The following is a 113,333-nucleotide window of genomic DNA, read 5'->3' on the forward strand; positions in this document are numbered from 1 at the left end:
GGTGATTACAAGTAGATATTTTGTTGTGGTGAACGATAGCAACATCTCGTAGGAGTTTGCGTTGTGCAATTGGAAACATAAGTGTCTGTGGTGCAACAAAGTAAACAATAAGACAATCAGAAATGAAGAGAGCTTGTAATGGCAAGTTAGTCACCATTTACTATTCAGTCTACAGCAATAGTTTGTGTATAAGCACAGAACAAGTCATTGTGGTATCAGTCCTAATCTAAATATATAGCAACAGCTATCATTAGATAATAGGGAAACTGTCCGTAGGATCATCCCTCCTATGCAGCCATTAATATCAGATCAGTAGGAGTATGATTGTCAACATTAACCAGCTCTTTGAAAAGACAGTGGTACTCGTGCGATTGCAGCAGACTCTTCAGTGTTGCACTTCGTTGATTACCATATTTTGTTGACTATGAGATGATTTGGACTATAAGACGCACCCCAAATTTTAAGGAGGAAAATAGGAAAAAAAAATTTTTATTGTGTCAAATGGGGGTCCATCTTATAGTCCAAATTTAGTTTACTGGAGGTCACAGGAAGCAGGGTCACAGGAGGCAGGGTCACCGGCAGAGGCTGGAGTGGGGTGATGTTGCGTGCCCTGGGCTGGGGCGAGGGTGTGTCCCAGTGGTGGGCTTTATGAAAATGTTTGTGGTGTAGAGAGGAGCGGAGTCCCCGCTCTAGACATTGCTCTCCTGGCAGTGAGCTTCAGGAAAATGTCTGGGGCATGTGCAGACTGAGAACTCGGCTATGGGAGCAATTTCCTTTGGCACATGCTGAAATATACTTTCAAAATACAGTGCATAAAAAAATTAATAATTGAATTTCCCTTTATATGATTAAAAAAATGTAGGAACAATAATAAGAAATGTTGATATTACATAATTCATCTCTATAAAATACACTGTATAGACCTCTCAGAAGGTCCCATATCTTGGCACCTAATAGATTCAAAGAAACTTGCAAGGAAGCATTGCTTCACATCTAGCATAACTAATAAGCACTTGATTTTAGACAGGTTCTGATGGTATCCATTCAGTTGTGTCTCACCCCTGGATATTTTCGCCATACTTACCTGTTTTCCATGGCTTATTTCAATTGCTTGATGTTGACTTCTGTATCATTCTTGATGGTGTTCATCCTAAAGGACCTTAGGACTCCCATTCCCTTTCACCACTGACCATTCTTTTCTAGTAAATTTGCCCTCATCACTAGCCCAAAATACACAGCTACATCTACTATTGCCCTTTATGCGAAATAGATAAAACTGTGTGAAAGAAATTTTTCATTAATGCTTTTATATCTCATGGGACTCATTGGAGTGTTTTACATGTAATGCATAAGCCTCAATTTTTTCCAAATTAGATGTCAGAAAATGTGGGATCCATTTATGATACAAACTGTGGATGATGAAGAAGAAAAAACAGGAAGATGTACAACATTACTAATATATCTATTTTGCTTAACCATTGGGCTACTAGTTTTTGCGTCTGCATTCTTTAGTAAGGTATGTAACTTCACACCACCTTGACACTGCATGTAACTATTCCTTTATTTGGCACTACCACATAACTCCAGAGAGTAGCCCTAAACTTGCATTGTGGAAATATGATGTTCCCACTCCTATTCAACTTTTCTAGCTATTAAAGTACTATGCAACTTTAGTCATACGCTGCTCTTTCGTGTTACATCTGTAGGAAAATAAAAGTGATTTTTGATAATAATATGTGAATGTAACATGTGAACACAGCCATACTGTTAGTACCATGGCATGATAGGTGAAGGAAGCATTGAAACCTATGATTTCCAGTTAGATATTAAAGCTTACTATAAAGTCATTTTTTAATTCATTGTGTCCTGTACTATATACAAATAAAACCACCTTGCACAAGGAGTAGATGATTGTTTGACTTTACTAAATTGAAAAGTGATAAAAGGAATATGGTGCTTTTAGCAAAAAAGTACAAATAAAATAGAAACTGGAAAAAGGATGATTTTCCACTGTGCTTCTCTTCTCCAGTTTCTTACTGCCAGTATTGACTCACAGGTTTCCCTCTTTGTACAAATAGGGCACACCCATTAAAGGGGTTGTCTGGGACTTTAACATTGATGTCCTAGCCTTAGGTTAGGTTATCAATATCAAATCAATAGGGGTGGATGTGCTACACCTGGTCACTGCTACTATTCTGTCAATGGCGCTTTTCTGTGCAGCTCTGCATTTGAGCAGTTCCCGGCTGCCACTGGCACCTGGAACAGCTGATTGGAGGTTTACAGCGTGTCACACCCCCACCAATCAAATATTGATTACCTAATTAAAGTATAAGCCATCAATGTAAATGCTTTACGACCTTTGACATATCTACATGTCACAGGTCACCTTCCCATGTTTGATGCGGGCTCCTGCGCTGAGCCCGCATATTTTCTGGCACAAGACAGCTGATTTCATCAGCTGACATGTGCCTCTAATATCCACAAGTGAAACCGATCCACTCATGGCTGTTAACATTTTAAATGCCACTGTCAATCTCTGACAGCGGCATTTAACAAGGCTGCACCGGAAGCACATCATAAGACCCGCCTATTGGCACCCCTGTCACAGGATCTGATGGGTTGGCATGAAAAACCCAGGATCTACAGGAGACCACTGTGGCTATCATTGCCGCTCAGCTATGAGCTCCGCCCCGTGGAAGTCGTTCATAGTAGATGAGCATTTCTGCTACACATAGCAAGGCTGATGCCCTGCTATGTGTACCACAGGCGATCAGGAAATCACAGCTTCAAGTATGCTATGGAGACTATTGAAGCAAGTAAAAGGTAGAAAAAAAATTAAAAAAATTTAAAAACTTAAAAAATATAAAAGTTCAAATCACACCCCATTTGCACCATACAAAATAAGCAATAAAAAAAATTAAAAAAAGCACGTTTGCTATCCCCGTGTTTAGAAACACTTGATAAAAATCTAAAAAGAATTATTCTGATTGGATTAATGACACAGATTAACAAGAAAAAAATCAAAACAGCAGAGATACGCTTTTTTGGTCCAGACTATCTAAACATCTTATCTGTCCCTAAATAGTATCAATAAAAACATCAGGTCAGCACGCAAACAATAAGCCCTTACCTCACCCCAGATAATGAAAAATGGAAACACAATGGGTCTTGGAAAATGGCATAATTTTATTCATTTTTTTTAACAAACTTTGTATTTTTTTTTCACCGCTTAAGTAAAAAATGAACCTAGACACGTTTGGTATCTATGAACTTGTAATGACCTGGAGAATCATAATGGCAGGTCAGTTTTAGTATTTACTGAACATAGTAAAAAAAATTGTGGAATTGCACTTCTTTTGCAATTGCACCTCACTTGGAATTTTTGTCCCTTTTTCCAGTACACTATAGGGGAAAACCAGTGTTGTCATTCAAATGTACAACTTGTCCCGCTAAAAACAGGCTTGCACATGGCCATATTGATGGAGAAATAAAATAATTACCCTATGGCTCTAGGAAGAAGGGAAGCAAAAAATGTAAATGCAAAAACGGAAAATCCAAGGGTGGTGAAGGGGCTAAAGTCCCAGACAATCGCTTTGATATACTATCAATATCATACAAACTGAAAGCATCATATAGCGATACAGCGGTATCTCATAACTATTTGCCAATCACAGACCAAAGTAAACAAATACTGGGCACACCACCAGAATATGTATCCTAAACGAGACTTGGTGTGCAGAGACCAGAATATGATAAAAAGCAAGAATTTGTTACTAATCCCATAATAATAGCTGCTACAAATAGATAAATACATAAAAAGCGATTAAGAGAATGGAATCCTTCATATTGTAAGATTTTATAATCTGTTTATTGTAATTTCATATTTCGTCCTGTAGGCCTGTCTTCTACTTCTAATGATGGTCAATGGAGATTCCTCCAAAATTGTTTCAAACATTCCATTAAGAATAATCGTTCTTGGATTAGTGATACAAGTACCCTACATCCTAACACTTATAAAATGTCTATGGAAGATGACATTCACTCATTCTCCCAATCCAAAGAAAGTCAAGATTTTGATGGTAAGAATTTACTTCTGACTCTAGAAACAATATTTTTACTTATCAAGAAATATACAGTCATGGCCAAAAGTTTTGAGAATGACACAAATATTAATTTTTACAAAGTCTACTGCTTCATTTTTTCTAATGGCAATTTGCATATACTCCAGAATGTTATAAAGAGTGATCAGCTTAACAGCAATTACTTGCAAAGTCAATATTTGCCTAGAAAATGAACTTTATCCCCCAAAACACATTTCAACATCATTGCAGCCCTGCCTTAAAAGGACCAGCTATCATCGTTTCAGTGATTGCTCCATTAACACAGGTGTGGGTGTTGATGAGGACAGGGCTGGAGATCAATCTGTCATGATTAAGTAAGAATGACACCACTGGACACTTTAAAAGGAGGCTGGTGCTTGGCATCACTGTTTCTCTTCTGTTAACCATGGTTATCTCTAAAGAAACACGTGCAGTCATCATTGCACTGCACAAAAATGGCCTAACAGGGAAGAGTATCGCAGCTAGAAAGATTGCACCTCAGTCAACAATCTATCGCATCATCAAGAACTTCAAGGAGAGAGGTTCCCTTGTTGCCAAAAAGGCTCCAGGGTGCCCAAGAAAGACCAGCAAGCGCCAGGACCGTCTCTTAAAAGTGTTTCAGCTGCGGGATCGGGCTACCAGCAGTGCAGAGCTTGCTCAGGAACGGCAGCAGGCAGGTGTGAGTGCATCTGCACGCACTGTGAGGCGGAGACTCTTGGAGCAAGGCCTGGTCTCAAGGAGGGCAGCAAAGAAGCCACTTCTCTCCAGGAAAAACATCATGGACAGACTGATATTCTGCAAGAGGTGCAGGGAGTGGACTGCTGAGGACTGGGGTAAAGTCATTTTCTCTGATGAATCCCCTTTTCGATTGTTTGGGACATCTGGAAAACAGCTTATTCGGAGAAGACCAGGTGAGCGCTACCACCAGTCTTGTCTCATGCCAACTGTCAAGCATCCTGAAACCATTCATGTGTGGGGTGGCTTCTCAGCCAAGGGAATGGGCTCTCTCTCAGTCTTGCCTAAAAACACAGCTATGAATAAAGAATAGTACCAGAATGTCCTCCAAGAGCAACTTCTCCCAACCGTCCAAGAGCAGTTTGGCGATCAACAATGCCTTTTTCAACATGATGGAGCACCTTGCCATAAAGCAAAGGTGATAACTAAATGGCTCAGGGAACAAAACATAGAGATTTTGGGACCATGTCCTGGAAACTCCCCAGATCTTAATCCCATTGAGAACTTGTGCTCAATCATCAAGAGACGGGTGGACAAACAAAAACCTTCAAACTCAGACAAAATAAAAGCATTGATTTTGCAAGAATGGACTGCTATCAGTCAGGATTTGATCCAGAAGTTGATTGAGAGCATGCCTGGGAGAATTGCTGAGGTCCTGAAGAAGAAGGGTCAACACTGCAAATATTGACTTGCTGCATTAACTCATTCTAACTGTCAATATAACCTTTTGTTACTCATAATATGATTGCAATTTATTTCTGTATGTGATAAAAACATCTGACAAACACACATAAAAACCAGAGGCCAGCAGATCATGTGAAAATATAATATTTGTGTCATTCTCAAAACTTTTGGCCATGACTGTACATTTTAGATTTTAGAATAAGAAAAATTATTAAGTGAGCTGTAAACCAATACAGATATATCTGACATGTCAACAGCTGAGAATGCCAGCTGTATTAAATGCCCCCCCCATTGAACGCCCCCATTACTGCCATATTGGAACTCTGATAAAGCTACAGGCTGGACTCCATAGAAAAATTGCGATTTCGCTACATACTGAAATACCATGGTATTGCAGCACATAGTATAAGTCAGTGGTCCCCCACCTTTCTGACCTTGAGAGCCACATTCAGCTTAGAGAGAGGGTCATGAGCCACATTCAGCATTGAGAGAGTGTCGTGAGCCACATCCAGCTCCCACCCCCTTCAAAGTAGTGTCAACCAAAGACCCCAGTACAAGTATGATGATAACCAAAGCTTCTCCAGAGAAATCACTCCAAAGCAGTACACTGAGATGCAGGGGTTGTTCCTGCAATACCCCCATTCAGTATTCTCCCATCAAGGACTCCTAACACACTGTCACATCCAGCTTCAAGAACCTTCTCTAACAGGTAGTACAATCCTCCAGCGTACCATACCTAAAACATCTCTAAACCCCAAGACAGTACATATGCATCCAGATCTGCTCTTCTGTGCAGGGCTACTCACAAAATTCATCATTTTGAGATGTTGTCTTCATAACTGTTTGCTAGACCTGGAGCTAATGCCCCAAGCTGGCAGACAGTTGCGAGCCACAATTAATGGGACCGCGAGCCACATGTGGCTAACGAGCTACAGGTTGGGGACCCCTGGCATAAGTGATCAAACGATAGCAAGTTCAAGTCACCTAAGGGGACTAAAAATGAAAAAAGAAAGGTTTAAAAAATATAACAATTTAAATTACTAACCTTTTCAAAATAAATGTAAAATAAATAGATAAACAAATGATCAACATTGGCAGAATAGCATTTTTTTGCTTGCTAAACTCCTCTAAAAATCCAATAAAAGCTATCAAAATGTTATACATTTCCAAAATTGCATCAATAAAAAGTCCTTATACAGCATTATGGGCTGAAAAATAAAAAAAGGTACGTCTCAGAAAATGGTGACTGAAAATTGTTTACAAATTTCAGAATTTTTTCATCACTAAAATACACTGCTCATACAAATAAATGGAACACTTAAACAACAGAATATAATTCCAAGTAAATCAAACTTCTTGAAATCAAACTGTCCACTTAGGAAGCAACACTGACTGACAATCAATTTCACATGCTGTTGTGCAAATGGAATATCCAACAGATGGAAATTATTGGCAATTATCAAGACACCCTCAATAAAGGAATGGTTCTGCAGGTGGAGACCACAGACCACATCTCAGTACCAATGCATTCTGTGCTTTCACACTCATGGTAGCATGAGACAGACTCTACAACCCACACAAGTGGCTCAGGTAGTGCAGCTCACCACGGATGGCACATCAATGCGAGTTGTGGCAAGAAGGTTTGCTGTGACTGTTAGCGCAGTGTCCAGAGGCTGGAGGCAGGCCACTACACCAGGAGACGTGGAGGGGGCTATAAGAGGGCAACAACCTAGCAGCAGGACCGCTGCCTCCGCCTTTGTGCAAGGAGGAACAGGAGGAGCACTGCCAGTGCCCTGCAAAATGACCTCCAGCAGGCCACAAATGTGCATGTGTCTGCACAAACGGTTAGAAACTGACACCATGCGGATGGTCTGAGTGCCCAACGTCTGCAGATGGAAGTTGTGCTCACAGCCCAACACCGTGCAGGACGCTTGGCATTTGCCACAGAACACCAGGACTGGCAAATTCGGGGCGCCAGATGAAAGTAGATTCACACTGAGCACATGTGACAGGCGTGACAGAGTCTGCAGACGCCGTGGAGTGCGATCTGCTGCCTGCAGCATCCTTCAGCATGACTGCTTTGGCAGTGGGTCAGTAATGGTGTGGGATGGCATTTCTTTGGAGGGCCGCATGGTGTTGGGCTGTGAGCACAACCCCCATATGTGGACATCGGGCACTCAGACCATCCTCTTGGAGTTGGTTTCTAACCGTTTGTACAGACACATGCACATTTGTGGCCTGCTGGAGGTCATTTTGCAGGGCTCTGACAGTGCTCCTCCTGTTCCTCCTTGCTCAAAGGCTGAGGTAGCTGTCCTGCTGCTGGGTTGTTGTCCTCTTATGGCCCCCTCCACAACTCCTGGTAGTGCCTCCAGCCTCTGGACACTACACTCACAAACACAGCAAACCTTCTTGCCACAGCTCGCATTGATGTGTGATCCTAGATGAGCTGCCCTACCTGAGCCACTTGTGTGGGTTGTAGAGTTCGTGTCATGCTACCACGAGTGTGAAAGCACAACCAGCATTCAAAAGTGACCAAAACATCAGCCAGAAAGCATTGGTACTGAGATGTGGTCTGTGGTCCCCATCTGCAGAACCACTCCTTTATTGAGGGTGTCTTGATAATTGCCAATAATTTCCATCTGTTGTCTATTCCATTTGCACAACAGCATGTGGAGTTGATTGTCAATCTGTGTTGCTTCCTAAGTGGACAGTTTGATTTCACAGAAGTTTGAATTACTTGGAGTTATATTCTGTTGTTTAAGTGTTCCCTTTATTTTTTGAGCAGTGTACAAAAAAACTGAACATGTTTGGTACCACTGTAATTCTGCTGACCTGGGGAATAATGTTGGCAGTTCACTCTGTTATGCACCATCCCTTCTACAGATCTTAGCAGATCTTAGGGTGTATCGGTTTTCCCTACAGTATTCTTTAATTTTTTACTGCTGAAATTTGAAGAAAAATACAACTTATATTATGTTTTGTACCACTATAATTTTAATGGTTGATATCGGTTACTTTTTTTTTTTTAAAAAACAAAATAAAATTTATTGAATACAATACATAAAACATTGAATAACAATATAGAAAAATATAGGTCTTATAGCACTTATAGCAAAGGAGGAACATAAGCATTCTGGGATGCTGTATCTCCTTCCAAGAATGATATCGGTTACTTTTAACCCCTTTCTGACATTGCAAATTTTCACTAAGGCGACTTCTTTTTTTCCTCCCCATCTTCAATGAGCATTAATTTTTTTACTTCTGAAAGGATGTAATGTATTGTAGAACTTGAAAAAGATTTTAAGTGAGGTGAAAGTGCAAAAATAAAGTGCAATTACACAATTGTTTTTTGTTTTTATGGTGTTGATTGTATGGTGAAATTGTCCAGGTAGTATGATTTTCCTGATCCATATAATTGCGGCAATACATTTTATTATATAAGTGGTGAAAAAAAATGTGACATTTTAGAAGGTCCTAAAAAAAACGTTTTCCTCTTTGTTCTTGGACTTTTTTTGTACCCTGAGCTGATACTTTTATTGAGATCATTTTGGGTGTAGATACGATTTTTGATCCCTTTTTGCTTCATTTTTTGTGGTTTTGCGACCCGTGAAGAAACGCAATTCTAGTATTTGGATTTTTTTTCCCATTGCATTGTTTACTAAATGGGATAGTTAATTTTATAATACGAAAGATTGGAATTTTACGTATTTGGAAATACCAAATATGTGTATTTTTCTCATATTTTTAATTTATTTTTAATGGGTGAAAGGGTGGGTCATCCAAATTTTTTTTTCACATTTTTACATACTCAATATTTAAATACTTCATATTTTTAAATATTTTAAAATATATATTTTTTGTACTGCATTTAGCAGTCCCCCTAGTGGAACCTGTGATCGTCTGATCGTTTGTGTTATGCACAGCAATACCACATTATTGCTGTGTATAGCAAAAATCACGGTCCCCTTTGAATGCAGAAAAGGATTTCCAGTTTGTCAAGGAGCGCTTCTGGCTGATTCATTAATTACTCTGAATATTTAAAGGAATATCCAGTTTATTAGTAGACATAAAAACACAACGCGTTTCGGCTATACATAAAATTAGCCTTCATCAGGTAAAATCATATATATCTTTAAAAGACACATTTATATAGGGGAAAAAAAAAAAAAAAAGGTTCCACCCTTCAATCAATCAAAAACCCCATCTGATGAGTCAAAACTATTTTTCCAACCCGTAGATAATTTCATCTTATTAGTTTCATCACTAGGGACCATCAGATTAACTAGTATCTGTCAGGACTAGAACTCATGCATTCATATTCCCTATATCTTTATCGCACTTACATATTTACTCTACAGAGCCACCCACATGTATGATTTTATCTGATGTAGGCTAATTTTATGTATAGCCGAAACGCGTTGTGTTTTTATGTCTAATAATAAACTGGATATTCCTTTAAATATTCAGAGTAATTAATGAATCAGCCAGAAGCGCTCCTTGACAAACTGGAAATCCTTCTCTGCATTCTCTGACGAATCTCCTACAAGATAGTTCGTTCCACCTGTTTGGAGCTGCAGGCCAGCAGATCCAGACAATTACTCCAGTACCCAAACACAGGGTTATATGCTGAGCAACAAGACACCAAAAAGGTGAGAATTTTTTATTTCTATCTGACATAATTAAAACTCTGCACTTAGATCTGCACCCACCTTCTTTTTCTGGATATTCCTTGAAATACTCGGAGAAATTAATGAATCAGCCGGAAGCGCTCCTTGACAAACTGGAAATCTTTCTCTGCGGTCCCCTTTGAATGCCAGCTTACGGCTGGCTTTCATAGGATTGCCATAATGTCTGGCACGGGGGTCTGTTGTGAGTTCATTTTTCTCTTCACCATTGAGGTCTGATGAACTTCCTCCTCTGGTGAAGGAAGGTAGTGAGGCTGATTACCAAACACCTGGGCAGCTAGATGATGACTGGGTGGCTGAAATTGAGGACTGGATATAAGGTTGCCGACGCCCTTCTTCCTGGCTGGTGATTTTCCTGCTGAATTCTTGGAGACCAGTCTGATTCCTGCATCTCAAAGCTAAGTTTTTCTGCTCTGCTTTGTAATCTTCAGTTTTGTTTTTGTTTTGCCTTGTTTTTTGGGAGTTCTGCCATCCCCGGGCGGGGGTGAGCTGAATTCCATTTTTGTTTCTGATCTGTTGATCTTTTGCTCTGTCTTCAGAATATACCTGAGTGCTGATATAGTCTTTTGAAGCCTAGCGACTTCAGGGCCTGTTTTTCCTATCAGTCGGTTGGCTCATTTTGATAGGGTTTTTGCGGATGGCAGACAGCAGCTTTCCTATCCTGTCCTATGTAGTTAGCTTGGGCCCCATCATTTGCTCAACCTATCTTTCTATCTGTGTTAGTGTTTTCATCTTACTTCACCGTCATTATATGTTGGGGGCTGCCTATTGCTTTGGGGTCTGCTCTGGGGCAGTTTAGTTTTTCCCCTTTCTGTCTTTAGGCTATGTAGTTCTCCGGCTGTGATCGAGGGGTCTAGGGCACCGTAGGAACCCCCCACGGCTACTGCTAGTTTTTGTGGATAGGTTCAGGGGTCTGCAATCCGATAGCTGCCAACCTCTCTGGTTTTTCTGGACTTAGCTGGTATTTTGTTTTTCCTCCTTCGGTGACTCATCATAACAGGGGTCTTTAGTATCGGCATTCCTTAATAACGTTGCGTTGGCACCAATTGATGGTTAGATTAATGCGTCTCTGGGCCACTCGCTGTAGAGGCTGCTGTCACAGATTGACTGCGGCATTAATTAGGTTAACTGCCTTGGGCAGAGCTCCTCTCCACTCGCAGCTGTTTGAGGCAGATGATGTCTGTATAACACAGCCATCATCTGCCGGCAAATATACAGACTCAGCTCCTAAACTCTTATCAAATAACAGGACCTGACATATGACTAATCAGTATGGCATATGTCAGGAAGGAGTTAAACAAGTAACTATTAATATTCACAATGTTATATAGATGTCACTATAATGCTTTGTTAGGTAATGTGGTGATGTACTGCCCCTGGGTGGGGAATCACCAAAAGTCACCAAACCCTATTAAACGTAAAAGGGAAAACTGTCAGACATCTTATCTTACAAGAGGCTTCCGATCAGGGCCGGCCCGAACGTATAGGCGAACTAGGCGGCCGCCTAGGGCGTTGACCCAAAGGGGGCGCCAGAGAAAAAATAGAAAAAATTATACAAAATCTTTTCAAAAGGCAAAAAGTTTTAGGGATGGAAAGAAAAGTGTACATATTTAAGGGCAAATATGACGCAAGAGAGGTTGGTTGGGTTGGCAACAATTTCGATAGAATCTGAAGTTGCTAAACAAATTAATCTCGGTGACTTAGTGTCATCCTTTTCAAAAAAAAAAGGCAAGGAAACAAAAATTTTAATTACCTATGGTCGTTTTTGTTTTGTGTTATTGATTACTTTGTATATATTTGTCCTATACAACTTCTCAGAAGATTAAAGAGTTAGGAGAGAGTTAGTTAATCATTGTTGTTGTGGTTTATTTTGCTCCTAAATTTATATCCCAAGTTTCCATCTACTGCCAAGAATAGTAGGGGCGCAACAAAATAGTTTCGCCTAGGGCGCTGTAATCTCTCGGGCCGGCCCTGCTTCCGATCCACATAAAATTCAATGATCCATCTTAAAAATGAAATGTTTTGGAAGGAATATTTTTTGAATGCTGAAAAATATACAAAATACATAGTAATTAGTATTTAATATTTGATCACTTGAACTTATTTCTACAGGTCTGCGCTGTTGATTTCCTGGTTGCTCTTGGATCCTCATTACTGATAATTGTGGCTATGCCCCATTTCAATATATTTACCAACATCACAATCCTATGCAGTGTGCACTTGGCTTCATCAGTTCTTCAAATATATCATGGCTTCAGAAAAAAAAACTGGAAGTGGGTTATGGCAATCATTGCTGTCCTGCTATGCATGTCGGGCCATATCGTCTTTTTGGTCATGTTTATAGTTAGGGACTCAAATAACCGAAACATTGATTTGGTGTTTTTCACAATGGCAGTAATAGGAACATTTTGGGTTTCCTGGAATTGGTATAGAAAATTTCTAACACAGAAAAATCCACTTAATGAAATCAGACCAGATGAGGATGAGAAAAATATTCTATATGTGTACGGCAGCATCGTCAGGATCATCGTCACCTGGCTTGTTATAGTCCCATATGTCTGGTTGCACGGAGGAGACGTCTGGACCACAATAATGTCTGCAAGTTCCAAGGATCAGAATTTACTCTTCACGCTCTTCGGAATCCAAGCCGTCAGCTCAGTGTTTTGTCACTGGTTTGGAGTCGTGTCATGTAAAATGCGCAATGTTAAGTTAGGCTTCTACATCCCTTTAACCTTTTCAGTGCTGTCACTGATTATAGCCAGTATGTCCATTTTTTATGTGAAGTACAGAGAAGTCCAGAGTGAATCGGAAGCACTGGTTCAGACATTTAATGTCTCCTATTTTTGTCAAAGTACTTTATTGATTAACAACAAAACATTGATTGACGGTCTGCTCCTGGAAATAACTCAGCAGACGTGTGAAATAATTCTGAATATTGACACGTCCAAGTATGTCATCACATCTGGCATATTATGGTATATGGGATCCATTTGTGCTAATTTCCCAGTTTGGAGGCTGAAGGTTCAAAGGATCGAAAGAACCACGCAATTGTTCATCAGACACTTGTTTGAAGCCACTTTTGTCGACCAGTCCATGCTTCTCAACATACGAACAAAATTAAACAAAAATACAGTTAATGATGTTGACAGGTAAGAAAATAAAAGGAGTGCCATGACCTTGCATATTACTTCTCCATGACTTATTCACTTCACATATAGGGTTTGGGAATATTTTGTTCTGATATACAATACCATACTCAATTGTATTGGCATACCAAAATGCTTTATGCATATTGCCTTATTTTGTCATGTGTTGCACATGAACCTCTATGGCACACCCCTTCTAAATAGTGCTTAGAGCAACTTGAAGGAAATCTGCTTCTTAAACAGGATGTCAAGGTTTGGAATGAAAGTCTGCAATCACTCTATGTGACTGCAGACTTTTGAATCCTCACAGTGTGCACACAACATGCTGTCAAGATTCTACCATGCCAGTGGTGAGATTGTATACGTGTGGTTACGTGTCAGCTGGAAATGCTCAGTCTCACTCAATTCAAGTCTAGTTGGAATGTGACCCGAAGTATGTTTATCACATACTGGCCTCACTGGAGAATCCTGCCAGCATATGTTGAGCTCGCTGTGAGGATTCATAAGTCTGTGGTCAAGTAGAGTGACTGCAGACTTTCATCCCTAACCTGGACAATATCTTTAAACTCAGGGCAGCATAACATAGTGACAGAGACCCTGATTCCAGAGGTGTGTCACTTACTGGGCTTCGTGCTGTAGTTTTGATAAAATCAGTGTTCTACCTGATAAGCTTCTCAATAACAAAGTGTCTAACTACAACCACACTGTTGGTTGACACTTTTCTACCTTCCCTGTGCATAAGTTAAATGCTGTCAATTTTTGGTTAGACCAAGTAAAGCCAATGTGAGCTCATGTGTATTGAGGACTATATAGAAGAAGCTTATCACCGAGAAAATTAAAACAGTTGCAGAAGATAAAGCAGTGCACTATCAAAACCAAAGCAAGTAGCCCAGCAAGTGGCCCAGCATTGGAATTAAGATTTCTAACCCTATTTTGTGCTGTCCTCATATGAGGCAGCAAAAAAACTTGGTGACAGAATCTTTTTAAATTACTGTACTTATGCAACTTAATAATATAGGTCATGTCTGAAGGTACCTTGGTTATAGGTGCTTTGCTATATTGTGCATGAACCTTTGGACTTGGGGTTTTATTTATTTTTAAGGATTTGTGCTGTATTGTTTATGCTGGGGTTGTCCAGTTCTGAATAACTCCTTTAGGCCGGGGTTACACTTGCAACTGCAATGCGAGAAACTCGCGTGAGTCTCTCGCATCAATACCCGGCATTGCCACCGGCACTCGGGACCGGATTGTGCGGTTGCATGTATTTCTGTGCAGCTGATCGCTCCAGTCCCGAGTGTCAGCAGCAGTGCCGGGTATTGATGTGAGAGACTCGCGCAAGTTTCTCGCATTGCAGTTGCAAGTGTGACGCCGGCCTTCAATTGAAAAAAACAGGTTACGACTTTAATTCCTTATATAGCTGTTAATTTAAGATTCTGCTTTTAATTACAGAAATGTCTCAAGCCAAAGTTTTCAATTAAAAGGTGTGCATGCAATTTACTGTATCACTGAAGGGCACCCCACAAACCAAAATTATACCACCAAAATAAGCAAAAATCACTGACTGTGGAGGACAAAACAATATATATATAAAATATAACTTTTAATGATAATAATAAAAAAATAGCTACGTGACCATCATATTTTGTGTACAGTCCATACACATTTAATCCTGATAATCAGTCATAAATTTGATAGTGGATAATAAAGATAAATGAATAAACACTGGTGTATGAAAATAGCTGGATATCTGATATTCAAAGAAAAACTTTTTTGAAATAGAATATCTCCCATATAAATTCTCACTTAGGAAAGATCATCCATCTTAGATCACAAGAAAGAGGGATTGGAATCAGTTATATTGCACTAAACCCTTCATTCAATAGACCCTTAATGTCTCTTTAATTGAGTCTACCACTATACCCACATGCTAGATTTATTGCACGTTGCCCTCATATCAATACACAGAATTGACAGTTGTGTATATGATAGCTATAAACACTAAAGCGCACTGATTACCACTGCCAAGTGTCAATAGGATAGACACATTGATAGGCTCTATGTCATGGCTTGACCCCTCAGTGTATCTGGGATGCAGTTTCTGACAGCTCGGCCATCCAATCTGGTATAGGGGTGTGCTGAAGCTGTCAGTGTGTTGATTGACGGCTCGACAATCCAATCTGAGACTGTGAGGCATCGGCTGTCTCCATGTGTTCATTATTCCAGTTAATAGCCATGCTTCTTAACTGAGCGGTTTCTCCCAGAACACTGCTAGGAGTACATTCAGCGTGGGAGGATTGTGCTTCTTATGCCTAGAGTTCTGTATGCTTGATCTGTTGCCTGACCTTGAACTTCATTCTGACCATCCGCATGTTTAACCCCTTCAGCTCTGATCCGTTATCCTCCCGGTATTCTGATCTCGGAATGTTACTTGACTACGCTTTTGTCTCTTCCTTCTGTTTATGATGTACCCTGCTGGCTTCTTACCTTGGACTCCTTGACCACTCTGACTCACGACTTGGCCGTGAAAGTGACTAGCCTCACATTACGTCTGCCCATATGTTTTTTTTTCACCAGTATGGATCCAGTTCACACGCTTTGTGACCTGGTGGTGAATTTGATGCAGATGATTCAGCATCTGGCGAAGGATTGCCAGAGTCTGAACTCATAGCAATATCAGTTGCAGGATCAGATAAATAACTTGATGAAGACCTTTCATAGCCCCCCACTGCCAGCAGTGGTTGTGGCGTCAGTACCCTTTGCTGTACAGATGGTCTCTCCCAAACCTGTCATATCCCTCTCTTATAAATTTTCAGGAGAGGAAGACCAGTTTAGGGTATTCAGGGACAGCTGTAAGTTATTTTTTATCCTGTGCTCCTGGTCGTCAGGGGTGGAATTCCAGTGGGAGGGAATAATCATGTCCCTACTGCGAGGGGGTCCTCAGACCTGGGCATTTTCTTTGTCCCCACAAGCCCCAGAACGGTTTTCTGTTGATGACTTTTTTGACAGTATAGGTCTGATATATGATGAGTCAGACAGAATCCAGGTAGCGGAGGCTAAGATCATGAACCTTGCACAGGGGGGGTCGCACAGCTGAGGACTACTGTACTGAGTTCCGGCAGTGGTCCACCGAAGTTCTATGGAACGATGCTGCTCTCAGGTGCCAGTTCAAAAAAGGCCTTTCCGAGACACTCAAGGATGCTTTGGTCCTCCATGACACCCCTTGTTCTCTGATGGAGGCCATGACTCAGGCCATACGAATGGACCAGGCAAAGAAAACACTGCGGCAGCCGGCAAAGGCGCTCAATCAGTGAAATCCTAGGTGCATTCCTCCCTGGGAAATACGAATATGCAAATAAAGTCCATGGAGCCTAATTTGAGAGTCTCAAACACGGGACTAGCCAGATCTTCCTCCAGGGAAGGACCCAGCCAAGGAGTGGCTCCTTTCGGAAACCACCATTACCACCATAATAAGTGGCCCTTTAAGTCAATATCCAGCTCTTTACGAGTTTACAGATATGACAAGGGAAATACCAAGGCCAGGTATCCATCCACAGACAGCTGTTTCGGGGTGTTGCCCCTCATCAGTGTGGAGTAGGATTCTGGCTAGGTGGGAGCAATGCCTAGTAGACCAACATCACGAAACAATCACTGACCTCAGGGAGACCAGGCAAAGAAAACACTGCGGCAGCTGGCAAAGGTGCTCAATCAGTGAAATCCTAGGTGCATTGCTCCCTGGGAAATACGAATATACAAATAAAGTCCATGGAGCCTCATTTGAGAGTCTCAAACACGGGACTAGCCAGATCTTCCTCCAGGGAAGGACCCAGCCAAGGAGTGGCTCCTTTCGGAAACCACCATTACCACCATATTAAGTGGCCCTTTAAGTCAATATCCAGCTCTTTACGACTTTACAGATATGACAAGGGAAATACCAAGGCCAGGTATATATCCACAGACAGCTGTTTCGGGGGTGTTGCCCCTCATCAGTGTGGAGTAGGATTCTGGCTAAGTGGGAGCAATGCCTAGTAGACCAACATCACAAAACAATCACTGACCTCAGGAAGACCAGGCAAAGAAAACACTGCGGCAGCCGGCAAAGGCGCTCAATCAGTGAAATCCTAGGTGCAATGCCTTGGCTGGGTCCTTCCCTGGAGGAAGATCTGGCTCACAATTTGGTCAAGAGAGCAATGGTGGATTTCACTCTCCAAGTGGGGAACTCCACTCTGAATCCATCTCCTGTTTTGTGTTGGATAAATTACCTGCTGGATTGGTACTGGGATTTCCATGGTTGCAGATTCACTATCCAGTTATTGATTGGTGTCTGAAGGAGATTGTGAAATGGAAACCCAATTGTTCCAAGAAATGTCTAAAAAATGTACAAATATCCTTTGCTAGTCTGGAGGGTTTTCAGGGGTAAATGAAGGACTTTGAAGATGTGTTCTCAGAAAAATGCAGAGATATTACCTCCCCATCGTCCCTATGATTGTGCTATTGATCTTATTCCTAGCGTCAAATTGCCAAAAGCTCGTCTTTGCAATTTGTCGGGGTCTGAATGGACCGCCATGAAAGAATATGTTAACAAAAGTTGGAGTCTCCATCCTTGCCTTGACTTCTGAGAACTAAGCAAGATCACGGTTAAAAACACTTACCCTCTTCCACTCATCCCCAACCTATATAATCAGCTTCTGGGGTCTAGGGTATTTTCTAAACTTGATCTTAGAGGGGCTTACAATTTGATACATATCTGGAAGGGTGATGATTCGAAAATAGTGTTTTTAACGCCTGAGGGTCTGTTTGAAAACCTTGTCATGCCTTTCGGGATTATCTAATGTACCTGCTGTGTTTCAAAATTTTATGACAGATATTTTCTCTTATTGCATTGGAAGATTTGTTGGGATTTACCTCGATGACATTCTAATTTTCTTGCTAGACTTGAACACTCACCAGGAACATGTCCGTGTTGTGTTACAGAGACTGAGGGAGAAGGTGCAGGCTGTAATTGATTGGGTTCCACCTCGTGATCTTAAGGTTTTGCAGTGTTTCTTGGGATTCGCCAACTATTATAGAAAATTTATCAAGAGGTTTTCACAGATTGCTAAACCACTTACTGACCTTACACATAAGGGGGCCAATCTCAAGGTTTGGTCACCGGGTGCTGGCAGGGCTTTTGAAAGATTAAAAGAGTGTTTTATGTCTGCACCCATTCTGATCCAACCTGATCTCCAAGAACTGTTCATTGTGGAGGTGGATGCTTCAGAGAACGGAGTGGGGGCAGTCTTATCGCAGGGCCCAAATCTCTGACTAACCTGTGTCCATGTGCTTTTCTTTCTAATAAAAGTTCACCAGCGGAGAAAAATTATGATGTTGGGAATCGGGAGTTACTTGCTGTCAAATTGGCCTTTGAGGAATGGAGGCATTTTTGGAGGGGGTGGTTCATCCAGTTACAGTGATCACGGATCGCAAGAAGTTAGCTTACATTGAATCCGCTGAAATGTTAACTCCTAGCCAGGCCTAGACATGCCAGATGGTCCTTATTTTTCCCTCGGTTTAATTTTTCTATTACTTTCAGACCAGGGTCTAAGAATGTGAAAGCTGATGCTTTATCTTATAGTCTAGATTCCATTTCTCCTCCAGAACCTCCGTCCTCTATTATTCCTCAGGGTATTGGGGTGTCTATGGTAACCTCGGAATTGGAAGAGGAGATTTCTAAAGTCCAGTCATTGGCACCTACCACTTTCCCAGGGTCTAAATTATTTGTAGAAAACCTATATAGAAAAGAAATACAATAAATAAGATAATGTAAAAAAACAATGAATACCACATACAATATATATACCCCAAAAGAAGATATTGAAATTACCGATTAAAAAATTTATTACTTTATTAATATAAAAAGAACATGATTAGACAACATATTATGATAAAAAAAATTATGACACAAAAGAATATTTATTGAAATAGAGAGATTATTGTAACAAAAATATACATATTAAAAACACATGATAAAAACACAATAGTTGCAGGGGCAGGGAATGTCAACCTAATTGGCAAAAGATAATAAATATATATATGTATATATACTGTATATATATATATATATATATTATATATACTGTATATATTTATGTATAAAAATATTTCATATAATGATGAAAAATATATACAGTATATATAAATAAAAGAATAAAAATTTGGAAAAAATAATAAATGCCTCTATTTAGCAGCTGGTAAAATTAAAAATTAATACAAAAAGTAAATATAATACATAAAAAAATATTTTTCACCATGTGAGTAATCATATAATTCATAATAGTGCATCAAAAATATATATGATTAATTAAATAAGCATGAATAGGTTCATATAATAAACATAACATAGTTGCTAAACATAAAGCAGTGGATTATTTATATCAATGAATGATTAAAAAGGTGAATTCATAGTAGAAATAGTTATTAACCAGCCAAAGAAATAGTGCATCCCATAAAATGCTTACACCTATATAATCAGCAGTATGCTGAGTAAGGTAAAAGGCATTTAATGATAATCCGTGGAGACTACAACTACCAACAAGCTCGACACACCACTGCCCCTCCGCACACCACTTTAACGCGCGTTTTGCTTTCCTTCGTCAGGACTCTCCCTGACGAATATGGATAGGCTGCACACAAAATATGATGGTCACTTTGCCATTTTTGTCAGTGATTTGTGTGCATGCAATTTGGTTGGTTATAGATTCCTGATAAAAAAAAAATGTTGAACTTTAAGGTGAGAGTCCTCAGTGGTTAATACTTTTTGGTTAGCTGACAGGGTGTCGACAAGACATAAACCTTGTCTGATTATCAGACCTAAGTCATCTCAAAAGCTTTGTTTTTCACTTAGAAAAGAAAAGTTTCCTTTTTTTTCTTTTGTTCAATGACTAACACAACATAAAGATATTTTTTCGTGTTACTTTAATGTCCAATTGTTACATTTTATTTCTGGATTCATTCATTTGAATTTTCCAAACATCTAAATTCCAAAGTAATGTTCATATTTGATTTTTTTGCTCATTGGTAATGTACTATTGTTTTATAAAGGACTAGCTAACAGATCCTATTTTTCTATGGAATTTAGCTAAAAAAACAAAATACATCATTTCCATGATTGTTTTCTTTTACAGAAGAGACTATGATCTATTTAACAATTGTGGTCAATGCATGATAAAAAAGAAAACTGATTTCCATTCACTTTAGATCCCTTGAGATCTTAGCCTTAACCAGTAGTTCTGTTTAATTAAATGTGACAGTAAAAAAATAAATTTGAAATATATTCAATAATATAGTGTTCTTATATAGTTAAATAAAATATATATAATTTTCATAATGTCATTTTATTTCCATACAGGTCTAAAGAGAAAGTAATGGTCTATTTATGTGCTACAATGTGGCATGAGACTTATGATGAAATGCTGAAAATTCTCACTTCAATATTTAGGTATTACTTTTCAGTGTATTTTATAAAATACATATCAACTCCATAATGAAAGAAATGCATGAAAATAAATAAATCTAATGTAATAAAAATAGGGAAACAAATATCCTTTGGAGAAAAACTGGAGCAAATAAAACTAATGCAAAGGCAAAACCTAACCGTTTACTTATGTATATGGAAGAGTTCGAAGATATACAGTAGTATGCAAATGTTTTAGGCAGGTGTACAAGGTACAAATGCTTTAAAAAAACGAAGAGTCAATAGTTTATTTTTATGAATTACCTAGCTGAAGAGCCCGACGCTGCCCGGGCATAGTAACTAACTGTGGTCAATTATAAAAAATTATGATGATTATCCTCCATCCCATAGTCCAGTGCCCATATACCCATCATACATATCCTCCATCCCATAGTCCCGTGCCCATATACCCATCATACATATCCACCATCCCATAGTCCCGTGCCCATATACTCATCATACATATCTGCCATCCCATAGTCCCGTGCCCATATACTCATCATACATATCCTCCATCCCATAGTCCCGTGCCCATATACTCATCATACATCCTCCATCCCATAGTCAACCGACATCATAATGAGCGGTGGGGGACAGCAAGCAGTGCAAACCATGTAAGGATTCACAAGTCTGCAGTCACAAAGAATCAATGCTGACTTGTTATTTTAGATCAAACAACCCCTTTAAGTACTATCTTCAGCATAAAGAAGGACAAGGATTCCTTGAAATGATGATATGACCCACAGAAACCCTGATCTCATCATCGAGTCTGTCTGGGATTATGTGAAGAGACAGAAGGATTTGCACAAGCCTGTTTTCACAGATCTGGGATTAGTTATCTAAGATGTTTGGAACAATATCCCTGCTGTGTTCCTTCAAAAACTGTGCCAGCAAAGAATTGATGCTTTGATGCTGTTTTGAAGACAAAAAGTGGTCACAACAAACAATGAATTGATTTATACTGTAATTTTCTTTTTTTCAATTACTTTGCATTTTCTTAATTAATAAAAATAAATTATTATTAGATTTTGAAGCATTGTTACCTTGAAGAATTCTTTCGTACACCTGCCCAAAACTTTTTCAAATTAATGTAGTTGTCAAAAAACAAGAGTTCAACCAGAGTTCAATCAACAGCAGTCTAAGATACATGGGCACCTTTTATGCATCATTTCCAGTAACTAGCATTAAAACACTATAAGTGTTAAAGTATTTAAATAAATATTTAAAGGGAATCCATCACCACATTTGATCTATCTAAACTATTATTATGGGCATACAGGTTATAGCCTGCTGAAAAGAGTCCCACCTGTATGTCTCATATCAGATGGCTTGTTGTTAAGACATCATCTTTTATCACTTTATATAAATGACTTCTTCCAGGCTCTGGGGCGGATGGTACCTGGAAGTAGGGCCGGTGTTAGAGGCAGGCAGACCAGGCAGCTGCCTATATCCCCTGCTCCTCCAGGGGCCCCCAACAAGTGACGTGCCACTAATAGCGGCACTGCATGCGGCCGCTATGGAGCCTGGCGCCGCCCCCCATAGACGCCGATACAGTTGAAAGCAGTGATGGAGGAGAGAGCATCAGACGCTCCTTCTCCTATCACTCCCCCCCTTTTGTGACTCAGCAGAAGCGCAATGATGTTACTTCATCATGCGCCACGCTGTACCAGCAGTGGAGCCAATGAGGCTGGAGCAGAGCCTGGAGCAGTGCGGGGAACAAGGAGAAGGGGTGAGTATTGTGTGAGTGTGTGCATTTTGTGCGTGTGTTAGTGCAGGGGCTGCATTATACTATGTGTGTGCGTGCCTGCACTATACTTTGTGTTGAAGGGGAGCTGCACTATACTGTGTGTGGCGGGCTACACTATACTGTGTGGGGGCTACACAATACTTTGAGTTGGGGAGTTGCACTTTACTGTGTGTGGGGGGAGCTGCACTATACTGTGTGGTGGGGGAGCTGCACTATATTGTGTGTTGGGGAGCTACTGTACTGTGTGTTGGGGAGGTGCACTGTACTGTGTGTTGGGGAGCTGCACTATACTGTGTATGGGGGGCTGCACTATACTGTGTGTTGGGGAGCTGCACTATACTGTGTGTTGGCGGAGCTGCACTATACTGTGTGTGGGGGCGGGGCTGCACTATACTGTGTGTGTGGCAGCATTATACTGCATGTGTGTGGGGGGCTGCATTATATTGTGTGTGTGTGGCTGTAGTATACTCTGGGATTGCCGTATACTCTGAGGGGGGTTACAATATACCCTGAGGGGTGCTGCATTATACTCTATCAAAGACCATGGTAGTGCATTATACTATGTGTACTATATGGGGCCTGCATTATACTGTATCGAGGACTATCTGTACCCATCATTCTTCCTCAACCGATGTAAAAACTCGGGAACAAGCACTGAATGACTTAATTATTGTCGATCACACTTGTTTATCGGCCTTCATATGTAAATATAACCAAAATATGTGAGCATTTAGGGCCCAACTTTAAAATTTTTCCCAGGGCCCCACTTTCTCTAAAACCGGCCCTGCCTGGAAGATAACTCTGCCTCCAGAGCTTGTTTTCCATGAAAGGGTAGTTTCCGGTGAGATGTGTAATGGCCGCTCTCTGCTCTCCTGATCTCACTTCAGTGCTGTGTCTGATGATAACTAACACATCTGCAGGTTCCTCTCAGTGCTTCAGCTTCCATCTCAGAGGCAGACAAGGCTGCAATATCAAATTTCATTATCCCTGTTCTGTGATAGTTAGTTGTCTCATAATTTAAGCCATCTGAAAAAAATTTTTTTAAATCAACAGTTACAGAAGGAGTGAGGACCCTACTCACAAGCTTACAATCTATAAGCAAATGGGGGAGGGCACAATAAGTAAAAAGTGCTTGTCATGAATGGTCTAGCCATCATTATAATACAGCCGGTCAGCAAACAGCAGGGCAGCACGGTGGCTCAGTGGTTAGCACTGTTGCTTTGCAGCGCTTGGGTCCTGGGTTCAATTCCCATCAAGAACAACATCTACAAGGAGTTTGTATGTTCTCCTGGTGTTGTGTGGGTTTCTTCTGGGTTCTCTGGTTTCCTCCTAAAGACCAAGATTGTAAACCCAAATGGGGATAATGTCTGTTAAGTGCTGTAAAAGTAATGGTGCTATATAAGCAAAGCATATTAAATATCTGTATAAGTACAGTTACCAAGTGTTGTTGGGTACATGAAGGATGTGGAGACAGATGAATAAGGGACCAGATACTGATTAGAAGTGGGAGATCTGGATAAGTAAGGTGATGACATTTGATTTTAAAGCACGCTAGAAATTAACTTGATCATTCGGGATAGTGCATTCCAGAAAACTGGCGAAGCACTAGAGATGTCTTGGCGATAGAGGTGCAAGGTTCAGATTATGGAGGATGTTAGTCTTAGATCAGTTGCAGAATGGAAAGTAACTTGACAGCTCGAGTTTACATTCAAATGATTTTATATAACCTTACTTGCCTAGTTTAGTTTTACTTCATTTGTGATGCAGTTTTTTTTTTCACTTTTTTTTGCCAGTCTTTGGTCATAATATATTTATTTATATTTTTTGACAGGCTAGACAAGTATGAGTCTACAATCAGCGATAATACCTTTTGTTTTGAGGCACATATTTATTTTGATGATGCTTTCGACAATAAGTCTGAGCCCGATGACAATAAAAGAAAACGAATTACTAACAGCTATGTTGAATGCCTGGTCACCGTAATCGAGGAAGTCTACAGGTGGATATACACACTATATTTAAGCTTCTATTTTGTGAAATCTCAACAAAGTAAATAATCTCCTCTAGTTCCAGACCCTATTAAGGCAATCCTGTACCTAGGAATAATGTATATTTGATATTTTATAAAATGCATGTCATTTTCTGCACAATTTATATTTTAATGCTATGATAAATTATTTATTTTATTTAACCTCACTTTTCCAATAATTGCATCATGTTTTGAGGCCCTTCACCTACTATTTTTATATTTACTCTGTTGTATTCTTGCGTTGGAGAAGGGTCTCAGGTGCCATGGTGGTGCGCCCGCCAGGGCAAGTGGGGTACTCGGTACCGGGCTGCTTTCTTAAAGGGGCAGTGTCACAGCGGCGGTGATCTGGTCCGTGGCCCTGGACATCCAATGGAAGGGGAGTATTTACAGGGAAATGAGAAATAAAGAGTTTTTGTAAAGAGTATTCGTGATGCCACCTGTGGTGCCTGGTCAGAGGCGACCAGCGCTGCAGTGCAGATCCTCTGGGATAGATGGTGTGATGCAGCAGTGGTGAAATAGCTCTTCACAGGCAGAGCTGAGTCCCAGGGCAGATGAGAAAGATGTTGAAGAATAGATGGGGAAGTAGTAGGTAGCAAGGGATGTAGCTTTGCTGAGAAGGTGATGAATTAAGGATTCAAAGGACACAACAGAGTGCAGTTTCTTTTACCTTTTACTGTGCTTGGTTGGTACAGTCCAGGACTCAGATTACAGATGGTACAGGAGTCGATCAGCCTGAAAGCAATTTAGGAATCTCTTTATGCAGGTGGGTTGAGAGGTCTCCTTTTCTAGTGCTATTCTGAAGTACTTGCGGTTCTGAACTCCACACAAGTTCCTCTTTCTGTCTGTTACTTAGAACTCCACTCGCATGACAGGTAGCTGTAGCCTCCTTCATGAACTGCCCTTAATGACGTCTCTGGCTCACATGTTGCTACTGTGTGGTCGAGTCTCAGTTGGGAAAAGAGCATTTACAGCCTTTATTCCACCGGTTTCTGCTTTGGGACCTTTAGCATCCACACAGCCTCAGAATCTAGCGTCCGGCCTCTGCGCTTCAGCTTGGGGACGAGCTCTGCTATAGCTCCAGTCCCCAGCTCGTCTACCACATCCTCACTCTTCCCTGTCCATCCTCTAACTAACTTCCTATCCTTGATCACAGAGAGCAGCTCCTCTGCAGTTAGGTTCAGAGCTCCCTCTGCTGGCCTAGAGTAGGAACTGTACTGTGTGCTGGAATTACATGATAAAGAGATCCTTTCACTGCTTCCAGACATGACACTACTCTCCCTAGGAGGAAGGTAAGGCCACTGTGGCGGCCGTACTCCTGGGGGCGCCACAATGGCAAGGTGCAATTACCCCCTCTGCACCCACTATGGCTAATCCCTGTGCACAGGAGAGGGGGTACTGTCATTAGGACATAAGAGTATTCTTGGCATCAGGCCTGAAATATAAGTATCGTATTTCAAAATTATCTAATTTTTCATCTTTACTTCGGTTAGAACATTTGCATTTTGATTGTGATCATTTATAGTATCGCACTTTCCCAAAATTATCTTTGGCATTTTATTATTTTAAATGTTGAATTCTGAACTCTTTAGAGTCTTCACTCGCAACAAGAATCAAGTCTTTAATCATGTCAATACATCAGAACGCGAAATACAAGCAATAATGCCTACACCATATGGAGGACGGCTATGCTACAAGCTTCCTTGTGGAAATATGCTTTATGTTCATCTAAAAGACAAACAGAGAATACGCCACAAAAAGAGATGGTCACAGGTAAAATAGGAAAAATCATATGATGCCTGACCTCTTTTTGGCTTTATACATTCAGTGATGCCTAAATATACTATAGGAGCAAAACCTAGTAAAATAATGACATATTCTGTACTCTACAATGAATAAATACCATTTTGTTAATAGAGAAGATAATGAAATACTTTCTTCTGTTTTCAGTCTTACTGTTCAGTGTGGGGTCCACACACTGATATCCATTGAAAAGAATAGATGTTAAAGGGAACCTGGTATCTTGTTCATGCTGCCCAAACTTCCCATGGTCAGCTATTTTCAGTGCTGTTCTAAGTGATTGATAGGTTTGTCTCATAAAGAGAGACCTGTCGATCACCTGGAGCTTTGCTGGGAGTGGAGACAGACTAGTCTTGTCTTTGGCCATGGTCCCTAGGCTAGAGTGTTTCAGAGAATCAGCCATGTGCTGATTCATGCTGCCCAAGATTTGGTCAGCCTGAATCAGAAGACAGGTTTTCTTTAAAGGGATATTTCCTTCTCCAAGACCCTGTCCCAATATGTAGTAGAATCAAACCAATATACGTCCAACTAAATAATAATCAGCTATCATATTAGGTTTCACTAGAGAAATACAATAAATCTAAGTGCCTAGACCAATATGTATATATATGGTTAAGCATGGTTAAGCACGTTTTGCCTCACTTCCTCTGGGGGTGTTGGGGTGGAGGGACACTGGACCTGTCTTGCCTGTGTGACCTAGCAACACCTTTTACTACTAATGGAATTATTTATTATTTATTTACACATATGTCACTCCATTGTCATCTTAGGAGGCAGCCCATATACCTTGTAATTATGCCCAATATGTGCTAGTAGGTCCCCTGAAGAGTCAACAAGTGACGAAACGCGTCTGGATGCACAGGGGTATTGTAGTGCCTTATTGTGAGGGTTAGATGTGGACTGCCCTTGTCAGGGCGGGAGTCATGGGTGTCAGAATTGTTAGCTCATTTAGGGCCTGATTAGGGCGAATGCCTTTATTCCTGACCTGATATGACTCTGATGGGACATCTGACTTTGGACATCTTCCATATGCATGCGGTGAGATCTTTCCTTTTTCTCATAATGTTTATGGATTCTGTCTTTTGATGTCCCCTCTATACACATGAACAGGCATATTCCTTGATAACCTGAACAGGGTAGAGGTTCTTTTTTTATACCTCTGATAAGGAAACCGTTCATTGTTTGACTTTGGTCTCTATTTACACTGTCTCAGACCAAGTATTTTTTTCTGTCCAGTCCCTTCAAATTCTGGACTTGGAATAGTCACATGTATATACTCTGTGTGATCTGTTGTTGAGATATATACAGACACTCTCTGTTATAGTCTGTGGCATTTTTTTAGTTTGTTTTATCTTCACTATATCTTTTGGTAGCTTTTATTATATTCATTAAAGGTTATGTTTCATGATTTTTCTCTATTGCTGATTTGCTACCTTATATCGTGAGAATTTGTGGTTTTTATTCCACTAAGTGCTGTATTTCTACGCATATGGGAACTTTAATCTATGGCACCTTATCCAGTTTTGGACAGGAATCACTGTTAATGACTGCTGAGTACTGTTGTCACTGATGCTATTTTGCTACCTTTACATCACACATCTTAGGAACCGAACGATTATGTATGTGAGGCGCCTTAGTTTTAAACATTTTTGTATTGCTATGTATATTATTAATAAACTTTGGTATTTAAATTAATTTGGGCTTTTCACTTATCTGCTCAGCCGCATACAGTTTTGCTCAAAAGTTTACATAGCCTGGCAGAATCTTTGCTTTCTTGGCCTTTTTTCAGAGAAGATGAATGATACCAAAACTTTTTCTCCACTCATGGTTAGCGGTTGGATGAAGCCATTTATTGTCAAACTACTGTGTTTTCTCTTTTTAAATCATAACGACAACCCAAAGCATCCAAATGACCCTGATCAAAAGTTTACATACCCCATTCCTTAATACCATGTATTACCCCCTCTAATATCAATGACAGCTTGAAGTCTTTTGTGGTAGTTGTGGATGAGGTTCTTTATTTTCTCAGATGGTAAAGCTGCCCACACTTCTCAGCAAAAAGCTTTCAGCTCCTTTAAATTCCTGTGCTGTGTAGCATGAACTGCATGCTTGAGATCTCCCCAGAGTGGCTCAATGATCTTGAGGTCAGGAGACTGAGATGGCCACTCCAGAACCTTCACTTTGTCCTTCTGTAGCCAATGACAGGTCGACTTGGCCTTGTGTTTTTGATCTTAGTCATTTTGGAACGTCCAAGCATGTCCAATATGCAGCTTCCGGGCTGATGATTGCAAATTTGCCTCCAGTATTTGCTGATAACGTGTTGCATTCATCTTTCCTTCAACTTTGACCACGTTTCCTGTGCCTTTGTAGCTCACACATCCCCAAAACATCAGTGATCCACCTCTGTGCTTTAAAGTAGGAATGGTGTTCCTTTCATCATAGGCCTTGTAGACCGCTCTCTAAATGTAACGTTTATGGTTGTGGCCAAAAAGTTCAATTTTGGCCTCATCACTTCAAATTACCTTGTTCCAGAAGTTTTGAGGCTTGTCTCTGTGCTGTTTTGCGTATTGTAGGCAAGATACTTTGTGGCATGTGCGCAGTAATGGCTTTCTTCTGGGAACTCGACCATGCAGCCCATTTTTCTTTAAGTGCCTCCTTGTTGTGCATCTTGAAACAGCCACACTGCTAGTTTTTTGAGAGTCCAGTATTTCAGCTGTTATTTGTGGGATTTTCTTTGCATCTCAAACAATTTTCCCGGCAGCTGTGGACAAAATTTTTGTTGGTCTACCTGACCGTGGTTTTATTTCTACAGAGCCGCTGATTTTCCATTTGTTAATCACAGTTTGAATGCTGCTGACTGGCATTATCAATGCCTTGGATATCTTTTTGTATCCCTTTCCTGTTTTATACAATTCAACTACCTTTTCCTATAGATCCGTTGACAATTCTTTTGCTTTCCCCATAAATCACAATCCAGAAACGTCAGTGGCTGGATGAAAGATGCAAGAGTCTGTCTGGATCCCAGAAACTCACTCAGCTTTTATGCATACACTGATTACAAGCAAACAGGTCACTACCTTTAGTAGCAATTCACACACACTTGTGTCAACTTCTGTGCATGTTATCAGGCCCAAATTACCAGGGTATGTGAACTTTTGATCAGGGTCATTTTGATGTTTTGGGTTATCATTATGGTTTAAATAGAGAAAACACAGTAGTTTGACAATAAATAGCTTCATCCAACCACTAACCATGAGTGGAGAAAAATGTTTGGTGTTATCATTCATATTCTCTGAAAAAAAGGCTTCACCAAACCAGTAACCATGAATGAAGAAAAGGTTTTAGTATTATCATTCATGTTATCTGAAAAAAAGGCCAAGAAAGCAAAAATTCTGCTGGGGTATGTAAACTTTTGAGCACAACTGAATATACATATAGGTCTAGGCACTTACATTTATCCCAATATGTAGTATGCATTATAATTTATATTAGCAAATACATCCAATTAGAAATATAGTATAGTTCTTTAGACAAGATATGTAGTTTACCCCATGTGCATGGCATTGCAGTAGCTTAGGTATCCATGGTTGCATTCATAGTGACAGTTAGTTAGGTATTTATCTAGTTAGTTAGTTATTGTTAGTCTTAACCATGGATTTCTAAGTTACTGCAATGCCATACACATGGAGTAAACAACATCGCGAATCGGAAGAACTATATTATATTTCTAACTAGCGGAAAAGCGCGGCGCTGCCCGGGCATAGTAACTAACCACGGTTAGTTAAAACAAATTATAATGATTATATCTATATATATAAAGCTGAGTGTATAGCCCCTCCCACTCCGCATAGCCACATTCACTATAATATTCCACACAATCCCGTCAGCCAGAGCTACTGGACAACTACCCCTAATATCCCACATCATCCCATCAGCCAGAGCCACCGGACTACTAATATCCCACATCATCCAGTCAAAGCCACCGGACTACTACCCTTAATAACCCACATCATCTTGTCAGCCATAGCCACCGGACAACTACCACTAATATCCCACATCATGCCGTCACAGCCGCCGGACTACTACCCCTATTATCCCACATCATCCCGTCAGCCAGAGCCACCGGACTACTACCCCTAATATCCCAGATCATCCCATCAGCCCGGGGTCAGAACCAGAGCGCTGAGTGGAATTGCCCTAACTTCCATACCGGGGATCCCTTTAAGAGAGGACTGGGGTCAAAACCAAAGCACTGGATGGATATGCCCTGACCTCTATACCAATGATCGCTTTAATAGAGGACTGGGGTCAGTACCAGAGCATTTGAAGGCAATTACCCTGACTTCCATACCAGGGATCCCTTTAAGAGAGCCTGGGGTCAGAACCAGAACACTGAGTGGAATTGCCCTAATTTCCATACCAAGGATCCCTTTAAGAGAGGCTTGGCATCAGAACCAAAGCACTGGATGGTTTTGCCCTGACTTCCATACCAATGATCCCTTTAAGAGAGGCCTGGGGTCAGAATCAGAGCGCTGAGGGATTTGCCCTAACTTCCATACTGGAGATCCCTTTAAGAGAGGCCTGGGGTCATTACCAAACCGCAGAGTGGATTTGCCCTCACTTCCATTCCAGGGATCCCTTTAAGAGGGGCCTGGGGTCAGAATCAGAGTGCTTAGTGGAATTGCCCTAACTTCCATACCAATGATCCCTTTAAGAGACCCTGGGGTCAGAACCACAGAGCTGAGTGGAATGGTCCTAACTTCCATACTGGGGATCCCTTTAAGAGAGGCCTGGGGTCAAACCAAAGCACTGGATGGATTTGCCCTAACTTCCATACCGGAGATCCCTTTAAGAGAGGCCTGGGGTCAGAACCAGAGTGCTGAGTGGAACGGTCCTAATTCCATACCAGGGATCCCTTTAAGAGAGGCCTGGGGTCAAAACCAAAGCACTGGATGGATTTGCCGACTTCCATACCAATGATCCCTTTAATAGAAGCCTGGGGTCAGAATCAGAGCACTGAGGGATTTGCCCTAACTTCCATACCGGAGATCCCTTTAAGAGGGAAGATGTGCCTATGGGATGGAGGATGTTTGATGGGTATATGGGCATGGGAGGGGGAATTCATTTCTGTCATGTGCTCTCTGCTCCTTTCTGAGGGGCAGACAATGGCTGGGAGCTTATGTTTGCGGGGATGCTAGATTTCTCCCATCTGGTCACTGCTGAGGTGTTTTCTGGAGTGGGAAAATTGTTGCTCATAGCAACCAATCACAGCTCAGCTTCTTTTAAACAGCTCTGGTGAAATTAAAGATGCTTAGTGATTGGTTAGTTATAACAAATTATAATGATTATATCTATATATATAAAGCTGAGTGTAGAGTCCCACCCACTCCGCATAGCCACATTCACTATAATATTCCACATCATCTTGTCAGCCAGAGCCACCGGACTACTACCCCTAATATCCCACATCATCCCGTCAGCCAGAGCCACCGGACTACTACCCCTAATATCCCACATCATCCGATCAGCCACAGCTACCGGACCACTACCCCTAATATCCCACATTGTCCCGTCAGCCAGTGCCACCGGACTACTACCCCTAATATCCTACATCATCCCGTCAAAGCCACCAGACTACTACCACTAATATCCCACATCATCCCATCACAGCCGCCGGACTACTACCCATAATATCCCACATCATCCCGTCCGCCAGAACCACCGGACTACTACCCCTAATATCCCACATCCTGTCAGCCAGAGCCACCAGACTATTACCCCTAATATCCCACATTATCCCGTCAGCCAGAGCCACCGGACTACTCCCCTTAATATCCCACATCATCCCATAAGCCAGAGCCACTGGACTACTACCCCTAATATCCCACATCATCCCGTCAGTCTAGGGTCAGAACCAGAGCGCTGAGTGGAACGGTCCTAGCTTCCATCCTGGGGATCCCTTTAAGAGAAGCCTGGGGTCAGTACCAAAGCGCAGAGTGGATTTACCCTCACTTCCATACCGGGGATCCCTTCAAGAGGGGACTTGGGTCAGAACCAGAGCACTTAGTGGATTTGCCCTAACTTCCATACTGGAAATCCCTTTAAGAGAGCCTGGGATCATAACCAGAGCGCTGAGTGGATTTGCCCTGACTTGCATACCAATGATCCCTTTAATAGAACCGTGGGGTCAGAATCAGAGCGCCGAGGGATTTGCAGGAGATCCCTTTAAGAGAGCCTGGGGTCAGTACCACAGCATTTGAAGGCAATTGCCCTGACTTCTATACCGGGGATCCCTTTAAGAGAGGCCTGGGGTCAGAACCAAAGAGCTGGATGGATTTGCCCTGACTTCCATACCGGAGATCCCTTTAAGAAAGGCCTGGGGTCAGTACCAAAGCGCAGTGTGGATTTGCCCTAACTTCCATACCAATGATCCCTTTAAGAGACCCTGGGTTCTCTCTCTCTCCCCTTTTCCAAAGTTCTGTTCCTTTAAATTTCATACACTGGCCGCTGTGACGGATCCATCCAAAAACCAGATCCGGTGCATCAGTTTTTTGCAAATTTGCAATGGATCCGTGTTTTCACACTTTGATGGTTTGGTACGGAGGAGGTGTGATGAGTATATAGGCACGGGAGGGGGATTCATTTCTGTCATGTGCTCGCTGCTCCTTTCTGGGGGGCAGACAATGGCTGGGAGCTTATGTTCCCAGGGATGCTAGATTTCTCCCACCATGTCAGTGTCTGCTGAGGTGTTGTCAAGTGGGAAAACTTGCTCATAGCAACCAATCACAGCTCAGCTTCTTTTAACCAGCTCTGGTGAAATGAGAGATGTTTAGTGATTGGTTGCAAGGAAAACTGTTGCTCATAGCTCAGCTTCTTTTAACCAGCTCTGGTGAAATGAAAGATGCTTCGTGATACACACATACATACATTCAGTTTTATATATATAGATAGATTGGAGGCTAATATTATTATTACATCTGCTACATATTGGGATAGAAACTTGGATATGGGAATAGCCCTTTAAGTTATTCTATAATGATTGATTAATTTACATTATATTACTTTACAAATGAAGTATTTAGCAAAGTTTATACTAAAAATATTTTGGGGGGATATATTGTGATATTTACCCTAAGCAAAGTTTATCCTATTATTTTGCAGATAATGTACATGTACTACTTGTTAGGATGGAAGCTATATCGCAAATATGCAGCAAAGGTGGAAAAAGATCCTAAAAAAAAGCATACTATTGAAGAAAAGCTATTGGTAAGGGAAGGAAATCATTTTCCCCAATTAGTTTGAGTAATATATTCATTCAGTCTGTAACCCAGCAGTTTCACAACAGGGGAGTAAAAGAATGATATATTGTATATTTTTAGATGCACCAAGTCTATTGTCTTTCATCATATGGATTATTATTACCATTTTTAAATATTACAGTACATTTTCTATTATTCAATCTAAGCATCTACAGTATAAGATTAATTTGTTTATTTCTCCACAGAAGACAAAGTCAAACACATATATACTGGCTCTGGATGGAGACACAGACTTTCAGCCATCATCATTAATGCTTTTAGTAGATCGCCTGAGAACGTACCCGGAAGTTGGAGCTGCTTGTGGAAGAATTCACCCAACTGGAATGGGTAGAAATAATATTAAATTGTATAATACAAGTTTAGAGAAATTATTATGGATTAGTGCAGCACTAAATCATAGAGCTTTGTTATACACATTACACACACACGCTTTCTGTTATAGGCATTACACAACATATGTGCGGACATACACTGAAACTCACACACATGCGCACACACTTTCTGTTATTGGCATTACACAACATATATGATCACACACCTACGTGCACGCAAATTTTCTGTTGTAGTAATTACACAGTATATATGTGCACACACACACATGCGTACTCACCAACACACACACAGAGACCCTTTCTGTTACAGGCATTACATGGCATATGTGCGCACACACAAACATCCGATAATGAAAACATATGCAATAATATACAAAAATAAACTTATCATTAACTGATGATTGTAGGGATAATATTAACCCCTTAGCGACAGAGCCAGTTTGCAGCTTAATGACCAGGCCAATTTTTACAATTCTGACCACTGTCCCTTTATGAGGTTATAACTCTGGAACGCTTTAATGGATCCCGCTGATTCTAAGATTGTTTTTTCGTGACATATTGTACTTCATGTTAGTGGTAAAATTTCTTCGATAAGTCTTGTGTTTATTTATGAAAAAAGCGGAAATATGGCGAAAACTTTGAAAATTTTGCAATTTTAAAACTTTAAATTTTTATGCCCTCAAATCAGAGAGATGTGTCACACAAATTTCTTAATAAATAACATTTCCCACTTTACATCAGCACAATTTTGGAAGCAAAATTTTTTTTTGTTAGGAAGTTATAAGGGTTAAAAGTTGACCAGCGGTTTCTCATTTTTACAACAAAATTTACAAAACCATTTTTTTTGGGGACCACATCATATTTAAAGTCATTTTGAGGGGTGTACATGACAGAAAATACCCAAAAGTGGCACCATTCTAAACACTAGACCCCTCAAGGTGCTCAAAACCACATTCAAGAAGTTTATTAACCCTTTAAGTGCTTCACAGGAACTAAAGCAATGTGGAAGGAAAAAATTAACATTTAACTTTTTTTTGCAAAAAATTTACTTCAGAACCAATTTTTTTTATTTTCACAAGTGTTAAAAGAGAAAATCAACCACAAAATTTGTTGTACAATTTCTCCTGAATATGCTGATACCCTATATGTGGGAGTAAACCACTTTTTCAGCACACGGCAGAGCTCGCAAGGGATGGAGCGCCGTTTGACTTTTTCAACGCAGAATTGGCTGGAATTGAGATCGGATGCCATGTTGCGTTCGGAGAGCCCTTAATGTGCCTAAACAGTGAAACCTCCAACAAGTGACCCCATTTTGGAAACTAGACCCATTAAGGAACTTATCTAGATGTGTGGTGAGCACTTTGAACCCCCAAGGGCTTCACAGAAGTTTATAACGTAGAGCTGTGAAAATAAGAAATCTATTTTTTTCCACAAAAATGATCTTTTCGCCCCCAAATTTTTATTTTTTACAAGGGTAACAGGAGAAATCATACCCGCACAGTTGTTATGCGATTTGTCCTGAGTACGCCGATACCCCATATGTGGGGGGAACCACTGTTTGGGCGCATGGGAGAGCTCGGAAGGGAAGGAGTGCCATTTTGGAATGCAGACTTTGATGGAATGGTCTGTGGGCATCATGTTGCGCTTGCAGAGCCCCTGATGGGCCTAAACAGTAGAAACCCCCCACAAGTGACCCCATTTTGGAAACTAGACCCATTAAGGAACTTATCTAGATGTGTGGTGAGCACTTTGAACCTTCAAGTGCTTCACAGAAGTTTATACCGTAGAGCCGTGAAAATAAAAAATCCATTTTTTTTCCACAAAAATGATCTTTTCGCCCCCAAATTTTTATTTTCACAAGGGTAACAGGAGAAATCATACCCGCACAGTTGTTATGCGATTTGTCCTGAGTACGCCGATACCCCATATGTGGGGGGGAACCACTGTTTGGGCGCATGGGAGAGCTCGGAAGGGAAGGAGTGCCATTTTGGAATGCAGACTTTGATGGAATGGTCTGCGGGCATCATGTTGCGCTTGCAGAGCCCCTGATGGGCCTAAACAGTGGAAACCCCCCACAAGTGACCCCATTTTGGAAATTAGACCCCCTAAGGAACTTATCTAGATGTGTGGTGAGCACTTTGAACCCCCAAGCGCTTCACAAAAGTTTATAAACGCAGAGCCGTGAAAATAAAAAGTCTTTTTTTATTTCCACAAAAGTGATTTTTTAGACCCCAATTTTTAGACCCCCAAAGTTGGCAAATAGTGGAAACCCCTCAATTCTTGCTCCAACCCTAACCCCAACACACCCCTAACCCTAATCCCAACCCTAACCCTAATCCCAACCCTAATCCCTAATCCTAATTCTAACCCTAATTCTAGTTCGCCCTAACCCTAATTCTAACCCTAGTCGTGACCCGAGCCCTAACCCTAGCCCAGCCCTAGCCCTAGCACAACCCTAACCCTAGCCCTAGCCCAACCCTAGCCCTAACCCTAGCCCAACCCTAACCCTAGCCCAACCCTAACCCAACCCTAACCCTAGCCCAACCCTAACCTTAGCCCAACCCTAACCCTAGCCCAACCCTAACCCTAGCCCAACCCTAACCCTAACCCTAGCCTAACCCTAACCCTAACCCTAGCCCTAACCCTACCCTAACCCTAGCCCTAACCCTAGCCCTAACCCTACCCTAAGCCTAACCCTAGCCCTAACCCTACCCCTAGCCCAACCCTAACCCTAACCCTAATGGAAAACTGAAAAAAAAAATATTTTCTTTATTTCATTATATTGGCCTATATAAGGGAGTGATAAACGGGGGGGTTATGTACTATTTTTTTTATTTTGATCACTATGATCGTTTATCATAGTGATCAAAATAATGAATGGAATCTGCCAGCCGGAGCCGGCAGATCCCCGGCGGGCGCCCTGCGCATGCGCCCGCCATTTTTAAGATGGCGGCACCCATCGGAGGATGCCGGCGGGATGTGGGACCACCGGGAGGGGACGGAGGGCCACGGAGAGGTACTGGGGGGGATCGGGGACCCTACTTCTCTCTCTTCTGATGTGTGATCACATCAGAGGAGAGAGAAATTAAATGTAAAATCGTGGATTTTTTTGCGGTCGCCGTTATAGGGTTAATAACGGCGATCGCAAAAGCGGGGGTCGGTAAAAACCGACCGATTCATGTTCTCTGGGGTCTCGGCTACCCCTGGCAGCCGAGACCCCGGAGAAAATCCGACACTGGGGGGCGCTATTCACTTAAATCACAGCGCCGTGAATTAACGGCGCTGTGGTTTTAGTACCGTTAATTACCGCCGTTAAAAGGCGTATCGGCGATCGTTAAGGGGTTAAACTGGTGTGTGTTTGATTAATTATAGACCACAAGTATCCTTTTGTTTTATGTACATTTTTGGGCACCTCTTGTCAAATAACATATTGCATTATAACATATTTGTAGCGGAAACAAAGCGAATTTCACACAAAAGTACATCACAAAACAATCACTGTCCTCAGGGAGACCAGTCAAAGAAAACACTGCGGCAGCCGGCAAAGACAGATTTCAATCAGTGAAATCCTAGGCGCAATGCTCTCTGGGAAATACGAATATGCAAATAAAGTCCGTGGAGCCTCATTTAAGAGTCTCAAACACGGGACACAGGACAATATTCGTATTTCCCAGGGAGCATTGCGCCTAGGATTTCACTGATTGAGCGCCTTTGCCGGCTGCCACAGTGTTTTCTTTGACTGGTCTCCCTGAGGTCAACATCCTATGCTTTATGGAAACAACTCATGCCTTTTTCTTGTTTTCTATACTTTCCCACTCTTTCTTACAGAATACTTGCAGTTTAGATTTTTTGAGAAGTGGGAGGTAAAATATATGTGCATCATGTTTGACATCTAGCATATAAATTATTAATAATATTTAGTGATGAGCAAGTATGCTCGTTACTAGAGATTTCCTGAGCATGCTCGGGTGTTCTCCGAGTATTTTGGGCGTCCTCAGAGATTTAGTTTGTGTCACCGCAGCTACATGATTTGCGGCTGCTAGACAGCCTGAATACATGTGGGGATTTCATAATAAACAGACAACCCCCATATGTATTAAGGCTGTCTAGCAGCCGCAAATCACGTAGCTGCAGCGACACAAACAAAATCTTTGAGCACGCCAAAATACTCAAACACCCAAGCATGCTCGGATATCTCGAGTAACGAGTATACTCGCTCATCACTAATAATATTCAATTCTATGGATGAAGTGAAAGACCCCACACAAAATGTAATGCTGTGCTGTAGCTCAAGATGTTGTAGCAGTGTCTGCAGATATGATTGTATTTATTGTAGAGAATAAGGCTTAAAATAATAATGTTATTTTGCCTCCTTAGGACCCATGGTTTGGTACCAAAAGTTTGAATATGCTGTAGGACACTGGTTACAAAAATCTTCAGAACATGTGTTTGGCAGTGTCTTGTGCAGTCCTGGATGCTTTAGTCTTTTCAGAGCATCTGCTTTAATGGATGACAATGTAATGAAAACCTACAGCATAAAAGCAAATACTGCCATGGAGTATGTTCAATATGATCAAGGTACCTACCAGTTACAATTTTATTAAATACTGCAATGTAACTATGAATGGAGACATGAGCCCCCGATTCATCAGGCAATTTTCAGCAATTTTCAAAGAACTGCTTGAAATGTAACAAATTGTGAAATCTTGTGGTTTATGTCCCCAATTCATTAAAGCTTTTATGCATAGAACGCTTTATAAAGTTTGAACATTTTTTGCGCGAATTGCAAAAAAAATGTTGCAACTTTTGTCCAATTTAATGCAGTTTCATCAAAATAAGGGTTAACCTAGGGTTACGATGGGACAAGACAAAGCATGGCTACACCTGCCAATTGAATTCATCACTAGTGGCTGTGCTTCATATGCAAAAATGTTTCACCAGTGTCTCGAATTCGTTAAGTTGCATGTGTTACTTAATGAATTCGGTACATCTTATTCCTTACGCCATTGTTAAGACTGGCATATGAAACCCCAGTCTTAATAAATCAGGGCCTTGGTGTTTTTACGTCAGATTTGACAACTTTTGAAAAGTTGACAGAGATTAACGGAGATTGGGCAACTGGAGACTGAGCACAGATGTCAAATTCATCCTAATTTACAGTAAAACAGCGGCATCAATTACAACACAAATGTAAACCAGGCCCCGATTGGAGTACATTGCTTGAACTGGCACACAACAGCTGAAAGATGTGCAGAATTCAGAAAAAGACACATGCCTCATATTGAAGGGAACCCATCATCTGATTTGTGCTGCACAAACTGCGGCCAGCTTGAATCAGATCCTGGATGCACGATTGTAGCCATAGACATAATCCTTAAAGTTCTGGTAGTGGACCATAGCTGGAGAGTAGACTAGTTAAGCACCGCCCCCAGTCTGCTCTTCACAGCACTGCTAAAGGTGATTGATAGTTCTCTTGCTATGAAATGGACCTGTTGATCACATAGCGCTGCACTTGGAGAAACCGGCAGGGGTGAGGCCGGATTTACTGAAAATATATACCTGGCAGAAATCGTGCAATTATCATGACTCAGATGACAGGTACCCTTTAAATTTGGTGCATCTTACTCAAGCGTATTCTTCATGGAAACTAGCGCACAAAATGTCATTCAGAATTATTAGGGCCATAGGCTTTCAGTCAAATAGCACAAAAAGAGGACTTAAAAATCCTCCAATAATAGAAGAAAACAGCAAAAAAGCAGAGAGGTTTACCCGTCCAGGCCTCCAGACAAATGCAGTGGACCCATATAATTAAGATGGCAACACAGGTGCAAGAATACCGATGAAACAGCCGCTCGCAGCCTACCATGGAGGGGGCGGTTGCTTGGTATGTTAATGCACAATAAAAAACTTGTATGCGGCGCTGTTCACACTATGGCCATGCACAGCATCCAGGCCAGCCTAGTAGTGACACCCTTCTATTAGCTCAGGCGGGCTTTCCAGCGCTATCAAAATGCATGCCATGTAAACAAACGCCGCAGTTTGCAAGACCAAATGGGTCCAACTGCACCCTGAATAAAAAGTGCAAAAAACACAAAAAAAATGTGGAGTATTCAGCCATCAACAATAATCCCTAATTAATTGAGGGGATCAATGCATCATTGGGTTCTGTGGAAATCCATTTTGAAATAAGAGTGGAGTCATGACTGCCTTAAAAATAAAAGACATGTCACTTCTGTAAACAGAATTTTAGCTATTTTTGATTGAAATAAAGTGCTGTTGTTATTACTACAAACGGACATTTGTTGTGTTGCTTGTTCTGATGCTCATGCTTTTTATTCTTTGGTGTTACCAGGTGAAGATCGTTGGCTTTGTACATTGCTCCTCCAACAAGGCTGGCGTGTTGAGTATAATGCAGCTTCGGATGCCTACACTAATGCACCACAAGTATTCCATGAGTTTTACAACCAGCGCAGAAGGTGGTCTCCTTCAACATTGGCAAACACCTTGGATTTATTGCACAATGGAAAGCGAACAGCAAAGAAAAATCCGTCCATTTCTTACTTTTATGTCCTTTATCAGATATTGACAATGGCATCTTCAATTCTCAGTCCTGCTACAGTGTGCTTAATGATTGCAGGTAATGTTCCATAACTCCAATTATTCTGTTAATTAAGCATTATTTCATTTACAGTGGGGAAAAAAGTATTTAGTCAGCCACCAATTGTGCTAGTTTTTTCACTTAAAAAGATGAGAGAGGCCTGTAATTGACATCATAGGCAGACCACAACTATGAGAGTCAAAATGAGAAAACAAATCCAGAAAATCACCTTGTCTGATTTGGCAAGATTTATTTTGCAAATTATGGTGGAAAATAAGTATTGGTCATTAACAAAGGTTCAACAAAAGTTCATCTCAATATTTTGTTTTATATCCTTTGTTGGCAATGACAGAGGTCCAATGCTTTCTGTAAATCTTCACAAGGTTGGCACACACTCTTGGTGGTATGTTGGCCCATTCCTCCATGCAGATCTCCTCTAGAGCAGTGATGTTTTGGGCCTGTCGCTGGGCAACACGGACTTTCAAAATCCTCCAAAGGTTTTCTATGGGGCTGAGATCTGGAGACTAGCTAGGCCACTCTAGGACCTTCATATGCATCTTACAAAGCCACTTCTTCGTTGCCCTGGCAGTGTGCTTGGGATCATTATCATGCTGAAAGACCCATCCATGTTTCATCTTCGATGCCCTTGCTGATTGAAGGATATTTGCACTCAAAATCTCACGATACATGGCCCCATCCATTCTTTCATGTACACGAGCCAGTCATCCTGGTCCCTTTGCAGATAAACAGCCCCAAAGCATGATGTTGTCACACCCATGCTTCACAGTTGGTATGGTGTTCTTTGGATGCAACTCAGCATTCTGTCTCCTCCAAACATGATGAGTTTGGTTTCTACCAAACAGTTCTACTTTAGTTTCATCAGACCATATGACATTCTCCCAATAATCTTCCTGATAATCCAAATGCTCTCTAGCAAACTTCAGATGGCCCTGGACATGTACTGGCTTAAGCAGGGGGACAGGTCTGGCACTGCATGATCTGAGTCCCTGGCGGCGTAGTGTGTTACTGATGGTAGCCTTTGTTATGGTGGTCCCAGCTCTATGCAGGTCATTCACTAGGTCAACCTGTGTGTGTGTGGTGCCCCTGAGGCTCAGTCGCCACAGAGGTACTGCACCTTCTCCTAAGGTGTAGTGCCTCACCATCCAGGTAAGGTGGGAACTCCTCTCCATACTCCAACTCTCGCACCCCACACAACAGGGTAGTTCTGCACAACCACATTGCGGCTCAGTGCTTAGAGAGTAGCAGAGCACCTCTGGTGGTTCCCTGCATGGAACAGTGGATGTGCTGGGAGGTGGGTGGAGTTGAGATATATAAAAGAGTGGGAAGGTTAAGAATTAAAGGTCAGTCAGTGGGTTCAGTATGACAGAAGGTCAGTGAGGAAGGAAGCCACTCGGGAGGAGTGGGGATCCCTGGAAGAAGGGATGGAGGAAGGAGTGCTGCAGCTGCCTCAGTGATCTGAGCCAGCTGGCATGGGAAAGGAACAGAAGGAGAAAGGCGTAGAACTGCAACCTAAGCTTCCATAAGAGAGAGAAAGATCAGTACGGAACGTAGGAGTAAGAGAACAGAGAGGAGAAGTGGGTTGGAAGAGGAACCCTGCCTATAGGTTCTCAGCGCAAGGCCGGGGCCCGGTCCCCGAGGTTGTATGGACACTTATGGTTCTGCAGCAGACACCAGTGGAGTAGTTGGCTGTAAATGCACTACTCCCAACTAAGACTTGGGGCACAACAGCAATTGAATAGAGAGCCAGGACTCCAGAGAAAGGAGTCCCCGAGAGAGGCTACAGCTCTCTGCCATACGAGTAGAATTGTTAGGAACATCTGACAGGAGGAACTACAGAGTACCACGGTACTGGAGATCTTCACCCCTAAAGGCGCAATAGAGGAGTCGTTCAGGAAAGGCACATGTTGGCGGAGTGTTGGAGAGGAGCTTTCCATCTGGCCTGGAGGTTAGCTGAGTCTCTGACCCGGAGGACACGGCCCGGAGGCAGGCACCCTTGTGTACCGCAGACTGTGAGTAAAGCTTTGGAACTGCAAGCCTCGGTGTCCTCCATTCATTCCTGCGCCAACCCACTCAGCACCGCTACATATGGGTGGGTACCATCTTTTACACTGCCTGCGCCTTTCCACAATCATCACAACTGCACTGCCCTGGGACATAAGCCCTGCCTGTGGAGGGCTATACCATCACTGCTGCACCACACCATCTGTCCCAGAGGATCTGTATGCAGCGTCGGCTTAACACCTCCCTGGCCGAGCACCACAGGTGGCATCACGAACTATTCCATTCCATTAACTACATATACATTCCGCCATTGACTTGGGCGCCCAGGGCCACGGTCTGGGTCACTGCTGCTGTGACACATCCCACTGACACCGGCCCGGTACCGAGTACCCCACGGCCCTGGGAGGGCGACCCATGTGGTTCTGAGATTTTTACTCACAGTTCTTGTGATCATTTTGACCTCACGGGGTGAGATCTTGCATGGAGCCCAGATCGAGGGAGATTATCAGTGGTCTTGTATGTCTTCTATTTTCTTATTATTACTCCCAAAGTTGATTACATCACACCAAGCTGCTTGCCTATTGCAGATCTGGTGCAGGGCTACAATTTAGTTTCTGGTGTCTTTTGACAGCTATTTGGTCTTCACCAAAGTGGAGTTTGGAGTGTGACTGTTGAGGTTGTGGACAGGTGTCTTTTATACTGATAAGAAGTTCAAACAGGTGCCATTATTGCAGGTAATGAGTGTAGGACAGAGGAGCCTTTTAAAGAGGAAGTTAAAGGTCTGTGAGGGCTAGAAATCTTGCATGTTTTTAGGTGACCAAATACTTATTTTCCACCACAATTTGCAAAATAAATTTTGCCAAATCAGACAAGGTGATTTTCTGGATTTGTTTTCTCTTTTTGACTCTCATAGTTGTGGTCTACCTATGATGTTATGATGTCAATTACAGGCCTCTCTCATCTTGCAGAACTTGCACAATTGGTGGCTGACGAAATACTTTCTCCCCCCACTGTATCATAGAGAGTTATTTTATTTTCAACAATTATGTTATCTCATTTAATTGGCTGTGCGTCATACAAAATGACACTTTGTGTGAATAGATAAGATTTTGCAAATTGTCTCTTCAGAGAGGTAGAGGATTAGAACTCTAGTGCCACCTACTGGAAGTAGCAATCCTAAAAATCAAAGTCGACCTTTTAACGAGCCATGTTATATGACTTAAGGCCCCTTTACATTTAGCGATGCACCAGCGATCCCGACAACAATACGACCTGGTCAGGATCACTGGTGCATCGCTAAATGGTCGCTAGTGAGCTGCCACACAGGCAGATCTCACAGCGATGTAGCGACGCAGCAGCGGTCGTTACTTACCTTTCAGTCGCGGCAATCCTGACGTCCTCCCGCCCGCGTCCACGCGTCACTCGTCGGCGCCAGCAGGAAGCGCCCGACGAGAAATGGAGCTGCGCGATCAGCGACAGACAGCGGGGGAGCCGGTCGGAGGTAAGTATCACACATAGCGATATCGCTAGCGATATCGCTGCTGCGTCACAAAATCGGTGACGCTTTAACGATATCGCTATGTGTAAAGGCCCCTATAGGATAAAAGCCAAAACCTGAATCTCAATTTGCAGACACTGTGTTTCGGGGTACTGCCCCTCGTCAGTGCAAAGTGTGAGATCTGGTTTGGCTGTGTGAGAGGCGTCTGACCAATATCCAAAAAGTATCATTTCTCCTTGCGGGGAATGACATGCTAAGCATGCCGAGATGAGGAGACTTAAAGCCGCAATGCTCCTCTGTGAATTATGCAAATTGTCTCTTCAGAGAGGAAGAGGACTAGAACTCTAGTGCCACCTATTGGAAGTAGCAATCCTAAAAGTCAATGTCGACCCTTTAACGAGCCTTGTTACATGACTTAGGATAAAAGCCAAAACCAGAATCTCAATTTGCAGACACTGTGTTTTGGGGTACTGCCCCTCATCATTGCAAAGTGTGAGATCTGGTTTGCCTGTGTGAGTGGCGTCTGACCGATTTCCAAGAAGTACCGTTTCTCCTTGTGGAGAATGACATGCTAAGCATACCGAGATAGATAAGATTTTGTGACAGCTATTTTTTTTATTATGTATACCATTCTTCACATGTAAAGCGCCATGGAATAAATGGCGCTATAATAATAAATAATAATAATAATCTATTGGTTCTATTTGCAGGATGCTTGTCATTTCTTTTCCAATGGGATGCTAACGGAAGCATTGTGTTTGCAATTATACCTCCTGCATTGTACACTCTGGTGTGTTTTATCATGAAGCCCAGCTCTCAGATTAATATAGCTGCAATTCTCAGTATTTGCTATGCTTTTTTGATGATGGCAACATTTTTAAGTATTATTGGTAAGTGAATATTAGCTACCATTTTCTTGTGACTTTTATATTATGCAAATGAATACACCAGTTTAGACTTAAAAATGAAGTATCGATACTTTATTCCATTTAGATTCAAATAGGCTTTATTGGCAGAACCAACTACATATTAACATTCCCAAAGAAAGTGTAGAGTATTTGGGGATAGGAATTGGGGGATAGGAATAGGAACTGTGGATATGATGGCTAGGCAATGTGGGATAGGGGCACATCCAAGTTCGTGGCTATAAAAGTCCATTATGTGTCATGTTCCCTGCAGTCTATGGCATGCGCTCTCTTATCGAAAAGCTTTGCCACTGGGCTCTCATCTTCCCACAGCAGGATGTAGAGTTTATGCTCTACCTTCACGAAGCTGAAGTCTGGGAAGATATCAGAGAGTCTTCTGAAGCGAGTGTGCCTCATTGCTGAGTACTTGTTGCAGTGTGGCTGGAAGTAGGTCTCATCCTCCACCGCCTCCAGGTTGCAGTTTGAACACAATCTGTCCTCCCTGGGTTTGTAGCTCTATCTTTGGTGGCTGGATTCAATAGCCAGACTGCAGTCACAGAGTCTTGCACCAGCTTGGAATCTCAGGGTCTCTGGGGTTTAGGAGATTCTCCAGATATGGGACTAGTTTGTAATTTTTCTGTAGACTTTGACAGTTTCTTGAGTTAAGTATATTGGTCCTAAAGACACCAATCTACCTGTTTTGTTCTTCATCAATCATCTTTCTGATTCTGGCTTTTATCAGGCTACTGTGTTTTGGTCAGAATGGGTTTAGGTGAGCTGTTCTGGGGCTCCTGGTTTGCCTAGACCACCTACTGTATGTGTAACGAGGATTTAGGGTGATAATAGCTCAGACTGCTATTACATATGGGAAGCCCAAAAGGAGAAAGCCCTCATCTGGACTTTTAAGTTTAAATGGAATCTGCCTCTGTCAGCTCGACAGGCACTAATAGAGGTACATTGATGGATATGTAAAAGGTTTGGGTATGTGTAAGGATCCCATACATCTCGGCTACACAGGATGATTGGGGCGATGATGGAATCAAAGATTTTAGCTACACTGTCACTTGTGGTTTTAGATGGTAACGTATTCTTCGGATGGAATAGAAATTTCTGCAGGCTTTGTTCTTCATTATCTTTTTGACTTGTTTGAAGTGCTCTGACTGATGCATTTCTAGGCCCAGGTAGGTTTCTATACATTCCTGCAACGGGGCATGTTTTTGGCACAAATGAAGGGAGTCATTCTGACCTTCCGTTTCTACTCTGAAACACTGTTATGTTGGTTTTGTTCCGATTGATGAGTAGTGCCTTTATGAAGATGAATTTCTTCAGGATTTGCAGGCTGTTTTGGAAACCTTTCTCAGATGGCGATAGCAGAAACAAGTCATCTGCATGTAGGAAAAATTTCACATGAAATGTACTGTATGTAGGATGAGACCTAGTACCAAGAAGGATTCCAAAGCTGTGGCCTGCTCATTGATGTAGATGTTGAACAGCGTTGGATTTAGGCTGCAAGCATATCTGATTTAATCTAGCTCTTCTGGAAATAAGACTTTCTTCTCCCATTCCTGGCCACAGGTTCCCATAGTAGAAGCATTTGATGTCCTCACAGGTTGGTCCTCCTATTCCGCTCTCCAGCAGTTGTAGGAATAAATACAGGTGCCAAACTGAGTTGAAGACCATTTTAAATTCCACAAAACAGCCTTTAATCTTTACATTGTTTGTGTTGTGGACACAGTTTTGAATGAGGCTGTGCAGAGTGTAGTGGTCAGTGTGGTGCTGCTGTTTGACAGGATCTCTGCTTGGCTTTTGCTAAACATGGTGTAGTGGGTGAGAAAGATGAGGATCATCTTATTCAGGATACTATTGAACCGTTTTCCCAGGTTGCTGCTGACATGTTTACCTCTATAGCCAGGTCGGTTGTACCTGTCCCCACTCTTGTGAATGGTTGTGATGATGCCTTGGCTCCAGGTATAAGGGAAGTAGCAAGCACACAATACAATGTTAAACAGTTTAGCCATTGAGCCTTCATGTCAGGTGGGATTACATTGAGGCTGCTCTGCAACTTCTTGCAGTGTTATTGGTATATCTAAAGGGTTTTTTAAAATTTTGAGATTTTACTCCACTGCATTCAGTTTTGTCATTATGTGCTTCATTCTTGGCTTACTCCTTCATTTTGGATGTCTTTGTAGAGGTCCTTGAAGTACTGAATACACTTATTGCCATTTTGGATATAAAGATTGCTTTTCTTATAATTTCTGGCCACGTTATTCCACAATTCCCATAAGGAATTGTCTTTGAGGGCATCTTTGAGTTGATTGAGTTTGGTTGAGATGTAATTTTCCATCTTCCTCATTAGGATGACCAAAGAAATATCCAAAAACATATCAAAATGAATCTAAGGGTTAAAGATGTACAATAGCTATCCCCATCATAAGCAAATTAGTAGTTGGGTGAATAACCTAATCAATGCAGCCAAAAAAAGATACAAAGTATCCAAAAATCACCACTCAAAGAGATATATAGTAATAAAATAGAAAATAAATTATAGCATATTAAAAAAGGACATGAAACAAAAAGTAAACCTGAAACATGTTGGAAGAACCAAAGAGGAAATAAATTAAGTGTTAAGAAGTGGCATAAGTGGAGTAGGGTCAGGCTGCGGGTAGTAATAGCATAAGTATATGAAAATCCTCCATATTATGAATGCCAGAAAAGATGGTGAGTAATTATTTAAATATGCTAGTATGGAGCAAGGCTTACCCATAGTGCATCTGGTCAACCACCCACAGAGCCACGAACGCCCCAAGGCGTGTATTGAAGATCCACTTTCTCAAGGGAAGTGTGTCTAAACTATAGCAATCTCATTCTTAAATATTCTTCCTTAGGATGGTGGGTTTTGGAAATCTTTGGGATTTTCCTGGGCTGCTTTCAGATATTGTGCCTTTTGGATGCTGATGAGGAGCAGTGCTGGAAGTTTTCTGGTTGCTGGCTCTCTTCTCACTTCTGTTGACCTGTATCCTGGTTCACTTTAATTTCAGGTTTATTCATTTTTTATTTATTTTTTTACATATTAGCATCCCGGCCACTGGATGTCATTTTGCCATCTCTCCTCTTTTTTTGGTAGCCCCCACTTGGTTCAAATGTTCAGGTGTTTGTGTTTTTAGATTTTTAGTTCTTAGGCTATGTTCCCATTTCCAGTAGTGATCAGTTAGAACGATCGAGCAGCAATCTCTTGGTGAAAAAATTATACAGACACAACTTTTTAGTCCGCTTTTAAATCACTGATCTCAACTGGATACTTTTTTTAACATTGAAGTCTACGGAAAACGTATCTGTTAATCAGCCATCTGTTCGTCTTTAATTTGTAATGGATCTGTTTTTTGATTACTGGATCAATTACACACTTAGATATTTATTTATAATGATTGGACAAGCCAGTGTGCCAGGCCGAGGGTGGAAAATTATTGTGTTGTGTTTATTATTAATTTACATTTTGCACAAATACTTTTTGTTTTATATGTGAATTCATATACAAAATCCAATAGAAAAATGGCAGAAAAAATGCCATATTTGGAGTATGCTGAAAAAAAATGTCACTGACCACTTCAACAATAAAGAAATAACCTATGTATGTGTGGTAGGGGCCGGGGTTGGGGGGTGGTCCACTGCTTACCACAACCGGACGTGGCAAAGACGAGATGGAGGCAGAAGTCAGTTGTAACAGATCCGGATTATATTCGTCGTCCTCCTGACGACCACAACCATGCACCGCAGCCTCTTTACAGTTCTCCGTCTCCAGGCCCGGGGAACCTGCACCTTTCCTCCAGTCAAAGTAACGTCCCTCTCGGATCTTTCGCTGGGGCTGTCCTAGACCAATCTACCGCCAGCGCTTCACCTGATCGAGGTCGTCGTCCAATCGGTACCCCCGGGGCCTCGTCTGTCCTGTGGTCCGTCGGGTCAGGGCCACCCCCCTGACTGTCTCTTTCCTGTCAGTCCCCTGGTCGAGCTCTTCGCTGTTCTCCGTCTTTTGCCGAGCTTAGCCCGTGACTAGCCTGCCTGGAACCCCAACCTGTCCTTTTTATCCCCTCTCTCACCGGGAATTCCCCTCCTGGGTTCCTATCTCCCTGCCCCCATGGCTAAGCGTTTCTCAAGCCCTAAGCTGCTGTTGAGTCCTGAACTACTCCCCCCTGCCATCTTGTGGTCATTTCTAGGTACTGCACTCCCTTTTCTGCCTTTCCCTGCTGTTACCTTTCTGTCATTGCCAATCTCCGTCTGTAGTGCACAAATCGTCCCCTCCTACTTCCAATCAAGTCTGCCCGTCAAGTCACCTTCCCCACATATGCAGGAATAAATTAGTTGCTATATACTTTAAAGTAAAATCTGTTTTTTATTTTTTGAAAAGTAAAAAACAAATATAAGTCAAAATTCCTTATGAAATAATTATAATTTATTGATTAGAATCATCCTAATGATTTGTGTCTATGATTACAGACAAAAGTAAGTAATTGACACTACTCAGTGTGCACTGAGACATGAACTTATGTAATAAAATAACACAATCTAATATATCTGAAGTGTTGTACAGGGATGTACAATATAATGTCGGTGGTACCAAGCCAGGGTGGGACGGTGGTCACTGACTTCTATACACACTGGTCCTTGCTCCATGCAGCTTCCACATCGAAATGCCGTACAACAATGGGTAGGTGGAGGATGCATACCACTCGGATCAGTGGCTCCTGGGCCCAGTGGATTCATTCAGCTGATATATCGAAGTGCTCAGGTGAAGAGTGTAAAAGAAGACCAAAGTCTTCCAATCGCACTGCACTGTTTCCGGCTCTCGCCAGTGCAACAGAGAGAGGCTCCTGTTATTGGGGACTTCCACATTGGTTTATCTTTGGTATTTTGTGTATTTGAAATAGCTGATGCCTTTGCATTACAACTTTTATTCCTAATTTCAGGAAGTAATTTTCATGAGCATGGATTTTTATATTTATAGATTGCAGTCACTGTTCTGGGACAGAAGAATATTTAGAATTGAGAGTCCTCAGTGGTTAATACCTTTTAATGGCTAACTGAAAACATGGTAACAAATTGCAAGCTTTCGAGACTACTCAGATATCTTCATCAGGCATTTGACTAATGGGCCTGTCACACAAAGAGATATCGCTAGCAATATCGCTATAACGTCACTGGTTTTTGTGACGTTATAGCGATATCACTAGCGATATCGCTATGTCTGATACTTACCTCCGACCGCTCCCCCGCTGGTTATCGCTGATCGCGCGAGAACGTCCTGGACCCTTTCTCGTTGTCAGCTTCCTGCTGGGCTTCCTGCTGTGACGAGGAGCGACGCGTGGACGCGGGCGGGAGGACGTCAGGATCGCCTCGTCTGACAGGTAAGTAGCAACCCCTGACCCCTGAGATGTCGCTGGTGAGATCTGCCTGTGTGGCAGCTCACTAGCGACCACTTAGCGATGTACCAGCGATCCTGACCGCATCATATCGCTGGTCGGGATCGCTAGTACACCGCTAAGTGTGACAGTACCTTAATACAACATCTGAAGAATCACATATTTATATAAACACAACACAGCACAGAAATAAAGGCAATAGATAAGACAAGTGACGTGAAGCAGAATTGTCATTATGTCTCCCAGGGATAAACATAAATATTGGAACAGTTCATAGATAAGCAGTGTGAAGGTTTTATTGCCCTCTACTGGCTAACACGGTACAAAGATATATATCTTTCCTGTATGTTCTGGGACAAGAACTCTGCCCTTAATTGGGTTAATTTTCTATTACAGTCACCACCCTTGGACAGGCTATCTACTAGCATAAAATATGTATAAATATAAAATAAGAGTTAGCTATTTAACACACTGCACAGCACAGGTGCTTTAATGATTCCTGACATTGATGTCATGTCCATCAATCATGTGACCATCATGGTCAATCACTGGCTCCCAGTAGTTATATTTGCATGTGCAGCACATGACCACCAAAGCCAGAAATTGACTGCAGGGGTTACATGAATGATGGAGGTAGTGTCATGACTGCAGGGCAGGCAGCGGGCACCATATTATGCTTTAGAGTCGGGGGGTAGATTGGGGTCAGTTATTTTTTTGTATTCACATATTGCCTAATATTTGCCCATGTTCTTTCATTTCTGAAAAATGAATTTTCTTTTTTTTGTAGGTGACATAATCAAGCAGCAAACCTTCATGACACCCACAGGCCTATTTCTCATCTCCATGGGCATAATATATGTCATAACAGCCTTACTTCATCCTCAGGAGTTTTTTCTACTGATATATGGACTTTTATACATTATATGTGTTCCAAGTGGTTATCTTCTACTAACAATATACTCATTAGTTAACATGCACATAGTGTCCTGGGGAACTCGAGAGACAGTGGCACCTAAAGACAAAATGAAACAAAAAACAAAAAAAGTCAAATGCCAAAAAAACTGTAAATGCCTCTGTTGGCATATTGATGTACAGGTCTATGACACAAAATGTGATGACCAAGAGAAAAAATCAGAAATATTAGAAGATCAAATTGAGAACATGGAAGCAAAAAGGTAACGTGAAGCAGAATACATCTTAAATCTTGTTTAGTATTTCCATCACTGGATTAAAAATGATGAAATTGTGAATGTGATCTTACATAAAACTTACATAAATCTCCATTTTAGAGCCAATACATAGATTTTACCAGCATTGCCTGTGTAAGAAGTTTCAGATAATACAGCAATGCAATAAATCCACATGCATTTAGGACTCAATTCATCTTTTGCCGTTTCGGTAAAGTCACTTTAATTTTTTTGTCTTTTTCTATTCAATACCTTATTATTGCGAGAAACTCTTCAAAGTGCATGTGATTAATGACTTCTGCTCAATATGTAAAAATGTTCTTTATTTTTGTCAATTTTTTTATGTTACGTTTAAACTCAAAAAGTTGCATGTGTCACAAAATTGTCACAAAATTTGTGCAAAAACATTTCAACAAGGGAGAACATAAAAAAACAGGTGAATATACAGGTTGATTCACTCACTACTTTACCCAAAAAAGTTACTGCAACTTCTAAAACAGCCGATCTATCATACTGAAATTTGGACTGTACATACCTTGGTTCATGAGAAACTGAAGTTTTAAAGCAAGTGTTGAAAATGTCTACCATTTGCATCCAAGCATGCCTGCACGCACCGTTCCATATTGTTGAATGTATTCCACAGGATGTCTGGTCTAATACCCTGAATTTGTTGCTCTATGTTTTCACGGAGTGCCTGTAATGTTCATGGCTTGTTACTGTACACATGGCTACAAAGAAAAAATCTAGAAATAATGAATTGTTTTCTCTTGATCGGACCCTTTCAATTCTTGAACAACAGTGACTTTGTAAGGGCAAAAAAGACCTTTCTTGGTCGCTCATTAACATGTGGAATACGACACGCCTGTCTCAAAGGAAATCCTGTGCAATGATTTACATGGAGATGCCAAAAGTCGCTGTTTCACATCTTGAATCTTTTTTCGCAGACATTTTCAGATATCCTCCATCATGCCCACCCAGTAATTTTCCGTTAAGTTCTGGCTTATTCACGAATGACAGAATACACGGTATGGACGGTGGATTTTGAACTTGAAACTTCTTTAGAAACTCACTTTGGCACCTCTTAAGGACTCAGCTTTCCAATAAGTTTTCACAATGAAAACATGCTCCTCCAAACTGTATCTGTATATTGTTAACAAATAAATAAGGAATTTGGCAGGAGTGAAATGCAAGTACCACCATACACTACTGATGCACAGAAAGGCAAATCTATCTCGCAGTGGAGATGATCGGCGGAGCAACAAGTTGGCGAGACAACTTCTCCTGAACCAAAGTATGTACAGTGCAAATTCCAGCATAGTCAACCATATTTTTAAGAAGTTACAACAATTTTTCAGCAAAGTAGCCAATGAATCATCCTGTACATAAAATGATGTCTGTAAAGCTCTATGGAATTTGATCACGCAATATAAGTAAAATAGCTAAAAAAAATAGACTTTTAAAAATTGAGCAGATTAAAAAAAGAATTAAGCACAAAAGAAAAACTGGCAAAAAGCACCAACAATTAGACAAAAAGGGCTCAACTGCAATAATAACGAATAGAATATTTTGTCCTTAGTGATTATTCACTTCCTATAACGACTTTTCCATAACAGTTATTGAATTCTAGGAAAAACTCAGTCTGATTTACAGCATCTGAAAGAACATGATGTGTTTCGAATCATACATTTTCTAGGCAGAAATTTGAACATAGTAACATGTGACTAAGGGGTACTTCACACTAAGCGAGATCGCTAGCGAGATCGCTGATGCATCACCGATTTTGTGACGCAACAGCGAACTCGCCAGCGATCTCGTTACGTGTGACACATAGCGGCGACCAGGCCCCCGCTGCGATGTCGCTGATCGTGCTCGAATGTCCTAGGCCATTTTTTGATCGCTGGTGTCCCACTGGCCAGCATGCATCGCTGTGTTTGACACCGACGAGCGACCTCGTTAGCGACTCAGAAAACATGGACGCAGGCGGAAGTCGTCAGAATTGCTGCTGAGTGACACTAAGCGACGCAGCAATGATCCCGCTGAGATCGTTGCTGCGTCGTTGGGTAAATTTGACTGTTTGACAGCTTACTGGCAACCCTTAGTGACGCACCAGCGATCCTTACTAGGTCGTATCATTGTCGGTATCGCTGGTGCGTCGCTTAGTGTAACGGTACCGTAACCCTTGTGACAAATATTACTTACAAGAAAGAGAGGAAAAATAAATGAATAGTTGTGGTTATCAAGTCTTACTTTTTCTGCAGATAACAGATCTCATTCAGGCATCAGTGACATTTTGTTACGTAAAAAAGGGACAAATTTTGATCAGTGTTTTGGGTCTGATTTTTCATCAGTCTTTTGTCTGTGTTCTCTCCACCTGTCACCCTTGTCCAGCAACATGCGCACCCCCGCAGAAACCTCGCACACCTAGACACTCGCACACCCTCAGGCTCTATTGTACCACTATCCTCCATATCTTCACTCCACAACACAGACACGGCCACAAGTTTCTACAATGCCACTCTTGCATCAGCCATCGACTCGGTCGCCTCTGTTGTGCATAGCAGTGTGTAACGAATCAATAGACAACCCTGGCACAATAACATAACTAAAAAGCTTCAGCAAGTAACCAGAATTGCAGCGCGGCACTGGAAGAAAACGCACTCTCAAGACAACTTCACCTCATTCAAACAAGCAGCACTCACTTTCAAATCTGTTCTCACCTCTGCTAAACATGACTACTTTACATCCCTTGTATCTTCCATATTCCACATCCCCAAACAGTTGTTCAACACTTTTAACTCACTCCTTCGCCCACCACTGCCCCCTCCGACTTCCCTAATTTCTTTTGAGGACTTTGCCACGTACTTCAACGTTAAAATAGACCAAACATGGCAAGTCTTTGTTGTCCGACCACAACAACCCCTTTGTATGACAGACCAATGCCCTAACCCCATAACTTCACTCTCCAAAATCACTGAAGGAGAGCTTGTTCATCTTCTCTCCAAATCACACCTCACCACTTGTGCACTTGACCCCATCCCATCCCACCTCTTCCCCAACCTCACCACTACACTTATCCCATTCCTAACCCATCTCTTCAACCTATCACTAACTTCTGGTACCTTCTCCTCTGTTTTCAAACATGCTACAATCACACCTATCCTCAAAAAGCCACCCCTTGACCCGAGCACTATGTCCAGCTATTGCCCCATATCTTTGCTCCCTTTTGCTTCCAAACTCTTTGAGCAGCACGTCCACGCTGAACTTTCCTCTGACTTTGCATCTAACTCACTCTTCGACAACCTACAATCTGGCTTCCGTCCCCACCATTCCACTGAGACTTCCCTGACCAAACTTACTAACGACCTACTTACAGCCAAAGTTAACAGACAATTTTCTATACTGCTCCTTCTAGACCTGTCCTCTACCTTCGACTCAGTTGACCACTGCCTTCTACTGTAGATCCTCTCTTCCTTTGGTGTCAAAGACCTTGCCCTATCCTGGATCTCCTCATACCTTACCAACCACACATTTAGCATTTCCTACTCCCACACTACCTCCTCATCTCGCCCCCTCTCTGTTGGTGTCCCCAAGGCTCTGTCCTAGGACCCCTTCTCTTCTCAATCTATACCTTCGGCCTGAGACAAATCATAAAGTCCCATGGCTTCCAGTACCATCTATATGCTGATGACACTCAGATCTACCTCTCTGGCCCAGATGTCACCTATCTGCTCTCCAGAATCTCAGAATGTCTATCAGCCATATCCTCCTTCTTCACCTCTCACTTCCTCAAGCTCAATCTGGACAAATCTGAACTAGTCTTTCCTCCATCTCACATACCTTCCCTACCTGATCTATCTATCACAATAAATGAAAACACACTCTCCCCTGTACCGGTAATCTGCTGCCTCGAAGTAACCCTTGACTCTGCCCTGTCCTTCAAACCACACATCCAAGCTCTCGCCACCTCCTGTCGCCAGCAGCTCAAAAATATTTCCACATTCTGCCCTTTCCTCAACTCTCACTCTACCAAAATGCTTGTGCATGCCCTAATCATCTCCTGCCTCGACTACTGCAACATCCTCCTCTGTGGCCTACCTTCTAACACTCTCGAACCCTCCTGTCCGTCCTTAACTCTGCTGCCCTACTAATTAATCTCTCTCCTCGCTACACTTCTGCTTCCCCTCTTTGCAAATCCCTTCACTGGCTCCCAATTTCCCAACATATCCAGTTTAAACTACTAACATTGACCTACAAAGCCATCCATAACCTTTCTCCTCCGTATATTTCTAAACTAATCTCTTATCTCTAAAATATCTTCCCTCACGTAATCTCTAGTCCTCCCAAGACCTCCTTCTCTCCTCCACGCTTATTTGCTCCTCGCCCAATCACCTCCAAGGTTTCTCCTGAATATCTCCCATCCTCTGAAATTCTGTGCCCCAAAACGTTCGTTTATCCACCACATTTGGATCCTTCAGACGGAACCTGAAAACCCATCTCTTCAAAAAAGCTTACAACCTGTAATGACCTCGCGGCCACCTCAACACCATCGGAGCTACTGCAACCCCCGACCCACTGTCTCCTTCCTCATAATCCTGTAGAATGTAAGCCCGCAAGGGCAGGGTCCTCTCCCCTCTGTACCAATCTGTCATTGTTAGTTTGTCTACTGTAAGTGATTTTTGTATTTTGATGTAACCCCTTCTCATGTACATCACCATGGAATTAATGGTATATATAAATAAATAATAATAATTTTCACATATGGAAAAATAAATAACTTTCTCCAATCTATTACAATCTCTATAAACGGACAGCACACAGGCGAAAATGTCTTCTGTCAGTGATTTTTTAAAGACCCATAGACTTGTATGACTATTTTGGATCTGTGACACGGATAAAAAACAGACTTGTCTCCACTTTTTTTTATGGACAACTCAACCCACAAGAAACCATGGACATGTGAATAACCAGATGAACTATAATTAATTCTTCCATGGAAAATGTGTATAGAACACGTACAAGAGTCACAAATGTCTGAATGAGGCCGAACATTGATGGCAGGTTTGGCAAACTTAATTGTGGGTACCCTGCCTCATGACCTAGATTGGCTATGGGCATAGAGGGGGATTATGGTTGTAGATATAATGTAGGTATTTTTTATGATAACACAATGCTCAAACTGCTTAAAGAAGTTGTTGAATACTGGACAATTCCTTCACAATTTCTTTGTCCATTATAAAATTTAAAAAACTGCATATTACTGCAATACAGTGATTTTAGGAATGGCTCCTGTGCAGTTTTTCTTTTATTTTATGATGGGCAGTGGAGCTGATAAGAAAGGGTTGTCCAGTTGAGGACATCGCCTTTATGTGGAGCTTCACTTTATTAGAGCAAAAAACAAACAAATAGTGATTATCTCTAATTAAAGCATGGTTAGGCTATTACATTGTCTGTATATCTTTTTTCTTGTCTGCAGGGAACTTTATGAAAATGAATGTCAAATTAAAGAAAACCAAGTGAAACATGAGGAAGGTAAGTCTGCATTGTAAGCTACATAAGTAGTGATAATAATAAGCTTTATTTCCATTGAAACAACGTATTAACCAGCAGTTTTTATTCAGGAAAAGTAATAATCATGCAATTGTGTGAAAAAATTAAAAGTAAATGAAAAGCCACCCAAGGCAAGCACGAAGCAAGAGTTGGCTACCACTGAGTGTGCTATGTCAAAGCAAAGATGGTGGCACCGGCCGAGATTTATTGCACATTGCATTTTTGTTGCAGTTTTTCCTTGAATTGCAATACATAATGAGTTGAAACTACAATGTGCAAAAATCCCAAATGTGAGTAGGCTAGAAAATGGAGCAGCAAAGTCGACAGAGAAGAGTTGGCTTTTCTGGTGAGATACCAGGGGTTTGTACTAATTTATGCAATTTGTACTTATTTTGAGGGTTTGTCTTGATTGTTTTGAAGATGCACGCAGGTGGTGGGCTCTGTTGCTAGGAGCGTATGCAACAGAGCAAAGCTAAGTGGTGTTTCCCCTGTTTTGTCATCTTTCCTCATGTGTGTTTTAGTGCAGTGGTGGGATTAGTTTCCGCACCGACCAATTCCCTAGTGAGGGTTTAGGTCAGGGCGAGCTAGGGTTTTTAGGTTCCTGTTGCGCGCCCGGTGCGGAACCGGCATAAGGAACGTTAGGAGTGCATGGACACTGGCTCAGGGGAGCTCAGGAGGTCTCCATTTCCCTATTCCCTATCGCAGGGCCCACCATTGTTAATGTTTCCCAGGTTTCCCTTATTGTTTAAATTCGCCTTACTGGAGGCAGGGTTTCCAGCCTTGTATATACGTGTAATGTCTAAATTCGCCAGTTGGAGGCGGTGTATCCAGCTGCACGTGTTAATTATTTAAATTCGCCCCACTGGAGGCGGTGTATCCAGGGTCATGTGTGTCATATGGGTTCGCCTTGCGGTACTCGCTGCGTCCAGACACACGTGACCGTGACATGTGGTACGTCCATGGTGTGGGGGTATATGTCCCTTGTATGTGGAATTATAAGTCACTGCATGGTGGTAATATGTTTTACGGCCATGGTGTGGCAGTATTTGTCCTTTGTATGTGGTATTATTCGGTCACTATGTGGTGGTAATATGTGGTCTGGTCATGGTGTGACAGTATTTGTCCCTTGTACATGGTATTATTGCTCATTTTAAAAAATTGTATGTGACACATTCCCTTAAAGAAACATAAATAAAAATATACCTAAAAAGAGTATTTGATATTTTAACAAATATTTAAATAGGTTAGAGTAGAGTAATGCCTGGCCAAAAGAGGCTACCTAGTTGTGGTAGCAACTTAAAAAAATCTTTTAGCCAAAACAAAAGCTGCTGCCTATGTATGTGATATGCTGTTAGATGGGAACTGATAATGTGTGATTGGTGAGGGCGTGGTGTAGATGTGGAGCTTTTCTATAAGTGGGCAGTGGGACTAAGGAACGTTGGAGGCGGAGCTAGGGTGGAGCAAAGGGTGGAGTCTCAAGGACCCCCGAAAATTTTGCCTGTATGAGGCCCCAAAATTCCTGGTGGCAGCCCTGCAGCCAGTGATGCAGTTTCAGGAAAAATACATCTGACTCTTGCCTGAAGTGGCTTAGCCTAGGAAAATCTCAGTAGTTGTGCCAGTGTTTTAACGATATCATGTGCACATACCCTCAGTATTCTGTTCTGAGTCTGGTCTAGATCATTATTTATTACTAGATGGAGGCCCAATGCTATTGCATCGGGAGGGTGGTAATGTCATGATGGGGGCAGGCTTTGCAGCGATGAGAATCTCTCCCCCCATGTGCTCACCCACCTATCCACTCTCTCTTTCCCCATGTGCTGACTTCTCCCATCTGTGCTCTCTTCTTTGACCTGCCTACCCCATGTGCTTCCCCCTTGTCTGCTGTGTCTTTCCTTCCTGTGCTGTGTTCTCCCCTCATGTGCTGTTCCATTTGAGCTGTCTCCCCCCTGTGCTCTATCTCTCTCATCTCTGTGTCTGACCATGTATAGAACATACCACAGCTCCTGGGCAGGGGAGGAAGCAAAAGACAATACTGACATTACAGCAGGATATCACAGAGGATACATTTTGTGAGGTAAAATATTGTTTAAAACAGTCAGTGAAATAATTTACCTCACAAAATGAATCCTCTGTGATCCCCTGCTGTAATGTCAGTATTGTCTTTTGCTTCCTCCCCTGCCCAGGAAATGTGGTATGCTCTGTACACGGTCAGACACAGATAATTTTTAAAATTAACTTTTGTTCATGGGAAAACCCCTTTACTGTGACTGACTTCTTCTGCCTGTAGACACGTCGTGCATCTGCCGCTGGGATCAGCTGAATGATTCACTGCACCTGCACGGTGGTACCGCGCAAGAGGCTGCGTGAGTGTGTGAGTGTGTGAGTGTATGAGTGTGTGAGTGTGTATCAGTGTGAATTTGTGTGTGAGTGTGTATGAGTGTGAGTGTGAATGAGTGTGAGTGTGTGTGAGTGTGAGTTTGTGTGTGTGTAAGTGTGTGAGTTTGTGTGTGACAATGTGAGTGTGTGAGAGTGAGTGTGTGAGTGTGTATGAGTGTGTTTGTGTGTGAGTGTATGTTAGTGTGTGAGTGTGTGTGGTGCGCACGACATATAGAGAGAGTGTGTGTGTGTATGTGTGTGTGGTGCGTATGGCGTATAGTGTGTGTGTGTGTCTGGTATGACGGTGTTCCGTTGGTGGTACCGAGCAATAGGTTGGTACCAGCAGCAGTTTCTATATTGAGACACCCATCACTTGGGTGTCCCAATATGGCAGTCAGTGAACTTCCTCCACTTGGAATTCTGGGATACGGTGACATCTGGACAGAACAGGAAATGAAAACATTACAAGGCAATTATATAAATAGGTAGGGTTTGTTTTTAATTTGCCATCTGATCTAAGGTCAATAAGATCAGGGTCTGCACTCGGCCTGTATTAAGGAAGAGGTTATTCCCATCTGGAAGATCATATCCCAATATGTAGTAGGTGTAATAATATTAGCAAATACCTCCAATTATAAATGATGTAGAATTTTTCTGATATCATTGCTGAATCCAGTAAACTAAGTAATATACACCATGTGCAGAATTATTAGGCAAGTTGTATTTGAGAGGATTCTTTTTATTATTGAATAACAACTATGTTCTCAATCAACCCAAAAGACTCATAGATATCAAAGCTTAATATTTTTGGAAGTTGGAGTGGGTTTTTTTTTTAAATTTGGCTATCTTAGGAGGATATCTGTTTGTGCAGGCAACTATTACAGTGCAGAATTATTAGGCAACTTAATAAAAACCAAATATATACCCATCTCACTTGTTTATTTTCACCAGGTAAACCAATAGAGCAACACAGAATTTAGAAATAAACATTTCTGACATTCAAAAACAAGACAAAAAAAATCAGTGACCAATATAGCCACCTTTCTTTACCATGACACTCAAAAGCCTTCCATCCATAGATTCTGTCAGTTGCTTGATCTGTTTACGATCAACATTGCGTGCCGCAGCCACCACAGCTTCCCTGACACTGTTCGGAGAGGTGTACTGTTTTCACTCCCTGTAGATCTCACATTTTATGAGGGACCACAGGTTCTCTATGGGGTTCAGATCAGGTGAACAAGGGGGCCATGTCATTATTTTATCTTCTTTTAGACCTTTACTGGCCAGCCACGCTGTGGAGTATTTGGATGCATGTGATGGAGCTTTGTCCTGCATGAAAATCATGTTTTTCTTGAATGATACCGACTTCTTCCTGTACCACTGCTTGAAGAAGGTGTCTTCCAGAAACTGCCAGTAGGTCTGGGAGTTGAGCTTCACTCCATCCTCAACCCGAAAAGGTCCCACAAGTTCATCTTTGAAGATACCAGCCCATACCAGTACCCCACCTCCACCTTGCTGGCATCTGAGTCGGAGTGGAGCTCTCTGCCCTTTACTGATACAGCCTTGGGCCCATCCATCTGGCCAATCAAGAGTCGCTCTCATTTCATCAGTCCATAAAACCTTAGAAAAATCAGTCTTTACATATTTCTTGGCCCAGTATTGATGTTTTATCTTATGTTTCTTGTTGAAAGGTGGTCGTTTTTCAGCCTTCCTTACCTTGGCCATGTCCCTGAGTATGGCACACCTTGAGCTTTTTGATACTCCAGTAACGTTGCAGCTCTGAAATATGGCAAAACTGGTGGCAAATGGCATCTTGGCAGCTTCACGCTTGATTTTCCTCAATTCGTGGGCAGTTATTTTGCGCCTTTTTTATCAACACACTTCTTGCGACCCTGTCGGCTATTTGCCATGAAACGCTTGATTGTTCGGTGATCACTAGTGTTGAGCGATACCGTCCGATACTTAAAAGTATCGTATCGGATGGTATCGGCCGATCTAAAAAAAATATCGGGTATCGCCGATTCCGATACCGGAAGTCCCATTCAAGTCTATGGGACTTCCGGTATCGGAATAGGAAAAACCCTATTTTTGCCTTGTACAGCCTCTCTGGGGTCTGTACGGGCCTTTCGGGGGGCTGTGCCGGCCTGCCGGGGGGTCTGTGCAGGCTCCGGTGGTCTGTGCAGGCCTGCCGGTGGTCTGTGCAGGCTCCGGTGGTCTGTGCCGGCCTGCCGGGGGAGCTGTGCCGGCCTGCCGGTGGGCTGTGCAGGCTCCGGTGGTCTGTGCCAGCCTGCCGGGGGGGCTGTGCCGGCCTGCCGGTGGTCTGTGCAGGCTCCGGTGGTCTGTGCCGGCCTGCCGGGGGGCTGTGCCGGCCTGCCGGTGGGCTGTGCAGGCTCCGGTGGTCTGTGCCGGCCTGCCGGGGGGCTGTGCCGGCCTGCCGGTGTGCTGTGCAGGCTCCGGTGGTCTGTGCCGGCCTGCCGGTGGGCTGTGCAGGCTCCGGGGGTCTGTGAAGGCATCGTACGATGGGACTACAAGTCCCATCGGGCGATGCCTGCTACCATGACAGTGATTGACACATTAGCCAATGATGGGACAGTTGTAGTCCCATCATCCGGCTAATGTGTTGAATGTAAAAAAAAAAAAAAAAATTTACATGCTACATACATGCTACATACATGCTACATACATACTACATACATACTACATACATACATGTAACATACATACTACATGCAACATGCATACTACATACATGCTACATACTACATGCATACTACATACATAATACATATATACTACATGCATGCAACATACATACAACATATATACTACATGCATGCAACATACATACAACATATATACTACATGCATGCAACATGCATACTACATATATACTGTACTATATATACTACATGTAACATACATACTACATATATACTACATGCTACATACATGCTACATACATACTACATACATGCTACATACTACATACATAATACATATATACTACATGCATGCAACATACATACAACATATATACTACATGCATACTACATATATACTATATATACTACATGCAACATACATACTACATATATACTACATGCTACATACATGCAACATACATACTACATACATGCTACATGCTACATACATAATACATATATACAACATACATACAACATATATACTACATGCATACTACATATATACTATATATACTACATGTAACATACTACATATATACTACATGCTACATACATGCTACATACTACATACATGCTACATACATACTACATACATAATACATATATACTACATGCATGCAACATACATACAACATATATACTACATGCATACTACATATATACTATATATACTACATGTAACATACATACTACATATATACTACATGCTACATACATGCTACATACATACTACATACATGCTACATACTACATACATAATACATATATACTACATGCATGCAACATACATACAACATATATACTACATGCATACTACATATATACTATATATACTACATGTAACATACATACTACATATATACTACATGCTACATACATACTACATACATGCTACATACCACATGCATGCAACATGCATACTGCATATATACTGCATATATACTACATGCATGCAACATACATATATACTACATACAATACATACATATAGACATACAGTACATATAACATAGAGTACATACTCACCGTCACTTGTCACTTTGATCCCCGAAGCCATTGTCCCCTTGTGGAATAAATATCAAAATAAAAAAACACCAATATACTTACCCCGATCCGCAGAAGTCCACGAGGGTCCCACGTCGATCTTGCGTGGAGAACAGCAGCATCAGCTGATGCTACCGTTCTCTACCAGCTCCAGGAATACAATGACGGAAGGTAGGTATCCTTCCGCACTGTATTCCTCCACCACTGTAAAAAAAAAAGTCCCTAGTCTCACTTTATGCCATTGATGCGCAATGGCATAAAGTGAGACTAGGGACTGGTTTTTTTTTTAAAGTGGTGGAGGAATACAGTGCGGAAGGATACCTACCTTCCGTCATTGTATTCCTGGAGCTGGTAGAGAACGGTAGCATCAGCTGATGCTGCTGTTCTCCACGCAAGATCGACGTGGGACCCTCGTGGACTTCTGCGGATCGGGGTAAGTATATTGGTGTTTTTTTATTTTGATATTTATCCCTCAAGGGGACAATGGCTTCGGGGATCAAAGTGACAAGTGACGGTGAGTATGTACTCTATGTTATATGTACTGTATGTCTATATGTATGTATTGTATGTAGTATATATGTATGTTGCATGCATGTAGTTTATATGCAGTATATATGTAGTATGCATGTTGCATGCATGTGGTATGTAGCATGTATGTAGTATGTAGCATGTATGTATGTTGCATGTATGTAGCATGTAGTGTGTATGTATGTAGCATGTATGTAGTGTGTATGTTGCATGTATGTAGCATGTAGTATGTATGTTACATGTAGTATATATAGTATATATGTAGTATGCATGTTGCATGCATGTAGTATATATGTTGTATGCAGGTTGCATGCATGTAGTATATATGTATTATGTATGTAGTATGTATGTAGCATGTATGTAGTATGTATGTTGCATGTATGTAGCATGAAGTATATATGTAGTATGTATGTTACATGTAGTATATATAGTATATATGTAGTATGCATGTAGTATATATAGTATATATGTAGTATGCATGTAGTATATATGTTGTATGTATGTTGCATGCATGTAGTATATATGTATGTAGTATGTAGCATGTATGTAGCATGTAGCATGTATGTAGCATGTAGTATATATGTAGTATGTATGTTACATGTAGTATATATAGTATATATGTAGTATGCATGTTGCATGCATGTAGTATATATGTTGTATGTATGTTGCATGCATGTAGTATATATGTTGTATGTATGTTGCATGCATGTAGTATATATGTAGTATGTATGTAGCATGTATGTAGTATGTAGCATGTATGTAGCATGCATGTAGTATGTAGCATGTATGTAGTATGTTTGTTGCATGTAGTATGTATGTTACATGTAGTATATATGTAGTATGTATGTAGCATGTATGTAGCATGTATGTAGCATGTAGCATGTATGTTGCATGCATGTAGTATGTAGCATGTATGTAGTATGCATGTTGCATGTAGTATGTATGTTACATGTAGTATGTATGTAGTATGTATGTAGCATGTATGTAGTATGTAGCATGTATGTAGCATGCATGTAGTATGTAGCATGTATGTAGCATGCATGTTGCATGTAGTATGCATGTTGCATGTATGTAGTATGCATGTTGCATGTAGTATGTATGTTACATGTAGTATGTATGTAGTATGTATGTAGCATGTATGTAGCATGTAAATTTTTTTTTTTTTTTTTTTTTTTTTTACATTCAACACATTAGCCGGATGATGGCACTACAACTGTCCCATCATTGGCTAATGTGTCAATCACTGTCATGGTAGCAGGCATCGCCCGATGGGACTTGTAGTCCCATCGGATGATGCCTGCACAGACCCCCGGAGCCTGCACAGCCCACCGGCAGGCCGGCACAGCTCCCCGGCAGGCCGGCACAGCTCCCCGGCAGGCCGGCACAGACCACCGGAGCCTGCACAGACCACCGGCAGGCCGGCACAGCTCCCCGGCAGGCCGGCACAGACCCCCGGAGCCTGCACAGCCCACCGGCAGGCCGGCACAGCTCCCCCGGCAGGCCGGCACAGACCCCCGGAGCCTGCACAGCTCACCGGCAGGCCGGCACAGACCACCGGAGCCTGCACAGACCACCGGCAGGCCGGCACAGCTCCCCCGGCAGGCCGGCACAGACCCCCGGAGCCTGCACAGACCACCGGCAGGCCGGCACAGACCCCGGGACAGTCGGCACAGCCCCCCCGAAGGCCCGAACTGACGGCGCATCATGATGCGCACAGACAGCGCATCATGATGACGTCATTTCGGCAGCCAATCAGAGCCACAAAAGTGGCTCATTGCATTTTGGACTTCCGATTCCGGTATCCGATACGAAAAAAGTATCGGTACTCGGTATCGGAATTCCGATACAGCAAATATCGGCCGATACCCGATACTTGCGGTATCGGAAAGCTCAACACTAGTGATCACACTTCAAAAGTTTAGCAATTTCCAGACTGCTGCATCCCTCTGCAAGACATCTCACAATTTTTGACTTTTCAGAGTCCGTCAAATCTCTCTTCTGACCCATTTTTCCAAAGGAAAGGAAGTTACCTAATAATTAAGCACACCTTATATAGGGTGTTGATGTCATTAGACCACACCCCTCCTCATTACAGAGATGCAAATCACCTGATTTACATAATTGGCAGTTGGCTTTCAAGCCTATGCAGCTTGGAGTAGGACAACATGTGTAAAAAGAATGATGTGATCAAAATACTCATTTGCCTAATAATTCTGCACCCAGTGTATTGCTGGAATATGGGTTTCTTTTTCAATATTATGCTGCTCTCTGAAGAAGTGGTAAAAAACTGATGGCTAACTTCCCCTTTAAAGAGGACCTGTCTCATGCTCAAAAATTCCTAAGTTCTCCAGATTCTGCCACTTTTAACCATTTTATGCTGCGTCGCTCCAATCAGAGATATTCACATACAGTATAATGATATCTCTGCTTATACTGTAGCTCCACTAGTCGCTTTTTCAGTCATCTCTGGGGGCGTGTGCTTTCACCCCTCTTTCCCAGATAATGCCAATCACAGCTCGGCAGTCTAGCGTCTCAATCTTCCCTGGCAGTGTGTTCTTTCTCCCAGACACTGCCAATCACAGCTTGGCAGCTGAACTGGCAGTTTTAGACACTGGTGAGCTGTGGCAGCATCTGATAGGTGGGAGTGCAAGCGCACACCCTTAGAAAAGACTCTGAGACGGCTATACTACTATATAGTGATTGGCAATGTCTGATGGATAGACAGGTTAGTGATGGAAATCACAGGCTGGTTGGACATGTTAGTCATGGAAATCACAGAACTAATATAAAGTACATGTTAATGATGGAAGTGAAAGGATGAATAGAGATTATAAATATCAAAAGACTGACCGTCACTTCCAAATAGAAAACAGGTGTGTACAGGTGCTTACTAAGTGTAGCCATCTCTATATACCGGTATATCTCTAACAAAATAAAGTACTACTCTTTAGCGCTATAGCATGCAAACATGAAATATATAAAATATGAATTGCATTACTGCGCTAGAAAATAGGAAAAATGAAGAATATTTAGTGCATAAAATGGCCAATTCATGTGAACCCGACAGCCACAATTAGGCAATTCTTATTTCTGAGACCTATCCTATTGGGACTCCTCTCATGGGATGATAGTCTACATTTATATGGGAAGGTAGGATCCTGCTGTAATTAAAAACACTTGCAGCTGAGAGGTGGAGGGCTCTGTCAGAGAGGCCATGTATACAAATAGCAAAAAACTGACCGTCACTTCCAAACAGAAATCAGGTGTGTGCAGGTGCTTACTAAGGGGTACAGGTGCTTACTAGCACTCCATCCATCAACCTATGGCAATTTTAATTACAGCCGGATCCTACCTTCCCAAATAAAAGTATGCTATCAGTCCATGAGTGGAGTCCCCATAGAATAAAGAGGTTAATGATGGAAATCACAGGACCCACACAGTTGTGGCCAAAAGTATTGACACCCCTGCAATTTTGTCAGATAATACTCAGTTTCTTCCTGAAAATGATTGCAATCACAAATTCTTTGATATTATTATCTTCATTTAATTTGTCTTAAATGAAAAAACACAAAAGAGAATGAAGCAAAAAGCAAAACATTGATCATTTCACACAAAACTCCAAAAATGGGCCAGACAAAAGTATTGGCACCCTCAGCCTAATACTTGGTTGCACAACCTTTAGCCAAAATAACTGAGACCAACCGCTTCCGGTAACCATCAATGAGTTTCTTACAATGCTCTGCTGGAATTTTAGACCATTCTTCTTTGGCAAACTGCTCCAGGTCCCTGATATTAGAAGGGTGCCTTCTCCAAACTGCCATTTTTAGATCTCTCCACAGGTGTTCTATGGGATTCAGGTCTGGACTCATTGCTGGCCACCTTAGAAGTCTCCAGTGCTTTCTCTCAAACCATTTTCTAGTGCTTTCTGAAGTGTGTTTTGGGTCATTGTCCTGCTGGAAGACCCATGACCTCTGAGGGAGACCCAGCTTTCTCACACTGGGCCCTACATTATGCTGCAAAATTTGTTGTTAGCGCTTAGAGGCCCTGACAGGCGGCCTTGGGGCCCGGGCCTCTAAGCGCTCAGGGGCCCCATCGCAGGTGCAACCACTGCGATTGGGGATTTTATGCCCCTGCCTTTAGCTTTCATTCCAGGTACATTTACAGACCATTTTACCATTTACAGGCTATTTTTTTCAAAGACGATGATAATGTCGCTTGTGATACTATGAGCAGCCTGTGTAGTCTTAACATGCCGGTTTCTTTGATGTCATCGATCAGCAATTGAAAAAGTAGCTGCCAGCAATGCATCTAGATGATTTGTCCAAGTGCATTCAGGGTGACAGAACATTCTTCAGACAACCTTTAATAACCACATTGATAGCAGTAGTGATGAGCGAACGTGCTCTGATAACGTGTTATCCAAGCATCGCAGGTGTGCTCGAATAACATGCTTGAGTTCCCGTGGCTGCATGATTCGTGGCTGTTAGGAGATTGCCTGTTTGTTAGGCATGTGTTGTGGCTATCTAACAGCAGCAAAACATGCACCCAAAGGGACTTCAACATATTATTCGAGCATGCCCGAGATACTCAGATAGCACCAGAGCATGCCAGGATGACATGTTATCTGAGCACGTTAGCTTATCACTAGATAGCAGTCCATGTGTGTAAATTTATGCATTTTAGCAAGTAATGATCATACATGATACTGAAAAAATCTAGATGGTTGTAAAGTTTTGCTTTCTTTTTCTGTTCATTTTCATGTCATTAACAAATATCTCAATCTTGTAATTTCCTTAGTTACAAGACTTTTCACTTGTGAGGTTGAAATTTCAATGTTGAGGAGTGTTAATGGGAACCTGTCACCAGTTTTGTGACATAGCAGCTAAAAAAAATCACCTTATTCATCGTCTGCGCTGCATTCCCTAAATCCTTATATAAACTCCTGACTCCCTTTGTTTACTCCCGAAAAAACATTATAATTTCGCCCACGCTATATGGTATTCTTCCCAGTCCTGTGTGATGGGCGTGGTTTCCGGCCTCTTAATCCCTCCCTTGGGCTGTTGCTCGCCTTCCTACTTCGTGGATGATGCCTCTTGCATCTTGTGCCTGCGCGGAAATATCGTGTTTTGCGCTTGTGCCATATGCATTGCCCAACTGCGGGCAAAGCCGAAAAACAGAGGTGTCATGTGCCAGCATGCGTACTTCCGGCTCATGTACCGGGACTATGTCTGCCAGCGCATGCACACTTCTGTTAAACATACTGCGTAGGCGCAAAACGTGATATTTCTGCGCAGGCGCGATATGACGCATGATGATGTGGATCATTATCCATGTCAGGATGATTTCAAGCAGAAGCTGGGGAGGGATACAGAGGCTCAAAACCAAGCCTATCGGACAGGACTGAAAAGATTACCATACAGCGGGGGAAAAATTAAAAAAGGTTTTCAGGAGTATACAAGGGGAGTCAAGGGGTTAAACAAGGATTTATGGAATGCAGCGCAGACACAGAATAAGGTGATATTTTTAGCTGCTAGTACACAAAACTGGTGACAGGTTCCTTTTAAGGAGATGTTTTTCTCACTTATGCATTTAGGTGTATTTTGTGCATCCTTTTCAAACTACTAAGTGATTTGTCAATTCTTCTCTGTGGTCAGATTGGATCTCACAGTTACAAGGCAAAACAAGCTACTCTGAATTAAAGGAAGAAAAACTTGAAGAGGTAAGTGATGGTCGACTTCTGTTTTCTTTTGGCTGCTTAACACCTTCACAATCTTTGTTTTTTTCCGTTTTTGCATTTGTTTTTTGCTCCCTTTCTTCCCAGAGCCATAACTTTTTTATGTTTCCATCAATATGGCCATGTGAGGGCTCGCTTTTTGCAGGACGAGTTGTACTTTTGAACGACACCATTGGCTTTACTATATCGTGTACTGTAAAATGGCCAAAAAAATTCAAAGTTTAATGAAAAATTCAAAGGATTAGTGATGAGCTTTTACGTCATAGGTCGTGAAGGGGTTAATATTGATAATAAAGAGAAAATAATAGCTTCCAACCAGGATCACTAGCCTTATAAAGAGACACTGTCTCTGGTAGCATATTTGTTTTACCCAGTGGGTGAAATGAATATTGAACACGTCACAAGTTTTCTAAGTAAATATATTTTTTAAGATGTAATTGACATGAAATTATCAACAATGTCGGCAACAACTCGTCCAATCGACACAGGCAGAGAAATCAAACCATAGATGTCCATAAATTAAGTGACACGATTCCACCACTCATTGTGTCTTGGATGTAGTGACTGACTGCTCAGTCATTCAGTCTTTTGCAGGGGCCTGCTGAGCTGTCAGTATTTTGATTGACCGCTCAGTCATCCAATCTAGTGCAGGGACGTGCTGAATATTTTGCTTGACAGCTCAGCAGTCCAATCTGAGACTGGAAAGTGCTGAGCTTTCATCAGGTGTTCCCTATTATTATTAATTATCGTGCTATTTTACCAAGCTGTCAGTCCCTGATAGCTGACAGTCATAAGCTTACAGCTCAGTTTGGTGTGTTCTCTGGCTTTGTGCTCTGACTTAGGCATATTACCCCTCTTGCCTTGATGCACTCTGACCTTGGAAGTCTGACTCTGGACTGTGATCTGACTGCGCCTTTGTCTCTTCCCTCTGTTTATGATGTACCCTGCTGGCTCTTGACCTCAGACTCCTTGATTTCCCTGATTCACGGCTTGTCTGTGAGAAGTGACTCAGCGTCACATTAAGTTATGTGTAATTATGGGAAATGGCACAAGGAAAAAGAATTGAACACATGAATAAAGAGAGGTACAAAGGCCATGGAAAGTCATTGCATCAGTTGAAATCTATCAGTAATTAGCAATCCTGCAACTTAATGAAAAGTAATATTAGCTGGTTCATGTGATGGCCTATAAAAAGGTGCTTCATTACCAAGATGCCACACAAGAAACATGTCATGATAGGTAAAACCAGTGAGCTGTCTCCAGACCATCACAACAATATTGTTGCAAAATCTACTGATGGCATTGGTTACCGAAGAACTTCTAAACTATGGACATTTCCAGTGAGCATTGTTGGGGCCATAATTTGGAAGAGGAAAGAACATCATTTTCACCATAAACAGCCACAACAAGGTGCGCCCCAAAAGATTTCAGACAGAGGAGTGACGAGAATCACCACCTGTGGATAGTTACTAAAAGTCCTGGAATCAGCAGATACAATTGTTTCAAAGAAAACAATAAGTAATGCACTCAATCTCCATGGACTATATGTACAGTCACCATGCAAGACTCCATTGCTGAACAAAAAGCATGTTCAAGGGCGATTATAGTGTGCGCAACAATATTTAGACAAGCCTGTGAAATACTGGGAGAATGTAGTCTGGTCAGATGAGACCAAAATTGAACTCTTTGGAGGCCATAATACACACCATGTATGGAGGACAAAAGACTTTGCATATCACTACAAAAATACCATACCAACAGTTAAGTTTGGAGGTGGGAACATCATAGTAATGGGCTGTTTTTCACCATACAGCACTGGCAAACATCATATAGTTGAAGGAAGGATGAATGGACAAATGTACTGTGAAAGGCTCACTGGCACGATATGTGAGGGGATAGACTGCTTTCCTCCGTGATCTAGAAGCCCATACGTTTCCTTTCAGCATGGTATGTGCTGAAGGAGTTAAGCAGCCATGTTAGGGGCGGGTTTTTAGATGAGTAGGTGAGAGATGTGTGGCACCCCTGAGGGTTCAGTCGCCACCGAGGTACTGCACCTGCTCCTGAGGTGTGGTACCCCACTATCCAGGTAAGGTGGAGACACCTGACCACACTCCAACACCTGCACGCAGCACAGACACTTTAGAATAGTGGAGCACCCTGTAGGTCAGCTGCTTTGGTTCACAAAGGGTGCTGGGGAAGCGGGTGAAGCTTAGACTGCACAAGGAGAGGGAAGAAGATTAGGAAAGGGTCAGTTGGTGAGAGAAGATCCCCAGAGAGGGATGGAGTGAAAGGAAGTGCTGCAGCAGACTTCAGTGACCTGGAGCTGCTGTCATTAGAAAGAGCAATAGAAACCCTGATTCTTCAGAGGGAAGAAAGATTAGTACGGAATGTAAGGAGAAAAGAACTAAGGACTAGGGTCAGAGCAGAGCCCTTCCTCAAGGTTGAAGCGCATGGCCGGAGTCCGGTCTCCGAGGTTGTATGGGAACTGATGTTCCTGCAGCAGAAACCGGAGGAATAGAAGTTGTCACCACTTTACTCCCATTTAAGACTCGGGGCACAATAGCAACATGTGAGCCGGGACCTGAGAGTAGGAAGTCCCCGAAGCAGGCTACAGCTATCTGCCATACGTGTGGAGTTCCAAGTAACATCTAGAAGGAGGAACTTGAGTTTAATACACAACTACAAGTACTTCAGTTTAAGCGCTAGTGAGGAGACGTTCAGAGAAGGCACATGTTGGAGGAGTGCTGGAAGGGTGTACTTTACCTTGCCTGGGAGTTGGCTGAGCCCCTGACCTGGAGGATATGGCACTGAAGTGGGCACCTGTATGCGCAACAGACTGTGAGTAAAGCCTTGGAACTACAAGCCCTTGTGTCCTCCACTTATTCCTGCGCCTTGCACCCAGCTCTGCTACATCTACTTCTTTACACCATCTCCCCACTTACCAACCTCATCTACACTTCCCTGGGACTACAGCTCCACCTGTGGGGAGCTTCCACATCATTGCTGCACCACCCATCTGTCCCAGAGAAGCAACCCTACAGCGCTGGTCAAACTGACCAGAAACCACAGGTGGCGTCATGAATCATCTCAATAACTTTATCTTCATCACTCTACCCCTTTTACATTGACCGCCTGAGGCCACGGACCGGGTCACTGCCACTGTGACATCTCCCAATGGAATCAGCGGGCCCGGCACCGAGTACCCCACGGCCTCTGGGGGGCGAGTCAGATGGGCGGGACGCCTACTCACCATATCTCCACCTGAAGGGTGTGGCTGTGGAAAGAAATGTCCAGCCAGTTTTTTTCTGGGATCTATGTTGTGTAGAGGCAAGGAAGCCCTAGGCTGACACTCCTGAGAGAGTTGCCATATGTGTTGACCCAGGAGTGCTGGGCAGGACTGTTTATGTACTTTTTGTTTCCTTTTGAGCCAGAAAGGCTGTTTTTCTGTTACCATTTTGTGGTTTTCGATACAATAAATCACGCAGAGACTTTAACCCCTGTGTGCCTATGTCTACCTCGAGAAGTCAGCCAACCTGCCACAGTATCTAGACATTCCTGATGAAAATCCACTGCCATCTACCAGGATTATGAAGATGAAATGAGGGTGGACATTTCAGCAAGACAATGATCCCAAACACACAGCAAAGAAAACTTTCAATTCGTTTCAGAAAAAGGAAATAACGCTGCTAGAATGATCCGGCCAATCACCTGACCTGAATCCAACAGAAAATTTATGGAAGGAAATAAAGCTCAGCGTTTGTAGAAGGTGCCCATGGAACCTTCAGGATTTGCAGTGTGTTTGTGTAGAAGATTGGGCCAATATCACACCTTAGCAATGCATGTAACTAGTTTTTCCATAAAGGAAGCATCTTGACATTGTCATCACCAACAGAGGCTTTTGTATGAAGTATTAAATACATTTCACCAAGAGTGTTTAATGCTTTTTTTCTCTCTTTCTCCTGTGTCACTTCTCATTATTACAAATAGCTTAATTTATGGACATCTATGGTTTGATTTCTTTGCCTGTGTGGATTGGATGGGCTGTTACTGATGTCTGGTGAGAATTTCATGTCAATAACACCTTTAGAAATATATTTGCTTAGAAAATTGGTGACGTGTTCAATACTTATTTCACCTGTTGTAGGTAATTGAATTGCATGAAGTAACACTGCTCTAGGTCTGTTACAAAGCTATACCATTGTGGTGGTCCACCTGGCATGATCCCCACTGATCACAAGGTACTGTGCTGGGAATGGCAACTTAGCCCCATAAATGAAGCTAATTTGCAGAATGGGGCTGAACTGTACAAAGAAATAGCACAAGGAGTCCTGAATTTCCATAGAGTGATGAAGTTCCTTCATTGTAGCAATTGAGATCAACACGGTTCCTATATTATAAGGGGGAATTTGATTGGAGCTGCAATTTAGCTTGCACACTGACACTGTATTCAAGGTCTTTATTATTATTTATTTATATAGCAGCATTGATTCCATGGTGCTGTATATGAGAAGGGGTTACATACAAATTACAGATATCACTTACAGTAAACAAACTAACAATGACAGACTGATACAGAGGGGAGAGGACCCTGCCCTTTCGGGCTTACATGCTATAGGATGGTGGGGAAAGAGACAGTAGGTTGGTGGGTTGCAGCAGTTCCGGTGTTGGTTGAGGTGATATCACCGGTAGTGGTGAGAGAGAAGGAGGTAGCAGGGTCATTGCAGGCTGCAGGCTTTCTTGAAGAGATGGGTTTTCAGGTTCCGTCTGAAGGATCCGACTGTGGTTGATAGTCGGACTTGTTGGGGCAAAGAATTCCAGAGGATGGGGGATATTCGGGAGAAGTCTTGGAGGCGGTTGGGTGAGGAGCGAATATGTGTGGAGGAGAGAAGGAGGTCTTGAGAGGACCGGAGATTACGTGAGGGAAGGTATCGGGAGATTAGTTCAGAGACGTATGGGGGAGACAGGTTATAGATGGCCTTGTAGGTCAGTATTAGTAATTTGAATTGGATACGCTGAGGGAATGGGAGCCAGTGAAGAGATTTGCAGAGGGGAGAAGCGGAGGAGTAGCGAGGAGAGAGATGAATTTGCGAGTAATTGATAGAGCTAAGCTGTAACGTATGAATAGGTGGTAGAGAAATCTCTGTGATGGAGATGTGCTTTTTTCAGTTATATGTTGATGTACAAAAAAGTAAATAGCAATACAATGAACAATCTTTGTAGGAGGAAGAACCATTCTGGAAAGAAGTTATCACGGATCTCCTGGAGCCCATCAAAGAGGATGAAGAAAAGCAAGCCATGGTTCAGAGTGAATTGAAGACTTTGAGAAATAAAGTAAGCGATTGCTAATAGCTGCTTCTTTGACAGGTATATTAATATACAGTGGGGCAAAAAAGTATTTAGTCAGTCAGCAATAGTGCAAGTTCCACCACTTAAAAAGATGAGAGGTGCCTGTAATTTACATCATAGGTAGACCTCAACTATGGGAGACAAACTGAGAAAAAAAAATCCAGAAAATCACATTGTCTGTTTTTTTTTCATTTTATTTGCATATTATGGTGGAAAATAAGTATTTGGTCAGAAACAAAATTTCATCTCAATACTTTGTGATATATCCTTTGTTGGCAATGACAGAGGTCAAACGTTTTCTGTAAGTCTTCACAAGGTTGCCACACACTGTTGTTGGTATGTTGGCCCATTCCTCCATGCAGATCTCCTCTAGAGCAGTGATGTTTTTGGCTTTTCGCTTGGCAACACGGACTTTCAACTCCCTCCAAAGGTTTTCTATAGGGTTGAGATCTGGAGACTGGCTAGGCCACTCCAGGACCTTGAAATGCTTCTTACGAAGCCACTCCTTCGTTGCCCTGGCGGTGTGCTTTGGATCATTGTCATGTTGAAAGACCCAGCCACGTTTCATCTTCAATGCCCTTGCTGATGGAAGGAGGTTTGCACTCAAAATCTCACGATACATGGACCCATTCATTCTTTCATGTACCCGGATCAGTCGTCCTGGCCCCTTTGCAGAGAAACAGCCCCAAAGCATGATGTTTCCACCACCATGCTTTACAGTAGGTATGGTGTTTGATGGATGCAACTCAGTATTCTTTTTCCTCCAAACACGACAAGTTGTGTTTCTACCAAACAGTTCCAGTTTGGTTTCATCAGACCATAGGACATTCTCCCAAAACTCCTCTGGATCATCCAAATGCTCTCTAGCAAACTTCAGACGGGCCCGGACATGTCCAGGCTTAAGCAGTGGGACACGTCTGGCACTGCAGGATCTGAGTCCATGGTGGCGTAGTGTGTTACTTATGGTAGGCCTTGTTACATTGGTCCCAGCTCTCTGCAGTTCATTCACTAGGTCCCCCCGCGTGGTTCTGGGATTTTTGCTCACCGTTCTTGTGATCATTCTGACCCCACGGGGTGGGATTTTGCGTGGAGCACCAGATCGAGGGAGATTATCAGTGGTCTTGTATGTCTTCCATTTTCTAATTATTGCTCCCACAGTTGATTTCTTCACTCCAAGCTGGTTGGCTATTGCAGATTCAGTCTTCCCAGCCTGGTGCAGGGCTACAATTTTGTTTCTGGTGTCCTTTGACAGCTCTTTGGTCTTCACCATAGTGGAGTTTGGAGTCAGACTGTTTGAGGGTGTGCACAGGTGTCTTTTTATACTGATAACAAGTTTAAACAGGTGCCATTACTACAGGTAATGAGTGGAGGAAAGAGGAGACTCTTAAAGAAGAAGTTACAGGTCTGTGAGAGCCAGAAATCTTGATTGCTTGTTTCTGACCAAATACTTATTTTCCACCATAATATGCAAATAAAATGAAAAAAAACCAGACAATGTGATTTTCTGGATTTTTTTTTCTCAGTTTGTCTCCCATAGTTGAGGTCTACCTATGATGTAAATTACAGACGCCTCACATCTTTTTAAGTGGTGGAACATGCACTATTGCTGACTGACTAAATACTTTTTTGCCCCACTGTATTTAAAAACATCTATATCTGCAGATTTGACATTTATATTCTTTGGTTTTCTGAATACCAACAGGTTACATTCGTCATCTCGATGATCAACTTGCTGTGGATTGTTGCAACATTTATCCTGCAAATCATAGGCTCATCGGTGCATATTGTTCTGCCTAAGGTTTATGCGAATGGCAGCCATTCAAGCACTGAAAAACTCTATGTGGATCCCATTGGATTCATGTTCCTACTGTCATTTGCTATTTTGCTGTTACTACAGTTCAGTGCTCTTTTGTACCACAGGTAAAAATACGAAGCATGAACTATTTGATTGAATTATTTAAAGGCAATCAGTCACCAGGTTTTGGGCACCGAATGTAAGAGCAGCATTACTGGGCTGCTTGCTGTAGTTTTAATAAAATCACAGTTTTATCAGCAGGAGATGATCATTAGACGACTAGTAAACTGCTACCAGGTAGGTGTAAAATATGTAAGAGCTCGGTAGAACTCCACCCCCACTACTGATTGGCAGCTTTCTGCCTATGCACAGTTTACAGGCACAGTTTTCAATTTGTGGTTTGGAGTTGGAAGGAATATACAAAGAGCTCAGTATTCAGAGTTCTGCTAGAGCTGTAACAGATCAAATTGATTTTTATAAAAACTGCAGTAAGAAGCCCAGTAAGTGATACATCGCTTGAATCAGGGTCTCTGTCCCTATATCATGCTGCTTTCAGATATGGAACTAATTGAAAATCTGGCGAGTCCCTGAAATATATTATTATGTATAGCTATCATTTAATATAATGTTTTGCATTTTTAAATTTGTATTATTGCATATAACTCACCTCCAAATGGGTTATTTTAGTAACCACACTACTAAGGTTGGTGACTCAATTCTTCGCCTAAAATAGGAAACAGCGTAGAGTTACCTATAAATAGGTATTTATTTTAAAAAAGATTTTAACCCCTTCCTGACATGAGACGTACTATCCCTATGCCCATGGACGGGATAGTACGTCTACTGCGATCAGCGGCGCCCACGTGGTGAGCGCCGCTGATCGCGGCCGGGTGTCAGCTGATTATCACAGCTGACACCCGGCACGCCCCCGACACGTTAACCCCTTGCACACCGCGATCAAACATGATCGCGGTGTACCGGGGGTTAAAGGGAAGCATCGGCAGGGAGGGGGCTCCCTCCGTGCTTCCCTGAGCCCCCCACGGCAGTGCAATGCAGGCCCCCGAATCCAAGATGGCGACGGGGGCCTTCGGGGGCCTGCAGGAAGCTGGCTTCCTCAGTGCCTGCAAAGCGCAGGCATGAGGAAGCCTTCTGCAGTGCCTGTGACAGATTGCTGATCTGTCACAGTGATCTGTGATGTGACAGATCAGCGATCTGTCACAGGACAGTGATGTCCCACCTGGGACTATTTAATAAAGTAAAAAAAAAAATAAAAAGTGTTAAAATAAATTTAAAAAAATCGTCAAATAAATTAGAAAAAAAAAAAAAATATTCCCCCAAATAAATCCATTTTTTAGAAATAAAAAAAAAACAAACAATAAAAGTACACATATTAGGTATCGCCGCGTCCGTAACAACCCGCCCTATAAAACTGTCCCATTAGTTAACCCCTTTAGCGAACTCCTTAAAAAATAAAAATAAAAAACGAAGCAAAAAATAATGATTTATTATCATACCGCCAAACAAAAAATGTAATAACGCGCAATCAAAAAGACGCATATAAATATCCATGGTACCGCTGAAAACGTCATCTTGTCCCGCAAAAAACGAGCTGCCACACAGCATCATCCGCAAAAAAATAAAAAAGTTATAGCTCGCAGAATAAAGCGATGCAAAAATAATTATTTTTTATATAAAATAGTTTTCATTGCATAAAACCGACAAAACATAAAAAAACCGACCTAAATAAGGTATCGCTGTAACCGTACTGACCCGAAGAATAAAACCGCTTTATCAATTTTATTGCACGCGGAACAGTGTAAACGCACCCCCCCAAAAGAAATTCATGAAACGCTGGTTTTTGTTCATTCTGCGTCCCAAAAATCGGAATAAAAAGCGATCAAAAAATGTCACGTGCCCGAAAATGGTACCAATCAAAACGTCAACTCGTCCCGCAAAAAATAAGACCTCATATGACTTGGTGGGTCAAAATACGGAAAAATTAGAGCTCTCAATATGTGGTGATGCAAAAACTATTTTTACAATAAAAAGCGTCTTTTAGCGTGTGACAGCCGCCAAACATAAAAACCGCCATAAATAGTAAATCAAACCCCCCGTTATCACCACCTTAGTTAGGGAAAAATAATAAAATAAAAAAAAGTATTTATTTCCATTTTTCCATTAGGGTTAGGGTTAGGGCTAGGGTTAGGGTTAGGGCTAGGGTTAGGGTAGGGTTAGGGCTAGGTTTAGGGTTAGGGCTAGGGTTAGGGTTAGGGCTAGGGTTAGGGCTAGGGTTAGGGCTAGGGTTAGGGTAGGGTTAGGGCTAGGGTTAGGGCTAGGGTTAGGGTTAGGGCTAGGGTTAGGGCTAGGGTTAGGGCTGAGATTAGGGTTAGGGGTGTGTTGGGGTTCGGGTTGGAGTTAGAATTGGGGGTTTCCACTGTTTGGGCACATCAGGGGCTCTCCAAATGCAACATGGCATCTGATCTCAATTCCAGCCAATTCTGAGTTGAAAAAGTCAAATGGTGCTCCTTCCCTTCCAAGCTCTGACATGCGCCCAAACAGTGTTTTACCCCCACATGTAGGGTATCAGCCTACTCAGGTCAAATTGCAAAACAATTTTTGGGGTCCAATTTCTCCTGTTACCCTTAGGAAAATAAAAAAATTGGGGGCAAAAATATCATTTTTGTGGAAAAAAATGATTTTTTTATTTTCACGCCCGAGCGTTATAAACTTCTGTGAAGCACTTGGGGGTTCAAAGTGCTCACCACACATCTAGATAAGTTCCGTGGGGGGCCTAGTGTCAAAAATGGGGTCACTTGTGGGGAGTTTCAATAGTTTAGGTACATCAGGGGCTCTCCAAACGCACATGACACCCGCAGACCATTCCATCAAAGTCTGCATTCCAAAATGTCACTGCTTCCCTTCCGAGCCCCGACGTGTGTGCATACAGTAGTTTTCTCCCACATATGGGGTGTCAGCGTACTCAGGACAAATTGGACAACAACTTTTGGGGTTCAATTTCTCCTGTTACCCTTGGGAAAATAAAAAAATTGGGGACTAATTGATCATGTTTGTGGAAAAAATACAAATTTTTAATTTTCATGCACTGGCATTATAAACTTCTGTGAAGCCTTTGGGGGTTCAAAGTGCTCACCTCACATCTAGATTCCTTAGGGGGTCTAGTTTTCAAAATGGGGTCATTTGTGGGGGGTTTCCACTGTTTAGGTACATTAGGGGCTCTTCAAAGGCAACATGACACCCGCAGACCATTCCATCAAAGTCTGCATTCCAAAACGTCACTACTTCCCTTCCGAGCCCCGACGTGTGCCCATACAGTAGTTTTCTCCCACATATGGGGTATCAGTATACTCAGGAAAAATTGGACAACAACTTTTGGGGTCCAATTTCTCCTGGTACCCTTGGGAAAATAAAAAAATGGTGACTAAAAGATCATGTTTGTGGAAAAAATACAAATTTTTTATTTTCACGCCCGGGCGTTATAAACTTCTGTGAAGCACTGGGGGGTTCAAAGTTCTCACCACACATCTAGATAAGTTCCTTAGGGGGTCTAGTTTCCAAAATGGTGTCATTTGTGGGGGGTTTCCACTGTTTTGGTACATCAGGGGCTTTCCAATCGCGACATGATGTCCGATCTCGATTCCAGCCAAAAACGTCAAATGGCGCTGCATCCCTTCCGAGCTCTGCCATGCACACAAATAGTGGTTTACCCCCACATGTGGGGTATCAGCGTACTAAGGACAAATTGCACAATAACTTTCAGGGTCCTGTTACCCTTGGGAAAATAAAAATTGGGGTGAAAAGATCATTTTTGTGGAAAAAATATGATTTTTTTAATTGTACTGCTGTACGTTATAAACTTCTGTAAAGCCCTTGTGGGTTCAAAGTTCTCACCACATATCTAGATAAGTTCCTTGGGGGGTCTAGTTTCCAAAACGGGGTCACTTGTAGGGGGTTTCCACTGTTTAGGTACATCAGGGACTCTCCAAACGTGACATGGCGTCCGATCTGAATTCCAGCCAATTTTGCATTGAAAAAGTCAAACGGCGCTCCTTCCATTCTGAGCTCTGCCATGCGCCGAAACAGTCGTTCCCCCCCACATTTCAGGTATCAGCGTACTCAGGACAAATTGCACAATAACTTTTGCAGTCCAATTTCTCCTGTTACCCTTGGTAAAATAAAAAAAATTGAACCTGAAGTATTTTTTTGTGAAAAAAAGTTAGATGTTCATTTTTTTTTAAATATTCAAAAAAATTCCTGTGACGCACCTAAAGGGTTAATAAACTTCTTGAATGTGGTTTTGAGCACCTTAAGGGGTGCAGTTTTTAGAATGGTGTCACTTTTGGGTATTTTCTATCATATAGACCCCTCAAAGTGACCTCAAATGTGATGTGGTCCTAAAAATAAAATGGTGCTGTAAAAATGAGAAATCACTGGTCAACTTTTAACCCTTATAACTTCCTAACAAAAAAAAATTTTGGTTCCAAAATTGTGCTGATGTAAAGTAAACATGTGGGAAATGTTAGTTATCAAATTTTTTGTGTGCTGTATCCCTGTGATTTAAGGGAATAAAAATTCAAAGTTGGAAAATTGCGAAATTTTCAAAATTTTCGCCAAATTTCCGTTTTTCTCACAAATAAACGCAAGTTATTTCAATGAAATTTTACCACTAACATGAAGTACAATATGTCACGAGAAAACAATGTCAGAGTCACCGGGATCCATGGAAGCGTTCCAGAGTTATGACCTCAAAGGTACAGTGGTCAGAATTGTAAAAATTGGCCCGGTCATGAACGTGCAAACCACCCTTGGGGGTGAAGGGGTTAAAAAAGGATCCACTATTGTCATCTCCATTGCTCATTTTATTTACAGTGTGCAGTAAATGTAGGTTTCAACAAAGGGTATATAATTCGTAAAGGGTTTATTGTTTTTACTATGGGCCTAAGAAATAGCAGACATGGGGGCTACATGGCATTTTATATTACAATGAAGTATAAGTAAAGTTGTATAATTATAATAAAGGGGTTGCCAGTCTAAAATAAAAAGTTTTCAGTTACTTTGCGTGACTGTAAACCTCTGTGCACTACAAGGATTCACTGGTATCTACCCCGGGAACAACACGCATACTCCCGGGCAGAACTCATGGGCGCAGCCATGCTCCATACAAGTGTATGCAGCAAGGCCGCACCCGGTGTATTGGGCACAGCCGTTTGGTGAGTGACAGATTCTGAACAGGAGTATGTATATCGCATACTTTACCGCTGTTTCCAAGGCAGACAACAGTGAATCCTTGCAGCACACACTGCATGCACAGGAAAGATTCACAGGCCTGCAGACTTTTCATTTTAGACCTGACCACTCCTTTAAAGTGCATTGTTGAAGTGTAACCAACATTGGGTTGCATAAAAAACAATAAACAGGAGCCTTACAACAAACTTACAGTCATGGCCAAAAGTTTTGAGAATGACACAAATATTAATTTTTGCAAAGTCTACTGCTTCATTTTTTCTAATGGCAATTTGCATATACTCCAGAATGTTATAAAGAGTGATCAGCTTAACAGCAATTACTTGCAAAGTCAATATATGCCTAGAAAATGAACTTGATCCCCCAAAACACATTTCAACATCATTGCAGCCCTGCCTTAAAAGGACCAGCTAACATCGTTTCAGTGATTGCTCCATTAACACAGGTGTGGGTGTTGATGAGGACAGGGCTGGAGATCAATCTGTCATGATTAAGTAAGAATTACACCACTGGACACCTTAAAAGGAGGCTGGTGCTTGGCATCATTGTTTCTCTTCTGTTAACCATGGTTATCTCTAAAGAAACACGTGCAGTCATCATTGCACTACACAAAAATGGCCTAACAGGGAAGAGTATCGCAGCTAGAAAGATTGCACCTCAGTCAACAATCTATCGCATCATCAAGAACTTCAAGAAGAGAGGTTCCCTTGTTGCCAAAAAGGCTCCAGGGCGCCCAAGAAAGACCAGCAAGCGCCAGGACCATCTCTTAAAAGTGTTTCAGCTGCGGGATCGGGCTACCAGCAGTACAGAGCTTGCTCAGGAATGGCAGCAGGCAGGTGTGAGTGCATCTGCATGCACTGTGAGGCGGAGACTCTTGGAGCAAGGCCTGGTCTCAAGGAGGGCAGCAAAGAAGCCACTTCTCTCCAGGAAAAACATCATGGACAGACTGATATTCTGCAAGAGGTACAGGGAGTGGACTGCTGAGGACTGGGGTAAAGTCATTTTCTCTGATGAATCCCCTTTTCGATTGTTTGGGACATCTGGAAAACGGCTTATTCGGAGAAGACCAGGTGAGCGCTACCACCAGTCTTGTCTCATGCCAACTGTCAAGCATCCTGAAACCATTCATGTGTGAGGTGGCTTCTCAGCCAAGGGAATGGGCTCTCTCTCAGTCTTGCCTAAAAACACAGCCATGAATAAAGAATGGTACCAGAATGTCCTCCAAGAGCAACTTCTCCCAACCGTCCAAGAGCAGTTTGGCGATCAACAATGCCTTTTTCAACATGATGGAGCACCTTGCCATAAAGCAAAGGTGATAACTAAATGGCTCAGGGAACAAAACATAGAGATTTTGGGACCATGGCCTGGAAACTCCCCAGATCTTAATCCCATTGAGAACTTGTGGTCAATCATCAAGAGACGGGTGGACAAACAAAAACCTTCAAATTCAGGCAAAATAAAAGCATTGATTTTGCAAGAATGGACTGCTATCAGTCAGGATTTGATCCAGAAGATGATTGAGAGCATGCCAGGGAGAATTGCTGAGGTCCTGAAGAAGAAGGGTCAACACTGCAAATATTGACTTGCTGCATTAACTCATTCTAACTGTCAATATAACCTATTGCTACTCATAATATGATTGCAATTATATTTCTGTATGTGATAAAAACATCTGACAAACACACATAAAAACCAGAGGCCAGCAGATCATGTGAAAATATAATATTTGTGTCATTCTCAAAACTTTTGGCCATGACTGTACATGGTCTGAGTATGAAGCCAGTCAGTGTGTAGCCTAGCGCTCCAAGACAGTTTGTCAAAGCTACTGACAGATTTGTTCCAACACCTTCCTGATATGGGTAACTGACAGCGCCGGACTGGCCATCTGGCAATTCTGGCAAATGCCAGGAGGACCTGTTTGGTCGTTGGCTGCCTTGTCTGCTATGTTGTTAGCAGAATCAGTGTTCTCAAGACTCCCATACTGTGAGGCTATGTGCACACGGTGCGGATTTTGCTGCGGATCCGCAGCGGATTTGGCCCTGCGGATCCGCAGCAGAACTGCAGGTGATGTACAGTACCATTCTAGCCTATGGAAAATTGAAACCGCTGTGCAGACGGTGCGGATTTTTCCGCGTGGTTTTGCCTGCGGTTTCAAATCCGCAGAAAGAATTGACATGTCATTCTTTTCTGCGGATTCCGCTGCGGTTTGCCATCTCCTCCATTGTGGAGGTGATAAACCGCAGGACAAAACCGCAGGCTAATCCGCAGGTAAACCACAGGTCTTTTGACCTGCGGATTTACCTGCGGATTGTGCAAAATCTGCGCGGGTAAATCCGCACTGTGTGCACGTAGCCTTAAGAGTTGTGATGGAGCACTAAGTCGCTGACTCCGTCACTTACCCCAGCAGGCTCGGGGTATCATTAGAAATATTGGTCTTGTAATAAATCTTGTAATATATTCCCAACTGGTTCATGGGGACGGGGACAACATGGGCCTGTGTGATCTCAAAAACCAGGGCTGAATTTCAGCCCCAGTGTGTACCTGGTAACTCAGATATTGGGTGTGAATCTGTGCAATATTATAGAGACAGCTTTTATTGCAAGCCTTCATATGGCTCTGTAGACAGAAAAGTAAATAAGTTATGAGTTTCAGAAAATGAGGACACAATCCAGTAAAATATTAAAAAATCTATATCTATAAGTTTGATATTGTTTTAACCTTACTGCCTTAGACTAGGTTCACATTAGCGTTTGGGTCTGCAGCGTATCATCCGCATGCAAAAATGCATGCAAACCGCATGTTTACGCAGCGTTTATTATATGCATCATCTTACGCATGACAGGGAAAAAACGCTGCGTGTGCAAGCGTTTATGCGTTTTTGCATGAGTTTGTGTTGATTATGCGCATGCGTTCCATATGACAACAGACAAAAATGGGCGTGCCTCATAGGATTTCTATATGCATTTTGAATAACGCATGCGTTCCCATAGACACTAATGCATTTTTTATGCACTCATCCGCATGCGCGCCTCAAAAAATGCAGCATGTTGCGTTCGCCGCACACTGCGAAGCGACGCATGCGTACGCAAAAGCATGCAAACGCATGTCCCTGTGTACTCCATGTTAAATATATGTACGCATGACACATGTGGACCTATGCGGATCAAACGCTGCGCACACAGACGCAAATATGAAACCAGTCTTACTAACCTTATGAACCCATTAAACAGTGGTGAGTTTGTGGGGGGTTTTTTTGCAATATCATCCCACTTTTAATTTTTTCTTAAAGTTTTCCAGTGTATTATATGTTAAAGTGAATTATGTAATTCTAAACTACAACTAGTTCCACAAAGAAAGCACATTCTCACATGGCTACATCATTATGGTTCTTGGAAGAAGGTTAGGAAAAAGCTAAGGAGCAAAAAATGAAAATTGGCTTTGACAGCAAGGGGTTAAAGTTGTCAAGTGAAAGAATTCTTCAAATCACATTATAGCAAAGAAATAGCTACACTTATAGATATGTCCCATTTGTGGTTGAATTGTTTTAGATTGGGCTAAACTGTAAAATGTGAAACCCAAGCGGAGGGCCCACATAGTTCCATTATGGCCGTCGAATAAGTCAATGTTTTATTACTAAAGTTTTAATAATTGGCATGCATGCTTGGCTGGTCGATATTGATGGAAATCTTTTTGTGCCTGCAGAATCGTCACCTTTATCCATTTCATTGCTTATAAGAATAAAAAGGAAAGATAAAACGGAAAACAGGTAAGTTATCTTAATCAGAATATCTACGTCTATCCTGAGACAGTGTGCATCAGAGAAATGTTAGCTTGGTCGTCCAATAGTCTAACATTTCTAGCTCAAGTATTCTCTCTTAGGGCTCATGAAGATGTCAGTATTTTCCATGTACAAGAAAATCGGACAGGTTATTTTGTTCAGAGTTTGAGCAGAGTGTGGTCTGAGTGTCATCAATTTTTTCACGCATGTGGATGACAAAGTTTCTCCACCCTTTCCTTACTGATAGTCCATGAAAATCAGACTCAGAGGCTTGTATTGTCGATTTTGAGCCAACAAGCTGATAAAAATTGGACATAACTCTGCGATTGTCCACAGACCACCTAGTCCACAACATGTGAATGGCCCTGTAGAATATTACAGGTATGAGTGCTAGCCGTAACAAAACACAGATAGCACCCGGACACGAAAAAGGATGTCTGAATGAGCCCGTAGAGCGCAGCCTTACCAAATCGGATTAAATATTTTAGCTAGACTACGCACAATGCATTCTGAACTTTGCACATGCCCCAACCATTTCCATTTGTGCATCTATAGACTTACATGTTTGTCATTGACTTTCTTGTCACGTGTTAAATGGGTAATGGCTATTTAGTACTTTTACAAAGAGTACAGCTCTTTATTAGGGAAAAGTGTAACACTCTTTTGGCCTACATATGTTACTATATACTGTATGTGAGGAGGGTATTTCATAATTCAGTTTGGGAAATAAGTCAAATTTGTGACATATGCCGACATTTGCTCAAGTTGTCATTGAATACAAATGTATTCATAAAACAGTGAGAAAAAAATACATATTTTCTGCTTTGTAAGACGCACTTTTTTTCCCCAAAATTTGAGGGGAAAATGGGGGTGCATCTTACAAAAAGGATATACCTTTCTGTGCTGCCGCTGAGAGTGTCCAGTACTTGCCGCGGCGCTGTCCCCCGGTGCTGCCACCACGCTGCCCCCCGGTTCTTACCGCCACCGGCCACGCTCTGTCCCCCAGTAGTTGCCGCCACCGCCGCGCTCTGTCCCGTTCTGCATGGGGGGTCTCTGCCGCTCCATGCCTGCTTTCCTGTGGATTTCTTCCTGGAAAATGGCCACCGCGCATGCGCAGATGGAGATCTCGGCACTGAAATCTTGGGAGATGAGATTTCACCACTGAAATCTCATCTCCCGAGATTTCAGTGCCGAGATCTCCATCTGCGCATGCGCGGCGGTCATTTTCCAGGAAGAAATCCACAGGAAAGCAGGCATGGAGCGGCAAGCACCGGGGGACAGAGCACAGCGGTGGTGGCAGGCACCGTGGGACAGAGCGCGGTGGTGGTGGCAAGCACCGAGGGACAGCGCTGGGGCAGCACTGGGGGACAGAGCGCGGCGGTGGTGGCAAGCACCGAGGGACAGCGCCGGGGCAGCAAGCAGCAGGGGACATAGGGCGGCGGCAGTATCAGACACCGGCAGTGGCACGCTGCACTTCAAAACACCTCCTCATCCCAGCAGCAATGTTCCACTCCGGCCTCCTCCATCTCCACCCCCGGTAAGCAATTAGATGCATGGATTATAAGATGCACCACCATTTTATTAAGAAAAGTTTTTTTCCTATTTTTCTCCTCAAAATTTGGGGTGCGTCTTATAATCCGGAGCGTCTTATAAAGCGAAAAATACGGTATAAACTTCTAAGGTACTTATTTAATTTATTGTAAGGGCTCAGACAGACGGACATACAACATGGACAACTATCGTATCGCAATGATCGGACTGACCGGCGACTCTCCCGACCCCAGCGTGAAGGCCTGTATTTTTATGCAGCTGTAAAACTCGGGTCTGGAGAGCAGCTGGCCAGTCTGAGCATTGCGATACAATTGTCACCTATGTTGTACGGCTGTCTGTCTGTGCCCTAAAGGGGTTTTCCACTTTCAACAAAGTGGACCCCAAACACTTGCAGATATTTAGCATAAAAAAGTCAAATAGTACTCACTTTTTGGCCGCAGCTCTGGCTGTCTCAGTTTTGCATGATGAATTGACCACTGAAGAATTGTGAAGCATTTGGCAAAAATATTATTTAATAAAAATAAAATTACAAAGAAACTCATATTTCTCTTTTGTAGGAGTCTATGGAGAGACTGAATGAAGTATAAAGAGGGAACACAGATTGAAAATTCATACATATAAGACGAATATGACAATAAAAATGTGTTTTATTCTGTATATCTTATTGCAATCTCCAATGTTTACAATGTTAGGACACGAAGCACAATCATAATGGAAGCTTCTATAAGTTATATTAACTTTTTCAAAACATAACTGAATTGAATACAGCCCCCCAAGGAAGCCCACACGAGACGCGCTTCGAGGCTGTGGACACAAACACAGGAACATACAGTTACATGGATGAGCATTAATTTTTGCATGTACTGCTGTTTTTGCACTCTTTGTCTGTTTATCCGGGTTATTACTCTTACTTATACTGTCACTATATGTTGTATGCACTAGAGGACGATTGTATTCAAATTGAGGTTACATTTGCGCACTTTTCAGCAGTCTCTAATCAGTCAACTACCTCTGCACATTCTACCTTCTTGTCCATTTTTCTGCTATAGCGGTTGTGCATTTTTGTAAATGACATGTAATAAAATTTGTTATATTTTCATACATATCCGCTATTTGTTCACTTTTTAGGGGGTTTATAAACACATTTTGGTAGGTATTGTAGGTATGATGTCACTTATTAGTATAATCATTTATTACTAAATTATCTAAATGTTTTTCAGCTATTTTCAAAACATTATCTGAGCGTTACAACATTTAAGCCCCCGTTACACACTGTGATATCGCTAGCAATATCGCTGTAACGTCACTGGTTATCGCTATGTCTGATACTTACCTCCGACCGGCTCCCCCGCTGGTTATCGCTGATCGCGCGAGAAGGTCCTGGACCGTTTCTCATCGTCAGCTTCCTGTGGTGCCGACGAGCGACGCGTGGACGTCTGACAGGTAAGTAGCGACCCCCGACCCCTGAGATGTCGCTGGTGAGATCTGCCTGTGTGGCACCTCACTAGCGACCACTTAGCGATGCACCAGCGATCCATATCATTGTCAGGATCGCTGGTGCATCGCTAAGTGTAACGGTACCCTTAGTGCAGTACACGTGTTGTGAGGATTCATAAGTCTGCAGTCACATAGGGTAACTGCAGACTTGCAGTTAAGACCAGACAACTCCTTTAAGGGCTGGTGCCCAAGACTGGACCACATATTTATGATGTGGTGTCACACCAGTGCTATATAAAAAAGTAATATAATTCTCTCTTTTTAGTAAATGTGCCTTTTCTAATGCAGATAATCACCAATATTGTGCTTGCTTTTGAAGCAGTAGACTGGTGCTGTATGATATTATTTTGTTTATTATTGGCAATTATACCCAATCCCTTCTTTATTAGAGCGTCACCCCATAATAATCCAATAACACCTTCAGTCCAATTAGGATATGACACATAACTATTCTCTAAATATATTTTAGCCAACTTTGTTTCTCAACACAAACTGTAAAATTTCATGCAACAGAATTAAATGGGCATCACAACAAACCTGAAACAAGCAGAAGTAAATATATGGTATATGTTTTTATAAATCTTATTGTAAAAAAAACCTTTTTCTCCACTTATGACCTAATTATTCCCTTCATATTCCACTGCCTCCTGCACTGATAATTCATGGATCACAACACAAAGAGTGATGATGTAGGGGGTATGATAGATTACGTTTGTTTATGCCTCTGCATTTCTATTTCGTCCCGATGCCATATCTTATTAGTGGATGTATATTTGTAATATATGAAGGTACTGCTACATGACTTAGTGTATTACTACTCTTACACAATTGTACTGCTACACTGTTATGTGTATTACCGTGTCCTAATGAATGTATATATGTATAATGTTCTGCTTTTGTAATGCTGCTATGTATAGTGTACAGGGCAAGTGTGGTGTTCAGGTTTGGCCACTAGATGGGGGGACATTATATTGTACAGAGCTTTCAGCTAGAGTATAGTATAGTAAGAGTAGGAATATAGTTAGTTAATAGTTAATTAGGAGGGGCATGCTGCAGGGTAAGCAGGAGCTTTTCCTGAAGTGCAGTCAGTTCGGGCCATGGTGCCCTTCTGTGAGCACGGGACTAAGGGCCCAGGGTTAATACCCAATTCACTTGTATGGGTTTATGTGCTCAGGAGTAACGTGGCAGCTCCGTAACATTCAAGCTAGGAGCCCAGTCATTCGCAGCACCAGGCCAGGACCACAGCGGGCCAGTACAGCAGGAATTCACAGTGGACAAGGAACAAAGACTTGAGACAGAAGTAGTGACAACGCGGGAACACAGGTGGCTTCAGAACATGGCAACTTATCACTTGGGCTGATGCCCTCAAACCCGGGGTGAAATGGCTGAGTGAACTTCCAGAAACAGTGAGTTTGACCCAGGAGGATTCTGTGTCATCGCAAGGGACAGTACAGAGGGGCAGGTCACTATCCATGTGGCAACTGACTTTGGTAGCTGATGATCTTATGTCTGGGGCGAAACAGACAGGTGAATGTCTACTCGTAGCAGAGCTGAACAGGGAGGACGCTGAGGGATCGTCTGGGACGGTCTGACCTGGGTACGTGCTGTACATTTGTGAGAAGTGTAGGAAAAGATGAAGGAACATGTGAGGTGCAACCTGTGAAGTCTATGGATGTGTTGTGTAGAGAAACAAGTAAAGATTTTCTTGTTAAAGTTGAAATGGACTGTGTCTCAGTTAATGCAAATCCGCCTGGAGAGGGTCCCTTGCGGCATATGGAAGATCATCAAGGAGATGGACCCGAAGACACAGGTATGCTGACTAATGAACATTATTTTTCTACGAGGGAAAGCCAGGACACTAATGCCCAGGTGTCCTCGGCCATGGCTATGGTCCTGGCTGAACCTTACAATGACATGCTGCTGATAAAAATCTGGAGATGGTCAAGGGAGGAGAAAGCATTTTCTGAGTGAAAAAAATGTAAAAAAGATACTAATGCTGAAAGCTCCAGTCATTGTGTTATCTCACTCTAGTGCTGGATTCACAGATACCTTAGTCAGTACTGATATTTAATGTCCTACTTACTGCTTCTGAAGGTGCTGTACACACAGATTTATAGGAACATGATTTTCCCATATCTTTGTGCATGTCACAGAAAATGCCCAAAATGTACTACAAATGCCATATCCAGAGTCTTACTTAGTACTAAATAAAAATAAGTATACTTGACAAGAATTTATTCTATAATAAGTTTACAATACATCTAATGCTTGAAAAAAGTAATTTATTATAATACATTATTAATATTTATTGTTGGCTTAATTTGTAATATTTACTTGTCACATATTTTAACCCCTCTATTACATGTGCCGTACAAGTATGACGCAAGGGGAGGACTGGTCCACAAGCCGCCATACATTTATAGCGCGACGATCACTCAGCGCATTTCATTATAGCTGACACCCTGCAATAGTGCTCACTAGAGTTGAGCGACTTTTGGTTTTTTAGGGTCGCGTTTCGTTTCGTGAAACCCGACTTTTCCAAAAGTCGGGTCGAGCAAGATCGTCCGATTATAGGGAAAAGTCGGGGTCGTCCCGAAACACGAAACCCAATGTAAGTCAATGGGGAATAAAAGTCGGCAGTGAGAGGAGGACAGGAAACACACCTACAGTGCCCATTTGAATGCCAAAAGCATCAATTCTTACTTAAGCTTGTCAACCTTAATTAACTTCATAATATAAGTTACGCACTGAAAAATGGGGGTTATTTGGCTAAAGTTGTGGGGGGGGAGGGCTGGCTGCAGGTTTTCATGTGCCCTGGGCGAAAGAGCGCCCCTTTAACACATACCACAACTCATCATGCTCCGATACGGCAGATAAATAGCGGTATAGTACAATGAAAAATACCTTACTTTTTACATCTCATGATGAGGCCCATCTATTTCTCCATACAGAATCATTGGTCCCATATAATGTTTGAAACAGTATATGATGAGCTCCACATAATGCTACAGTATATGTTGGTCCCCATGGATGAAGCTCCACTGTCTTATGGGCCCAAATAATGCTCCAAACATAATGGGCCCCATTTCTAATGCTCTAGTGTATAATGGGCCCTGTAAATGCTGCTCCAGTGTCTGATGTCCACCTTTGGAATGTTCCAGTGTATGGTGGGCCCCATCTATCATTCTCCAGAGTATAGTGCTCCCCAAAAATTGCTGTCCCAACATTGAAAACAATCAAATAAGTCTCCTCGCTAGGGAATCCCTGTACTTGTCTGGACAGGTGCTGTAGCTTGCTTAACAGCTCGCCAGCCGTTCTCACGCCCAGTATGGATTGCACGTGATTGCACAAAGGTTAGAAAGGGTACCGTATCCCTGGATAACATGTATGGATAGCGTACACATTCAAAATATATGTCTCAGGAGGCAGGCTCAGACGGTGTTAGGCCCAGTATGGATTGCACGTGATTGCACAAAGGTTAGAAAGGGTACCGTATCCCCGGATAACATGTATGGATAGCGTACACATTCAAAATATATGTCTCAGTTGGCAGGCTCAGACGGTGTTAGGCCCAGTATGGATTGCACGTGATTGCACAAAGGTTAGAAAGGGTACCGTATCCCCGGATAACATGTATGGATAGCGTACACATTCAAAATATATGTCTCAGGAGGCAGGCTCAGACGGTGTTAGGCCCAGTATGGATTGCACGTGATTGCACAAAGGTTAGAAAGGGTACCGTATCCCCGGATAACATGTATGGATAGCGTACACATTCAAAATATATGTCTCAGGAGGCAGGCTCAGACGGTGTCAGGCACAGTATGGATTTGATGGCCCAGATTACACAGCGGAGGAGCAGGGAGAGGTAAAGATTGCAAATGCTGGGGCCCTGCCCAAGCAAGGGGGGCCCACTCGTGGGCGTCGGTACTGGCACTGGGCCCCTCATAGTACAGCGGTGTGTCTGACGGCGGGTGTGCACCACCACCGTCAGAGACACTTGATTGCACTATGAGGGACCCTGTGCCAGTGCCCGCGCCCAAGAGTCGGCCTACCCACCTGTCCAGGGCAACGGCACTCGCACGGTGTCGTGCGCTAGGTGGTGACCCCGGCCATGGGGGGGGAGGCAGCACAGTTAGGGAGTTTTAGAAAGTGGCATATGTTGATGTTGGACATTCAGCTGATGCAAAAGGCGAAATAGGTGAAGTACCAGGAAGAGGTGGACCAAAGCAAGCCATTTTTCTGTCACCCTATGTGTCATCAGGGGAAGGTGGGACAAAATCCTTGGAAACCCATGCGTGGTTCATTTTAATGAAGGTTAGATCATCCACATTTTGGGTTGACAGACGGGTCCTTTTTTCTGTCAGGATTGATCCAGCTGCACTGAAGACTCTTTCCGATAGCACACTTGCAGCTGGGCAAGCGAGCTCCTGTAAGGCATATTGGGCCAATTCAGGCCAGGTGTCCAGTTTAGCGGCCCAATAGTCAAAGGGGAATGACCTGTGTGGGAGAACATCGATATGGGAGGAAAAGTAGTTTGTAACCATAGTTGACAACTGCTGTCTCCTGTCACTTTCCATCGATGCAGTATTACCAGTTGTGTGAGCGGTATTTGAAAAATCAGTCCACAACATTGTCATGAAACCCCTGTCTCCAACGCCACTTCTGCTGTGTGCACCATGAACACCTCTGCCAAGCTGCCCCCGGCCCGTATGGCTCGTGTGAGAACCATCACCGCTGCTGTGTGCTGGGAATGCCTCAAGCAACCGATTTACCAGAGTTGCTTGTTTATTAGCCAATATTAGGTCAAGGTTCTCCTGTGGCATGATGTTTTGTGATTTGCCTTTATAGCGTGGATCCAGGATGCTGGCCAACTAGTAGTCGTCATCGTTCATCATTTTGGCAATGCGGGGGTCCCTTTTTAGGATCCGCAAGGCATAATCTGACATGTGGGCCAATGTTCCCGGTGTCAATGATGCACTGCGAGTGCTGGGTGGAGGAGCACTTTCTGGCAAATCCACATCCCTCCAGTCACGCACAAACCCTGTACCAGACCTTGCCACGCCAACATTTTCACTTGCCCCACAAGATGCATCCTCCTCCCCTAAGTAATCATCCCCATCATCCTCCTCCTCCTCCTCTTCTTCCTCCACCTCGTCCAGGAGAGGTCCCTGAGCAGACAATGGCTGAATGTCATCAAGGATTCCCTCCTCCTCTTCCTCCTCATCAACATTGGCTGCAGACGCCTGCTCCTTAAGGTGCGTCAAAGTTTGCATGAGCAGACGCATAAGTGGGATGCTCATGCTTAGGATGGCGTCGTCTGCGCTTACCAGCCGTGTGCATTCCTCAAAACACTGAAGGACTTTACAAAGGTCTTTCAGCTTCGACCACTGCACGCCTGTCAACTCCATGTCTGCTCTCAAAGTGCCTGGCCGTGTATCCTCCCACAAATGCATTATGGCCTGCCTCTGCTCGCACAGCCGCTCCACCATGTGCAGGGTGGAGTTCCACCTTGTTGCAATGTCGATAATGAGGCGGTGGTTGGGAAGGTGAAGCAATCGCTGCAGCTTCTGCATACGAACGGAGTGTACAGGCGACCGGCGGATGTGCGCGCACAGTCTTCGCACCTTCTGGAGCAGGGCTGTTAACTCCGGATAATTTTTGAGGAAGCACTGCACCACCAGGTTCAAGGTGTGAGCCAAGCAAGGTATGTGGCTGAGTTTTGAAAGGGCTATGGCTGCCACAAAATTACGCCCGTTATCACTAACTACCTTGCCTGCCTCAAGATGTACACTGCCCAGCCATGACTCAGTTTGTCGCTTCAAGTACTCGGCCAGCACCTCGGCGGTGTGTCTGTCGCCCAAACACATCATCTGCAACACAGCCTGCTGACGCTTTCCACTAGCTGCTCGATAGGGGGACACATCGTGTGCAACAGTAGCAGCTGCAGATGGAGTGCTCGTACGACTGCGCTCTGTGGACGAGCTTTCGCTTCTGGAGGAGGAGGAGGAGGGTCGAACGCCTACAGCCAACTGTTTCCTATACCGTGGGCAAGGCAGCACTGTCCCACCACCGCTGTCCCCTGTGGACCCTGCATCCACCACATTATCCCAGTGCGCAGTGATGGACACGTAACGGCCCTGGCCATGCCGACTGGACCATGCATCAGTTGTGAGGTGCACCTTTCCGCTCACTGACTGCTTGAGTGCATGGACAATGCGGTCTTTCACATGATGGTGGAGGGCTGGGATGGCTTTGCGAGAGAAGAAGTGGCGACTGGGTAGGTCATAGCGTGGTACTGCATAGGCCATGAGTTCGCGGAAAGCTGTGCTTTCCACCAACCGAAAGGGCATCATCTCAAACGAGATTAGTTTGGCAATGTGGGCGTTCAAACCCAGTGTACGCGGATGAGAGACTGAGTACTTTCTTGACCTACTCATAGTGTCTGGGAGGGTGAGCTGGACTTGAGAGCTGCATATGGTGGAAGTAGCGGTGGACAGGGCGGACTGAGAGAGGGTTGATGATGGTGATGGAGTTGGTGTTCTTTCTGATGGCCTAGAATCAGTCTTTCGTTGATATTACAGTTGAGACCAGGATAAAGTCACCACATGAGAAACTTTTTAACTCTTTATTCCCAACGCGTTTCAAAGTGGAATATCACTTCTTCTTCAGGGGATGACATATGTCATCCCCTGAAGAAGAAGTGATATTCCACTTTGAAACGCGTTGGGAATAAAGAGTTAAAAGTTTCTCATGTGGTGACTTTATCCTGGTCTCAGCAGCGCACGATAAGCCTAATAATTTATCCATAAGGATCTTTATCTGTGGTCACGGACGTGAACCTCGGGCGTGCAGCAGGCTGACATTGATCTACATGCTTTAAAATATCTTGGAAAAGGTGAGTAGATTCCTTGAATTTATTTCATCTGTTACCCAGATAAGACCCTATTGCGCTCTTTCTCTCCTCAGTTTTATCTTGTTGATATAACAGTGGGATTCCCTGACTGCTGTGGCCTTGCAACGACACCTCAACATTTGCTGCTGTGCTAACCGGTGGGCTTACAGTGGGGGAAACAATGTAGCGTTGCTGACTACCTTCGTTGTGATCAGTTGCACATGTGGCACTTGAGGTTTGGTGTTGTGTCCACGCTTGCAAGTGCATGCTGGTTAAATGTCTAAGCATGCAACTGGTATTCAAATTTTTCAGATTTTTCCCTCGGCTAAAGGTCTTTGCGCACTTCTTACAGATAACCTTGGCCTGATCATGAGGATTTTGTTCAAAAAAGTGCCACACTGCACTCTTCCTACTATGGCAGACATTTTGCGGCCTAGCACGCTGTGATCTTTTGACCCTCTGGACAAGCTGTCCAGCAACTCTTTTGATGTTTGGAACCTGTCTTTGGAGTGCTCCGGGCCTGCCAGATAACAGCTGTTGCGATGTCGATGTCTGCTGTGGATGCTCCTCATCTGAGCTATTGGAAGCAGCACCCTCTTCCCCCAATGGATGCCAATCTGGGTCAACAACTGGGTCATCCATCACCTCCTCTTCTATGTCATGTGCACCTTTCTCTGTGTCACCGTGTATGGTGGTATAGTGTGCGGGAAGGGGAACCTGAGTCTCATCAGGGTCAAAATCTGGCTCTGTACACTGCGAGGACAATGTAGTGCTCTGAGTGAATGTACCAGCAGAATCATCCATCAGCGGCTGTGCATCAGTGCACTCCATGTCAGATTCATCTTGGCCTGGGTAATTCACCATTTGACTTGATAATCCAGGCATGGTATGTGAAAACAGCTCCATGGAGTAATCAGTAGTATGGCCTGTGTCATCCTTCAATCTTGGTTGGGGTGAAGGACACAAGGAAAGGTGTGGTTCATGAACATGAGCCTCCAATGACGACTCAGTGCTTTTACTTTTTACAACTGAAGAAGAGGAGGCGATAGAGCTGGAGGCTGAGTCAGCAATGTAAGACAAAACTTTTTCCTGATGCTCTGCCTTTAAAAGCGGTTTGCCAACTCCTAGAAAACTAAGCGTTTGAGGCCTTATGTAGACAGACGATGACGCAGGGTCAGCACCTCCTGCATTCGGTCCTATTTTGCTCTTGCCACTACCATCAGATCCACCACCAACACCATCATTACCAGCTGCCAACCCCCGCCCAATTCCACGGCCTCTTCCACCAGCCTTCCTCATTTTTGGTAGAAATGTAGACAAAATCCAACAAACTATATAGTAATGTAAAACAAGGTACAAGGTGTCTATAGGACAGGGGAGATTTAGAATTTCTGCACACACTTGTGGACAGTGGACACTTTTGCATTGTGTGAGGCCCACTGATATCTGAGCGCTATGTGACACGCTCGATGGCACAGCTGCCTGTGACCAAAGTGACGAGAGGATAATGGAGATTTTGAATCTCTGCGCACACTTTTGGACACTGGACACTTGTGGATTGTGTGAGGCCCACTGATATCTGAGCGCTATGTGACACGCTCGATGGCACAGCTGCCTGTGACCAAAGTGACGAGAGGATAATGGAGATTTTGAATCTCTGCGCACACTTTTGGACACTGGACACTTGTGGATTGTGTGAGGCCCACTGATATCTGAGCGCTATGTGACACGCTCGATGGCACAGCTGCCTGTGACCAAAGTGACGAGAGGATAATGGAGATTTTGAATCTCTGCGCACACTTTTGGACACTGGACACTTGTGGATTGTGTGAGGCCCACTGATATCTGAGCGCTATGTGACACGCTCGATGGCACAGCTGCCTGTGACCAAAGTGACGAGAGGATAATGGAGATTTTGAATCTCTGCGCACACTTTTGGACACTGGACACTTGTGGATTGTGTGAGGCCCACTGATATCTGAGCGCTATGTGACACGCTCGATGGCACAGCTGCCTGTGACCAAAGTGACGAGAGGATAATGGAGATTTTGAATCTCTGCGCACACTTTTGGACACTGGACACTTGTGGATTGTGTGAGGCCCACTGATATCTGAGCACTATGTGACACGCTCGATGGCACAGCTGCCTGTGACCAAAGTGACGAGAGGATAATGGAGATTTTGAATCTCTGCGCACACTTTTGGACACTGGACACTTGTGGATTGTGTGAGGCCCACTGATATCTGAGCGCTATGTGACACGCTCGATGGCACAGCTGCCTGTGACCAAAGTGACGAGAGGATAATGGAGATTTTGAATCTCTGCGCACAGTTTTGGACACTGGACACTTGTGGATTGTGTGAGGCCCACTGATATCTGAGCGCTATGTGACACGCTCGATGGCATAGCTGCCTGTGACCAAAGTGACGAGATGATAATGGAGATTTTGAATCTCTGCGCACACTTTTGGACACTGGACACTTGTGGATTGTGTGAGGCCCACTGATATCTGAGCGCTATGTGACACGCTCGATGGCACAGCTGCCTGTGACCAAAGTGACGAGAGGATAATGGAGATTTTGAGTCTCTGCGCACAGTTTTGGACACTGGACACTTGTGGATTGTGTGAGGCCCACTGATATCTGAGCGCTATGTGACACGCTCGATGGCACAGCTGCCTGTGACCAAAGTGACGAGAGGATAATGGAGATTTTGAATCTCTGCGCACACTTTTGGACACTGGACACTTGTGGATTGTGTGAGGCCCACTGATATCTGAGCGCTATGTGACACGCTCGATGGCACAGCTGCCTGTGACCAAAGTGACGAGAGGATAATGGAGATTTTGAATCTCTGCGCACACTTTTGGACACTGGACACTTGTGGATTGTGTGAGGCCCACTGATATCTGAGCGCTATGTGACACGCTCGATGGCACAGCTGCCTGTGACCAAAGTGACGAGAGGATAATGGAGATTTTGAATCTCTGCGCACACTTTTGGACACTGGACACTTGTGGATTGTGTGAGGCCCACTGATATCTGAGCGCTATGTGACACGCTCGATGGCACAGCTGCCTGTGACCAAAGTGACGAGAGGATAATGGAGATTTTGAATCTCTGCGCACACTTTTGGACACTGGACACTTGTGGATTGTGTGAGGCCCACTGATATCTGAGCGCTATGTGACACGCTCGATGGCACAGCTGCCTGTGACCAAAGTGACGAGAGGATAATGGAGATTTTGAATCTCTGCGCACACTTTTGGACACTGGACACTTGTGGATTGTGTGAGGCCCACTGATATCTGAGCGCTATGTGACACGCTCGATGGCACAGCTGCCTGTGACCAAAGTGACGAGAGGATAATGGAGATTTTGAATCTCTGCGCACACTTTTGGACACTGGACACTTGTGGATTGTGTGAGGCCCACTGATATCTGAGCGCTATGTGACACGCTCGATGGCACAGCTGCCTGTGACCAAAGTGACGAGAGGATAATGGAGATTTTGAATCTCTGCGCACACTTTTGGACACTGGACACTTGTGGATTGTGTGAGGCCCACTGATATCTGAGCGCTATGTGACACGCTCGATGGCACAGCTGTGACAAAAGTGACTAGAGGATAAGGGAGATTGGATTGCTTTTAAAAAAGCAGTTTGCGGAGCAGTGGGTAAACAGCAATGCCAGCGTGTCAGGAAGCCTTAAAAGGCAGCCCAACAACCAACACCACTGATACACCACTATATAGCCTCCCCTTGCACTGCACACACAGTGACTTGTGTGTTGTGCAGGCCAAATCGCTAGCAGCAGAAGCAGTTTTTTTGTCTTCTTCCCTGCCTAACGCTCTCCCTACAGAATCAGCAGCAACCTCTCCCTATACTAAGATCGGCAGAAGTAAGATGGCGGTCGGCGTGCACGCCCTTTTATACCCCCTGTGACGCCCACCAAAGCAAGCCAATCACTTGCTTGACCTTCTGAAAGATGGTGGTGACCCGTGCCTAGGTCATCACGTTGCCCACAGTGTCCGTGGATCCTGATTGGCTGAAAAAGAGCGCAACACAAACTTTTGAAACGCGACTTTGGCGCGTAAGTCGCCGACCTCGTGGCCGACCTCATCCTAGGGTCGGGTTTCGTTTCATGAAACCCGACTTTGCCAAAAGTCGGCGACTTTTGAATTTTTTCGACCCGTTTCGCTCAACTCTAGTGCTCACGATCGGTACTAGTGCCACCTTACAAAAATGGGAAAAATTGGAAAGTCAGCTCATAGAGTTGAGATGCACCTTGTCAGGTAGAGGTAATTCACACGGAGCTGTCCCAGTCACGGACGTAATCATCAAATACAAAAAAGGGGACAGCAGAAGAAGATGAGTTAATTCAGGTATAGAAACTCACTTTTACTGTTCCAATATAAAAGTACAAATGTGCTGGTAACCTCAAGAAATCCACATGAATTAGACCAGCGCGTATCAGCTACGAGCCTTAATTATTGTGTGTGCAAAGTTTTGTGCACCTCTGAAAAGATAGACGCCACTAAACAGAGGGCAGATGAGGTCCAAAGTAACTCTCCTGCCTCATTAAAGTGAATGGGTCCCTTTGGGGTTTCATCTGAATCACTTGATTCAAATAGATATAAATCCAAATGTAAGTGCTCAGCACAGAGCACAGGATAAATGTGATCCAAAATGTTATGCAAAATGTTCCCAATAAAAGCTTTTCAATCCACATTGAAAGTCCCCACTCAGGTGCGCCATCTGTTAGTAGACATTATAGGGACTTCCACATTACTAGTAACACAAAGGCTCTGGAAAAGCACTTTGGCTCGCCACCAAAAAAAGAAATCCAGCCAATTCTGTGCTACCAAACTCAAATGTCCCCCTCCGTTTTAAGCCACACAATGTGCCTACACCACATTTAGCATCCACAAGTTTGGCATTTCTGTAGTGAGGAGAGACTGCAGAATTTTATTCCATTGGGCAGTGAAGAAGCAATAATTAAGTTTTTACCACCAAAATTGTTTGTTAGCCTCAAATGTTACATTTTCATACTAGGAAATGGGGAAAATGACGCCAAAATTTGTCCCAGCCATACGGAGAGACTCTGGAGGGACGGAGCTCTATTTGCTTCCTGGAGCACAGATTTTCCTAGAATAGTTTGTGGACTCCATAAACAGAGCCCCTAAGTGATAAAAAAGCAGAATACTCCCCTCAAGTGATTATACCCTTTTGAGAATTTATCTACAGGTGTAGTGGTTATTTTGACTCCATGGGTGTTATCCAGAAACAAGCAGCAGTGGATGTTGCTGAGTGAAAATTGCTAACTGCCATTGTAGTGACCAGTACCTTATAGTGACCAGAATGTTGTTGTGCCCAGCTCCTTGCTTCTGGAGACATGCACCCACAAATTAGGCGGGCTCTTATAACTACAGAAACGCCAAACATGTGGGCGCTATATGTGATTAGATACAATGGGGCGCAGAAGGGAGGGGGGCATTTGGATTTGGAAATTTGCTGAATTTCTTTCGAGGGGCGAGAAACCATTTTGCTTTTCTAGAGCCTTTTTTTGATAACAGTAATGTGGAAGCGCCCTATACTTCTATGAACTGATAATGGACGTGAGTGGGAACTCACTTTTTTTGTGGATTGAATTGAAGCTTTTATTGGGAACATTTTACATAACGTTTAGGATTACATTTATCCTGCGCTATACCCTAAGCTCTTACTTTGGGGTTTCCATTTAAATCTCTGAGTGACTTCATTCAGATTAAATCCCTGAAGGATCCACTCACTATAATGAGGCAGCAGAGTTACTGTGGACTTAATCTGGCCTCTGTTCAGTGGTCTTATTCTTTTCAGAAGTACACAAAACTGTGGTCGACCGCACTTTTATACAAGCCTACAAAGACGGACACCGCCGGATCACAGGTAAGACGGCGTCCACACTGCCTCCATCTGCCTGATTATAGGGAATCTTCCAGCAGAGGTTACAACTGAATCACGTATGTCAGAGTTTTACCCGGAAGCCCCGATGTAAGAGATCAGCGCAGAGTGCAGGATAAATGTGAGCCGAGCCTTACTGTGATCTTTGGGAGGCAGAATGGAAAATTCAACAGTAGGTGTAGAATTGGTTTTATTTATTTTTTACATCGTTCCTCGTGCGGTATAAATGATTAGGCGACTTTACTCTTCGGGTCCGTGCGATTTCAGTTTCACTGCTGTCACACAATAAAAGTAGTTTTTGGATCCCCATATTTTGAGAGCTATAATTTTTTGCGGGACAAGTTGACGTTTTTAATGACGTTTTTAATGATAACATTAAACAAAGAAACATCAGTTCAGCATTTGTTTTTTTTTGTTTTTTTTTTGGGGGGGGGGGGGTTTACACCATGCCGCATGTGGCAAAATTGATCGAGCCACTTCATTCTTCGGGTCAGTACGAGTACAGTGATACCCCATTTATATTTTATGTTTTGGCGCTTTAACACAATAAAAACTATTTTATAGAAAAGACAGACAGTTTTAAAGAGCAGGTCGTTACGGACCCGGCGATACTAAATATGTGCACTTTTTTATTTTTTTATTTACATAAATAAATTTATTGGAATATTTGTTTCTTTTATTTTTGTTCTTTACTTGGGGATATTTAAAAAATATTTTTACACTTTTTAGTAACCTTGTCCTACTTTTTTACATTGTCCCAGGATGGGATGGGACATTACTGTACGGTATCAGATCGCTGATCTGATACTCTGAAATACTTCTGCGCTGCAGAGCATCAGATCAGTGTCTGACAGGCCGGAAGGAGGCATGCCAGCATCTGCTGTCAGCAGGCGCCCACAAGCTACCCTCCCTGCACGACTCTGAAGGACCATCTGGGGGCCAGGGGTCTCCATGGAGATCATCAGAACAACGCAATCGCATCTCATAGTCCCGATGGAAGCACGCAAAGAGCTCCCTCCCTGCTTGATGCTCCTCGAAATCTGTTACTATTGTCAGCGGCATCAGAGGGGTTAAACGCTAGCACTGATCGTGGGCATTGCTGCAGGGTGTCAGCTGTCACATAGAGCTGACACCTGCACCCGATCGCTGCAGCGCGTGTATATATATATATATATATATATATATATATATATATATACTGCTGTATGCGGGAACGCAGCTCCGCAGAGCTGTATATATACGGCACGTCAGAAAGGGGTTAAACTGGTTTCAGTTGTAAAGAAGTTTTGCCCCTTCCTGAACCAAACCCCTAACTACACCTCCGCTTCTGATCCAATCATCTATCTCTCTTATTCACCACTAATCTAAGAATCTCTAAATTATATTGATTACATTAAAATTCTATGCCTCAACACGTCCGATTGTCTCCAAATTGGTAGCCTTTAGATGCAACTCAAAAATCACATTTTTCAAAAATGCCTATAACCACAGGTGCTTCCACTACCAAAAAACCTACTGTCTCCTTCTCACTGCCCTGTAGATTGGAAGCCCGTGAGGATCTTCTCCTCCTCTAAGCCGGTCTGTCAGATTGTCTAATTAATTTTATATATGTTATATGTAAGTTAAATGTATGTAACCCTTTTCACACGTACAGCAGCATATAGGTGCATCTCACAAAATTAGAATATCAAAATGTTAATTTATTTCAGTTCTTCAATACAAAAAGTGAAATTCATTATATAGCGTCATTACAAACAGAGAGATCTACAGTGGGTACGGAGAGTATTCAGACCCCTTTAAATATTTCACTTTTTTTTCATTGCAGCCATTTCATAAATGCAAAAAAGTTCATTTTTTTCTCATTAATGTACACTCTTGCACCCCATCTTGATGAAAAAAAAAAACAAATATAGAAATTTTTGCAAATTTATTAAAAAAGAAAAAAACAAAATATCACATGGTCATAAGTATTCAGACCCTTTGCTCAGACACTCATATTTAAGTCACACGCTGTCCATTTCCTTGTGATCCTCCTTGAGATGGTTCTACGCCTTCATTGTAGTCCAGCTGTGATTAATTAAACTGATAGGACTTGATTTGGAAAGGCACACACCTGTCTACAGTTGTGGTCAAAAGTATTGACACCCCTGCAATTCTATCAGATAATACTCAGTTTCTTCCTGAAAATGATTGCAATCACAAATTCTTTGGTATTATTATCTTCATTTAATTTGTCTTAAATGAAAAAACACAAAAGAGAATGAAGCAAAAAGCAAAACATTGATCATTTCACACAAAACTCCAAAAATGGGCCAGACAAAAGTATTGGCACCCTCAGCCTAATACTTGGTTGCACAACCTGTAGCCAAAATAACTGCGACCAACCGCTTACGGTAACCATCAATGGGTTTCTTACAATGCTCTGCTGGAATTTTAGACCATTCTTCTTTGGCAAACTGCTCCAGGTCCCTGATATTTGAAGGGTGTCTTCTTCAAACTGCCATTTTTAGATCTCTCCACAGGTGTTCTATGGGATTCAGGTCTGGACTCATTGCTGGCCACCTTAGAAGTCTCCAGTGCTTTCTCTCAAACCATTTTCTAGTGCTTTTTGAAGTGTGTTTTGGGTCATTGTCCTGCTGGAAGACCCATGACCTCTGAGGGAGACCCAGCTTTCTCACACTGGGCCCTACATTATGCTGCAAAATTTGTTGGTAGTCTTCAGACTTCATAATGCCATGCACACGGTCAAGCAGTCCAGTGCCAGAGGCAGCAAAGCAACCCCAAAACATCAGGGAACCTCCACCATGTTTGACTGTAGGGACCGTGTTCTTTTCTTTGAATGCCTCTTTTTTTCTCCTGTAAACACTATGTTAATGCCTTTGCCCAAAAAGCTCTACTTTTGTCTCATCTGACCAGAGAACATTCTTCCAAAACATTTTAGGCTTTTTTAGGTAAGTTTTGGCAAACTCCAGCCTGGCTTTTTTATGTCTCGGGGTAAGAAGTGGGGTCTTCCTGGGTCTCCTACCATACAGTCCCTTTTCATTCAGACGCCGACGGATAGTACGGGTTGACACTGTTGTACCCTCGGACTGCAGGGCAGCTTGAACTTGTTCGGATGTTAGTCTAGGTTCTTTATCCAACATCCGCACAATCTTGCGCTGAAATCTCTTGTCAATTTTTCTTTTCCGTCCACATCTAGGGAGATTAGCCACAGTGCCATGGGCTTTAAACTTCTAGATGACACTGCGCACGGTAGACACAGGAACATTCAGGTCTTTTGAGATGGACTTGTAGCCTTGAGATTGCTCATGTTTCCTCACAATTTGGTTTCACAAGTCCTCAGACAGTTCTTTGGTCTTCTTTCTTTTCTCCATGCTCAATGTGGTACACACAAGGACACAGGACAGAGGTTGAGTCAACTTTAATCCATGTCAACTGGCTGCAATTGTGATTTAGTTATTGCCAACACCTGTTAGGTGCCACAGGTAAGTTACAGTTGCTGTTAATTACACAAATTAGAGAACATGATTTTTCGAACAGTGCCAATACTTTTGTCCACCCTCTTTTTTCGTTTGGTGTGGAATTATATCCAATTTGGCTTTAGGACAATTCTTTTTGTGTTTTTTCATTTAAGACAAATTAAATGAAGATAATAATACCAAAGAATTTGTGTTTGCAATCATTTTCAGGAAGAAACTGAATATTATCTGACAGAATTGCAGGGGTGTCAATACATTTGGCCACAACTGTATATAAGACCTCAAAGCTCACAGTGCATTTCAGACCAAATGAGAATCATGAGGTCAAAGGACCTGGCCAAGCAGCTCAGAGACAGAATTGTGACAAGGCACAGATCTGGCCAAGGTTACGAAAGAATTTCTGCAGTACTCAAGGTTCCTAAGAGCACAGTGGCCTCCATAATCTTTAAATGGAAGCTGAGCAATCATGGGAGAAGAGCCTTGGTGAGAGAGGTAAAGAAGAACCCCAAGAGCACTGTGGTTGAGCTCCAGAGATTCAGTATGGAGATGGGAGAAAGTTCCACAAAGTCAACCATCAGTCGAGTTTTTATGGCAGAGTGGCCTGATGGAAGCCTCTCCTCAATGCAAGACATATGAAAGCCCTCATAGAGTTTGCTAAAAACACATGAAGGACTCCCAGACTATGAGAAATAAGATTCTCTGGTCTGATGAGACGAAGGTGATAATTCTAAGCGGTATGTGTGAAGAAAACCAGGCACTGCTCATCACTTGCCCAATACAATCCCAACAGTGAAATGTGGTGGCAGCATCATGCTATGGGGGTGTCTTTCAGCTGCAGTGACAGGACGACTGGTTGACATTGAAGGAAACATGAATGCGGTCAAGTACAGAGATATCCTGGATGAAAACCTCTTCCAGAGTGTTCTGGACCTCAGACTTGGCCGAAGGTTCACTTGCCAACAAGACAATGACCCTAAACACACAGCTAAAATAACAAAGGAGTTGCTTCAGAACAACTCTGTGACCATTCTTGACTGGCCCAGCCAGAACCCTGACCTAAACCCAATTGAGCATCTCTGGAGAGACCTAAAAATGGCTGTCCACCAATGTTCACAATCCAAAGTGATGAACTGGAGAGGATCTGCAAGGAAGAATGGCAGAGGACACCCAAATCCAGGTGTGAAGAACTTGTTGCATCATTCCCAAGAAGACTCATGGCTGTACTAGCTCAAAAGGGTGCTACTACTCAATACAGAGCAAAGAGTCTGAATACTTATGACTAGAATTGAGCGAAACAGGTCGGCCAGATTCATAAGTCGCCGACTTATGGCAAAGTTTCGCTGACCGAAACCCGACCACAGCGTGAAGTCGGCCATGCGGTCGGCAAAACGAGCGCCAAAGTTGGATTTCTCAGAATGCTTGCACGTGACTTTTTTTCAGCCACTGAGCAAGGACATACACTGTGGGCAACGAGATGACGTGCAGCGTCCGGGGAGAGAGAGAGAGAGTTTTTGCGCACTTTAAAAAAGCGGTCTGGCATGTAGGTGTGTTTACTGTCCTCCACTCCCTGCCAACTTTGCTTCACCATTGACTTGCATTGGGTTTCGTGTTTCAGTCGGACCTCCGACTTGTCCCGATAGTCGGCCGATTTCATTCGACTCGACTTTTGAGAAAGTCGGGTTTCATGAAACCCGACCCGACCCTAAAAAACGCAAAGTCGCTCATCTCTACTTATGACCATGTGATTTCAGTTTTTCTTTTTTAATAAATTTGGAAACATACAGTTCAGTAGGCCAACATTTCGGATATTAGAAACATTTTTCAAGATGGTGTTATAAAGTATTCTAATTTACTGAGACAAGGACTTTTGTGTTTTCATTGGCTGAAAGCCATAATCATCAACATTAACAGAAATAAACACTTGAAATACATCACTCTGTAATAACTCTATAAAGGAGTTTCACTTTTTGCATTGAAGAGCTGAAATAAATGAACTTTTTGGTGATATTCTAATTTTGTGAGATCCACCTGTAATTTATGGTCCTTACAAAAAAATAATAATTATATTATCAGGCTTGCAATGGCTGTGCTATAATCTTAGCTGGATTACATATCAGCCTATTTATATAATTGTCTTGTAATGTTTTCATTTCCTGTTCTGTCCAGATGTCACCGTATCCCAGAATTCCAAGCAGAGGAAGTTCACCGACCACCATATTGGGACACCCAAGTAATGGGTGTCTCAATATGGAAACTGCTGCTGGTCCCAACCTATTGTGCGGTACCACCAGCGGAATATCGTCGCACCACACACACACACACACACTCACGCAGCCTCTTGCGCGGTCCAGCAGAACATCGTTGCACTGCGCCTGCGCGAATTCCGCGTAGGCGCAGTGAATCATTCGGCTGATCCCGGCTGCAGATGCGCAACGTGTCTACAGGCAGAGGAAGCCGGTCACATTAAAGGGGTTGTCCCACAAACGAAAGTTCATTTTAAAAACTGTCTGTGTCTGACTGTGTACGGAGCATACCACATCTCCTGGGCAGGGGAGGAAGCAGAAGACAATACTGACATTACAGCAGGGGATCACAGAGGATTCATTTTGTGAGATAAAATATTTCACTGACTGTTTTTAAACAATATTTTACCTCACAAAATGTATCCTCCGCATTCTCCTGCTGTAATGTCAGTATTGTCTTTTGCTTCCTCCCCTGCCCAGGAGCTGTGGTATGTTCTGTACACGGTGAGACACAGACAATTTTTAAAATGAACTTTCGTTTGCGGGAAAACCCCTTTAAATAGAAATTCCTCCTGACATGCTATGCACTGACTGTTTAGTGATGGGGTACACAGGTCAATCAAGAGATGACATGAGAGAAGACAGCAGATGGGGGAGAAAGCGCACAGGGGTGAGACAGAGCAAGGGGGGGAGACAGCTCAAACGGGACAGCACATGAGAGAACACAGCACAGGAAGGAGAGAGACAGCAGACAAGGGGGATAGCACATGGGGTAGACAGGTCAAAGAAGACACCAGATGGGAGAAATCACATGGGGAGAGAGTGGATAGGTCGGTGAGCACATGGGGGGGATTCTCAACGCTGTAAAGCCTGCCCCCATCGTGACATTATCGCCCTCCCGATGTGATAGTATCGGGCCTCCAACTAGTATATTTATATTTCAAGGTTCTAGCTTCTTTGATTAGGTTCGTAACTATTCTTTATGAAACATATTTCCTATAAAAAAAAATAGTTCAAATAATTTATTTTTTCAGATCATCTTTTATGTGCAAATGTGGTGCCCTGCAAAGTCAGGCGTCACAAATGTCTGTGGACTCTGATGGTGTGAGAAGCCAGCTCTTCAGCCATTTTTACACATGTAATTAGTGTAAGAGCTATTGTGAAGTCAGGTGGGTATGGGTAGCAGCCCCCACAGAACTACCAAGCCCAGGAGAGGCAACCCTACACCCCTAGGATTGAGTGGTGCTGGAGATTAAGGAGACCAGCCAGTGCCTTTGCTGTGGTCGCTTTCGGGACTCCAGCGAAATCTGTGCAGCCGAATGAGACATAGTGTCCTATGTGGTTCAAGAATTGCCTGACTGCCAGACAACATCAGTTAGGGATCAGTGAGGAGGGATGTCTTGATCCGATACGTAGTTGCCAGCGGTGGGAAGAGAGCTGAGGTACAGTTGTGCTCAGAAATGTACATACCCCGGCAGAAATTTCTTGCTTTCTTGATCTTTTTTCAGAGAATATGAATGATAACAAAAAACTTTCTCCACTCATGGCTAGTGGTTGGGTGAAGTCATTTATTCATTTATTGTCAAACTACTGTGTTTTCTCTTTTTAAATCATAATGACAACCAAAATCATCCAAATGTGAACTTTTGATCAGGGTCATTTGAATGTTTTGGGATGCCATTATGATTTCGAAAAAACACAATAAATGGCTTCACCCAACCACTAACCATGAGGAAAGAAAAAGTTTTGGCGTTTATCATTCTCATTCTCTGAAAAAAGGCCAAGAAAGCACAAATTTTGCCAGGGTATGTAAACTTTTGAGCACAACCATACTTTGCTGTAAGCCTGAGGTGCTGTGGATGCCAAGGTCTAGGCTGAGGGGAGAAGTTTTGGTGCACGTATAGAGCTATGTGCAGCGGGAGTAAGAGCTGCCATACATTACTGGAAAAGAGCTGGGGTCATCACACCATGAGAGACTGTTGGGGCAGTGCACTGAATAACTGTGGAAAGCTGTAATCATCATCAACTGCTCCTTGCTTATTGAGACTTACTGATCCTGAATCTCTTCCACAACTTATCCCTTTTTGTTCTGCAGAGAACAGCTCGCCGGCCGGTGAGACCACTCTGGACGTTTGCAGCCATTATGCCCCTGGCTCGGTGCAGGCCGTCTCAAACAGAAATATACAGTGGTGTAACAAGAGAAGGCAGGACTCTAGGCCAAAATTTTCAATGCCCCCCCCACACACAACCCAAACATAAGGGCCAGTCAAATATTTATTGTGGGTGTTTGCAAAGAATTTTCAGCAAAGTCTGCATGTATAATATGCAGATTTTTTTTGAGGGTCTGCTGCAGCATTAACCCCTACTACTCAGCAAGGAGTGAAGTCCACAGGGAAAGGAAAATTGACAGTGTCAGTTTGAAAATAGATATCACGGGTTTTTTTATGCAGAGAAATCAACAAAAGACCTTATTCAAATGCCTTGGATGGTAATTCACTGCAGATTTTACCTGTCCGAATATTAAATCATCTGCAAATCTGATATTTGTGGACCTACCCTTACAGGGTCGGAATCAATGTCTGAAGATCTCAATATTCTCTAAAGTGCCATTTTCCAGATATGTTGCTTAAATATTTTACATTAATGCTATATGAGAGCGGAGTGTAAGAGGTTAGCATGCACACTCTCACAAGAGCTTTTATGCTACTTACTGGTGTTGAAATTTATGAGACGTGCCTGAAGAGAATGGGACCTGCCAAATAGAGAAAAATAATGGAGCCATGTACAAAGCCCTTTTCAGCCAGAAGGGGACAATTATTATCCTGGCTTTGTCCTTGCATATGTTTTTCAATACCATCGGAATTTGGGGAAAGGGTGAAAAGGCATAGGCCAGCTGAAAATCCCATTTCTGTAGACATGCATCTACCCGATTTGGAAACTCTCTCTTGTTTAGAGCAAAAATAAATAAAAAAAATTCTATCTGGTGACTTTCTGGTAGTAAATAAATCTACTTCTGGAAGACCCCATGCCAAACAAATTTACTCAAAGTTTCTCCAGTTTAGGGCCCATTGCACTTGATTCAGCAAATGGCAACTCAGGTAGTCGGCAATGATGTTTTCCCCTTAAGTGTCAGCCTGATAGGGATAAAAACTTGTTCTGCTTTACAAAAAAAATCTTTCTACCTCTGACAATGGATCTGACCTGGTTCCCCAATTAGTGATTTAAATAGGCCACTGCTGTATTATTGTCTGATAGAATGTGGTAATTCTATCCTGTACTCCATTCTAAGGTTGCCTGAAACAAAACCCCTTTAGGTGGGTACCCCAACCAACTGGACTTGCATCAGTGGTAATTACTACTGGTTCTTGAACCTGATGTGATTCCAGTTTTCACATTTCTGTTTACTATTCACAAAGGGAGGATTGATATAACTTGTTTGACTGCTACTGAAGAGGCTTTTTTCAGAGTCTCCTACAATGAAAAAGTCATCTAGATATGGCACTTTTAAGATGTCTCCTTTCTTATAGAAAATGTCATCTCTGCCACTACCTTGGCAAAAATTCTGGGTGCTAGTAACACCCTAAAAGGTAGGGACTGAAGTTGCAGAAGGTCACCTTGGAAATTTATTGCCAGAGATATTGACTCATCTTTTAAAGTCTATTACTGCCATGAAACAAAACAGGGGTACAGACGCTTCACTGTAAATCTTAGTGCTTCCACTTAGATTTTTTTCATTTTTATGCAACAATTCAGGAATTTTAAATTTGTTATGGTTCTAGAGTAACCATCTGGCTTTCTTATTAGAAATGGATGGCTGTAAACCCATTTTTCCTCTTCCAACTCTAGCAGTTTAACACCAGTTTATTAACTGCAAGACCTCCTTTCCTAAACAGAATTTGTTCTTATTTCCTACCCAAGCCTCTATCATCTGGCATGGGAGATAGGAAGAAAAATTTAGTCTGAGTCCCGTGAAAGATTATCTATTACCCATCGAGTATTGGGAAGCAAAGACATTTCCCCTACTGGAAGTCTTGCGTCATGGTTATTGGAGTCCTCCCTTATAGGTGATGGCCTTAAATAGGAATCCCTTAGTTTGACCGCTCTTCTCTTCCCAAGGTTCGTCGAGCCCTTACACTGCCTTCTTTCTCTGGCTGATGAACCCCAAAATGTTTTTCTATATCTATTAAGGGGACGGGGAAAATTCCTTTATCTTCCACCTTCACTAGGATATCAAAGACGGTACCAACTAGTAACACTGGCAAGGAATTGCAGTTTCATTTTTGGCTGGAAGTCTGCTGACCAATTTTTAAGCCAGAGGGCTCTACATGCTGAGTCTGAAAGACCACAGGCCCGGGCAGCCAATTTAACACTTTCCACTGATGTGGCCGCTAGGAAGTCAGATGCTTTTTGAATAGTGGGTAATGCTCCTAAAAGTTGTTCTCTAGAACATGTGTTCTTTATCTGGGAAACCAGCTCTTGAAAGGATGTAACCAGGGATCTGGCCATACAAATAGCAGCTATACTTGGCTTAAATGACCCAGCCTGCGACTACCATGTTCCTCTGAGGAAAGGGTCAGCTTTCCTATCTAACGGATCTTTTAGAATCCTAAATCCTCAAAAGGGAAGGGCCACATTTTTAGAAAACCTGGCAATGGCAACATCAATTTTCTGGGATCTTCTTCAAATGGGCATTTTATTTATTTATTTTTTAAAGGGTACTAGGAATCAAAACCTTCTTAACTGATCTATTCCATTATGTTTTGATCAAGGAAAGTAAATTCGTATGGACTGGAAACACGTAATGTTTGCGCTTCTCCAGGTTACTAAACATGGAATCTTGCATGGATCTACGCTCTTTCAGAGTCTCTACTCCCATAGTAGAGCTGATAATTTTTTGTAGTTTCCCTGTTTTTCAGCAAAAAACATTGTTATATTCACCATCAGATTAGATGATTCTGAACTGTCTGAGTCAATCAATTTCCAGGATTCCTCTTTCTCTTCCTCTGAGCTAACTTCAGACTGTGTGCTGTGTATCCTCACGTTGAAGGGCCTTGGTTATACTCCATTTCTCTTTTTACCGTAATCTTAACCTCCAAGTTTTAATTTTGTGAAATGGTAATTGAGGAATCTCCTTCCCTATTTCTTCTCTACACGAGCACCAGTTTTTTTTTAGCATAGGATTTTGGCAATGATTCTCTGCACAAGGCACATTCCTTGTTTTTTTTGTTTTGGTCACTGCTTTCTTGGGTCTATCCTGAAACAGTTAACATCAGAATTTGTTTAAAAGAAAACAATACTCTTTTATATGAGCAGGTGTGGGAGAAGCTATAGCTGCCTGGTTTTCATTAAGGATTCTCAGCACTTTTCAGCAGTCCCATCTTCCAAACCTAGAAGTGGCGGGTAAATTCAAAAGTCGACAACCACGTGTGACATCATACCGTCTCTGCGTCCCAGAAGCAGCCAGGCCCTTACATGTGCCTTTGATTAATCTGGCTCCATTTTTAAATTGGCGCGAACAGCACATGTTGCTCCTCTTGGCACTGTCTTCTGAACCCAGAAGTGGTCCGCTGGCATAAGAACAGGTCCTCCGGATGGAGAGGTGCTCCAGAGATTAGTGGCCCCAACCATCGGCTAACCCTCTGTCTGCCAAGAGTTCCTGGGTATGCACTATGCTCAAGAAGTGGAGGTACCACCCCTTTTATTTTGGTAGGTTTCCTGTTCTGTGGGGTGGATACTCTCTTGGTACGAGGCAGTCATGGTGAAGAGAAAAATTAATTGCCCACCCCTGGTATATATAATGAGTGGGTAAAAGTGGTCTGAGGACAGAAACAGTATTACTTTACATTGGCCACCAATTCCACAGAAAAAGATAATGAAGAGCACTACTTCTGACCTACAGAGGAATTATCTTGTGAACATTCAGA

The 113,333-nt window shown here is 42.6% G+C and overlaps 1 protein-coding gene across 1 annotated transcript; it reads left to right on the forward strand.

The window, feature by feature from the left end:
- Positions 1-2,624: 2,624 nt before the first annotated feature.
- Positions 2,625-90,821, forward strand: LOC141072949 (chitin synthase chs-2-like). The gene is made up of 19 exons (XM_073560233.1): positions 2,625-2,708; positions 3,897-4,079; positions 12,317-13,353; positions 20,735-20,824; positions 24,418-24,585; positions 26,205-26,385; positions 33,574-33,678; positions 33,917-34,058; positions 38,441-38,641; positions 40,416-40,700; positions 44,892-45,071; positions 51,288-51,675; positions 57,161-57,216; positions 69,542-69,606; positions 74,842-74,952; positions 76,670-76,887; positions 77,135-77,262; positions 85,664-85,790; positions 90,473-90,821. The coding sequence occupies exons 1-19, from the start codon at positions 2,625-2,627 to the stop codon at positions 90,819-90,821; spliced, it is 4,098 nt and encodes a 1,365-aa protein (XP_073416334.1).
- The last annotated feature ends 22,512 nt before the right edge of the window (positions 90,822-113,333 follow it).

The sequence above is a fragment of the Dendrobates tinctorius genome, unplaced genomic scaffold, assembly GCF_039654945.1.
Source record: "Dendrobates tinctorius isolate UK_male_01 unplaced genomic scaffold, ASM3965494v1 ptg000293l, whole genome shotgun sequence".
Lineage (NCBI taxonomy): Eukaryota > Metazoa > Chordata > Amphibia > Anura > Dendrobatidae > Dendrobates > Dendrobates tinctorius.

Bases quoted from the DNA above. Each gene is read 5' to 3' on its own strand.
- LOC141072949 (XM_073560233.1), top strand. From the start codon at position 2,625: ATGAAAAACCCAGGATCTACAGGAGACCACTGTGGCTATCATTGCCGC. The intron at 26,386-33,573 runs GTAAAATAGGAA...ATTATTTTGCAG, and splicing joins ACAAAAAGAGATGGTCACAG to ATAATGTACATGTACTACTT. The intron at 77,263-85,663 runs GTAAGTGATACA...TTATTACTAAAG, and splicing joins AAACTGCAGTAAGAAGCCCA to TTTTAATAATTGGCATGCAT.